Source organism: Schistocerca piceifrons, chromosome 2 (genome assembly GCF_021461385.2).
Source record: "Schistocerca piceifrons isolate TAMUIC-IGC-003096 chromosome 2, iqSchPice1.1, whole genome shotgun sequence".
Lineage (NCBI taxonomy): Eukaryota > Metazoa > Arthropoda > Insecta > Orthoptera > Acrididae > Schistocerca > Schistocerca piceifrons.
The window spans coordinates 603,546,750-603,690,928 of record NC_060139.1 but is presented as its reverse complement, the minus strand read 5'-3'; positions in this window follow the sequence as shown (position 1 = coordinate 603,690,928).

Sequence of the window (144,179 nt, the reverse complement as noted above, 5' to 3'; positions counted from 1 at the left end):
GAAGAGCATTTAACCCCCCCCCTCCCCTCCACCCCCCCCCCCCATTCCCACCCGCGCATTACAAAGAGACGGACTTTTGTCGGGCAACTGGCATTTTTTGAGCGCTGCTGCGTTGGTGGTGAACTGTGGTGGCAGGAGGGGGCCGGGCTGTCGGCTGTCGGGTTGTCCAACCCGACCGACATCTCGATAAGGAAAACTGGTCGATCGGTTGGCCAAGGCGCCTAGACACGTCCAAATTGTCGGTCAGTCGGTCCGTGTGTAGGAGCCTTTACGGTTACCGAAACTGCCATAGTTCGTTAGACAGCCACAAGGCGGCGCGGCAGCTGTTCATTTGTAGACTGGAGGCAGAGCACATTTACTCCTTCCCCGGTAAGCGCCGTCGCCCGAAAGAACATCTCGATCTTGGCGTGCTCGCCTTATTAGCTGCTCCGTCTTTAGCAGGTGAGTATTTCCGATATTTTATGAGTGATACACCTCATTCACTTGACAAAGAGACACACATCGTTGTATTAATCCTTGTTTGTTTATTATAGTCTGTACTGAAAAAACGTCAACTGTATACACTGAAGTACTTCTGTACTGATTTTATATTTTGAATTTCTCCAGTTGCTTCACTCTACGTAAAACTAACTCACGACCAAGTTTTCGCCTCAGGAAGCAAACAGAAAATAAGGAGCTACGTTTCTATTTCGTCTGTATTTAACCAAAATACGCGATGTATAAATATTAATGTATCTGTAAATAGTGGTTGGCAAGAAAATGACATATGCTGTTGTTCATAAGGAGCATGGGAAATAATTTTTCCATCTGTTTTCATTCACCATTGACATTTCTGAATTTTTTGTGTATACAGCCTTTATAGTCTTCTATACGTAATAAGCAGGAAAATACCATAGGTTCACGACGCTCAGATACCTCCTTTCGGTCCAGTACTATAAATACGGATCTTAATTAGGGTTCATCGTATGATAGAATGAAACTTAACTGTGGCATTTTTCATTTGACTACGAAAAGAGCGGTGCGAAAAGTCATTAAGTGAAATACTTGACGGAATTTTATTGATGCAGGACGTTGATGGTTCTGAAGTAGTGTTAATAGGCACGAATCACAGTTACTAATTTCGACGCCTTTACTTTTATACAATAACTGTCACGAGATGCAAAATAACGTACAAAATGGTTCCCGTATATTGAATGTTGGGTGTAGATTGGGGAACGACTGTACGAACCAGAATTCGTAGTGTTGTATCTCCCCAGGAGCCATCACTGAGTCATGTCTTCACTAAGCTGGTTTGATGTAGTCCCTTTTTCCCTGCTAGTTGAGGGTTGCCCGTGTCATAACGGTACCTTAACATCTGCACCCCTATCAACCAACTGCCTGCATCCACAGTTGGCAATGGAGACGGGGCAGTGATAACATACCAGACATGTATGCGGGAGGGTTGCGGTTTACATCTGGCCATCCTAAAATTCTAAATGACTTTCGGCGAATATCTTCCTTCGAAAGAGCACGGCTTAAAATCTTCTCTCTCCGGCCGCTTTCCGATCTTGTGCTGTGCGTCTGACTTCGTTCTTGTTATTTCTTTCCGACTAAAGGATTCGCAGTGACTCACGTAATGCCTGTCCAACTGTTCTCTCTCATTTCAATGTGTCCATTACACGCTTCTTTCTGCTGATATTTTTTTGCAGACGAGTTTAGTTATACACTCGATTAATCCATACGATGGACAGTCAGCTGACCAACAATACAGTTTCAAAACCTCGTTTGGCTCTATTTGTCTCGCTTAATGAACATGTTTCTCACTCACGAAGAACTGTGCTCCAGATTGGCCATTCGGGAGGACGACGGTTCAATCCCGCGTCCGGCAATCCTGATTTAGATTTTTCGTGATTCCCCTAAATCACTCCAGGCAAATGCCGGGATGGTTCATCTGAAAGGGCACGGCCAACTTCCTTCGCCATCCTTCCCTAATCCGATGAGACCGATGACCTCGCTGTCTGGTCTCCTTCCCCCCCCCCCCCCCAAAAAGAATCCAAAATGGCTCCTCATGTATGTCTTGATAACTTATTTCACCACCGGCATTCGGTGAAGCAAAACGTGGACCAACACATTGTGTCACTAGTATTACTAGTTTATCTATGCTATATGGGTTTTGGGTTAGTCGCACATTATATAGCGCGCAGCGTAACTGACAAAGACGTCAGGTATAAGAGGAAAAGAGTGGAGAACTGACATTCTTTTACTGGTCCTAAAGATGGGTTTTGGATGTCAGCAAATACATTATTTTTTAAATCCAGGTTACATTGCACAATTCTCGCTACTATACCTTTCTTAAAGTTTCCCTTAGCAGTTATATTACCGAGGAAGTAAAATTTCTCCACTTCTTGGTGCCTTAACAAAATTTATCATTTAGCAATCAAGCGTGCCCAAGCTGTTGCTCACATATTTGACTCTTCTTTGTGCGAAAGTTAATGCCATCGGCTACCAATCTTTCCATTTCAGCAAAGTGTATTACTCTCAGCTCGCGACAAAAAGCTGCAACATAAAGGTAATAACTTCCTTCCTTACCCCCCACCCCCCCCCACAGTACACAAATATGAGTGGTGACAACGAACAACTGAGGTTTAAACCTTTCATGAATTCGCATTCGTGAACAGTATCGTCAGAGCTGATGACTAGTCTGCTTCCTATAAAGAGAATAGAATACTAAACTGACAGTTGCGATTCACAGTTCCAAGATCGGTTAGACGCTTCTCTCCAAGCTTATACAGTGTGCAAACCCCTTCATCTCTACATAACCACTTTAAACTCTTGAAGCCTCAGTATATATCCTAACAACCGGGCACTCCTTTATTCTCCCCATAACTTAATTCTGTATTGGATCTAATTTTCAACATCTTCAATTTTTCTCTAAACCGTTTGTAGCCGTTGACCAAATGGTTTACGAACAGAAAACCTTTTATTCCGCTCAATATTATCGAACCCCATTGATCTACAAATGATATGTTTCTTTCCTCGTTTTCACTAAACCAGCTTTGATCTACTAGTCCCAAGACTAAAGCTACTCCAGTGTGTCTAGATTAGTGTACCGCCTCTTGCTGCCATACTTCGATAAAGTTGGCTTGCGTTTTTGGCGCTTGAGATGACAGCCTGATTATGTGATAAAATTCGCATGATCGCTCTTCACTCAACTGGAACCGTATTAATCTTATTTAAAATCTTGTGGAACTTCCCTAGTTTCATAAATTTCTTTCACTGCGTAGTGACATATTTTTTCACTTGCGCAGGGTAAAGTTTTTTCTTCTCCTTTACGCACCTGCCGGCAAAAGCTTTTCTGTGATTTTGTCAGGAAATGAACATCAGTTCGTTCAGAGATCGAGAAAAGCGTTTTGGAATTCGGAGTAGGATGGATTCTCGTCTTCTTCCACTGTCTCGTTTTCCACTTCGTAACAATATATATTTCTCTCCAGTGAGTGGATGGAACAAAGTTGGCTTACGGTACATACGACAGAAAATAAAAATTCCGTACACGTTATGAACTAAAGTTACTGTGTCTTGGAAAGCGTTCAAAATTTAGGTACAGAAGTCTTTCCTGCTACAGGTGTCACAACATGAGTAAAGCCGTAAACCAATTACATTTTTAACGGGAAGAGGCATGGTGGAAAGGTAAGGGTGACCCGAAGGATGAGAGAGATTTATTGACTTAAATGCTCAAGTTGACTACAGTTTATTAGTGAACTAACAGGTGCGTTAATACAGCGGAAAGAATATTGCAATTATTTTAATTAACACTTGAAGATTGGTTACTTAGGGGCACCGTGTGTAACATAAGTTAAACATGGAATTCATTAGCAGGGTGATATTAGTTCAGTTAAGCAAAAGCCATTCAGTTACGGCAAAAATAAGGAACCACTGTAAAATAAGAGCGTCCCCACGGGTTGAGAACTGGAACGGCACTCCACAACCATAGCCGCAGTTCCTGTAATGATAAACTTTCACTTAGTTTTGTTAATACCCCACAGACAAGTAAGAAGGTAAGTTTTGATAAAAATTGTTTCATTATTTTGCGCGGACAGAACACCTGGAAAGAGGTATACGGAATGTACATGTAACAGGCATAATACAGAATTGAATCACGCTTCGCACACTGTTATATTTGTGGGGCTGCTGCATTAAAAGCTATTTAATGAAACGCCTTAAGAAATGTTCGTTCAAGGATGCCAATGAAAGAATGTGGAGGCATATTAGATCAGCGTTCTAGGGTTTCATCGCGGTCAAGTTGCGTATAGTCCGTGAATAATTTATCTTCGTAAACATAGTGGATTTAAAAAGTTAATCTCATTTAAACGTAGTATTTTTTATACTTTCATAACTTTTTGAATTGTCAAATGAGCGCAGTGTGAAACTGGAATGTTACAGTGTTAGTTGAGACATTGGACATTAGGAAGCAACTAATAGAAACATGGTTGTTTCAGTGATGCATTTTGATGGTTCCTCGGCTTCAATGCTAAAGTTAGTGGCAGGAGTCAATTTTTGCTAAGAAATCGTTAGGATTTTTGAGGTAAATTCAACCAACAGATCTGAACATCCGAATTTAATTTCGAGTTACCACTTACGGCCTAGATTAAACAAGTTATTCCAAGTTTCTCATTTTGGCAGTACAGTGACACAATAAGAAAACTGGGTGTAGTTTGTCCTGAAGCCAGTGGGCTACATCTCGCAAAATCTCGCAAGCTCTGTCGTAATAAACACACTGTGGTCAACATTCACATTCATCGTTGTTAATTTCTAAATTTTAAAAATCCTTGCCATTTCCTTCACGTAGAATATAACACTGACGCCACGACCATAAGGCTGGGAACACAGTAATAAAATACCAAAATAGTTCTATATTCCCTACAGAATGAAACAATATACACATTTTTATACATGAGTAAGTACGCAAGGGTGTATGGTGATATCGATTAAAAGATAATTTACAGTGCATTCTCCTACTGAAGAAGCCAATATAAAAATTACACTGCTTCACTACTCAATATCTTTGAAAAGGTTATTATTACGTTAATTTCATTAAGCTTCTTATAAAATTTTAAAATTACTATTGCTATACGTTAACACCGTGAAGTTACTGTTAGCTGCAATGTAATTTACTGTAATACAAGTAATGTCAGTTTTTCTGAGTGGTTTGATGCGGCCAACCGCGTATCAGTTTCTCCACATCAGAGCAGCAACTAAACCAGTGCGGGTTCGAGGACGTTTCTCACACAAGCGACTTATCACTTGGCGTTACGGCTTTCTACCTTCACCCTCGAACGCTTTCACCCGAGTTAGTTTTTTCTACCAATTGTGATAGGCATCACACAGAAATCCTGCTGTCACGTGCCTGTCTCAGCATGGCGCTGCACAGAAGCCTTACAGGTATGACGCCTCTGGCTCTCCACCCCAGGCAAATTATGTAACATGAAAAGAACTTACAAAATTCCTAATATTCATAAAAGATCCAAAGGGAATGTATTAGTGAGGAACTAAAGTTCCCTTCTCTAGCTGGTGAGGATCCCCCTCCCCTGCCGCATATAATTCAGTTTCGTTTACCTTTTTCCAGTTTTTATGAAAAATGGCTCATCTTCCGAAGGCATCTATCTTGACAAAACTATTTTTAGTGAAATTTTTCTAGTAGATCTCATTTACATGTTTTAAACAAAGTAATCAGGTTTCGAGATGTTCTACCTGGGCGATAAAAAATCCATTAGCATATGGTTTTGGGGTATGACAGTTAAGAATTAATTTGAGATGTATTTATAATACATTTACTCCACGTTCACAACATTAATCCAATATTAGTTCAACAAATAAGCTCTTTATACGAAGGCATGCTGAAAAATAACGCCTTTGATTTTTTTATGCGAAAGCTTTGAAAGAGTTTTAAATAAAACAAACGTTATTAAGAATCTGCATCTTTATTCTTCCTGTACAGATTATATCTCAGCATAGTCACCCTGACGATGAAATCACTTCTCCCAGTGAAGTTCTCGAAGGTATTCTTCTAGTTTTCAGAACAGATGGAAATCGGATGGGGATAGTTCGGGAATGTAAAGAGGATGGACGATGACCGTGAACCCAAAGGGTCGGGTTGCTGCAGATGTCTCAAGCTCTCGTGTGTGGTCAGGGTTTATCATTCTGAAGGCGAGAGGACTCCATGTATGGACGAAATGGTCGAATTCGAAACTCCATTACAGCACGCTGTTTCTCATGCAATTAGTTTCGTCTTACACCATCATGTTACACGCTCCATTTCGGAGTCCTCTAGAGGCAGAAGATTGCAAATACGTGGGCATGAAGACTAAAGATGTACAATGTTAGTAACATTTGTTTTGTTTAAAAATGTTTAAGTTTTCTCACAAAAATTTCGGAGGCACGCCCTCGTAAATATTTACAGAAAAAACATCGCCCAAATCTTCAGGCAAATGACTGAGAGTCACGTTAGTGGAGATTTGCCATCGACAGATTCTGCACGTTTTTGTGCGAAGTCAGCATTCACACATACAAGCATTTTTTTCCGCAGCCTTCAGTGCAGCAGCATGAAATCAAGTAGTAATGTATCTGGAGTTGGTGGTCGTTTCACATGGACTAGGAAAAGGGATGAGTTTCAGAGTTAAAGAATGCGCTTTTGAATTTTTTCTTTCAGCATGTAAGTCACACTAGTCAACATGTATGAAAGTTTTCTTTTTTAATGAGTGGATTAGACGAAGACGATCTTACACTTCTATATCTACTTCTGCAGCTTTCAGGTTAATTATTTTCTTCACATTGCGTTGCTTAATATGTTCGTGTCGACATACCTTATGCACTTCAATGATGTCAAAGTTCTCTGGGAAAATATGAGCCTCACCCTTCAGTTCAATGCTGACACGTACCATAGTTCCAACCCTTTCGTCACTTTCGATGTTTCCCTTCCAAAATAGATTGACCCACAAATAAACAGGTGGAGAAAAGAAGTTTGTGAAGAAACGCTATGTAACCCAACAAACCGACTTGTCCCGCGTGGCTTTGAAAAGTTTACATATGAACTCAACTAAAATGGACACACATAGGGGAAAACGGCAGCGACGGTGGTAGGTGGACGCAGATTAAATAGAAAGGGAACTTCTGATTTTCATTGTTGTGTACATAACCCTGATTCCAACGACACTGAACTCACAAGAAAATTTATCAGAGTGAAAAAATTCGAAACATTTTCGTATAATTAATTACTAATGTCATTTACACAATTGACGAAGCAACAAAAGCTCCAAAAATTACGCAATAACAGAATTCTACTTCAACTCGTTATATCTGTAAACCTTTTCGTTCTGCTTAAAATATGTCAAGAGCTTTTCTATGTAGAATTTTACGAGTAATTTTTTTATCTGCAGTTCTCTTCTGAAAATGAAACTTTTCCCCCTATGGGAGAGGGGCTGCCAAATTTCTTACTACTATGTCCCAAGAATATTTTACAGAAGTTTTAAAAAAATTATGAAGCGTTTCCCCCATTTATTTTTTCACTAATTTGTATGAGTTACCCTTCTTTGTTCTAAGCGTCAAACCACAGGGGTACCCCTCTCAGATTTGCTCCTCAAGGGGCAGCTACCGTCGCTTGCGTCCTAACCCGGTGCTAACTAAACCCGAAGTCCTTAAATTCATTGTTTGCATTTTAACACATTAAATTTCGAATTAATTACTTTCGAAATTCTTATTTTATATGACTACGCTGTATTAATCACATTAGGTACAAACACAGCCTAAGAATAATTGTACATACTGATATTATGACCGTCCTACAACACTGGAATCTAACAGTATCGCTATAGCTAATTAAACTGAATTCAAGTTTGAAGTGCTTATTTCTTATGATCTGACAGAAAGCACTTCATACATAGTGTCGCACAGCATTTAATACAAAGTTTTTTGTTTTCCTTTCCATTCAACTATTTTATTTTTATTGTTCTTTGGTTTTTTGTTCAGTTATGTCAAATTCCATCAAATATAATGTCAGTTATCCCTCTCCACTGACTAGGAGATTTCAATGGACGTTCAATTTTTTTCTTTCAATATCCAGTTTCAGGTATGTAATCGTAACAACACATCTGAAAACAAGTCCGGCGCACTTTTCCTTTTACTAGGCTGCAGAGAATCCAAGCGTTTACGAAAGTCGTTTGCAGCATATGTGCAAATATGACATTATCCCATTTTTTCCTCTCTGATTACTGTTGCACATTTCCCCACAAACTAGTTATGGTGGTCATCTTCTCCCGTGGGCGCGATATATATCTTCAAACGAGTTGATTGTTGCACTTGTCTTATTTCCTTATCTACTAGACTTGGTAGCTGCTCCTGAAGGTTCAAATTCTTTAAAATTTGTACCAACTGTGTCACACCTGTTGTCGTGCCATCTAACTTACCATAATTCACCATTACTGTTGAACTAGTTGTCATATCACGAGCTGTCTTTCTCAATTCCTTACTGTTCTGGAATGGACAGTAGCTAGCTCGATTCTCTCTGACAAACCCCGTTGAACGATAACCCATCTTTCTGAGATAAATCAGAAGATCTCAACTGGTGAAGAAATTATCAAATCACAGACGGTTATTTTGCTTTTTGGAAGCAATACAGCATGTTCAGTAGTGTTGTTGATGCCAACAGAAGGTAATCGCTTTAAGTATCTGCTGGCTCTTTTCCACAATATAAATCAAACTTGAAGACCCGTGCTCCACAGTGAGACCACAACTTGTAGCGGAGTTGGATGATGATGATGATGATGATGATGATGATAGCACAACACCCTGTCGCTGGGTGGAGAAAATTCCCTGACCCAACCGGGACTCTAACCCGGGCCCAGAGGATTGATAATCCGTCAAGCTGACCATTCAGCTACCGGGGGGCAGACATTTATTTCTATAAGCAGTTCTTATTCTTTTCACTACTCCAGCATGCTTTACTTATTACTATGAACACAACCATAATTTAGCAGCATTTAGGGAAAACCTGGATTTTCCAGGCAAGGAAACAGTTCCCCGACGGATGGAAAAAGGAAAACCAAAGCTACCATTCACAGTAGCTACCAGTACTAGCCGACGGGGACGCTCCTGAAACATGTCACGGCTTCACGTATTATATCAAGGCACAGAATTACTCTGGATACCGAGCCGTGTGGGATTCAGGGAAATAAGCGACCTGACATTTCAGCAAAAGACCCGTGCAACAAAAATAATGTACTGATCCGTGCTCTTCCATGTAGTGCTATTAGTTCGTACTCTAGAGAAATGTTTGTTAGTGGGAGAATGCTTAGCTAGAAATACAATAATTGAGACCTATGAAGCCTACCACGACGAATATCGTTAGTTACGCAAAAGAAATGAAGTATGTTCAAAGTGACAGGATACAGGGCTGTGCTACTTAGGTATCTCGTCTGGCGAGAGGATTTAACAGTGTGCTGTGCTTTACACACTTTTATTTGATTGCATTTAATATTCGAAGAGGGTAGCAGCCTTTTTAACTTTTTCCTCTGTTTTAAAGAACAATGGAAAGATTGTGGATATGGTTTTAAGGTTCACCGTCTTCTCCGGACTCTTGCCTTATTCTTCGCTGAAAGTCCTGTAATGAACCACATCCTACTGTATTGTGATAAGGTCATCCCCAATTACGTGAAATAGTTCTAAAATTTTTACGACACCATTCTTTTTCAATATGTAATGTGTTTTTGAACCTGGGCTAGGGTTTCTGTCAAACAGTGTTTACATCAATGTATAGAACCGATATCCAACATTTTCTTCAACTCACAGGGGCTGCTGGCCTTTCCCCTATTTTTATTAACGGTCAGTCAGTCTCGAGTACTGGGGATAACCTCCACTTCCTCAATTACTTCCAGTTTAATTTAGCATGTTACTTCGTACCTACATTACGGCTGTATTTAAACGTAAGGAAAGAGTATGAACGTCGATGCAGACATGAACGCTTCCATTTTTTATTTTTATTACCAATTTTAATGTTTAGATTTGTTCTACAGTGAGGTCACTAATAGGTGTCGCTAGATGATTAATTGGCAAGAAACTATTATAATAAGCATTATGTTCTTTTCAATTATGATGACAGTCACATCACTAAGTACCCTGGAAAGAATATCATCTTAATATTACTCGTATAATTTTACTCAAATCTGGACAAAGGAGGATGCATTTTATTCCAAGAAAGCCGCTACTCCGGTAGCAGATCATGTGTTACGAGCAAGTGCTTTAAACACAAAGGAACCCATCAGTACTCCGATCATGAATTACGTTCCGTAAGCGGAGACAGTAGATTGGTCTCATTAATCACAGGTGAGAACACTGGTTCTGTAGATCGGAAAGACATATTGCTCCTAAATTACTTAACCGCCGGAATACCTTTGAGTTCCACGGCTGTCCCGCTTTATTAGAGATAGCAATGACCACTCGGTGCTATGAACAGAAAGCGGGCTGAAACTAGAAGTGAATCAACAACCAAGTCTTAAGTTAAAATCTGCGTATGTATCGCAAAGAGATGCTATATGCACATGGTGGCAGCGTATCAAGTGAGATGATTATAGATTCCGAACGTGAAGTAATCTGAGATAAAGACAAAAATAGGATCAAATGTGGTAATCTGATGCTTTTATAGATGGTTTCCTTCAGGTGCTATAGTGTCAGGACGCTTTAGAGAGAACCCTGAATACTTAGTCAGTAAATTTCGGATTACGATATTGTAATAACATCAATTCGTCTCCCACGGAATAAGACACTCGCAGGATTAAAGCCGCTGCCAGGAACAGAGATTTATGCAAAAATGTTCAACATTTTCTCCCCAAATTACTGCGAGGGGTTAAAGAATTGGTTCTTGAGGGCAATGTTGTAAATTTTCTCTAGTAACTAGCGCAACTGCTGCGGAACATTTGAGCAGAGGTCGGGGAGGGCAAAAAGCGGACATTTTATTAGTGTTTACAGGATTTAATTGTACTTGAAAAGTAGAATAATATTACTGCTTAGCAAATGTTCAAGTAAATGTATTGCAGATTATCGGAACATTGATTTCTGGAGAGGAAAATGTGAAGAACCAGTGGATAAAACTCCATAGCACGTTACTAAACGCCTTAGATCTGTAGACGCTGTGACGTTACCCAATGGTTTTCTGCTGAGTAGTTGCTCTTTAACGAGTAATCCATATGAGCAACCAATTGCGAATTTCCCTGGTGTTGTTTGCCTGGTGTTGCTCGTACTTCAGGTAGTTGGGCTGTGCACGGCTCTGTTTTGAAAAGAATGGCTCGGTGTAGTAGTGGGCAGAGCTGTACATGTGTGGTTTCGTGCCCAGCTGCTAATCCGCTACAAATTATAACCTGACGCTGTGGTCCTACCGTCGAACTGTCTGTGCATTGGCTGGCATTGCGGAATTATAACATAAATATAAAACTTCCTGGCAGATTAAAACTGTGTGCTGGACTGTGACTCGAACTCTGGACCATTACCTCTAGCGGACCATTCTTTTCATTTTCTTCGTTGTTGTCCGTTGTATTTGTTCGTAGCGGACGTAACAAGACATCCATTGAAGTTCGTTGTTGATTTTCACTCAGTTCTTTTATTACAGAGGCTAGCCAGGTCTGTGACCGAACACAGAGCTACCGTGCCGGCATACGACTGAGCTACCCAAGCACGATGCGCAACCCGTCCTCACAGCATGAATTCTGCCAGTACCTCGTCTCCTACCTTACAAACTTAACGGAACTCTTCTGCTACACTTTACTTATTGCATCTCTAAACAGATATAGTAAAGAAAAATGAATATTTAATAAACAAAATTCTGATGCCTGCAACTGATGCAGACGACAGAGAATTATGTTGAATATATATTCAAGAGTGTAGAACTCAAATAAAGAGTGATTCTCCGATAATTAACAGAAATACCGTTACTAAATGCAATAAAGTTGCGTCCAGAACGTTACGAGAATGGCATCAGAGTCCTCTAGCTAAATCATTATCCAAAGCGCTCGAAAACTAAGTCCCTTTCGTGATCACAATACACGAAACATTCACCAGATCAAAGTAGTTTAGAATTCAACATGATGAGTTACAAATTAAAACAAGCGAGATAACTAGTAGAAACATGTACTGTCTAATCGCGATTCCGTAATGCAGTCGAAGAAAGTTAGAGTATCGTTGTGGTTGTACAGCGTTCAGAATCTATCACCCACATCATCAAATAATACTAGCTATCACAGGCAGGTTTGTCTTCAAGTATCAACGAAAAATGGTGTACTTAAAGATAAAGCGAAAAAGTGCCCGTCGTTGCTGCCTTGAGCGCAGAAACAGGAAAAAAATATCCGTCTCCACTTGACTCCAGGGGTATTCCTCCATTGCTTACCTTTCCATTGGCTGAAGGCCCTCCCCATCAAAAATACGTCGTTCTTAAGTTCTACAAACACGCCTTCCTTCCCATTGGCTGAACGCCCAACTCATCAAAAATATATCGTTCTTTTCTGTAGACTTGGTTTGACGCCACTTTTCGGACTAAACTGATGTATTACAACAATATTTAAATAAAGAACTGTTATAAAAATCCGATCACGCTAAAACCCGATACATTATAGATAAATGTTTGTTCATAAATAAATAAATAAATAAATAAGCCAGTTTAATGCACAAGTGTACTCATGTTAGATGACAACAGATTATCGATAAATATCGTTTAAACAATTATTTGAGCCTGCTTGAGAACGGCGTCTTTTGAACCTTGTTCTCAGAAGTGGTGTCGGGCAACAAACGCGATTAACCACCTCTTAAATCATCATATTGTATTGGCAATTGTAATAGTTAAATAAATACCTGGTAAAATATTAACATTCATGAAATACACAAATATGGCAAGATACGAGGTATTCATGCTGCATTCATTTGCTTGTCATTGAGGAGAATAGGGAAGAGAATTGTGGCAAAAAACACAGTGACGACAGCTACAAAAGTCGTTGGGAATAAAATGTTGCGTTTGCGAACCATGTCAGCACCCAAACATCATGAAGGGAACTCCATAAACTAGTAATTGCAGGGCGACCTGCAATTCAAAAACCACTCACCAGAGCTGGAAATGCCTCTAACAAGAAAACTTGGTGCCGAAGGCATAAAACGAGGACTATGGAAAATGGAAGAAAGTCATCTGGTCGGATCAATATTTTTTCAGAGTTTCCAACTTCTGGACTAGTTCACATCCCAAGAGTTAAACATGGAGGGGATTAGGTGACAATTTGTACAGCCATATTGCGGTATTCCAGAGGCCCCATTGTTATTCTGCAATGTTTCTTTCCAAGTCTATTGGCTCCAATAGCAGACACCAAGTAAGAAACCAACGACAGACTGATAGGGATTCAAGCAGGGGCAAATAGCACTAAGCCAGAGTGGATTACAACATAAAGTTGGCACCCCGGCAATAGCGCACAGCAACAGGAAGTTTTATGAAACGTGGACACCAAGTTAAATTCTTTTTCGTTGAACAGGGGCTGTTTCAGGTGATAACTCGTACAGTAATCTTCCTTTCCTCGCGTACCGTAATTCCACGATTCCTTCACCCGATGAACAGCCTCCCACTTCGCCCTAAGTCTGAACGCTTGCAGAGGCATAGCACCGGCGCCGTGCCCTGCGTCACGCGCAACTCTGAAGGCACCCACTCAGCTTGTCCGCTCAGAATAGGTTCAGCGCCTCTGTACAAAGATGGAACTTCTGCTCTTGACCGCCAGACAGACTCGTCTCCACGAACTTTGTGCGCCTATATAGTGAGTTGACTCAGGTCATGGGACACCACTTACTGTCACGTCGCATATCATTTTTACTCCGCGTAATGTAGCAACTCGACGTGGCATCGACCCAGCATGTCGTTGGAAGTCCTCTCCAGAAATGAACCATGTTGCTCTCCATAATTGAGAAAGTGTTGCCTGTGCAGGATTTTGTGCACGAACTGACCTCTCGATCATTTTCCATAAATGATCGATGTGATTCGTTTCGGGCGACCTCGGCAGCCAAGTCATTCGCTCTAATTCTCCACAATCTTCTTCAAACCCATCACGAAAATTTGTGACATGGTGCGTCACTCATAGAAGTTTCTTGTATGACTGAGAAAATTAAGGCCATGAATGATAGCAAATGGTCTCAAAGTAGCCATTGAATGGCGATTCATATGACGGTTTCCAGTCGTCGAGGGTCTAACCGTTAGGGATACGGGCACTGACGAGGGGCTGCAGGAGACGTCATGCCGCTAGCAAAGGCACTGGCGTCGGTTGCATTAGGCCATAGAAGCCCATTAAGACCAAATTTCACCGCACTGTTGTAAAGGAATCATTTATCGTACGTCCAACGTTGATATCTGATGTTTTACGCAGTGTAGATTGTCCGTTAGCACTGACACCTCTAGGCAAATGCCACTGCTCTCGGTCGTGAACTGTAGGCCGTCGGCCGCTACGTTGTCCGTGTTGAGAGATAATGCTTGAAATTTCGTACTCTCGGCACACACTTGACACTGTGGATCTCGATATACTGAATTCCCTACTGATTTCCGAAATGTGTTTCAATGCGTCTAGTCTGAGTACAGTTCCGCGTTCAGAGTCTTTTAATTCCCGTCCTGCGGCCATAATCACGCCACAGACCTTGTCACATGAATCACCGGATTACGTGTGACAGCTCCGATAATACACAGTCCTCTTATACCTTGTGTAAGCGAGAATACCGCCATCTGTGTATGTGCATATCGCTAATCCCATATTTTCATCCCAGTGTAAGGGGCTCGTAAGCCGCTACACAACCTCTTTCGAGGGTCACAAGCGAGGCTTTCGCTGGGCAACGGTGAAAGAGCTCAATATAATTTGTTTTATGTGAACCGTTTTTGATGTTGCTGAGCAATAGTCATACAATAATTTGTAAATGAATACTGTATTGCTTATTTTATTACAACCCATATTTGAAGTGACTGGGTTTATCATATATTGCAGGACAAAAATTAAGGAAAAATATTGGCTCTCCACGAAATGTCAGATGCAAAATCACCACCTTGTAAAAATGATCAGCAAATCTGGTTCTCAAGCAAATAACGTTGACCATAGGGGTGATAGGCCGTTTGATTTCGAGGTTCCTGAGGCACCATCTTTGGGAACCAGTCCCCTTACCTAGAATGAGAGCGAAATTTGTACTCCGGCTTCTGCGAGTGGCAGGGCTCGCTTTCAGGAACTATCTTCCGAGGAATTACAAAGATCAGATGCTCGGAATTAAAAATTGTCGGTTCTACGACTGCCCACTCTTCATACCTACACCCGTAGTGTCGATAAGCCCTTACAAGAACCTCGATCACAAAAGTTGCGAAGAAGGAGAAATCTCGGATGAAGACTAGTCGGGGCTAGAACCTACACGATGGGACTATGAACTGATGTTCAGATGATGCTCCACCCCTACCAGTTATAGTGATTGTGGGGCATGAACTGTCATTCTGGCCCCCTTCAAGCCTATCTAGGACACCCTCAACGTGATCACCCATTGAAACACCTGCTGGAATGACACAAGTAGTTTCCTTTTGTTCAGTGATCTGCGTTGCTTCTTAAGAAACACACTTTACTGAGGACCATTCCCCGCGCTTCGAGGTTACTGTGTAATCCGTCGTAACTGTACTGGCCTGAGAGCCTTCTCAGGGTTCTGTTTATTGGTTCACACGCATGTTGTCAGTGAGCGGATTCCCTTACCCAAAACATTATAAGCATTGTGACAGCAGACGAACCATTTGATCAGAAATCTCAACTTTTATTTGCTTTCGGACAAGGCATTTACTTGAGAAGATCTCATTTCAAAAACACACTCCACATTTTCTCATACTTCGGGATTGTACACTTTCTTCTGTGGGAGTACCACATCGTTTAGTAGGAGCGTTCTGAGTGGTCAGCTTCTTTCTGATTTTGATTTTTATCTTCTCTATGACTATACACCTTACCGCTTCGCTGCCTTTCATGGTACCTTTTTGGCTATAGAAATTACAATCTCTTCCTACATCTAGTGGAATTGCAACACTGTGCACTACACTATGATCTTTGACAGTGACCACTTTCCAATGATCCTGTCACTTGTTCCCCACATCGCGCTCACAGTTCTTTCTTGAATTCGTGAGTGGTGCACGTGGAGCCCCAAGCTACTGAAGCCAATTCTTCCTTCCCTCGCAGTGTTTTCTTCACCATGCCCTGCCTCCCAATCCTCACCCCTTCCCAGTTACCCCCTCCTTCCCCTCTCTCGGTGTTATGATCTCTATCGATGTGACCATCCACCTGGATCCCTGCATTGTTTGTAATTTTGCTCCTTCTGCCTGTTCTTTAATCATTTTTGACATTTAGGACCTTGCTTGAGGTTTGACCTCCACATCCAGATTTCCTATTCTTAAGATGCGATTCCGAACACGACCGCAGACTGCACCGAATGGCTGCAGGCGGCACCACTGGTTACCATTGTTTACAATGTGAGGCGTGCTGAACGCGGCGGCAGCATCGTCTGCCGCCGTATACCTGCTTCGGCGGCACACCCACCGTACATCCGGTCAGGGACCTGTAGTGCCGCTGCCGCAGAACCGCATAGCGACCGGAGACTGCTTTTACTGGCCGAATATACCCACATTTGTGCCTGGCAAACATTTTGGTGGAGGTATTTTCTTGCCCATAGCCGATTTCTGAAATATACCGTTATCAGACTATTTTCCGTAAGCGCCGACATCAACGCTAATGAACTTACAATTGGCGTCCACAATAGCCAGCAGAACAATTGAAAAAAATCTTTGTAGTTAAAAAAGAGATCCACTTTTCTCTGGTGCCCTTATGCGATGATGTTTTCCATCTATAGCGCCTACACAATTAGGTATATTGCATTTAACCCAAAATTCTTCAATACGTCTGAAATCTGATTCAGTAGAACGTGGCATCAACATGGGCAGCAGCCTTATTCTTAAAATCTTCAAAACATTTTTAACAACTCTCGATATGTAAGATGGTGATATACGATAGGCAAATGATAAAGACCGGTAACTTCCGCCTGTGGCCAAGAATGTGAAACAAACGAAAACATACAGCTAATATAATTTCCATTTAAAGGTGATGGATGACTGTAAGAAGTGGAATTTTTTAAGGGACTGTTACCAGAGGTTCAAGAAGAAAAGCAAATTAGGAACGGGCTCTGCTGCCTCAAAAAATTCAAAAAGAAAGAGACACAAAGAGCTATCCTTCTTTGACAGTGTTGCACAACACAGATCTGGAGGAACAAATATTACATTGACATCATCACAGACAACAAGCCAAGAAGTGGAGATCGAACTCGTCAACTGGACCTTTCGGCATCACAGGAAGAAGATACGTCAGAAACACATACAATAGGAAATAGTGGTGAAACATCTGTGGTAACAAACAATGAACGTTGTGCCAGTACGGAAAAGAAAACGCAGTAAAATTCGTAGTAATGATGATACAATTATACAAATGTGGAAAGAAAGGGACGAAATTAGGCAAAATTTAGTAAAAACTTTTATGGAACACACAGAAGATGATACTGACTTATTTTTCCGTCACATCAGCACAGTTGTAAGGAGTTTACCTCCAGTTTATAAGCCAGAAGCCAAAAGAAAAATTAGTATGATCGTTTCTGATTATGAAATAATGGCTGCACAGTGCAACACACATCAGCCAAGTGATAACAGCAGCCCTTCAATCTCCACAACTCTCACAATCTAATAATGTATAACATTTTGTGGTCTTACCTCAGCGTCAAATAGAATTTTTCTTCTGCACTTATTGCGTTTCTTACGCACTGTGGCATTATGTCATCTTCAATAAAACTGAGCGCGAAATTAAACTGTCTTTCATTTAAACGACAGTAGCTCCTGAAGATATTTTCATCCCCTAACAAATATCTTTCCATCAGTGCTGTGTAACTACCTTCTGCAGTTCTACTTTTATATAAAGGCATTACCAGATTTCATCTTTTCCTGGAATGCGGCAATAAAATGTCATCGTCTTCCTCTTCCAACAACAGAACAATAACAGCGGTGGTGTTAACAGACATCAGACATCTCGCCTCTCGCAGTTGTTCCCGGCAACTACAAAGCTTGTCTGTCGCTGCGTTCCGCAACGCGCCGACTGCAGGCGGCAGCGTTGCCATCTGTCTTCTACAGCTGCGGCCGGTTGCTGTCGCCGTGTTCGGAGTCGCACCTTTAGTGTGCGCCGTTTGGGGAAGTACTCCTTCCCTAGCGTCTACGGAATAATTCCTCCTGCCCCCTTCCTTCACCGCTATAGCCCCTTTCGACCCTGCTAGGTCACCAGTACATGTAGCCAGTCCGTTTGGTACGGACCCATCTGGCTGAGCCCGTGACAACACAGGGTCCACACTACTGGTACCTAAGCGGTTCCCTCCCCATGTATGCCAAAAAGTGGTTGCTTGTCTTCTTACAGCATTGGAACTCCCAGCAATGGCCACCATGCCAGATGCCTCTTGCTGTGGCTGGATGGCGCCCATGGGGAGAAACCATGGTCAGAGTGGGTGGTATACAGTCAAACACTTGCTGCATGCAGTGTATCAAGTTGCCAATCTTAAATGGGCATCTCTTCGAATGGTGAACGATCATTGAATGCTGCTTCGTATGACCCTGCAGCCGTCCCTTCACTGGCTCCCCTGTACAGGTAAAGGGTAAGAACAGGCCCGCAGTATTCCTGCCTGTCGTAAGAGGCGACTCAAAGGAGTATCAAACGTTTCGGCTCTTATGTGATGATCCCCTGTTGGGTTTGACCTCCATATCTCAAAATTCTTCCGAAGAGCGAGCCGATTGGGGAAGGGCGCCTTACTTGGTGCATTGTGTCCATCGTGCGTTGAGACCTTCAGACAGCTTATTCTTCATTTCATTGCAGTCCAGCCCAATCTCCATCTCTTGGGCATGCATACGCTTCTGCATGCATTTTCCGCCATGCAATGTGCAGTGCCGCTTTCTGCACTGACGAGGAACATGGACTACTTGTCACCTAATATCCAGCATGGTAGCCAGTCCGTTGTGGTGGGGCCGCCATGTACCCTGTTGGTTGAAGCCCCCTGACAACACAGGGATCGCTCTGCTGATGCCTGCGCCGTTAACTCCCCACGTATGCCAAGGAGTACATTCCTATCTCCCTGGGGCATCGGGACTCCCGGCGATGGCCATCCTACCAGGTGGCCCTTGCTGAGGCTGGGTGGCACCAGGGTGGATGACCCGCAATGAAGCGAGGTACATCATCTCTCGGTGGCCAGCCGCCAGCAGTCTCTAAGCCTTCTTGGCCTCAATTTAATGCTCAGAAATAAGATCCGAAAACGTTCCCGTCCCTGGCCACACTGTGGGAGGAGCATAGGTCTCAGGATGGCAGTGACAGTTATTTGCCCCAGTTCCTAGTTTGTACGAGAGCTGATGGGGAGTCTTTCATGTCCACAATGCCTCAGTTCTTTGTAGAGCATTTAGAGGACAAGTTTGGAGAGGTGGAGGGTGTGTCCAAAATGCGCTATGGGTCAGTTCTGATAAAAACGGCATCCTCTGTCCAGTCAGAGAGGTTACTTCCTTGTGACAAGTTGGGGGATGTTAACGTTACCATCACACCACAGAAGAGTTTAAATATGGTCCAGGGTATTATTTTCCATAGGGATCTACTTTTGCAGTCTGATGACGAGCTGCGCGCCAACTTAGAGCGTCGAGGTGTTCATTTCGTCTGGTGCGTTCATCGGGGTCCTAACGATAATCAGGTTGCTACCAGTGCCTTCATCTTAGCCTTAGAGGGTGATACCTTACCGGAAAAGGTCAAGGTGATGGTCTACTGGTGTAACGTCAATCCCTATATCCCTCCCCCGATGCGGTGCTTTAAGTGCTGGAAGTTTGGCCAGATGTCTTCCCGCTGTAATTCCAGCCTCACATTTCGAGGTGGTGGACGCCCATCACATCCCAATACTCCATGTGCCCTGTCTCCCATCTGTGTCAACTGCGGAGAGCATCATTCACCTTGCTCGCCAGACTGCAGAATCTTACAGAAAGAGCGCAAAATCTTGTAATATAAGACCCTGGACCATCTCACCTATATGGAGGCTAAGAGGAAATATGAACGACTGCATCCTGTGGGAATCACTTCCTCATATGCCACTGCAACAACTGGGTTAGCCCCATCTGTTCTGCGAATTCCAGTCGGATCGCCGAACTGTACAACACATGCCCCCTTGCCTGCAGGGGATATTATCCCCCCTGTTGCTCCTGCGCCACCTACCTTGGGGGCAACACCCCGCACACCCATCGGGGACGTCCGTCCGCACTTCTAAGCCAGAGAAGCGTCTAACTACTTCGGCTACTCTCTCTTGCAAGGGGTCCCTTGGATCCTTCCATTCCCAGGTTTCCACAAGCAGGAGGGATGACGCCCGACAGTGGCATAAGTGCCCACAAGCAGCTGGTTGTAGGGCTTCGCGATCCTCCTCTGTTCCGGAGACTGAATCGGTGAAGCCTTCCCACCCAGTGAAACAAAAGGAGCAGCGAGAGAATTCCAAGAGGAAGACCTCTAAGGCCAAGGAACGTCAGGTAGCACCCAACCCACCGCAACCTTCGAGCTCTGCGTCTGAGGATGAGGTTGATATCCTGGAGTCCGCTGAGGACCTCGATCTCGCCGGACCCTCAGACACAATGGATAGCACTTTCACAGGTGCTCAATCGGTGGTGGCAGCAGGTGACCCATCGGCGTAATCTGCCTCCCCAGTCCCTTCTCGCCTTTCTCATCCATGGACAATGTCCTCCTCCAGTAAAAATGCAGCGGTTTCTTGCACCATCTTGCTGAGCTCCAACAACTTCTCAACCTTCACCCTTCTGCATTGCTCTTCAAGAAACATGGTTTCCAGTGATGTGAACCCCTGCCGTCCGTGGCTATCGTGTTATTATAAGAACCAGGCAGCTTATGAAAGGGTATCTGGTGGCGTCTGCATCTATGTCCTTCACTCTCTTCACATAGTGTCTGTCCCTCTACAAACACCTTTAGAGGCTGTTTCTGTTTGGGTGTGGACGCCTCAGGCTGTTACTACTGTCTGCTGTCTGTATCTTCCACCAGATGGTGATGTCCCGCAGCATGTCTTGGCTGCGCTGATAGCCCAATTGCCGCCACCTTTCCTGTTACTGGGCGACTTCAACCTCCATAACCCTCTGTGGGGTGGATCAGTGGCAAAGAGCAGAGGCGGCACCGCTCGACCTTTCCATTTTAAATGATGGTGCCTTCACACATTTCAGTGTGGTGCATGGCACGTACTCAGCCATCGACCTTTCGATCTGCAGCCCTAGCCTCTTACCGTCTTTCCAATGGAGTATGCATGACCTGTGTGGTAGTGACTACTTTCCGATCTTTCTGTCACTGCCACAGCGTCACTCTTCTGGGCGCCCTTGCAGATGGGCTATGAATAAAGCTGACTGGGACTTGTTCTCCTCCATTGCCGCTATTGAGCCTCATTCCAATGAAGCCATTAATGCGGTGGTTCACTTGGTCACCACTGGCATCGTTACTGCCACAGAATCTGCCATTCCCCATTCTTCAGGGTCCCCTCGGCGGAGGACTGTGCGTTGGTGGCTGCCTGCAATCGCTGAGGCGATTAAGATCGCAGGTGGGCGCTCCAGCGTCACAAGCGGCATCCCTCATTACAACACCTCATCGAATATAAAAGGCTCCATGTGAAGGCCCACCACATCATTCGCCAACACAAGTAGGAGTGCTGGGAAAGGCACATCTCCACCATTGGCCTCCATCTCTCTCCATCGCAGGTTTGGGCCAGAATTAGGCGCCTCTATGGATATTGGACCCCAGTCAGTGTCCCTGCACTCTCACTGAATGGAGCAGTTTGTACTGACCCCGACGCAATTTCCAACCGCTTAGCAGAGCAATTTGCTCAGAGTTCCACTTCCGCAAATTACCCACAGGTCTTCCGCTGCCTGAACGAGCGGTTGGAATGGTGGAGCCTTTCATTTTACACGCGCTATCCTGAATCCTACAATGCTCCATTCACTGAGAGGGAATTCAAAAGTGCCCTAGCTGCTTGCCCTGATACAGCTCACAGGTCCGATCGCATCCACCGTCAGATGCTCAAACACCTGTCACTGGACTGAGAGCGACGCCGCTTCGAACTTCACAACCATATCTGGGTTGAGGGTGAGTTCCTGTCGCAATGGCGGTAAAGCATCGTCATCCCCATTTTGAAACCTGGCAAGAACCCAATGAGGTGGACAGTTACCACCCCATTAGCCTCACCAACGTTCTTTGCAAGTTGCTCGAACGCATGGTGAGCCGGCAGTTGAGTAGGGTACTCGAGCCTCGGGGCCTTCTGGCTCCGCTTCAGTGTGGGTTCCGTAAGCGCCGCTCTGCCGCCGATAATCTGGTGAACCTGGAGTCTGCCATCCGTATGGCCTTTGCATACCTCGTCACTGTCTTCCTTGACATGCGGAAAGCATACGATACGACATGGCGACATCACATCCTCTCTAAGCTTCATGGTTGGGGTCTTCGGGGTCCGCTGCCGCTTTTCATACGACATTTTCTGTGCATCCTACCTTCCACGTGCAAGTTGCGGCTTCCCATAATTCCCCCCGAGTTCAGGAGAATAGGGTACCACAGGGATCTGTCTTAAGTGTCTGCCTGTTTTTAATTGCAATTAATGTGCTCGCTGTGGTGGTGGGAACGTCTGTCGCAGCGTCCTTGTATGCTGACGACTTCTGCCTCTACTATAGCTCCATTGGCATTGCAGCTGCAGGGTGCTACCCGAAAGGCTCAGTCTTGGGCTGTAGCGCATGGCTTCCAGTTTTTGGCTGCCAATACCTTCGTTATTCATTTCTGCCGGCGACGCACAGTTCACCCTGAACCACAGCTTTATCTTGACGGCAAACCTCTTGCTGTGGTGGATACACACCGGTTTTTGGGTGTGGTTTTTGATGCCCAGTTGACTTTGCTCCCTCATATTCGGCAGCTTAAACATATGTATTGGTGGCATCTTAATGCTCTGCCATGCTTGAGCCACACCAGCTGGGGAGCAGACCTATCTACCCTCTTACGGCTCCACCAGGCGATAATTCAGTCCCGTCTCGATTATGGGAGCCTGGCTTCTGGTTCGGCATCTCCTTCTGCATTGTGGGTGCTGGACCCTATCCTTCACAGCGGGATGTGACTTGCCACTGGAGCTTTCCGGACCAGCCCTGTGAACAGCATACTTGTGGAGGCAGGTGTCCCTCCACTGCGGTTACAGAGCCAACGTTCACTGGCCGCTTATGCTACACATGTTCGTAGCTTGCCTGGGCATCATAATTATCGTCTCCTGTTCCCTCAGTCGGTCGTCCATCTCCCAGCACGTCGGCCGGGTTGTACGATCGCGGTCCGCTTCAGAGAGATTCTCTCCAGGCTTGGGGTTTTCCCTCTTCCACCTCCTTTCCCGGCCCCTCTGGTACATCCCCATGGTGTGTGCCCCACCCATGCCTTCGGTTCGAATTGGCACAGGGCGCGAAGGACTCAGTCCCTCCTGAGGCCTTCCGCCACTGCTTTCTTTCCATCCTGCGCATGTATCTGGGCTTTGGTGTTGTTTACACTGACGGTTCGATGGTTGCTGGTCGTGTCGGTTATGCTCTCACTCTAGGAGACCATTATGAACAACATTCATTGCCGGCTGGCTGCAGCGTTTTCAGTGCTGAGCTGGTCGCCATTTTTCGAGCCCTAGATTATATCTACTCCTGCTCAGATGAGTCCTTCGTTATGTGTAGCGACTCCCTGAGATGTTTACGAGCTATCGACCAGTGTTTCCCTCGCTCTCGTCTGGTGATAGCTGTCCAGGAGTCCCTCCATACTCTTGCCCGTTGCGGCCGCTCTGTGGTCATTGTGTGGACAGCAGGCCATGTTGGGATACCGGGCAGTGAACATGCTGACAGCCTGGCCAAACAGGCTACCAATAAACCATCTCTGGACATTGGCCTCTGGAGACTGATTTGCGAGCTGTCTTACGCCGTAGAGTGTTCGAACTTTGGGACACTGAGTGGCGCAACCTGACCACACTAACTTAACTGCGTCCTATCAAGAGACGACGAATGTATGGCGGTCCTCCATGCGAGACCCTCGAAGGGACACGGTTGTCCTTTGTTGGCTCCACATTGGCCACACCCACTTGACACACAGCTATTTACTGTGCTATGAGGTCCCGCCTCTACGTTGCTGCGGGTCGGCTTTGGCAGTGGTCCACCTTTTGTTGGCCTGTCCCCTTTTAACTGCACTCAGGCGGACGTATGCGCTGCCTGATACGCTTCCTGCACTTTTAACAGATGACACTGCAATGGCAGGCCTAGTTTCGCGTTTTATTCGTGCAGGGGGCTTTTATCACTTGATCTGTCTGTCTTTAATTTGTGTTGAGTCCGGCCTTTGGCCTACGATTTTAGACTGTTTTGTGTGTTTCTTGGTGGTTGGCTTTTCCTTTTTTGTCTCTATGGTCGGCCGACCACTGTCCCACTCTGTGAGATTTTAATTCCTTTTTTGTGGTCTCTGTTTGAGTCCTTCATGTCCTGTGTCGTGTCTTGTCGTCCCTATTGTTCGTTTTTATTCTTTGTGGGTGTTTGAAGGTTTTGGAACAGGGGACCAATGGCCCTAGCAGTCTGGTCCCTTCAATCCCACAAACCAACCAACCATCACTGGCTACACTATTGTAGGAGTGCCAGACTTAAGTCTCCTACTAGCTTAGAACACCATTTATTGATGGCTTTAACAGAGCCCTCCATTTTGTTTCTCAGGTCTCCCTTCACACAGTTTTCGTTTGTTCAGACTCAATAAGCAGCCTGTAGGCTGCAAGTGCTCTATCATCCGAGTTACCCAAGCACGATCTACGCCCCGTACTCACAGCTTTACATCTGCCAATACCTCGCCTCCCACCTTCCAAACATCACAGAAGCTCTCCTGGAAACATCCCCGAGTCTGTGGCTGAGCCATGTGTACGCAATATCCTTTCTTCCAGGAGTGCTAGTTCTGCAAGGTTCGCAGGAGAGCTTCTGTGAAGTTTGGAAGGTAGGAGACAAGGTACTGATAGATGTAAAGCTGTGAGTACGGGGCGTGAGTCGCGCTTGGGTAGCTCAGATGGTAGTACACTTGCTCACGAACGGCAAAGTTCCCGAGTCCAGCGCACATTTTTAATCTGCCAGGAAGTTTCAGGGCTGCTGACTGTTTGGCTAGAGAAGCAGGTACTTACCTCCCTTCACTTTCATTATTCCAGCTATGGATATGCAGATCTATGTCAAATCTCTTTGCCCAAAACGGAATGACATCTAGTGCACTACTGCTCACATTAATACACTTGGCACAATCAAGGAGTCTACTGCAGTTTCGCGCTCTTCCGTCTGCTCCTCTTTGAAGGAGTCTACTGTTCTATGCCTTCTGCACATTGGTCATACCAGGCTCACCCATTGTTTCCTCCTATTTAATGAACCAACCTCACAATGTGGTTGTGGAGTCAGACTGGCGGTATCCCACATATTGGTGGAATGGCTCCTTTTGGCCCTTCATGCAAAGTATAGTCTTCCTGATTCCTTAATTTTAATATTAGCAGACGATTGACAGATAGGTGAACTGGTCCTCAGTTTCGTCTGTGAAAGTGGTTTTTATTTTCAGATATAAGGTTTCACTTCACTGTTGGGACAGGAGCAAGGTGGTTGTGGTTGGGGCTTCTCTTCATGTCTTCTCGGGCGTGGACCACACAACCACTTCCCCGTGGAAAGACCGCCCATTTTTCTCCAATTTTTAGATTTGACCTTTTATGCCTTTTACTGTGTGTTTTAACTTCGTTATTTTTTAATTTGAGTATCCTGACTGGATCCATCCACATTTAGTGGAGCCTCTTTCTTTTGTGACTAACTTCAGAATCCTGGGACTGATGACCTCGCCGTTTGCTCCCATGAACCCTCTCAATCAATCAGCTTCTTTGTCACTGACTGCTAAACTGAAGAGCTATTGCTTATCCACTTGTCACCTTTGCTCGATCTGTTAGATAGCATATCTGTTAGATAGCATCGACGAGGTTGTGGGAGACCTTCGATGCCATCAGCAGCACGTCTCTAGTCCACTGTCTACATGATTCTTCTGTCTCTGGACAATCCCCCATCGTGGACCAAAGGCAGGGTAGCAGCCATTAAGGATCTTCGAAGGAATCCCAACTTGTCAAGTCGCATCCATCGCAAAACATGTTCCTCATTTCTAAGCAGCTTTGCGCTAAAGGTCACTATCTAATCAAACATAATAAGAAATGGTTTGAGTGCAATGACTCCTCCTTGGGAACACGTGCGTCTTTCACCTAGATGCGGACCAAGCTTCTTAGTGTTATGGGCCGCACACACAAGAGGTTGAAGACCTGTCTCTATCCTTTACCACCATCACCATGCCAAATTACATACGAGTATACATTTCATTGACTCTGAATTGCTTCACACTCCGAAAGGATGGTAGTCTGACGATTATGGTGTCTTTTGTACCTCATACAGTGTGGTTTCAAGTAAGGAAGATGAACAGCTAATAATCGGGTCAGTTTGGTAACGGCAAACAGAGGATTTTTTAAAAGAAAGAATGTCACTTCAGTCTTTTGACCTACATCACATTTTACCTACCATCGACGACTGGACTTCTCTACTGTCGGTAATCTGCCAATATTTTTTGCATTGGGTGTTTCAGGTTGGAGTAGATACTTTATTCACCTCACCACGGGACCAAGTGAATGGCGTTCTGCACGGCTCGGTGTTGTTACTCTTCCTCAGCGGAGTCACTGGGCTGGAGGCCTCCACTGGTCACCCTCCACTGTACATACGTAACGTTTGCACTTCGTACAACTACCTGTCTGTATCCTTGGGTGAAAGCCAGCTCCCCCTTACTACCCAAAAGACTGCTGCCTGGACCCTTTCCCATTACTTCCATTTTTGAGAAACACATACCATGGTCCGTTCTAGGCCAGAACTCAGTTTCATAGCTATTCGACATTGTAAGACAATTCTGATTTTAGGGAGGACGATGGTTCAATCCCGCGTCCGGTCATCCTGATTTAGGTTTTCCGTGGTTTCCCAAAATCGCTCCAGGCAACTGTGGGATGGTTCCTTTCAAAGGGCACTGCCGACTTCCTTCCCCGTCCTTCGCTAATCCGATGGGACTGATGACCTCGCTGTCTGGTCTCCTTCCCCAAACAATCCAACCCCCCCCCTCCCTGATTTTAGGAACTCTGCTTTGACATGGCGGACACATTCGTCAACTACGATCTCACGGATAATCAAGCTTTTTACATATCACCCACTTTTGTATCTGTGTTGGTGGTAAAATTTTCTGATTGGCTACCTGCCCCATATTAACAGTAATTTATGAAGCAGAAATAACATCACATTTATAAAATTAATAAAGCAGAGTTACAGCGAGTTCAAGCATATACAATAATCACTTACCCATACTTCATGCCGAAATCTTATGTAAAGACAATACAAATTTTTCAAAACCTATTCTGCCTACCACCAACGATGAAAAGTTGAAACGCCCGCTGGAGAGCGAGAGGGACTTCCTGGATTACCGGTGATGTAGCTGGGTGCGAAAGCTGTTTCTTTGCTCACGCTTCTTGAGATGGGGACCACATCATTCACCTCCATAATTACCATGTACAGGTCTCCTCCCACTTTGGCTGTGCTTGCCAAGTTTATGGCTCAGCGTCGACTTCAACTAAGAAATTGTAGAATCCATTCCATAATCGTGGAGTAATGTTCGCCACTGGTGTCTTCTGGACTACCCTAATACACAGTCTGTTTGCCAAAGTGGTGATCTAACCTCTTCAGTTCCAGCAATTGTTCACATACACAATGACCATCTGACAACTTTCCGGTCATCCAACTTCCCTAATGCTTTCGTCAAACGAGGTTGATCCATTGCTGACACCTACCCTAGGATGGGACTTCGAGTTAGAGTGCCCCTCAAGGTCCTCGCCCAGGACCTCTGCCTGCATGTTGTGTTCCCTTGGTGTCACGTTCATCCCCCTCGGGTAGTATCCAAACCTCGAGTTAGAACCGATCTATTGCAAGATCCTAAAGTTTTCGTCATCCTCGTGATATTTCGACGTCTTTTCCTGTCATTCAGGAGTATAAGGGTGCTACCGACATTTACATTGATGTCTCCAAATAACGGATAGGCCCGTATATTATTTCATATCTCCCGTCGGTCAGGAACATCATTTGCTGCCTGGAAAGTGTAGTACGTTCACAGCCGACCTGGCAGCCTTTAACAATGCCCTATGTTCTATTAAACATATCACCCTCGACTTGGTTTTAATTCGTAGTGATACAGTGAGCAGTCACTAGGTTATTGATCAGCTCTACTCCTGTAGCTCTGTTACCAGTTACTTAAGATCTTAGGTTTACTGCCTTTCTCTGGGTCCCATGTTACGTTGGTATGTATCTAACATGGAAAACGATAGGAAAATTATTACGATGAACAATCGCAACAGTTGACTCGGAACAGCGCAGGACAACTTACACTCAACGTGCCCCTGCAATGCACAAGAAAATGACTGACCTAACAAATATAACAACTCGCTCATAACGTATGGATCAGGATCTTCTGCCTTCGGCTGAATGCCATTCCAAGCTGTCGGTCGCAAGCTCTGAGCAGTCGTTGAGTTGACGGCAACCTTGGTCACATTCCTCCCTTTTCTGTTCACTCTGTCCATTATCCACTGGAATATCCACGGCATTCGAGCCAATCGGGACGAATTGTCGATCCTCTTACGATCCTACTCGCCGGTCATCTTCTGTCTTCAGGAAACAAAGCTGCGTCCCCATGACCGCTTTGTTCTCCCCCATTTTCAGTCCGATTTGATCTCCCCTCTGTTGAAGGCACTCCAGCCCATGGAGGACTCATGATTCTTCTCCATGATACTCTCCATTATCACCCAATCCACTTAAACACTTCCTTCCAAGCTGTCGCTGTCCCTTTCTGGATATACCTTTTCTCTTTGTACTGTATACATTCCATCGTCCACACCAATGGCACGAGCTGATATCCTTCATCTTCTTGGTCAGCTTCCACCCCCATATTTGCTGGTTGGGGACTTCAATGCCCACCACCCGCTTTGGGGATCTCCACATCCTTGTCCACGTGGCTCACTATTGCTAGACGTCTTCCATCAAGCGGATCTAGTTTGCCTCAACACTGCGGTTCCTACATTTTTATCTGCCTCCACGACAAATTTCTCTCATTTGGACCTTTCGGTCGGTACCGTTCCGCTAGCTCGGCGCTTCGAATGGTTCGCCCTTGATGATACACACTCGAGTGACCACTTTCCATGTGTCCTTAGACTGCAGCCTCAACTGCCATATATGCGCCCGCGACGCTGGAAGTTTGCCCAAGCCGATTGGACACTTTTTTCGTCTCTAGCGACATTCGATGACAGTCACTTTCCTAGCGTCGATAATGTCACACATCTTAACGACGTTATTCTTACAGCTGCGGAACGTTCAATACCACGCACCTCCGAATTGCCCCGGCGCCACCCAGTTCCTTGGTGGAACGAGGCATGCCGTGACACAATACGTGAGCGGCGACGTGCTCTTCGCGTTTTCCGCCACCATCCTACTTTGGCCAACTGTATCCGCTATAAGCAGTTCCGTGCGCGATGCCGTCGCGTCATCCGCTATAGCAAGAAGGCAAGCTGGAAATTCTTTACTAGCTCATTTAACAACTTCACTCCCTCCTCGGAAGTTTGAAGTCGAATTCGACGGTTATCTGGCGCGCATAGTTTCTCCCCGGTCTCTGGGCTCACTGTCGCGCGTGATACGTTAGTGGATTCTAACTCCTTGGGTAAACACTTTGCTGCGATTTCGAGCTCTTCAAATTACCCGCCAGCGTTTCTCCCGAAGAAACGTGCAGCGGAAGTGCAACCTCTTACCTTCTTCTCTCAAAATCGCGAAAGCTATAATACTGTTTTCTCCATGCGGGAACTCCAACATGCAATTTATTCTTCTCGCTCCTCCACCCCAGGACCGGATGGCATACACATCCAAATGTTGCTGCGTTTATCAACCCATTGTCTGCGTTACGTCCTTCGCATTTATAATCGAATTTGAACCGACAGTACTTTTACCAGACGATGGCGGGAAGCTATCGTCGTTCCTGTTCAGAAACCTGGAAAGGACAAACATCTCCCCTCTAGCTGTCACCCCATTTCTCTCACGAGTAGTGTATGTAAGGTTTTGGAGCGTATGGTGAATTGCCGTTTAGCTTGGTGGCTGGAGTCCCGAAGCCCTTTAACACCTGCCCAATGCGGATTCCGAAAGCATCGTTCTGCAGTTGACCATCTTGTTGCTCTCTCCACTTCTATCACGAACAATTTTCTCCGGAAACGCCAAACAGCAGCAATATTTTTTGATCTGGAGAGAGCATACGATACCTGCTGGAGGACAGGAATCCTCCGCACACTGTTCTCTTGGGGCTTTCGAGGTCGGTTGCCCCTTTTCCTTCGCGAATTTATGGCAGAGCGCACATTTCGAGTGCGGGTGAACACCACTGTCTCCCGTACTTTCTCCCAAGAAAACGGGGTACCCCAGGGCTCCGTGCTAGGTGTTGTACTGTTTGCCATTGCCATACATCCAATTATGGATTGTCTCCTTCCTGATGTCTCGGGCTACCTCTTTGTGGACGATTTTGCGATCTACTACACCTCTTAACGGACCAGCCTACTTGAACGACGTCTTCAAGGATGTCTCGATCGCCTCCACTCTTGGAGCATCGAAACCGGCTTCCGTTTTTCTCCCAGTAAGACCGTTTGTGTTAATTTTTGGCGACATAAGGAGTTTCTTCCACCCTCCTTACATCTAGGACCTGTCAATCTTCCGTTTTCGGACGTCGCTAAATTCTTGGGTCTTATGTTTGACAGAAAACTATGCTGGTCCTCCCACGTTTCCTATCTTTCGGCTCGCTGTCTGCGATCCCTCAACACCCTCCGTGTTCTGAATGGTACCTCCTGGGGAGCGGACCGAGTAGTCCTTCTCCGCCTCTATCGCGCCTTAGTGCGCTCGAAATTGGACTATGGAAGCATAGTTTACTCCTCTGCTCGGCCGTCTATTTCGTCTCGACTCTATCCACCACCGTGGATTACGTTTAGTGTCTGGAGCTTTTTACACCAGCCCTGTGGAAAGCCTTTATGCTGAGACTGCTGAACCTCCGCTGTCCAATCGGCGAGCAGTCCTTCTGAGTCGTTATGCTAGCCATCTGTCTTCCATGCCTGCTAATCCAGCTCATGACATTTTTTTCGCCGCCTCCTTTGATGTAGGGTACGCAGGCCGCCCTTCCTCCCTACTACCACCGGGAGTCCGCTTCCGTCAACTTCTCCATTCTCTTTCCTTTCGCTTTCTTAAAACCTTCATGACAACTAGGGGTACAGCACCGCCTTGGCTCCGTCCCCGGATCTGCCTGCTCCGTGACCTTTGTCAATTTCCCAAGGATGGAACCCCTTCACTTGTTTATCGTCGGGCATTTGCTGCTCTATGTGCACAAATGAAGGAAGCCACATTTATTTACACTGATGGCTCAAAAACATCGTTAGATGTAGGGAGTGCCTATATTGTTGGCGACACCCCAAATCAATTACGGCTTCCCGACCAGTGTTCGGTTTATACTGCGGAGCTTTACGCTGTTCTCCAGGCTGTCCCACTACATCCGCCGCCATCAGCGGATACAGTATGTTATCTGCTCAGATTCTCTCAGCTCTCGCCTCAGTCTCCAAGCTCTTTACCCTGTCCACCCTCTGGTCCACGGGATTCAGAACTGTCTGCGCTTGCTCCACCTGGGGGGCGTCTCGGCGGCGTTCCTCTGGCTCCCAGGACACGTTGGTATCTGTGGAAATGAGGCGGCCGATATAGCGGCCAAGGCTGCAGTCTCTCTTCTTCGGCCAGCTATTCAATCGATTCCCTTCACCGATCTACATAGCGTTTTATGTCGTTGAGTTGTTCTTTTACGGCACGCCCATTGGTCGACACTTCCCCATAATAAATTGCGGGGCGTGAAAGCTCTTCCTTGTGCTTGGACCTCTTCCTCCCGATTGCGTCGTCGGGAGGAGGTAATTTTAACTAGACTCCGGATAGGGCACTGTCTTTTTAGCCATCGACATCTTTTAAGCGGCGATCCTCCCCCACTCTGTCCCCATTGCTCTCAGCTGTGGACGGTAAGGCACCTTCTAATTGAGTGCCCCTATTTTACTCCGTTACGCGCCCGTCTACAGCTGTCGCCTGATATATCGTTCATTTTAGCAGATGACACGCGCTCGGCCGATCGCGTTCTCGAGTTTATTAGTGCTAGTGAAATGACGTCAGTCATTTGAAGCTTTTTTTGGGGACAACAAATCCCTTTCTGTTGTGGATTTTTAAGCCTTCCTTCTGCTTTTAGTTTCTCCAATTTTTTGAGTTTCGTTACCATTTCCGCTGTTTTCCATTTTCGGTTTTTACTGTTTCCTAAGTGACGGACTGGGCGCTAATGACCATAGCAGTTTTGCGCCCTAAAACCAAAACAAAACAAACTTGCTCCTAATGTTAATCACTAAAGCCACATAAAGAGAGACGTGGGACATAACCAAAATGAATGTCTTTTTCCACAGAGACTTAAAAAAATAAAAATAAACTTGAGTCCCTCCATTTAAAATTTCATTTATTCTCAGAGGACCACCACTACATACTATAACACATACACACCAATAACAAACGAACGAATAACAGGCTATATACAGCTACCACAAGACAAACCAGAAAGACGACGACAATTGGCATCGCTGTACAGTAAACACACACAACCAATGAGCAGTGAACGTGAAGTGTAGTTAAATGTGGTCGAAGACACCGAAAATCGGTCATGTTGGTGTATGAAGGCCAACTAAGTAGTGTACTCCTGTATGACAGACAGGCAATATTACCGAAACATAGAGCCAAATAGTAATTTAGCTCTTCGCGCTTCAAGAGGCTGTTTCTTACCTAAAAATAAGAAAAAGAAAAAACTATGGTAAAGTAATTATGAACAGGAAACAAACACGCATTACAGGCCGCTGTATCTGCTTAGAAAAACAATAAGCCAATTGCGTTTTATACAAAACAAAGAACCTTCCATTTAGTTGCTTAGGCTAAACACGTGTCCTAGAAATTATTTAATATCGCAAGCAGTCTTCAAGTATGATAATTAATTTAGAGAGATCCGTTTCAGCTGTATTAATTATTTATTCATACGGCGACCGGTTTCGGGATTTTAATGTCTTATCTTCAATGTAAGAAACTGTAACATAAAAATAAGAGGGCGTAAATGTAATGAAACATGTGTGCAGATGCCATGAGTAAGTTGCCTTGATTAGGATATGTGCTCTTTCGGTTTTTACACTCGTGTTGCATTATATTTCTTTCTCTTCTTTGCACATTACAGTTTCATACATCTGACGATGGGATTTTAAAATCCCGAAGCCGGACGTGGTTTGAATAAATAATTCATACAACTGAAGTGGATCTCAATAAATTTTCACGTCTCTCAGTTGCGGATGTTCTAGGTACCAAATCTTGTGTTCTTGAAGCAGCTTTTTACGTTAAGCCAGTTTAGCGGGGCTTAGTGTAAGCCTTTGCGATCCGCCCCTCAGACAACTAGACACGTTTATTGAAACTGTTTTGCATACTTGACCGATTTCTCATACAGATTAGTAGGGAAATTCTTTTCATCAATTTCTCTATAATAAATATTTTTATTGAAATTGGCTTCATCGCAAAAATTAGTAACGAAGCTGACGGTGGCAACTTCTAAGGAATTACCAGATACGTTGAGCTGGTTACGGGGCAGCTTACAAGAATAAATCACAAAATATAAATTGAATATTTTAATCATTGGAATAAACGTACAGCTCATTATGGAAGTTGTCCTTACTTACTAGACAATGTAATGCTGACTTAATAGTGCTCGTCAAATACTGTAAGTAGGTCAATTGTTCAGAATTATCGCATATGATCTTCTGCAAATCATAACGTTAAAAAAGGTACTTTTACATCGTTCATCATGTGTAGCTCATGTATTATTCAACTTTGAGTGTGTCTTGAAATGTGGTTCCTCGCTTCGTTTTTTCTATGAAACACTGCCGCTGTTTGTTATGTACGAGGCTTTATTGGTGCTAGTTCTATCTTTTCGTGTCAGTGAAATAAAATGCAGCCTTCCAGTTTCCACCGTACCGTCTTTCTCACGCCACATGCGGTCTATCAAACCTGTCACGTTAGCCATACCTGTCAGTTTCTAGATTATGTACCTACTAGTGCAAATTAGAGTGGAATCAAAATTCGAGATGAAAGCACATCAACGATAAGATTGGCTAATGACATTTCTATCCCCAGCGAAAACGAAGAACTACAAGATATGCCGAATGGAATGAACAGCATGCTGAGTGCATAATATGGATTGAGAGTAAATCGAAGTGAGACGAAAGTAATGAGAAGTAGCAGAAAGAAGAACGGCGAGAAACTTGAGAGGATTAATGGTTACGAAGTTGCTGAAGTTAAGGAATTCTGTTACCTGGGCAGCTGAATAACTCATGACGGACGAAGCAAAGAGAACATCAGAAGCAGACTAGCACCAGAAAAAAGGGCATTGCTGTTGAAGAGAAGTTTATTGGTATGAAATAAAGGCGTTAATTTGAGGAAGAAATTTCTGAGAACTTACGTTTGCTGCACAGCCTTGTATGGTAGCGAAACATAGGTTATGAAAACCGGAACAGAAGAGAACTGAAACGTTTGAGACGTGGTGCTACAGACGAGAGTTGAAAAGTAGCTGGACTGGTAAAGTAAGAAATGAAGTTCTGCGCAGAATCGGAAATGGAATGAGTACGAGCAAATCACTGACAAGATGGTCACTATGAGAGGACGTCTGTTACGACACCAGGGAATATGTTCCACGGTACTGGAGGGAGATCAAGAGTGTAAAAACTGTAGAGAAAGACAGATTGGAGTTCATCCAGGAAGTAATTCAGGACGTAGGTTGCAAGTGCTAATTTGAGATGAAGAGGCTGGCGCAGGAGAGAAATTCTTGGCGGGCCGCATCAAACTGGTCAAAAGACTGAAGACTCAAAAACGGTAAATTTTACATCCGCGCTCGTGTTTGTGACATACTGTAGCTCAGAATATGGGACAGCGTTTCGACGGTAAATCTCTAAGATTTCTGACGCAAATTATTGACTCAAAGTTAAGTAAATTATCACCTAAACAGACAGTGTGTAAAATATTTATTAAATATATTGATACGGATGGGCAGTTCAGGATGGAGCGATGTGACAATCGTCTCTTCCTGCAGTTGTATAAAGCATTTGTAGCGTCCGGCATTGACGACGATAGCGCTATTCATGGATCATAAACCACCCCCCCCACAACCACCCCCACCCTACCACACATCCGTCCCGCTACCGAATCTCAAGAAGCTGGATACTGTGCACCGTAAAAGTATAGGGCAACAGTTTCATGCTGGACCGGCGTCCTTGACTATGAGTGGTCAACCGTATCCAGCTCTTGTATTCAATTCGTCAATCATTGCCAACATAGCCACAGTATGTCATGACTGTAACCAACCTGAAGCTTTTCTAAGTTTCAGGTGTGTGTGTGTGTGTGTGTGTGTGTGTGTGTGTGTGTGTGTGTGTGTGTGTGTGTACACCTTCCAGAAACTAATGGGCACTGCCGCACCAGCCAAAGTGGTATTTGGCATGGTGGCTGATGGGAACTACCGTAAATGGGAAATACCTTTACCGCTGCTCCCGTCAGCCATTGCGCCGAGAGCCAGCTTCGTTTGGTCTTACAGTACTCGGTTAGAGCATGGACGAGGTTTCTTCTTCGAAGCGTCTTTTAATCTTAGTAAGCATTTCTCTATTTTCTGACAACATATTCATCAGCTTCGTTCACTAGTTTTGAATACTTACATTTTACGTTAATATAGAGATTTCTTACAGGTCATAATTTTTCTCTCAATGTATATTTGCAGGTATTGTCATCGACAGCAGGAAATGGGAGCAGAGGACGGTGCCTGGGCAACAACCCAGCAGTCTGAATCCACGGATGGATTACCAGCGATAGCGATAGGCATCACTAACGACAGTATATCTGCAGCACCCACATTAGAATCACACTTTCCTCAGCAAGTATCGGCTATACATGAATCTCCAGCCCCTATGGAAAGCTATGGAGGCAGTCGATGTGATCCAGAGATCTCTCCAGTGCAGCAGAAAGTATGTGATCCACTTGCTGCCGAGGCACTAACGCAAACTTACGAAATACATGATCCTGAAGACCAGGGCACGTCAGGAACCCAAGAAACACTTGCGTCGGATCACCACAAATCCTCACGGCCTGCAGAAAGCAATTTTAGTGAACCCTTGGAATCAGGCGTCTATTTGACACAGCAGAAGGAGCGTGTTGCAGAAGAATCCGAGGCTCATGCGCAACATCTTTACGTCTCTTCAGGCCAGAGCATGGCCGGAACCAAAGCATTGCTAGTATCACCATTTCACGAATCCCAATTGACTCCGGGAAACAGTAAAAATAATCCTTCGGCTCCGGCTCTCTCTCCAACCCATCGGGGAGAGTGGGTTTCAGGAAATGTCGAGGCACTTACACATTTCCTTCAGGACTATGCCTCCAAAGACCAAGGCATCTTAGGAATCCCAGACACGGACTTAGCGGATGGCTACAAATCCTCCCATCGTTCGAAAAGCGATCCAAACAGTTCTTCGGTTGCGGAGGTGTCCCGAACCATGCATAGGGCACAAACTCTTCACATCTACGTCTCCGAAAACTGGGAGTCGTTAGGAACCAAAAATACCTTAGTAGGAAGCAATCCAAATAATCCGTCACAACGAGAAGTCACCTCAACGCGGCAAGAAGCGTGTTGTCCTGACGCTTTGGAAATTGTAGCACAAGCTCTTCAAATCTGTGCCTCCGAATATCATACGACCACAGAAACTCAAGACTTCATGGCATCATCGCAATACGAATCCCAACTGTCGGCGAAAAGCAATCTGTCGCTTCTGGATATGTCTAAAACGCCGTGGGGAGAGTATGTTCCAAGTATTTTAGAGATGTCTGCACAAACTATTCCATCCAATGCCTGGAAAGACAAAGGGACACTAGCAACTGAAGAATTAGTAGTTTCGGCTCAACTCGAATCCTTACTACCTGTGGAAAGTAACCAAAAAAATTCCTTGGAACCAGAAGATTCTTCAACACAGCAGGGTGATAGTGTTCCAGACGCTGGCAAGGCACTTGCGTCTGAAGACCAAAGCAGATCAGAAACTAAAGCCTTGCTGATATCGAGGTTTCATGACTTTTCTTTACCTGCAGAAATCATTCCAAATAATGTCGCAGAACCGGATGTCTGTCCAATGCAGCTGAGTGACTCTGAACAAGACCCATTCGACTGTCTTGCAGAAGCTCTTTTAATGTATTCTTTCGATCAGGACACGTCATTCACGCAAGATTTGCTGGTATCGGCTAACAACGAGTCCCTGGAGACAGTAGAAAGTGGTACAAATAATCCCTTGGCACAGGGGGTCTCTGCCGTACAGCGAAGTCTGTCTGAACCAGGAATCTACGAGCCTCTTGCACAAGCTGTTTACACAGGTGCCTCCAAAGAACAGTGCACGTCAGCAACTCAAGACTTTGTGCCACCGATTGTCCAAGAATCCCTATTACATCTAGAAAGGGATGCAGGTAGTCCCTCGATTCAGGATGTCTCTGCAGTCCCACAAGAGAATGTTCCAGGCGCTTTGGAGACTCTTGCACAAGCTCTTCTGATCAACGCTTCTGAAGAACAGTGCATGTCAGCAACCCAGGACTGGCTGACACCAGTCGTCCAAGGTTGTTCAGTGGCTGTGGAAAGCAATTTCCATAAACTCTCGGTTCAGGAAGTGTCTCCCGCCCAGCAGGAAGTGTGTGTTCCAGGCGCTTTTGAGGCTCTTGCACAACGTATTCAGACGCACGCCTTCAAGGATCAAGACATTTCAGGAACTCCAGTACTAGAGATGAATGACAGGAAGAGGAGTGTACATGAATCGACTGCAGGTAACTGTCTGAGCGATACTGCAGTGTTTACTTCTCTCGTTGGTGTCATGAAATACGAAGAAAATCAGGATATACATAGGAATGAAGCGCCCACTCCTGAGGACATGTCTGGAGCTAGAAACCAACTAGCAACTGTAAGAAGCTACAGTATGAGCGGCAGCAGCAAAAGCAGCAGCAACAACAGTGCCATCGGAAGTCGTAATATCTATTCTTCGCGCCTTAGCCTTTTCGACTCAGACGACAAGACGGACAGGGAGGAAACTTTTGCAAGCATGATGAGCCTGGTAGACTTTTACAGCGATTATTTTGAAGATCTCGAGGAGAATCAAAGTGAAGAGTATGTCATAAACATGATCACAACCTACGTGGATGTGGCCACCGACTTGATTGGCAACCTTCGCCTTGTTGCAGCACGTATCTTTACCTCTCCGCAAGGTGCAGGGAATTTACTTTACGACATAAGCTGGACGGTCCTGTATCTGGCCGTCGATGAGGAGGTTGACCTTTATGACGTCGGCTCTTGCTACAAATTAAGACTTCTAGCTGTGAAAGCTTACATAAGAACGACGTGCGAGAGTACTGCTGAAGAAGCCATTGCAGAAACGATCCGCCAAGAGTTCCTAGCTAAGGAAAACAGTGTTCCAGGTGAACACAGTGGTTGTACCAGGATGACTGCATGTAGACTGCAGGAAACAGTCCGTGCTAGGGGAGGGATTCCATTCAGCAGTGGAGAATACAGGGATGGCGTGATCACAGCACCAGACAGGTCTTACGATGGGACTTACAGTAAAAATGTCAGAGAGGGTGAGCACGTCTTCTCGGAGACCCATCAATGCCGAGATGTCGACGACAGAACATGCCATCGAGACGCGGTGCTGAAGATTTACTCTATAGCAAAGGAGCGTGTGTGCAGAATCAGAGCCATTAACTGGAAAATGCTCAACTGCTTCAAAACAGTGCTAAACGTCCTGGGCCTGGGGTTGGAGGCGAACAGGATGGCTCAGCGAGCAGTTAAGGAGGCGCTGAGGCACCAGCTGCCAGATACAAACCACGTGGTGGTGGTGGCTGCCGCGATGGATCTGGCCATGGCTGCTACCAACCACGCGGAGACGGCTCTAAGCCAAATGGAGCAGGCGGTGGAACTGCACAGGATCGTCGTGAGAGCACTGAGGCAGGCGGAGAGGTCTCTGTACGACCTGCGCATGGAGGCCTGCTGCGGCAGGAATGACTTCAGCGATATCATTGCCTGCGTGGATGTCGTCGAGGAGGCTGTGGAGATCGCTTGCGAGATCTACCTGGACAAAGCAAGCACGGACGTCCCAGTCGACGAGTCATGGGCAGTCTTGAGCAGAGATACCAACGAGTTCCCCTCTACATCGAGGATGGTCCATCAGAGAAGTGACCACGCTCCGAGGGATGTTTTCCAAGCTCTGTTCTGGGCTACCCAGAGTGCCATCACGACCATTGACGTAACTTTGCAAGGGCTTCGAAAACTATCCTTTTAGATGCTGTTCAATGTTACACACATGGGGAGATAGTCTTTACTCGTTGTTCGTCGAAACTGTTCAACGAAGTCGCAAAAATGTGAAAGTCCTGAGACAATACATACTAGATTTTAAGTAAACTATTTATATCCAGGCAGCGAACCATCATTTTAACTTTTGCGTGACTGTAGTTTTTACAGCCTTCTGTATTATCACGCTAGCGTATATATCCACTAAAAGTTTTGAATAACTCGAAAATCCTAGCGTTAGGATTGCAAAAGTAGGTTTCTTTCAGATTTGACAATCTGAGAATGGTAGCTCCCGCCTTTCCTCTTCATTTTCCTTGTGAACTTTTGACAGCATAATTTTTGCTCTCAGATGATACGCCAAAGTATTGCCCCACATAAAGGTTTACTGTTGTTTCAAGTGTTAATAGCATTTTACCGTTGAACGCTATTTGTTGACAAAATTTGAATGTTCTTACAATGTTTCAAATTGCTTTAATGTAAAACGGCCATAGACGAACAGCTACTGGAACGCGTTAGCAACGCATCCATTCTTTACAGGCCATTTGATTTTCTCCCGCGTTGGGTTGAGGGATGCTTTTAATCTCTTCCATCTACGCGACGTATTTGATGTGTAAGGCAGTCACACAGCTTACGTATACTGGGTTTGGTGCATGCACAATCTGTTAGTAAGAATTATTCCCAGCACCAAAAAACTGACACTGTTTGTGTCGTCACGAAATTTTGTGAAGTTTGTGATGAGTTTTCAGTAACTACATACGCATATTTGTTACCGTGTTTTCATACATTGTCCTTGGAAGAATGTAATTTCTACCAAACTAATTAATATTCTAAATGTTTCCATGTTTACCCACTGCAAATCCATCTTTTCAATTTATAGAAAAATAAAGCGATAATTACAGAGCGTACCTTAAGTTAGTGTGTACGAAACAGATTTATATTTTCCAGCAGGGACTGAGAGTTGTGGCGTTACCACGACTGGAAGAAGTCACCGCGTGACAGTTCCTGTGTTGGAGGGAGGATGGTGCCGCAACATGACACATCCCAGGACAAATATCAACATTTTTCACATGTTTTGAAAAAGGAGAATGTGAATATGGTTTATTCAGCGTTGGTGTCACGTAAACATCAACCAACCGTTCCCACTTTCTTCACAGTAACATTGGCGTGATAAACATTTGACAAATGTTAATTCGTTGATATATATTCAGTGAGTATCAAGGTACCTACATTTTAGCATCAAATTCATCCACAAAGGACTGGCGTACTCATAACTAATACCGTTTCTCTCTGAACAAATGAGGTACTACGTTAAACGGTTTCTGCTCCCTAGAATCTCTTAATATCTGGGGGGGGGGGGGGGGGGGGGCGTAGCACACACTGAAAGACGTTGCCCAAGACAGATTCAAATACTAGAGCTATTCGGAAAGTGAGGAACGACACGTCGCGAAATGGAATCCACAGTGAAAATCCAAACTGTTTTACTTGCAACAGTTAGCTTCAAATTCCAGCTACTTCTCACCATAATTGCCGATCCGACTTGGACGTTTGTCGTAGAGTTGTACCAGCTTTCCAATACCCTCGTTATAGAAGGCAGCCGCCAGTGCTTCCGCAAATTCTCTAGCTGGCCTACAGCTCTTGTCTGTGCCAAAATGTTGCCTTCATAGCGAGCGGTTCATGTGGGCGGAAATGAAACTCAGATGGAGACAATTACGGGCTGTATTGTGCGTAATCAAACATTTCCAATCCAAAACGATGCAAGAGCATCTTCGTTGCCCCTGTAGAATGCGGCTGAGAATTTTCTTGAAGATAACGCACGACAGTTATTTATTGTTGGGTGCATGGCTTCAGGCGAAATTCCTCACCAGGCCTTCGTTTTTGGCGGGAGACATTATTTTTGTAGGTATCTTTGTCCTCCCTGTGTGATCAGAAGTAAAAAGAACGACGTAACGCAATCGACGGGCATACTAAAGACACTGCCCAACACACCAGTGCAAAACTTCATTGGATTTTCAATGTGTTTTCCATTTCGCAACCAATCGTTCCTTACTTTCCGAATAACCTTCGTAATTGTCAGCTATTGATGGCACAACAGTATGGATCCTTGCACTATGTGACAATCATTCCTTTCTGTGATTTCGACCATAAAGAAATTTTAAGCCCATCTCATTTTCCTTAAACTAATGCCAAGATTGACGTCTTACGGAGGATTGTGTTGCGTGTTACCGTCCGATGTTAGGACGATCGAAGAAAGTACAAAAAGGTCAGCCCATGAAGAATACATTTTCGCTGCGGAGTTTTTGCGGAGGTAGTTGCAATTCAGCTGAGAAATTAAATAATAAATTCAAAGCGCCATGAAATCGACTTCAGCTTGTCAAAAGAACTTTCAAAACGAAGAGAATACACCACCTGTGCAAGGAAAATTCGTAGACTGTAGGATATCGAGCCGCATCAAACCACTCAGAAAACTGACGAGTCAGACAAGTTCACGAACTTAGACTAATAACGTAGTTAGATTCTGTAATCTGTGAAGTTCAAACATAACGTATGATTACTTTGAGACATAAAATATCATACCCCACAACAACTGATGACAATGAAAGATCGTATGTACTCAAAACTCACCAGTTCCGCCGAATTTTGCTAAATGATTTCGTTTCCTGTATCACTGTACTTGATTATTATTGCATATATTTTATCTAGGGCGCAGTCCTATTTCAATTTAAAATTCTCGAAGTTCAGATGTATTCACCATTAATAATTTTGGACTACATAACCGGTTTGACAATACAGTTTGGGGGAGAGATGCTGGCAGATACAATTCGCCCATTTCAGTGAGGACTCAATTTTTTTACAGCAAAGATAAGTATTGAGGTACCATTGATCTGGGTAAAGGGTTTTCAAGTATTTGCATTTCACCGTTCGGTAGCTCAGTCATGTTTGTAAACGATCTTTACGATGCATACGGATCCTGGTTGCCTTCTAGCGAAAATATATTTGCACTGCTGAATAACACAGCAGTACTCAAATTGCTTATCAACCTGACAATGGTCACTCCGATACGATCTCGTAAAATATAATATGGCACACATTTTCAAGTGAACCAAAGTGCTGAAGTACACAGGTAGGCGAGTCGTAGGCACGAAAATAAATTTCGCATGATGTGTTACTGGCAAGGCAACCATAGCAAAAATTGCTACAGTATAGTAGAGAAGGTAAACGAGAGAAATACGTAATGAGACGAACGTAAATTACACTATTATTCAAAGACAACTGAAGTAACTGCTTGTTGTGATGGTCGCGTGGGCATTACGAAAGGCAGGACTCGGTTCTTAATAGGGTTTTTGATCACTATGGGCGTCAATGCATGTTCTGAAATGTGCTCACGTGCTGGTCAAGGTTGGTAAGAGACTCTTGAGGTAGGGATTACCATTAATCCGCCAGTGCGTGTTCAAAGACTAGGCGTTTTGTACGCCCATACAACATTGTGCTTCTTCACACTATAACACCTGGACTATCAAACTTACTATGTTCGGTAATGTTCCTGTGTGCTTTACGTTTTCCCACCTCTGACCAAATGAGGAAACGTCCATTATGCTCACAGTGTCTCCCGTCATCAGAGACGAGTGCGCTACACTACCCCTCGCTGGTCCAGTCTCTATACTGTAGGCCCATCGAAGATCTTTGAATACTGTACACTGGCCTGTCTGCCATGCCAGTTTCACACGACGTCAATGCCACCGAGCGAGTGTGGGTCACATAGGAGAGACGTATTGGGGCTCGTCCACATGTACCAACTACTATCCAGCGGCTGTAAACCGCGAAGGAGGAGGACTGGAATGCCCTACCACGTTAACTCGTTACCAACATTGTGGCCAGCTTCGGAGCACGTTACATAGCATGCACTGCTGTCCATGTTGATAACATGCATTATTACGAATCCTGTCACTTTTGTAATGTCCAGGGGACCACCATGAACGACAGTGATGTCAATGTAATTATTGCCCTGGAATAAAATATTAATTTATGTCCGCCTCATGACGCATTTTCTTTAATTACTTTCTCTACTATACCGCAGCAGTTCTTTATATGTATGAACCAAATTACGTCGTATTCTTACTCGGCTGTCACATTATGCGAAAGTAATATTTGTCCGTAAGTTTTGCACACCAGTATAATCTCTCACCTTTCGCAAAGTGTCTGTGCCTGTAAAACTATATTTGTACTGACTTTATGCTTCTATTAACGGTGAGACAGTCCCCATTGTTGTGTGCACAGTTACATGTATACCAAATCCCGATAAACTGAGTTTATTCCTACAATTCTGAAACTGCAACAGTGTGCAATTTTATTATTTAATTTAGGAATACTCAATACAGTTCTCGCATGCTTTATTAAAATGGCACTGAATATATGAAATACCGGAGACTGGGTATCATTATTCTTTTCGGCGCAGCATTGTTTTTAACGCTTGGAGTGTGGCAATTCCAAAGAGGTAAATTTGTTCTCCCTACCAGAGATTGTCCTAATCGTTAGTAGCGGGAGGTGCTTGCTTCGAGTTTTGTTGGCTAAGATGTCTTCTTTGGTGAACCCATATGCCGACAATACGCCGCCGGTCCGGAACTTAAGCGCTGTCAACTACTAAAGAAATATTATCTCTCAACTAACTGCTCCAACAAACAGTTCGGTTACAAGAAATGCAAGTGGGATCGTGGGTGTCGTGCAGTGAAATATTTCGTAAAACACACTAGTTATTTTAGGCAACGATGGAGAAACTTTTTTGTTTTGGGAGGTGGGCCGTTGGCGAGGGGGCGGCGGGGCTTGACAGTTTATTCAGAGTGTTCCGATGCAGAATCTCGATCCCTCACAGTAATTTCGATTTATCTGCAGAGTTCATATGTCATAGAAAAAAGCGTGCGTAACAATCACTTCGCATAAACCCACGTTCACTTGTCACCCATAGCCCATTACGCGCTGCTCCCCCTTCCTGTTCCTCAAATAACTACTAACTTCGCTGCTGGTGGTCTCTTCTATTGTTTTATCCGTTTAGACCCCTTTAATGAAAGGTCACACAAATATTGATAGTTTGATGTCTTGCTTCCGATATAGCTTGACAATCTTCTGCACTCAGAAATTTTTAGATATCTCTCTCTCTCTCTCTCTCTCTCTCTCTCTCTCTCTCTCTCTCTCTCTCTCTCTCTCTCCCCCTCTCCCCCCCCCCCTCCGTCTCTCTCGCCCTCTCCCCCCCTCCTCCCCATTCGGTTCTCCTCTCCACTCCACACATTACCAACCGTCTGCTACATCAAATTACTTGTTGCCTTCCACGATCCACAACGTTTAACGTCACTTACAAACTCAACGTCTATCTTCCTTCTTCAAGCTGTTTCCTTCCTCAGTAAAATGTCGAATTATTTTTACCCTGCCGAGCCTAGCAATTCTCTTATATTAATACTACCTAAAATCAATACTGACTATTCGACGCGCAAGTCGCCGAAGTGGCGTCAAATCGAAAGACTTGCACCCGCCGAACGGTCTATGCGACGGGAGGCCCTAGCCACACGACATTTACATTTTAATACTGAGTACATATATAGACACACCAAACCATATATTTAAAGGTAATATTAGATTCGCCAGACATATGTCGCGTTTTAGGACATTCATCTATGTACAAAGAAATCATTATTACATATAATTCAGCATTACAATAATTCCTTCACAAGGAAACGACACTACTCGAACTTAACAATAGAGAAAAAATTATCCTTCACAAATAGTGATACCCACGGTTCATGAGAGAGCTGTAACACTTTCCCACCAGCACCAGTCCTTTTGCGAGGTGGGGGTCTATTTCTTCCACCCACCGCGTCGTCGTCTAAAGTCGACAACGTCACGGTGCACGTTTAATAACGCACACCACTGCGATACTGCTGTGCCTGTGTTGGTAAGAACAATCCAGTGTTCCTTCTAACAGGCATACGTGTCAGAAAGAACATCGCATTGTTCTTCTTAACAATACAAGCACTGCAATACCGTAATTACGATGATACCAGCAGCGACTTTCAATTAAAATTTCTCCCCTGTACCGGAATTACATAACGTGTTAGAGTACAGACTGAGACGCAGGGACGACAACATATGGAAGTTTAAACCTAGCCGTGAGTCGTGCACGGACAGCCAAAGCGTTTAAAAAGAACGCTCAAGTAAAACGCGAAATCCGGGTTAGAGTCCAGGTCCAACAAACATTTTCATTGCTGCCGTTATCTTGTACAGCTGATGGTTTTTCTTATTTGGAACTGCGAATACATTTCATGTATTAGAAACCATTCAGATGTAGTTTCGGAATTCCATCGGTTTTAACTTTCACTTCCTACAATTTTTCATTTGGGACAAATTTGCACATTTTTTGGACACCAATTAAACGTTGTCCCTAAAAATGGAAATTAATACGTTAATGAGTAAAAACAATACTAACGACATACACCCAAAATAGTTTTGCATCACCTCGGTTGCGAGAGTTCCGCAACCTGCACAGAAAATTGGTACATTGATCAACGTAAACATTTTGCCCTTTTTATTGCTCATTAAAACCACACATAACATGTTGTACCACCATACAGCGAGACATTCAGAGGTGGTGGTGCAGATTGCAGTACACACATCCTCCTCTAATACCCAGTAGCACTGATGCATGCCTGTATTTGTCGTGGCATAACATCCACAAGTTCATCTAAGCCCTGTTGGTCCAGACTGTCCCACTCACTCCTCATCGGCGATTTGGCGTAGATCCCTCAGAGTGGTTGGTGGGTCACGTCGTCCATAAACAGCCCTTCTCAATCTATCCCAGACATGTTCGCTAGGGTTCATGTCTGGAGAACATGCTGGCCACTCTAGTCGAGAGATGTCGTTATCCTGAAGGAAGTCATTCACAATATGTGCACGATGGGGGCCCGAAATTGTCGTCCTTGAAGACAAATGCCTCACCAATATGCTGCCGATATACTTGCACTGTCGGTCGGAAGATGGCATTCACGTGTCGTACAGCCGTTACGGTGCTTTCCATGACCACCAGCGGCGTACGTCAGCACCACATAATGCCGCCGCAAAACAGCAGGGAACCTCCACCTTGCTGAACTCGCTGGACAGTTTGTCTAAGGTGTTCACTCTGACTGGATTGCCTCCAAACACGTCTCCTACGATAGCCTGGTTGAAGTAAAATGCGACACACATTGGTGAAGAGAACGTGATGTCAATCCTGAGCGCTCCATTCGGCATGTTGTTGGGCCCATCTGTGCCGCGCTGCATGGTGTCGTGGTTGCAAAGATGGACCGCACCATGGACGTCGGGAGTGGAGTTGCGCATAATACAGCCTATTGCGCACAGTCTGGGTCGTAACACGACGTCCTGTGGCTTCACGAAAAGCATTTTTCAACATGGCGTTGCTGTCACGTTTCCTCCGTGCCATATTCCGTTGGTAGCGGTCATCCTCTGCAATAGTAGCCCTTGGGCGGCTTGAGCGAGGCATGTTATCGACAGTTCCTGTCTCTCTGTATCTCGTCCATGTCCCAGCAACATAGCTTTGTTTCACTCTACATCTACATCCATACTCCGCTAGCCACCTGACAGTGACAGTGTCTGGCGGAGGGTACCTTGACTACCACTATCGGTTCTCCCTTCTATCCCAGTCTCGCAATGTTCGTGGAATGAAAGATTGTCGGTTGCGTCTGTGTGCGCTCTAATCTGTCCGAATTTATCCACGTGGTCTCTTCGCGAGATACACGTAGGAGGGAGCAATATAGTGCTTGACTCCTCGGTGAAGGCATGTTCTCGAAATTTCTACAAAAGGCCGTACCGAGCTACTGAGCGTCTCTCCTGCAGAGTCTTCCACTGGAGTTTATCTATCATCTCCGTAACGCTTTCGCGATTACTAAATGAACCAGTAACGAAGCGCGCTGCACTCCGTTGGATCTTCTCTATCTCTTCTATCAACCCTATCTGGTACGGGTCGCACACCGGTGAGCAGTATTAAGCAGTGGGCGAACAAGTGTACTGTAACCTACTTCCTTTGTGTTCAGACCGCATTTCCTTAGGATTCTTCCAATAAATCTCGGCCTGACATCTGCTCTAACGACGATTAATTTTATATGGTCGTTCCATGTTAAATCAATCCTAATGCCTACTGCCAGATATTTTATGGAATTAACTGCTTCCTGTTGCTGACATGCTATGTAGTAGCTAATTGATAAACGATCTTTCTTTTTATGTATTCGCAGCACATTACACTTACCTACATTGAGATTCAATTGTCATTCCCTGTACCATGCGTCAATTCGTTCCAGATCATCTTTCATTTCAGTACAATTCTCCAATGTTACATCTTCTCGATATACTACAGCATCATCCGCAAAAGCCTCAGTGAACTTCCGATGTCATCCACAAGGTCATTTATATATATTGTGAATAGCAACGGTCCTAGGACACTCCCCTGCGGTACACCTGAAATCACTCTTCCGAAGTAAGACTTCTCCCCATTAAGAATGACATGTTGCGTTCTGTTATCTAGGAACTCTTCAATCCGATCACACAATTGGTCTGATCGTCCATGTGCTCTTACTTTGTTCACTAAACGACAGTGGGGAACTGTATCAAACGCCTTGCGGAAGTCGAGAAACACGGCATATACCTGGGAACCCGTGTCTATGGCCCTCTGAGTCTCGTAGACGAATAGCGCGAGCTGGGTTTGTGACAATCTTCGTTTTCGAAATCCATGCTGATTCCTACAGAGTAGATTTCTAGTCTCCAGAAAAGTCATTATACTTTAACATAATACGTGTCCCAAAATTCTACTACTGATCGACGTTAGAGATTTAGGTCTATAGTTCTGCACATCTATTCCACGTCCCACCTTGAAAACAAAACGGAGATGACCTGTTCCCTTTTCCAATCTTTTGGAACGCTACGCTCTTCTAGAGACGTACGGCACACTGCTGCAAGAAGGGGGGCACGTTCCTTCGCATACTCTGTGTAAAATCCAACTGATATCCCATCAGGTCTAGCGGCCTTTCCTCTTTTGAGCGATTTTAATTGTTTTTCTATCCATCTGTCATCTATTTCGATATCTACCATTTTGTCATCTGTGCGACAATCTAGAGAAGGAACCACAATGCGGTCTTCCTCTGTGAAACAGATTTGGTAAAAGACATTTAGTATTTCCGCCTTTAGTCTGTCATCCTCTGTTTCAGTACCATTTTGTTCACAGTGTGTCTGGACATTTTGTTTTGATCCTCCTACCGCTTTGATATAAGACCAAAATTTCTTAGGATTTCCTGCCAAATCAGTACATAGAACTTTACTTTCAAGTTTGTATATTTTACAGTAGGCCGCCAATGCATCTCCTTACATCAACACACATCGTTTCATACTATAGTAAAAACTGCTAAGGAATTCTCTGAAGTAACAAAACTCGTACGTCCTGTATCCACAGTTACCTAGTAATTAAAGCCAGGTTAAAAATCGTACAGCAACAAAACCTCACCTACGAGCTGAAACGGAGCTGCACTTCCCTCAACGATAGATTGAGGATGCTGTAAACCAAAACACACACTATAAACAAAAAATGATTAGGTGTTCTATTTTTTTTTAACTACTCCCTGATGCAACGTCTCATCCAGCTGTTAGTCTTTAATTTCACTTAAATCTGAATTCAAAAATTTGTAAACAAATAGCTATTATTGCAATAGATCTTACGCAACTTGTCTTTTTTTTCATCTAAAATGACCTACACGGACAGTGTGATTTCTCTGACCCAGAAAATTTGTTCTTAACATCGTTCTCACGTATACAGGCAGCAGGAAGTTCACAGGTGTGCTAGCATAGCGCTTCAAGTGGGTCTTCGGTGGTAGCTTTTATATTTTATGAAAATTGAAAATGAGCGCAATAGTAATATCCCCAAACAGGGCCATGACCATAACACAGGTTCATACTACTCTTCCATTTTACACGTATTCCTACGGTGCACAAACTCCAATACATTACATGAAAGAAATATTGGAATAACGAACACAAATGTACCTTCAAACTAGAATTACATTCTCCAGCAATATCTAGCCACTTTCCCCAACCTTGACGTCAATCACAATTGAAATATAGTCTACATAAGCACGGCGACTTTAGATTCAAATCGGTTCTCTTAAGGGCGAATACAAAAATGGTAGTTGTCATTTTAAAAGTACTCGCTATCGTTCTTCTGAAAGCTTAGGATAAGAGTTTATTGGCCTATCCTGTTTTTTTGAATAATAGGTCATGCAGAAATGCCGTCGCAATCCAGAGCGCGCATAGCTCTGTCGCTGTACATTGTCATGGAACAAGTATTAATCCATCGTCGTTCTTTCAGAATAACTTTATTTCTTAGAACTAAAGATCACAAAAAGAGATTATTTGGTGAACTAAACATATGGGTTTACTTTCTGATCTGTGTATATAAAATGATTAACTACATTAAGCGTCTGCGGAAAGTAAATAAAGATTCTGTACCAGCTGGATTCGCACAGCGTTTAAAGTGTGTTCCTACATTACTTGAAATGCATATTTTGAAAAGACTAACAAACAGTTTGAAGTAAGGGTCACCTTCAGTGGCGAGCTGCAAATTGTGTATGTTGGTTTCGATACGTTTGAGTGGGCTGCAAAGCGAACGGAACAACTGCAAGGGAAGGACAAATAGTTGTCACACAATATAAAAATGGAAAATAATTTAAGAAGTAGCTTATCTTCTTGGAACGACCCGGGCGACTGTGAAATGCACAATACCGCTGTTTCGAGATAGAAACACTCATTAACAGCGAAAGATGGTGTCAACCACAGAAACTAATTCAAAGAGAACGTACCATGTTAAATAAGCATGGTAAAAAAAAGGGATATTAAATTGAAAACTTCTGCGTTGTCCGCTCATGTTAATGAGTGGTTCGTGAAGGAAATCACACCAAGGGCCATTTGTTATATTTTAACTAGTGCAGGATATAGAGCTAGGTCCCCAAGAACAACACTAAACTGAGATATGAATTTGTTCCAAAGTATATAAGCAACAACAAATATCGTGAACAAAGTACTATTCACAGATATAAGCATATTTAGCATACCTGTAAATGATGGCGTAATTTTTATGTGGAGACGACCAAATACTGAGCTGGATGCCACACACATTCAACCCCCAGTAAAGCCTGGTGGAGGAGGAATTATGGTATGGGGATGCATGACTACATCTGGGGTTGGGGCCACTAGTTTTTGTTGATGAGCTTTGTTTTTAAACATCCTACAGGAAATCAACAAACAGTTACAGTTTAGGTTTACGTACAGATTGCTACTTTCCACAACATAATGACCCTAAGCATACAGGGGAAATTGCTCATCTGTGGTGGTTACACCAAACTCCTCATATTGTCAAGTTTCCAGCGCAGAGAGCAGACCTTAATCCAGTTGAACATCTTTGAAGTACGATTGAAGTAATGGTCCTAAAACATTAAATACGAAATGAGACTGCTCTGGAACAACGTCTACAACAAGAACGACAAATTATTACGTAAGAGACTACAAAAAAGAAAAAAGAAAAATGAAAAATAAATCATTCACTCCGTACCAAAGATTTTAACACACGTGATACGTTGTAGATGAGTGCCTTCAAAGTGTTCACATTGTCATTACATTCACGTACATTCATTTTCTTTCAGTGTATAAACACTTTTCCTCACTGTGTGAAACTAGAAAAATGCAGAATCGTTATTTACTCTTGCAGAAGGCTAATTCAGTTGATCGATTTATACCGGGTGATCAAAAAGTCAGTATAAATTTGAAAACTTAATAAACCACGGAATAATGTATGGAGAGAGAGAGAGAGAGAGAGAGAGAGAGAGAGAGAGAGAGAGAGAGAGAGGGGGGGGGTGTAAAAATTGACACACATGCTTGGAATGACATGGGGTTTTATTAGAACAAAAAACCAAACAAATTTCACAAAATGTCCGACAGATGGCGCTGGACAGCAAAACGTCAGTGACTGCGCATGACAACCGTGTATAAAAGGAGCTGTAATGAGAGAATCAGATGCGCAGGCAGTAGCAGCATGTTGACGTTACCTGAAAAGGCGCTTTTAGTGAAGCAGTATTATCAGAATGAGGAATGTCCTAGTTCAGCGTTACGATCCTATCGCCATAGGAAGGGGATTCGAACGGGTAAAGGTCCGTTGACAAATGGAGCTGTGGCGAGAATGATTTCGAAGTTCGAAGTCACGGGTTGTTTAGACGATAGACCCCGCAATGACCGACCGAGCACAAGGCGCAATGCTGCTGAGACAGTTCAGGAAGAAATGGAGACTAGCGGGTTCGTCTATGCACGGGAGTCAGCGCTCGTGCAGTCGCACGTCGCACCGGCATTCCATACACTACTGTTTGGCCCTCCGATGCTATCCGTACAAAATCTATCGGCATCATGAACTGTTACCTGGCGATTTAGTGAAGCGGAGGGCATATGCGGTGTGGGCGTTTCAAAAGATGGCGGGAGATGGCGGAAGATGACGATTGGTTGAGTAACGTGTTGTGGACCGATGCTCATTTCACGCTCAAAGGATCTGTCTACGCCCTCAACTGCAGAATTTGGGCTACCGAAAATCCTAGAACTGACGTGGAAACTCCATTGCACGACGAGAAAGTCACGATATGGGTTGGATTTACCATATCTACCGTTATCGGGCCTCTTTTCTTCGAGGAAATGCGTGATTCTGGTTTTGTAACTGCTACCGTGATGGGTGAGAGGTACGCCGATACGTTACAGAATCGCATCATCCCCAGCCTGGCTGATAAACACTTGCTGGAACGTGCGATGTTTATGCATGATGGCGCTTCATCCCATATTGCTAGACGCGTGAAAGATACCTTGCGCTCGTCGTTTGGTGGTGATCGTGTGCTCAGCCGCCTCATTCGTCATGCTTGGCCTCCCAGGTCCCCAGACCTCAGTCCGTGCAATTATTGGCTTTGAGGTTACCTGAAGTCGCAAGTGTATCGTGATTGACCGACATCTCTAGGGATGCTGAAAGACAAAATCCGACGCTAATGCTTCACCATAGCTCCGGACATGCTTTACAGTGCTTTTCACAACACTATTCCTCGACTACAGCTATTGTTGAGGAATGATGGTTTACATAATGAGCATTTCCTGTAAAGGACATCATCTTTGCTTTGTCTTACTTTGTTACGCTAATTATTGCTATTCTGCTCAGATGAAGCGCCAACTGTCGGATATTTTTTGAACTTTTGTTTGTTTTCGGTTCTAATAAAACCCCATGCCATCCAAGCGTGTGTGTCAATTTGTACCTCTCTATCTACATTATTCCGTGATTTGTTCAGTTTTCAAATTTATACTGACTGTTTGATCACCCGGTATATACAGATTAGGAGTGTTAGTTTAAGTAACTTCCCTGCTTGTGAACCTTAGCTATAATAAATAAAGTTATTCTACATGAACGATGTACGAATACCTTCTTCCATGACCATATATTATCGTTGGCATGGAATCTGCGCTCGGCGTAACATTATTACATTCATTTAAGGTATTCAAAGAAACGATACAAGAAAGGGCCAGTACAAAAATTGGCTGTGCAACCCTCCCCCACTCTCCGTGGGAGCAAAATTTTAACTCTTCAATGTTCTTCCTATCATCAAATCGTGGATTGTTACTTCAGTTTTATGAAAAAGTTTATAACTGGTGACATTTGATAAAACGCAGAACATCTGCTTGAAACACTGATAACTGGAACTTTTACTGTGGACTGCGAAAGGGAATACTGGCAGCTTATTGAAGTGCAACAGTTACTCATTGATCGCAGTTTTGACGTGCTATCAAATCTTCGTCAAGACTGACGAATTATGGCAGCTATGCTTTTCTTGCATCAGTAAAAGCTAGTGCAGCCAAGGATCTAAGTACTCTCTGTTAACTTCCCTGTTCCGGACAATCTGGAATGAAGCTCGTTCAGACTTGGTTTAGATTTCGAAAGTTACAAACTGGACTTTCGTTCATATAGTATACAAATAACCATGTACATATATTGAAAGAAATTCACAGCAAATTTAAATTCAGTTAACTGTATGAAGTGTTAATTGGTGAAGACGGTGGTTCTATCACAGAAATAGACAATAGCGAAGACAAAAGTATCATGACGTTACCACGATGTCTTTCTGAAGCAGAACAACAGGTGGAGATGAAGTAGTGACCATAGCAGTCCTTTGGGATATCGGCAAGGATGTGGGATGATCAGGAACAGGGCTGATTCTCGGGATGAACAGAGGTGTGCAACTGACCTTCAGAGCGTTATGCCCGCGGCGATGGTATGTGAACATGAAGTACATTCGGAACGTTATAAGTAATTCACAATGATATTACAAGCTATCAGAAGGATATTAGTACATGCAACCTGCTAATGTAATGTGGCCTACTCTCAATTTTATTGACGCGGAAGGGGGGGGGGATGTACGACATTTAGACCGTTCTGTGTGAGAAGTTTTGTTGTGTGCTTCAGTCAAGTATTTGGCACAAAACTTCATAGACACATTGTCCTTGAGATATGTTCCACAGGAGAACTGATGGGTGACTGTATTACACTGTCACTGGATGTCATTCACAGTTTCGTTATAGGAAACAAGACCTGTTAAAGCATTGTTTTCAATACGGCGACAACAATACAGTCTACATTGGTCGATTGTCGATCTGCACTTTGGCTTCAACAGCTGGAAATTTCACTCACCTGTACGTACTAAAATATGATACAGCACTGACACGTGTTCGTAAACTGTCTCACTTGTTACAGATCATATCATCTTCATTATTTGTTCATTGTCTACTGACTGCCACTTTGTATTGGTTTCTCGTGTACTTCTGTGGTCTCGAAGTTCCATAAACATTGGAATAAGCTTACTCTAACAAGAAGCTACCTCCCCGAATCCTTGTGAATTCAGCTCACCAACGTCAGTTAAACGACACCATATGGAAAACCCATAGTCGTAAGCAAGTAAGTGGTTCCGCTGGATGATCAGGTTTTAGAGTGCAGAGCACAAAGCAATAGCCACCTTAATGTACCACACTTGTACCACCTTGATATCGCTAATACATACAAGCTGAACCACTTGGACACCGAAACTATGTACCATCACATTACTCCAACTGGAGTGATTAAATTGACAACGCCTCTGATTCGGAAATGAAAGGTGAAGTACTAAGATAACCAGAGACTCGTTCTACTCATTGACATTATGAACTTCCTGTTAATCTTTATGGTAGGAACAGGTTATATAATCTGAAAAAATCTTACTGCTACTCAAAAACATTATGAATAATTTTATCTGCTGCTAATAGTGATTGTGGAAAAGGAATATTATTAACAAGAAATTATGAAACAAAATTATTTTAATCATGAATAAAAACTCTGGAAAGAGAAGCCATTAGTAGAGTAATATAATCAGTCGCCACTGCCCGTTCTGAAACAAACTGCCATTGGCCTATTAATAACATATTGATACGTGTAGCATTTCTTACGACTCTTTAACAAAACGGTACTCTAGAAAGATGAAGTAAAACTTATACTATATTGTATATCATACAGACCTTGAAGATCAATACTTCACATTGTTTGTTCGCAGTTTCCGTCTTGCATAGGATTTTAATGTCTTGATGGGAATGAAGTTCTTCGATCTTATGACTGTCTGGATAAAAAAAACCAAGCGCTCTCTGAGGCTGGATATCCCATTTACTTCAAATAGTGCTCCATACAATAACTGCCACCTCCTACAGTGGTGAATGATGATGGGTTTTAAATAATACCTTTTCGCTATCGTGACATCATTTGCATTGTTTTCGTAGCATAGTCTAGTCTGTAAGGTTGACTAGTACATTTTTCATCTTTTCGTCCAACTTAAGTTCCTCACTGGCAACTCTTTGAATCTTATCTATCCATTCATACCATTCCACTTCTATAAGCGGCAGTACTGCAGGCGTATACTGGATAGATGAGCGACCAAGGGAGTTTACAATCTCTTGAAATTGCTGGGGCTAATTAAGCCGCGAGGTTTGTCGAGCTTGCAGTAATTTCTCATGAACCATTTCAACTGTCCAAAAGTATTTTAATCCAGTTAGCCTCAGGACGATATCGGAATATTTATGTGATATGCCTTTGAATTATGGTATTCCTCCAACTGTACCTGACGAAGTTCGACGCATTGTCACACAGTAAGGCGCATGGCTAGCTCATTTGTAGAATGTAGTTGTTCATCAGTGGATTAAGAATTGTTGGACCACTGGCAGTCTTGAGTGGTTATAATGAAAAATCAAGTAATCGGTAAAGAAGTCGGAGAGAGCAGCTACGTATTGTTAAAAATTTATCTGGAACGAATGCATGTAATTGGACCTTCTTACAAGGATTATATGATTCTGACTTCTGGTGTTGTTACAGTATCTTCAACATTAACTAGAGTTTTATACGCAGATTCGGAAAGTTGCCATTTGTTCGTAGTTTGTTACAACATTTAACAACGTAAAAACTGCCCCATGCATTGTGAGTGTATCTGATAAGTTTTTCTTCGCAATCAGAAGATCTACATACACACCAGTTCTGAGTGTTCTCATTCCATCAGTGGAACAATACGTCCTTCACTAACCTGTAATGCTGATGTGTGCTATTGTAATTTAACGGTTGCAAAACGTGCCATACTGGATGGGACCTCGGATCTATCTTCTGTGACCTAGCCACATTTTTGCACAACAGAGGTAGTAGCTCCAGTGCACGTCATTTTTCATTAATAGTACTGAAAAATCAGTGGATTTTTTTGTCAAATGTGATTCTTGGAGCGAGTCCGTCTGGAACGCATGGTAGTCAGCAATAATATTTTCATTTTCATCAATGTGGATTATTCATACTGTATTCCTGAAGCATGAAAGTCTTGTCTGGCGTGCAGTAACATGCAAATTAGCCAGAAGTTTAATATTTTATGGTTGCAATAAACTAATGCAGCACCATACAGATAATAATGGAACTATTCGTTAAACTTCATTTTGCCTGTCTGTTCCAGAAACCGGTTATGATTTTGTTTCAGTGAAAACAGTGTCAGTTACAAAACGGTTTTTTTAACAGTTACGTGTTTGACCCCTGTAGGCATCACCAGAGTATACGGAGACAATAGAACAAAAAATTAATAATTGTCAATGTCAATGAAGTTCATCAACGGCCGTGTAACTTAAGATGTTATTTTATTTTGAAGACTACCAGTTTCATTATTTCACTATACCATCTTGAGGCCATCACACAGCTCTCAGAATAAACGAAAATGCCATATATAGAGCCATAAATATCTGGATGTCGTGATTTCAGTAGTTAAACTAGTGCTCCATTCCAAGACTAGATGGCAACTGCTCATTGACATTGACATTTACTTCACCAGCCGATATCCACTGTCCATGATGGATGAACAGAGATTTAAAAAAATAATTTTCCAAATGACAAGAAGAATTAGACACTTTTAAGCATTGCAACCATGCGTACAATGGACAGTAATATAAGCATAAGGTCACGTAAAAACGCGGTGGGATAATTTTCACCCGTCAGTTGCTGCTGAAAGGCATTAAGTAAGAATAAGGAGCTTCTGGAGAGAACATCCGGTCATCAAATGTCTAATCAGATACGTAAACGACCTAAACGGGAAGTAAAAGTAGAAACGCAAAATTAGCCGAGGTTAATGATGGATGGCGGGAGAAATACGAATCTAAAATATCTAAAATAATAGACCAGTTAGGTACGTTACGTGCATTAAAGCAGGATCAACATGGTGTTCACAGCCCAGAGCTACGTGTACAAGATGTGTATGTAGGGCAGAAAACGATCGGCTTAGCTGGTCCTCCCAGCACAGTAACAGCACTATGTGCGTGCGACTGGATAAGCCGCACTAGTATCACGGGTATGAACTAGATGGTGCAAACGCTTGGACATAACTGATTGCACCAATTGTATTGCTTAACGTCAACAGTTTAAAAACTTTTGGTAACGTGTGTGATATTACTTAAAAAAAGAGAGAAAATCACACACCAGTTGTAATCCCCTTCCTATTTGCAGCTATTGTCCACAACAAGCAAAGTCTTGTATGAGATATTTGAGAGGAACGAAGATTACAATAAACTTTCTAGTTTACTTAGCTTTTCGTCTAGAGGTAGCTCCAGTTATTCTTATCGAGAGATCTGATTCTTGAAGCTGCAGATGTCACATTTTACGTCCTCAAGGTTGGATTGATCTTAATAAATTTGAAGATCGTTGTTGCAGAATTTTTGTTGTTCCGTTAATACACTTTGTCACATTTTAGTATATTATATAGTCTTTTGATTTTTCACATTAACAAGGCCGAAATTACATTGTTCGCACAAAATACAGAAATACGTCCGATCACATCAGAGTCTTGCTTACTACTGTCCCACTCAGCGGAAATAACAATATTCCAGAGAGTTTACAATTTGTTCTTGTTACATCATTACTTTCGATTGTTACTTCATAAATGAATCTATAAATATAGTAACTAATACAGTACTGCATAATAATAATAGAAATTGTAAATGTGCCAATAGTTCGTAATTTCAAATGTTTCTAAAATAATAATTTTAACTGTGCAATCAGAACTAGTACTTATCGATTATAACGTCGAAAATAAAGTGATTCCTTTCCATAAATTTTAGCTTGACATATCACATACTGTATTTAAAATTATATGAAAGTTTTCAGAAAAGCTGATGAAATAATATTGACCTGTCCAACATTCGAAAAATAATACTGGTATCGACAACAGCTGTTGACGAAAACTGATGCTAGAGGGGGATGTCGCGTTACAAGTTCCAAAACTGGAAGACTTAAAGGAAACTTCTTAACAGCAGTTGAACGTGGCGGTTGCGTATGAGTATACAGAAAGTGTAATAACACGAGATGACTCACTACCACATCCTAGAATACTCATAATGGCAAGGTAAATACAAGTACACAGCATAACACCAAAGAAAAGTGCTATCTGAAATGGGAAGGAAGAACAAGGTATAACAAAAGTTGTACAAGGAAATGACTTCACTTGATTTGTTTTCGCATTTGCGATTATGGGCAACCGTCAGCTGTACAATGGAATGACTACAATGAAACTTGTGCCGGACGGGGCTAGAGCCCAGATTTTCTCCTTACAGGGAGCTGTTGCCTTACCGGTAAGAATGTCCGAGTACAACTCACAGCCAAACCCAAACCTTCCATATGTCGTCAGCTATGTGTTTGCAACCTGTGCTCGTGCATTCATATATGTATTCCCGTACAGAGGCGACATTTTCATTGAAAGTTGTATCTCCGTAGTCCACGGATAATACGATATTGCAGGGCCTGTATTGTTCGTAAATAAGATGCAAAATTTCTCCGGACTTCCGAAAGTTACAACAGTTATAAAGTATTCCGCATCTGCGAATGTGCACAACCGTTAGCTGCATAATTGAATGACGACAATGAAAATCTGTGCCGGATCGGGTCTCGGTTCCGGATTTCCCGCTTATCATGAGCGACTGCCTTACCTTTAAGTTATCTGAGCATGTCTCACGCCAGACCCAAACCTTCTATCTGTCGTCAACCATATGTTTGCATTTCACGTGAAATGTATTCGCATCGTACTTCTGAAAAACACACGCAGTGGAACATCGTAGGAAATACCTTTTTTTCATACCGTCGTGATAAAGGCAGAAGGTCTCTGTGCGATCAGGGACAATGTCACTGAACAGAAAGGGCCTAGCGAAAAACGTGAGAAAATAAAAAAAAGTGTAGGATAGTGACACAAAATAAAGAAGTGTACGAGAAAAGCGTTTAAAAAATCACGTGATTAAACGTTATGTCCATCTTTGACAATAAATATAGGACTCTACTGATAGTTATCAAAAGAGCAGTCCCAGACAGAATGTTTGAAAGCGCCTTAAAATGCGTGGAAGGCAGGAAGACAAAAATAAACTGGCTGTAGAAATAGGAAGTAAGTCTATGGTAGTCTACCAGGTGCGACAATAAAGTAATGAGACTGACGTGAAAAAAAATGTTGCTTACCGTTTTAGTCAAGTTTAGTGTTGTCTCCTTCAAAGTAGTGCCATTCTGATTGCACACACTTTTCCCAGGGTTTCTGCCATTGATGATAACATTTCTGGAACTCGTCTTCTGTAATATCCTCCAAGACCATCGTCACAGCTATTTGGACATCTTGTGTTGTTTGAAAATGGTGTCTCTTGACCGCCGTTTTGACTCTTGGAAATAGAAAAATGTCGCACAGAGTGATATCTGGTGAATAAGGTGGCTGTGGTAGTACTGATATTTGTTTTGAGATTAAAATTTGCTGTACAGACAGAGCAGAATCCAATTATCATCAATATTGGCACATACACAAAAAACTCTTTTACGAAGCTTTCTAAAATTTCTTTGTAGTAATATTGGTTAACTATTTGTCCAGGCGGCACCCACTCTTTATGAACAATTCCCTGGGAATCAAAGAAGCACACAAGCATGCATTTCACGTTTGACTTTGACTTGCGAGCTTTTTTTGGTCTGGGTGATCCCTTTGAGCACCATTGCGAACTTTGGCGTTTTGTCTTTGCATTGTACTGAAGAAACTTTCATCACCAGTGATAACACGGCTCAACAATTCTGCATTGATTTCCGTTTGCTCCAACAGTTCGGCTGCCACATTTTTCCGTGTTTCTCGCTGTTGTGGTGTGAGATTTTTGGGGACCGTTTTTGCACAAATCTTCCTCATACCAAGCTCTTCAGTTGTTGTTAGACGAACCGTTTCTCGACTGATGTTCAGTTCTTCTGCAATCACTTTCACGGATAATCTTCGATCAGATCGTACGAGTTCACGCAGCCTGGCCAAGTTGACATCTCTCCGTGAGGTTTATGGTCGTCCACTACAGTCTTTATCTTCAATATTCGTTCTGCCTTCACTAAACGTTTTATGCCAACGAAAAACTTGACCTATTGACATAACCTCCTCTCCAAAAGCCTTCTGAAGCTTATCATAAGTTGTCGCGTTTTCACCCAATTTAACGCAAAAAGAAATGACATACCATTGCGCAATATTATGCGGTTCCATTTCCGTGACGAGGGACACAAACACATGTTAATTTATTACAGCACAGCTCACGACTGAGCAGTTGCATCGATGTGCCGCTTGGAATATAAGCAGCTTGTAGACCAAGGTCAAAGATATTGTGCCTACAAAAGCCTGCAGGGTTGCCACATCTTGCAAAGAAAATCAGTCTCATTTCTTTATTGTCGCACCTCTTGGAATGGGACGTACGAAGGCTGCCTGGGAAGTAATGCTCCCGCATTTTTAATGTGAAAACTGGGTTAGAGTCCCGGGTTTCGAATTGTAGCATGTAACATGGTGGTGTATAACTATGCCTTTGCGTGATAAACAACGTGCTGTTACGGAATTTCGATTTCGGCGAGTTCGTCGAAACGCTGAGCGCTCTCTCCGTCGGTATGACAACACAGGGCCATACACAAGCGCTGCGACATCTACAACAGTCCGATGCCTTTGATTTCAGTGTTATCATCATCTTCCATACAGTCTCGTCTTGTCCATATCCGATTTTCATCTGTTTGCAAGACTTAAAGAACGGTGTCGAAGATTTTACTTTGATAGTGACGAAGTGGTACAAGCAGAGGCGTGATTGCGACTCCTTTAAAAGTCAGTCTGCTGTGGTGGTATCAACGAACTGGTCTCTCGTTGGGAGAAATGTGTTCGTCGTCAGGGTGACTGTGTTGAGAAGCAAATATGTAGAAATGAGGAATAGAGTGTTAATACTGTTTGTTTCATTTAAAAAGCTTTTCCCTAAAAAACCTGGAGGCTTTATTTTTCAGCACGTCCTCATATTACAGGGAGGCCGTCAATGAAATCAAAATATTCGAGGACTGTACGGACAGAAAATTTACTGGTACACTTTGTTAAAAGATTGCAAAGTAGTACTTGTAGCAAAAATGGAAAACTATTTCACTAATTACTATAGCAACACAAAAAAGAATTCTATTTCCATGGACACATTTGTTAATGATGTTTATTCAGTCACCTCATTTACAGTAGTTATAGCCATGTTCGCCAAGAGAAGTCATCAGTTTAGTAGCTAACTAACTTGTGGCTAACGAATAATACATGTATAAATATCAGTCATTGCTGTATTGGTAGGATTGTAGGGTGCTACAGTTTCCTACCTCGAGCATAGTACATATTTTAATGAGGCTGAAGTTTGTGGGAGCCGTAGTATATTGGACTCCCACACGTGTACGAGTATGGACGAGGCAGAGTGGTGCGAATGACCACAGGTTTGTACGACTGGTGGTTGAGTTAACAGGATTGTTGGAAACTTGTGTCAAGCACTCGAGGAAGACGCCGTATATCTCGCGATAATGTGCTTAGAAAACCCCAACACGAGATTTGTGAGCGGCCTTGCTGGACGGGTACACGGTCAGATCACCGATGTTAGGCAGTGTCGGGTGTGGTCAGTACTTAGGTGAAATGATAATTTTCTCTTTGCCTCTACGACAGAGGAGACAGAAGGGTTGGTGGCTTAAATTTCCTGATCATTTGTCTTTGCAACAATGTTCCGGATTATATTCCCAACCTTTGCGCATAAAGTGAGGGCGTGCGACACTGTTGACGGTGACCCGCCTGTCCAATGGTGACGTTAAGCTTGGTGCTCATGGAGAGGAATAAGCTGTTTGTAGATACCGGGGTTCACTCTCACGTTTGTCTCATCCTTTCCAGAGCAAACATGAGACTAAACACACACACACACACACACACACACACACACACAAACCACTACAACCGCCTACATTCAACAGATACACTTAACGCACACAGCTCTGACGAAAGAAAGGTGCCTGTTGGCGTGAAAAATGGGATAAACCTTTCGAATTAGGTGGCTCAACCTGTCCTTCGGTGTATCCCAGCCATTCATGCCATACGACTTAGGCTAACTTTCGGGGCACAATTTTATCTACGACATAAATACGCAGATGACTGAAAAACATTGGTAGTTTCGGGTCAGATTCTGCAAATATTCTTCAGTCCTCTGCGTATCTATCTCCCAGAGATCTAAAGATAAAATTAGACAAATAACAGTTCAGAGGTATACAAGCAATCATTCTTGCCACGTGACATACGTAAACGGGACGGGAAGGCTGACATCTATTACTTTCTGCTACCTAGTCCGCATTAATTTGCAAAAAGTAGGTACTGGGGCAGATGCTTAAGACATTCCCCTTTCAGACGTATAGGAAAATCACAAAATAATTAAGCTCAAAGAGGGTTGGGAGTACTGTTTTAGGAAATGCAGTTCACAAAATAATACCCACTCTACGTCTCGATCGCTGTCTCTTCTCATTCCTTACATTATTTGTACGATATTCTATACTGTGATTCATTTCTCGTTTTCCTTCTTTATTGCTATTTAATCACTTTCGTCCCATAAATGGATAGGTGCTCTGTAGGTGGTACGAAATTCCACTCTTCAGCCAAGAACTTAAAAAAAAGTAACAGAGACGAAAAGAAATATCATTTTGTTGGCGTTTTAACGTTAGGACTTATTGTAATAAAATCACAGGAAGACACAACGGAGAAAATGCGACATTCTTCTAAGAAACAACACTTCACTCAAAAGCTGAAGGACCTGCACTGGGAGAAAAGGATCTGCGGAAAAGGGAATGTGTTAATGTGTTCTATTCACTTGAGGGGTGTGAGCAGCGAAATATAAGGGTCCATTAGGTAAGAAAATATGGAGATGAAAGTAGGCGCTGGGACTCTCAGAAGCTTAGGAGTTGGTTTGTGTGTGGGCGGAGCAGCAGTATCAAGAAGAAAACAATAGGGATTGATGGAGAGTGATAAGGAGAGAGGTGCCCTGATGTGGAGTGGGATAAGTGTGAACGAGGCAGGACAGATGTCATTGTCTGGAAGGAGTAGTGAGTTGAAGTTGTGCTGCGAAAGGATATGGAGTGTGTGTAGGTATAGGTAGGGTGAGATATGTAAAGTCGTGGCAGCATACCGGGATCGTAGGGGAAACAATACAATTATTGAATCTAGTTAGCGGATAGGGTAGCAAATTCGGAGGACTTCAATGTGGCGAAGCAGGAGTTCGATTTCGGTGAGACAGTACAGGATCCACTAGGAGGGACGGCTAACGGATATGGAAAAGGAAGCAGAGTTTATTTTGGTCTGCTTTGGAGACTGAAGTCATCACAATCGTTGGGATTGGTATTGAAATCAATTATGTTAAAATTTTTGAAAAAGGCACAGAAAAGGGGAGTAGAAATCTGCAGATTTTCCGCCGAGCGAGAAGTATGCAGTAGAACAGTTGATAATGTTCCATCTGCATTCACAAACTATTGTCATTTCACAATTGAAGAGACCAGGGAAGGTAAGAGGTCGTCTGAAAAACGATTATGGCATGAACTAAATACATAGGTACTGTTACTAAGATCACGTGTGGCACCCGGTTTGTCGTAGTCCGTACGACGGCCGATAGGCGGCAGGTAAATCAGGTAACTGGGACGGATGTAAGTGGCGCATTCCACTGCTGGGGTTCCTCGAGTATACATCTACAGTACGCCGACTCTTACTTTGGTCGCTGCTTCGGTCTGCTTTGAGACTCCGATCAGAAGGTGACTGCTTGCGAAATAATCTTAGATTTTAACTAGTAGCTTGCAGAAGCTAGGATCTGACACATTGACAAAATGTTTCTCGTATTTCCGAAGTCATTCGCTTGTTTCGTGGAAGTGTCATGGTGATACTATGATAAACCCTGTTCCGTCAGTAGGATTTTCTATCTGATCTCTGTGTACGTGAGACCGTTAGTTCTTTATGTTTATAGTACTGACGAGATGCAAAAATTAACTGAAAGCTGACTTGAGTGTTACTAAGAGTTCCTCAGTGCCCAGAAATTTCAGCCGCATAACTCGTAAGATCCATTGACCTTTGTGTGCAAAGTGTTGACTTGCCTACGAAGTTGAAATCGCCTTTCGATAACAGTAAAACGCAACGCAAATATTAAAGTATAATATGCGAAATTTCGGAGATCGCAGAATTTCCATATACTTTCAACGTTAATTCCTAATTTAAATCGGAAGTAAACTTGCAGTACGGAAGTATGTCATGGTTGGAAATTCGCGCGTAGAGTGGAACCTTACTTTATAAAGGTAATACATTTTTTCTGCGTCGTTGCCCGCTCCTTCTGCCAATCTTCACCCAATCCCCAAAATCTTGGTTGTGGTAGAGCAGCATGATGTGTCGGTTAGGTTGGAAGAAAAAACGACTATTTCATTGTTGGCGAATATAATGAATGTGAATGCGAATAAAATTTGCAACAGATCTGTAGCGCAACCCGGTATATTAAGTTAGTGCCTTATTTAACAAGAGTATTTCATGAAGACTGACTTTTTCGGACCGAGCTGTATTACGATAATTTCTAAGTTATTTTGGCTCATATGTGCATATGTTAGATGTCAACTACAAAACTGCCGAGGGGAGAGGGCGGAGGGTGAGCGATACTACATAACTCTAAGCAATGCTATGTCTTAAACAACCTTGAATTCAAATTTCGTGCGTACCGAAAAATAGCATGCTTGGTTGTGAAACGGGCTAAACAAAATATACAATGAATTAGGACTAACGCAATTATATATGTTAACAGATCTCAATACCGATCAGAGTGATCCTAATTGAGGTCGTACGTAGCTGACTGATGACACGACGGGACATCTACTTACGTACCTTCGAGCGTATATTGGGGAAAGTCTGCTGCGAGCGATAGGTGCTGTTTGCTAGGGTAAAATAGGCATAAATATATACAAAATAGTGCATTGATATGTCGCAAACTTTAGACTTGAAGTTAAACGCAAGATGTTACATTCAGACACAACTAACTTTCGCGTCTCTAGCTTCGAATTATTAAATATGACATTCATTGCAAATAATCTTAATCGCCAGACAGCAGACCTGACGGCTGATTTAAATTGAAGAGGTCGGCAGAACTGCTAACGCAGATGATCATGTTTGACGTCGAGGCATGTTTCGATAAATGGATAGTGATGGACATAAAATACAGAACTGTTTAATATAGGTTTTTCCTACAGGTACATAAAGATCAATACGTTATTAGCATGTGGTGCATTAGTGAAGTGGTAAGTCTAATTACACAACTGAGGATAAGCACATTCTTTCGGACCACTATTTCATATTAGCACAGTAAGATGTCAGCAACACAGACGTGTTCCGTTAGTTGGACTCGTCTTTACAATGGGCCAGCATGCTCTGACGTTACCTCAGTGTTGATGAATTTAATGTGATCTTCGTATACTTCGTCTAAGAAGCCCTAAACATTTCAGATTTTACCGCCCTTGACACTCGAGCTCCTTAAAATATTTCACTGGTCTGCTAATTCGCTGAAATAGTGTAGATCAGACACGACTAATGAAATGTTCCAATTTTGTTTGCTTACAAACTGAAGGTACATACAATGTTCAGCACGAGAATACGATTCCACATTTGAAAGTATAAATAGAAAATATAAATTCTTTATTATTGTCACTGTTTAGAGAAAATGGCACGTTTTAAGTTTCGACTGGCGGAGGAAAGTAGTAGACATAGTGGAAAAAGTTTTAAAATCGTATATGTTGCGTACATGACCTGTGCGACAGTTTCGTTCGTACACTTCTTGAAGGTCGTTCTCGTATTTATAAGGTACATCCATGGAGGGTACTAGTTGGTATTTGCTAGATCTGCGTACATCTATTGGAGTGTACTCAAGGTCATGATAATGCGTATCTGGTTTGATAACTGACGTTATCGTGGGTACTTGCCCAAATGGAGGATGTAGTGGAACTGATTTGTAGCGTTGCGCGAGTTCTAGGTTTGAATTTGAGCTCGCGAAGCGTACGTCATACCAATCTTCCCTTTCAGATGTAATGCGAGTACCGTAGTGTTTCCCGTAAGTGCCCTATATATACGAGAGCCCTAATGACAAGAACATTCCCCCTCAGTCTCTCCATTTCCTGGAAAGACAGGAAACGCGTGGAATTGTTTTCATATTTCTGTAAGTATCACCCAGGAAACTTCAAAGGAAATTGAATTATTCTGAATTCTGTGAATATTTCTTCGTATCAGACGACTAAAAGTAAATTTTCACTAAATATTTAATGGGAACCTGTGTATCAGGTTTTGTTTCAGCTTAACTGACCTATCTTACTTCAGTTTATTTATCAAGAGGAACAGTAATGAATAAAATCTTGTTCCTACTTCCATTTCATATAAATAAAAGCAAAATTGTTAGTTTGACTTACGTCACAAGGCATAAAAATATAAGGCAGCAAATTACAAGCTTTAACAGATATGGTGCAAAGTAAATTCTTTTATAAAAGTTTGGAACAATCCATTTTTCTTCCGTAAAAGAGACGCACTGGTTGCGTTACTTGCACTTCTAGCTCATCTAATGTAGTGCTCATACTGGTAATTCGTGGTGACAAAATGTCCAACACCAGATCAGTGAACATACCGTGTATGCACAAGGTAAAGTAGTGACACATCGAAAACGTAAAAAGGCCATAATACTTTTCCTGGAGTGTGCTTGCAACGGTAGAAACCAGCAGTTAACCGAAAAGTTGGCGAAATATAGTGAACACTCCCGAAACACCGAATCAGGATCGTGTAACAGAACAAATCTGATCTTTTTAGAACTATATGTATGAAGGAAAACGTGCGTCAAAGCTTCCCCTTATAAAGGCCCTTCACACGTACAGACAACTGGACGTGTAGATATTTCAATACATCCACCGATGAACTTGTCGGTATGCCGGGCAGGTAGGACCACCTGACAGCCAATCCGTGCCACCCAACCCTACAAATTGTGTGTAGCGCTGTCGTACACACCGGCCGACAAGTTAGGCTTCAGATTTTTGTGGGGCACGTTGATAGAGGAATACAGCAATAAAAATGCAAGAAATGACGAAAATTTTCACTTTTAAACAAATACTTGGTTTACTGTTGCAAATGGACTATCAGTTTAAGTATTTGTTTTTATTCCCGATACTTAATAAAATCGCTTCAATGTGTTGTTCAGCTTATAAATAGACCCTCTCCTTTGAAAAGCAGTGTGTCGGGTAGTTTTTAAAGCTCTAACGATTGCTAAGTGCTTTATGTATGTTGTATTAGATCTGCGCCACCATGTATAGCCTTTCTTTCTCGAAATTGGAATGAGTTTCTTAAACTCAATGCGCATCTTCCATGTAACATAATAAATTAATAAATAACAAATACATGAACATCTTCTGTTTAATTTCTTTTGATTCGCTATGAGTCTCTTCAGTCAACTACAAATCATGTAGCAGGTTCAGGAACCATTGTAGTTAATAATTGTGGGACACAACAGCACTCAATTACAAGGCCCCTTAACTTCTGCCAGTGGCTAGAACCTGTAATGAAGCAGACAGCCTCTCCTCGCAGCTCACAGCCTCTGGTGAATTTTTCGTTAATACAGGTTTGATGATCAACAGCTCCGAAATCGATGATTCATCCGTTCTTAGATAATTATCAAAGCTATTGGCTCCCAGCTGCTAAACAGAACATGAGTCAATTTCTTTCCTTGCATTAGCGCACAGCCTTCCTTCCTTTCTGGCCTTGTTACATCCAAAATAAACCTGTTTTTGTTTCTATGTAAAACCAATCGGGATCTGTTAGAACATAAACGTAATTAATATAAATTACAACTGAGGTGTTGCAAAAGCTGCGTACAGTCGGTCGAGATGTGTGTAGCCTGCCACGAAATAGGTCGGCCGATCGATAAATTGGTGCATGTCTAAGGGCCTTAAAATATACAACAATCAGTCGCAAGTATACAGCCACGTTAATTCAAAGCTATAGATAGGCAGTAAACATCTAAGCCGCAATAGTGGAAATTCAATACAAAATGACTGCTTAGGCAATAGATTACTATAAACTGTAGGTAGTACATTATACAGTGTGTTCCAGGAGGAGCGGTCAAAATTCAGGGCTATAACAGAAACTATCATTCGAAGCAAAAAAAAGCCAGTTGAAATGGGCTTTAAAAGGCGTACCTTAAGAGAGATGAGCACTTCTTCGGTGCTGTGAAACCTCTCCTACCGAATACGCGTGATTGACGTAGTCACAACACTATTAGTCGCTAGTCAAAGCTGATGTTTTAATATCAAATAGTGTAAGACTGCTATACAGATGAAACTGTTTGATTCTTGCTAATTGATTAGTAGCCAATCCTTTCAATGTTAGGCTTCTTGACATAGGTTTCTTTTCTTGAATTTTTAGTATTTTTTACCCGTCCAAAACCTAGTAGTCAGTTTCTGTTTAGGTAGCGTTTTCGTATAGTGAAGTGACTCTTTGGCAGTTTGAGAGTCGTTTCTTCACTATGTTTACAACGTAATAAGCCTTTCAACGTGATATTCAATTAACTAATTCCCATAGTCACTTAGTTCGGTGCAGTACAAGAAGCTGACAAAATAGCTTTAACATGGCGATTTTTTTAATTTGAATATAATTTAGTAGCTTTTAGAGGTCGTCATTCGATTTACCATGTTTGGTAGGACAGAAATACGCATTTCAGCAGTAAGTAGAGACAGTATTGGTTGGTACGTTCGCTGTTACTACGAGACTAGCTGGACGGGACGTGACGTACACTTGCCTTCAACGGGCAGCAGGTTAGCGTGGCACCACCAGCAGTATAAAGAACGCCCCCCCCAGGGGGTCCACAACTCTTTCGTGGATACGTGCGTGGCGAGCACGGGGCCCCGAGCCATTGCAGCCTTCTTTCTCTCCCGGGCTGCATTTCCTTTCCCTTCCCCTCCTTTCCCCTCCATACACCTTTCCCCTCGCCCTCTCCTCTCCCTCTATTGGTGTCCTTGCTTATGTTGGCCCCTGCTATCCTCCTGGTTCTGTTGGTTTTACACTCTGGCTTTGTTGCGTAATCATCTCCTCCTTTTGGCATTCCTTGGTCCCCCTCTGGGGTTTGACCTCCATTCCAAAATTTCTCTTCCGTAGTGTGAGCCATTTGGGGAAGAGCACCTTACCTAGTGTCTCCGACGTGTGCCCTCCTAGTATATTCCACCTTTTCTTCTATGTCGTTGTCTGATGCTAGGGTGCATAGCCAGCACGGTAGCCAGCCCGTGTGGTGGGGTCGCTATGTACCCTTTTGGTTGAGCCCCCTGAACACACAGGGATCACACTTCTGATACATGAGCTGTGACCTCCTCATGCATGCCTTGGAGTGGTTGCTCGTCATCCTGGAGCATCGGAACTCCCGGCAATGGCCGCCGTGCCAGACGGCCCTTGCTGTGGCTGGGTGGCGCCTGTGAGGAGAGCCCCTGATCGGAGTGGGTGGTATCAGGGCGGACGCTATGCAGATGAAACGCATAAGGGTCCAAACCTCTGGCCGCTCTTCTGCGGCCGTCTCTCTGCGTGGTACTGATTCCTCAAGTGCTGCTTCTCTTGCCCCTTCGGCCTTCCCTTCCGTGGCTACCCCCTGGGAGGAGGGTCAGGCCCGTCGTCTAGGGGCAAAACCTTTCCCCTGTTATCTAGTTTGCACCAGGACTGATGGAGATACTTTCACCAGTGTCAAACCTTTATTCTTTGTGGAACACATTGAAGACAAGTTCGGCGAAGTGGACTCCCTGAGCAAGATGCGGTCGGGTTCGTTACTGATAAAAACTGCTTCGGCTGCCCAATCTGCGGCCCTTCGTGCCTGTACCCATCTTGGCACAATTCCCGTGTCCATTACCCCTCACCAGTCTCTAAATATGGTACAAGGTGTGATTTTTCACAGAGACCTCATCCTTCAAACTGATGAGGAACTTCGGGACAATCTCGGCCGGCGGGGTGTTCACTTTGTTCGGCGTGTTCAGAAGGGTCCTAAAGATAATCGTATTGATACTGGTGCCTTTATCCTGGCCTTTGAAGGGGATACCCTTCCTGAGAAAGTTAAGATTATGGTCTATCGCTGTGATGTGAAGCCGTACATCCCACCTCCTATGCGGTGTTTTAAGTGCTTGCGTTTTGGCCACATGTCTTCTCGCTGTACCCAGGACCCTCTCTGTGGTGACTGTGGACGTCCACTCCATGAGGGGAGTCCCTGTGTTCCCCCTCCTGTATGTGTAAATTGTCATGGTAGTCATTCTCCACGTTCAGCAGATTGCCCAGTCTATAAGAAAGAAAAAAAGATACAGGAGTATAAGTCTCTTGATCGTTTAAGCTACACAGAGGCCCGTAAGAAATATGCACGATTGCACCCTGTGTCCATGACATCGAGTTACGCCTTGGTTACATCTTCATCCCTTCCTCCCCCTTCCTTACCCCCGTCCCGGACCCCTCTCCTTCCCCCTCCCCTGTGGCTCCCACACCTTCTCCTCTGGGCGCCGCTCCCCCTCCCCAGCCGGAGAAGTGTCCCACTCCTTCGGCGTCTGCCGGTCAAGGGCGCCTCTCCCGGGATGCCCCTTCCCGGCACCTTCCAGGTCAAAGGTCTGCTGCAGCGCGGCGACCGCGAGAGCCGCGGTCTATCGGCCCCCAGGTCGCCTGGTCTCTTTCTGTTCCTGATCTTGCTGCAGCTGGCTCCATTATGCCACACAGCCCTCCTCGATCTCAGCCTGAAAAGAAGAAGAAACATAAGTCCCGGGACAAAGAGCCTCTGGTGTCACCGGAGGTCCCTTCCCCGGCTTCACAACCGGATTCTGACCTGTCGTTTATGGATGTCGCCCCCTCCTTGTCGGTGACGGGTGGGGACCCGGCGGTATGACTGGATTTAGCGTGTTCAGCCCTCATTTAAACCATCGTTCTGTGGTTCTCCAATGGAATTGTAATGGCTACTGTAGTCACCTTCCGGAATTGAAATCCCTTCTTTCGTCCTGCTCAGCAGCTTGTGTGGTTCTCCAGGAATCTCATTTTACTGATGCTCACTCACCGACCCTCCGTGGGTTCCGTGTTTTCTGTCGAAATCGGGTCGGACCCTTGCGGGCTTCTGGTGGCGTTTGTACGTTGGTCCGTACAGACATTGCTAGCACGTGGATTCCTCTCCAAACTACATTGGAAGCAGTTGCTGTTAGGGTCCACTTAGACTCTGCAGTCACAGTATGCAATCTTTATCTCCCTCCTGACAGGACTCTTACACCTGCTGCCTTAACCACCCTTCTTCAGCAACTTCCTCCTCCCTTCCTCCTCCTTGGGGATTTTAATGCTCATCATCCTTTGTGGGGCAGTGCCTTTCCATCTAGACGAGGTCTTCTTATCGACCAATTTATTGCAGACCACGACCTGTGCCTTCTTAATGATGGCTCCCCTACTCATTTCAGTGCTGGTCATGGTACCTTTTCTGCCATTGATCTTTCTCTTTCTTCTCCCTCTCTCCTCCCTTCATTACACTGGTCGCCACACGACGACCTTTGTGATAGTGACCATTTCCCGTTGATTATCACGCTCCCTTCCCGCTCCCCGATGGAGAGGTTACCTCGTTGGTCTTTCCACCGCGCCGATTGGCCTCTATATACTGCACAGGTCGAGTTTTCTCCCTCTTTGTCGGGTTGTATTGATGACGTCCTACGTGACGTGTCTGACGCGATTGTTCGCGCTGCTAACCTTGCTGTCCCGCGCTCATCTGGACAATTTCGTCGTCGGCAAGTCCCGTGGTGGAGTACGGCCATTGCCATTGCCATCCGTGATCGCCGTCGAGCTTTGCAACACTTTAAGAGGCACCCATCTGTAGCCAGCCTTTCTACCTTTAAGCGCCTTCGCGCTAAAGCCCGTTATTTAATCAAACAGAGCAAGCGGATATGTTGGGAACGATTCGTTTCTTCCCTTGGTTCCACTGTCCCTCTGTCACGGGTATGGGCTACACTTCGTTCTCTCCAAGGTTGCCATCGGCAATCCACCCTCCCAGGCCTTCACCTCCCAGATGGCATTTGTACGGACCCATTAGTTCTTGCAGAACATCTTGCGACCCATTTTGCAGTGGCATCAGCGTCGGCCTCCTATCCAGCTGCTTTCCTTCATCAAAAACAGCAGGCTGAAGCTGTCACCTTATGTTTCACCACTTGTGAGTCAGAATCTTACAACGAACCTTTCACTGAATGGGAATTTCTTTCTGCTCTATCTTCTTCTCACGATACGGCCCCTGGCCCAGATTCCATTCATAACCAGCTGCTTCAACATCTCAGTGCTCCACAACGGCACCATCTTCTTCGGGTGTTTAACCGTATCTGGCTCCAGGGTGACTTCCCTTCTCAGTGGAGGGATAGCATTGTGGTTCCTGTCCTTAAGCCTGGTCAGAACCCCCTATCTGTTGACAGCTATCGGCCAATTAGTTTGACCAATGTTGGTTGTAAGTTACTTGAACGGCTGGTAGCCCGTCGGCTCACTTGGGTCCTCGAATCTCGGGATCTATTGTCCCCTTACCAGTGTGGCTTTCGAGAGGGACGATCTCCAATCGATCATTTGCTTCGCTTGGAATCCGCAGTTCGGCAGGCTTTTTCCCAGCGCCGCCATTTGGTTGCAGTGTTTTTTGACCTTCGCAAGGCCTATGACACGGCCTGGCGCCATCACATGTTACTAACCCTTCATCAGTGGGGTCTTCGGGGCCCACTCCCGATTTTTATCCGCCAGTTCCTGATCCATCGGTCATTCAGAGTTCGAGTCGGTACTGCTTTTAGTTCTCCACGGACCCAGGAGACGGGCATCCCACAGGGTTCTGCCTTGAGTGTCCTTCTTTTCCTCATTGCTATCGATGGACTTGTGGCCTCTGTCGGTCCCTTGGTCGCCCCTGCCCTGTATGTGGATGATTTCTGCATTTGGGTTAGTTCCTCCTCGATGCCATCTGCAGAACGGCAGCTCCAGGTGGCTATACGGCGTGCCTCTGCATGGACCCTCTCCCACGGGTTTCAATTCTCTCCTTTAAAATCGCGGGTGGTCCACTTCTGTCGCCGTACTACGGTCCACCCTGATCCAGAGCTCTATCTCGCTGCACAAAGATTGCCTGTGGTTCCACAGTTTCGTTTCGTAGGTCTTCTTTTCGACAACAAGCTCACTTGGCTGCCCCATATCAGACTCCTGAAGGTAGGATGTTTCCGTAAACTCAATGTCCTTCGCTTCCTTGCCCACTCCTCCTGGGGTGCGGACCGTTCCCTCCTCCTCCGTCTTTATCGTGCTCTAGTTCTGTCACGTTTGGACTATGGTTGTCAAGTTTATGGTTCAGCTGCTCCTTCCACGCTGCACGTGCTGGATCCAGTCCACCATCGTGGTATCCGTTTGGCCACCGGTGCCTTCCCTACTAGCCCTGTTGATAGTCTCCTGGTTGAAGCTGGGATCCCCCCCCCTTTCTGTTCGGCGGTCCCAGCTTCTGGTGTCTTATGCCCTTACTATCCGTTCTTCTCCCGCTCATCCTTCCTATTCTATCCTATTCCCAGACCATGGACGTCGCCCGCCTGACTCCCGCCCTCGGGCGGGTTTACCGGTTGGGCTGCGCCTTGCGTCTCTTACCCGTGATTTTCGGCTTCCTTCTTTGTCCTGTCTTCCTCGCTCCCTCCCCTCCACCCCTCCTTGGTTAGTTCCTCAGCCTCGAATTCGGATGGATCTCCGCCGCGGTCCGAAAGATTCCATCCCCCCGGTGGTGTTCCGTTCCTTTTTCCGCCAAATTTTATGGGAGTTTCGGGATGCTGTTGTTTTTTACACTGATGGCTCTAAATCTGCTGATCATGTTGGGTATGCCTTCACGTCCTTCGTTGGAACGGAAAATCATCTACTGCCACCCTCATGTGGGGTGTTTACTGCGGAATTGATGGCAATTTCCCGGGCCCTTACCTTTATTAAACAATCCCAACACAACCGCGTTTTGTTATGTACGGACTCGATGAGTGGCCTTCTTGCTATTGACCGGTGTTTTTCGCGCCATCCCTTGGTCTCTGCCATCCATGACCATCTCGCTGATCTTCACCGTGCTGCTTGTTCCATTGACTTCTTATGGGTCCCGGGCCATGTGGGTACCCCGGGTAATGAGCTCGCTGATCGTTTGGCTGGGGGAGCAGTTACTTACCCCCCGTTTCCTGTAACCCCTCCTGCAGCGGATTTACGGCTTCACATCAAATCCCACTTTGCACAGTCATGGGCCAATTCTTGGGAGGCTACTCCACTGTCTAATAAACTTCGTGCCATTAAGGTGAATACAGGCCCATGGCGTTCTTCCTTTAGCCTCTCCCGCAAGGACTCGACCACACTGTGTCGTCTCCGCATTGGCCATACCAGGCTGACCCATGGTTTCCTTTTGCGTGATGAGCCACCCCCGCTATGTGGTTGTGGAGCCTTCCAGTCAGTGGCCCACATTTTGGTTGAATGCCCCCTTCTTTTGGCTCTGCGTGCTAAGTACAGACTCCCCCACACTTTACCTTTGATGTTGGCTGACGATTCCCGGATGGTCTCTCTGGTTCTAGGTTTCCTCCGGGAGAGTGGTTTTTATTCTCAGTTTTAAAGTTTTTAATCTCCCTCTGGTGTTGGGGCAGGGCGGTGAGTGTTTGGGTGTCTCCCACTGTAGGCAGTGTTCAGAGATTCCCGATTCACCTCCCTGACCGGAATCCTCTTTTCTTTCCCTTTTACTCTGTTTTTACCCCTTCTTTTTAAGGCTTGGTTAGTTTTTCTATTCCCATACGTACTTTCTGCATTATAGCAGTTGCACCTTTTAAGTCACAGGTGGTCTTGCCTATGCTGTTTCAGCATAGTGTTGGGTTCGTTCTCTTGCCAACTTCCCTCATTTGTTTTTACTAATGACAACGTGACTGCCCTTTTACGTTTCCCCTTTATCCGTTTTATTTTTCTGACTATACTGAGATGTCCCGTTAGCAGAATGGAGTCTATTTGAAACAAGGGACTGATGACCTTGCTGTTTGGTCCCTTTAACCTCAAACAACCAACCAACCAACCATAAAGAACGCACGTATGCATGGATGCACGCAGGTGTGTTCTTGTCATGTGGCTCGTTGTTAAAACAGTCCGCTGGGCTTCCACTCTTTTGCTTGGTACCCACTATACCTCGGAGCGGTATGACCTCACCCCTGTGGACGGTATCCCAGCTCATGGTGGGGTCATGTTGCTCGTTCGGGACGATGTTTATTACCATCCCATCCCATTGACCACCCCACTCCAAGCAATAGCTGTCCGCATTACTCTTTCTGCTTTTACTTTTTCAGTTTGTACCATCTGCACTCCACCATCATCTGCTGTTAGTCGGGCTGACATGATGCACCTGATCGTTCAGCTTCCCCCGCCGTTTTTATTGTTTAGCGACTTCAATGCCCATCATCCCCTTTGGGGCTCTCCTGCGTCCTGTCCAAGAGGCTCACTCTTGGCGGATGTCTTCAACCATCTCAATCTTGTCTGCCTCAATACCGGCGCCCCGACTTTCCTCTCGGACTCTACTCATACCTACTCCCACTTGGACCTCTCGATCTGTTCTACCACTCTTGCCCGTCGGTTCGAGTGGTATGTCCTTTCTGACACCTATTCGAGCGACCACTTACCCTGTGTCGTTCGCCTCCTGCACCACACCCCATCCCCACGTCCTTCGAGCTGGAACATACTGAAAGCTGACTGGGGACTGTGCTCCTCCCTGGCGACCTTTCCGGACCACGATTTTCCCAGTTGTGACAGTCAGGTCGAATACCTCATGGCTGTTATCATCAATGCTGCCGAACGTTCCATTCCTCGTACTACTTCTTCACGTCGCGTTTCCGTCCCCTGGTGGAACGAGGCTTGTAGGGACGCTATCCGTGCTCGACGACGTGCTTTACGCACCTTTCGCCGCCATCCTACGTTGGCGAATTGTATAGAATACAAGCGACTCCGAGCGCAATGCCGTAGAGACATCAAAGACAGCAAAAAAGCTTGTTGGGCCTCTTTCACCAGCTCCTTTAACAGTTTCACTCCCTCTTCTGTCGTTTGGGGTAGCCTGCGCCGTCTGTCGGGCATTAAGGCCCACTCCTCGGTACCTGGCCTGACCTCAGGTAATGAGGTCCTTGTTGATCCTGTGGCTGTCTCCAACGCCTTTGGCCGCTTTTTCGCGGAGGTTTCAAGCTCCGCCCATTACCATCCTGCCTTCCTTCCCAGGAAAGAGGCAGAAGAGGCTCAGCGACCTTCCTTCCACTCGCTGAATCTGGAAACTTATAATGCCCCCTTTACTATGCGGGAACTCGAACTTGCGCTTGCACTGTCCCGGTCCTCTGCTCCGGGGCCAGATGCCATTCACGTTCAGATGCTGGCACACCTTTCTCCGGCGGGCAAAAGCTTCCTTCTTCGTACCTACGATCGCGTCTGGACCGAAGGTCAAGTCCCCATGCGTTGGCGTGACGCCGTTGTTCCTATACCCAAACCCGGGAAGGATAGACACCTTCCTTCTAGTTACCGCCCCATTTCTCTTACAAGCTGTGTCTGTAAGGTGATGGAGCGCATGGTTAATGCTCGGTTAGTCTAGATTCTTGAATCTCGACGGCTACTTACCAATGTCCAATGCGGCTTTCGTCGCCGCCGCTCCGCTGTTGACCACCTTGTGACCTTGTCGACATTCATCATGAACAACTTCTTGTGAAGGCGCCAAACGGTAGCAGTGTTCTTCGATTTGGAGAAGGCTTATGATACCTGTTGGAGAGGAGGTATCCTCAGCACTATGCACAGGTGGGGCCTACTCGGTCGCCTGCCCCTTTTTGATTCCTTTTTAACGGATCGACAGTTTAGGGTACGTGTGGGTTCCGTATTGTCCGACGTCTTCCTCCAGGAGAACGGAGTGTCTCAGGGCTCCGTCTTGAGCGTAGCCCTTTTTGTCATAGCGATCAATCCAATTATGGATTGCATTCCACCTAATGTCTCAGGCTCTCTCTTTGTCGATGACTTCGCGATCTACTGCAGTGCCCAGAGAACATGCCTCCTGGAGCGCTGCCTTCAGCGTTGTCTAGACAGCCTCTACTCATGGACTGTGGCAAATGGCTTCCGGTTCTCTGAAGAGAAGACAGTTTATCAACTTTTGGCGATATAAAGCGTTCCTTCCGCCATCCTTACATCTCGGTCCCGTTGTTCTCCCATTCGTGGATACAAACTAAGTTTCTAGGGCTCACGTTGGACAGGAAACTGTGTTGGTCTCCACATGTCTCTTATTTGGCGGCCCATTGTAGACGTTCCCTTAATGTCCTCAGAGTTCTTAGCGGTTCATCTTGGGGAGCGGATCGTACTGTCCTGCTTCGCTTGTATCGGTCCATAGTCCGATCGAAGCTGGATTATGGGAGCTTCGTCTACTCGTCCGCTCGGCCATCCCTCTTACCCCGGCTCAACTCCATCCACCATCGGGGGATACGTCTTGCGACCGGAGCCTTCTACGCTAGTCCTGTGGAGAGTCTTTATGCTGAAGCTGCCGAGTTACCATTGACCTACCGGCGCGACGTACTGCTGTGTCGGTATGCCTGTAGACGTTCCCTTAATGTCCTCAGAGTTCTTAGCGGTTCATCTTGGGGAGCGGATCGTACTGTCCTGCTTCGCTTGTATCGGTCCATAGTCCGATCGAAGCTGGATTATGGGAGCTTCGTCTACTCGTCCGCTCGGCCATCCCTCTTACCCCGGCTCAACTCCATCCACCATCGGGGGATACGTCTTGCGACCGGAGCCTTCTACACTAGTCCTGTGGAGAGTCTTTATGCTGAAGCTGCCGAGTTACCATTGACCTACCGGCGCGACGTACTGCTGTGTCGGTATGCCTGTAGACGTTCCCTTAATGTCCTCAGAGTTCTTAGCGGTTCATCTTGGGGAGCGGATCGTACTGTCCTGCTTCGCTTGTATCGGTCCATAGTCCGATCGAAGCTGGATTATGGGAGCTTCGTCTACTCGTCCGCTCGGCCATCCCTCTTACCCCGGCTCAACTCCATCCACCATCGGGGGATACGTCTTGCGACCGGAGCCTTCTACACTAGTCCTGTGGAGAGTCTTTATGCTGAAGCTGCCGAGTTACCATTGACCTACCGGCGCGACGTACTGCTGTGTCGGTATGCCTGCCGGCTGTTGTCTATGCCCGACCACCCCTCTTACGAGTCCTTCTTCGCAGATTCTCTCGACCGTCAGTACGGGTTGTATGTGTCTGCCCTGCTGCCCCCCGGAGTCCGCTTCCGTCGCCTGCTTCGACAATTGGGTTTTTCCCTCCCTACCACCTTCAGAGAGGGTGAGAGCCCGACACCACCTTGGCTCCAGGCTCCGGTTCCTGTTTATCTCGACCTCAGCTCACTCCCGAAGGAGGGTACTCCGGCCGCAGTGTATTGCTCACGGTTTGTCGAACTTCGTGCTCGACTTGCCGGTCACACCTTTATTTACACCGATGGCTCCTAAACTGACGATGGTGTCGGCTGTGCCTTTGTCGTCGGGGCCGCCACCTTTAAATACCGGCTCCTCGACCAATGTTCCAGCTTTACGGCCGAGCTTTTTGCTCTCCATCAGGCCGTTCAGTATGCCCGCCGCCACCGCCATTCATCGTATGTACTCTGCTCTGACTCACTCAGTGCTCTTCAGAGCCTTGTAGCTCCCTATCCGGTCCATCCCTTGATTCAACGGATACAGCAGCCCCTCCATTCTTTCGCTGATAATGGTGGTTCTGTCAGCTTTCTGTGGGTTCCCGGGCATGTAGGAGTGCCTGGGAATGAGGCTGCGGATGCTGCAGCCAAGGCTGCAGTCCTCCTGCCTCGGCCAGCCTCCCATTGTGTCCCGTCATCTGACGTTCGTGGGGATGTACGTAAGAGGCTTGTGTCGTTGTGGTGGGATACTTGGTCATCCCTCCAAGGAAACAAGCTCCGGGCAGTAAAACCGCTCCCAACTGCTTGAACAACATCCTCCCGACCATCTCGGCGCGAGGAGGTCCTTCTGACCAGGTTGCGGATTGGGCATTGCCGGTTTAGCCACTGCTACCTGCTCTCCGGTGATCCAGCCCTGCAGTGCCCATGTGGTCAGGCATTAACAGTGCGCCATGTTTTATTGTCGTGTCCCCGTTTTAGTCAATTTCGTGTTATCCTGTCCCTGCCATCTACTTTACCGGATGTTTTAGCTGATGACGCTCGAGTAGCTGCTCGTATTCTGCGTTTTATAACTTTAACTGGCTTGTCCAAAGACATTTAACCTTTTTACTTATTTTATCTGCATCTTTGTCAGGTACTTCTGGTGTCCCCCCATCCCCTTGAGTTTTAGCAGATTCCATTTGCTCTAACACCAGTGACTGGGCGCTAATGACCTCAGCAGTTGAGCGCCCTTAAACCCTACCAAAAAAAAAAACTCTCCGATTCTTAAGGTAAAAATTGAGTTTCCAAAGATGTCTCACCTTCAGTTCGTGAGTAATCCGATTCGGAGTAATGATTGTGGTTAATAGCAGTCTTGTTGGACCACAGCTGAGAATCATCAGGTTTCACGAGCTTACTGTTCTGTTACATGTCCAGAGCAAACAATAATTCGGCTTACAGTTCCATTTGTTCAGCTATGTTTGAGTACTTCAGCCAGTTCAGTTGTATCTGCAGACGTAGGATACGCTTTATGCTTAGTACGATACTCGTTGAACAGGTCTTGTGCATTTGAGTAAACGCCATATATAAATTGGGGCCAACATCCACATGGAATATGCCTCCTTGATATTTTCTTCGCAGGATCGACAAATTATTTGGACTTTCTGGCTTTGCTTCTTTTTCAACTTACTCTATTCCTCACTGAAAGCCTTAAATTTCGCTTTTATAAAGTTGAAAAGGCACTTGAAGGCTACAATTTCTACTCTGGCAACTCCACGAACTGCGTAAAATGCAGGGCAGTGTCAAGGATGGGGTTTTCTCCTCTTCGTAAGGGAGAGGGGTTGCACTTCGTAAGGGTTGCACAGTGTAATCAGTAGTGACCATGATTGTACCATCTCTCAGCCGCTAATATATGATGCTCGCTCTGTCCAATTATAGACTTATTTCAGTATAGTTGTATCCCCAGTTGACATATTCTCAGTTACAATCACTCGGTACAATCTTAGTATTTTGGTAATGAAAATTATTTGATTTGTAGATGGTAGACAGCTGACATAATAGTACCAATCTGAAACTCCGTTGTTAAAATTTCAATGTAAGTCTGTCTGTCTGTCTGATCCTTGCTACCTTAATTTCTGTAAGCTTAAGAGAGAGCAGCACCAACATCAGGGCGTTCTAATGTCTTTGGTCGTTTGACCCCCTGTGTTTCTTCCAGTGCTAAAATGCCCTATGTTACCAGCACTCGTCTGAAAGTAAATTTTACTCTTGACTGTCCTTCAGTATCCAATGAATCCATCACAATGTTTGGTCTTGAAAAGTAGAAATTGAGACTGTACCGTCTTCCTCTGATGTTTCTGAGGTGTTTCGGTGCTCCAGCGATACGCTGCTCACACTATTTCCAGGATATATCCGATGATCACCTTACAACGTTTGCTGAGGCTTCTTCCATACACCCCTGATAATACATATCGTCTATCCAACAGTAACATATGTACTGTATTTATTTCTGTATAAACCTCTATAAATATTCAGTTCAAGGAAAATTTCCTCTCTTCGTCCATACTCAACTGCAGTATAACGCAGGAGGAAGCCAAGCATGTAGATTTGAAAACATTTCAACTTATACCCAGAAATGCAAAGGATCGGATTCTCAGTCGTAAAAGTAATTCAAATCTTACCTGGCCACCATCTTCATTCAGCAAATGCTACATGCGATATTACATAGTATTAAACGTAGATCAACATTTAATAGGATACTATGTATGAGGACAACGTGAAATGACAATAGTACATTGTTGCGTGGCAGTGTTGTGTACCCGGTCAGCCGATACCCGCTGCAGGCTACGGCAGGGAACACGCAACAGTCGTTAGGTTCCAGTGCGCTTAGAACCGCTCCTCGTTAACACTCCTTACAAAATCATTGTCGCAGTGGTAGCAGTTTCTCAAATTCATGAAAACTTTTAAACTAACCCACACTTTGTTACAAGTTTATCCTGAGCTGAAGAAAAGGTACCTTAGAAAAATAACAGACTTTTGTGTTCAGAAGTTCTGTAACGCGGTCTATACCCAATAAATAAATTTGCCTGTAACTCAGTATAATAGTTCGAACGTTGGACAAATAGCCCTCATGATTCTGTAAGTGAGCACTTCCTAGCGAAGATGCCAAAAACTTGAACAAACAGTTCCTACTCCAGTCATAAACAAGTAATTACTGAAAAGCAAATCGTCGTAGTCCGATGTAGAATTTAACAAGAAGTGTTCGTATAACTCACTTCGTGATGTGATCATCGGCTCGTTTGTAATAAAAGCTAAAATTCGATATTCCATAATAAAAAATTCGACAAAGATCCCATCTCTTTCCTGCTCCCTGTTTCCTTTTTCACGTTCAGTCCGATTTAGTTCTGTGGTTTCCTCTCATTACAGACGCAGCATTTGGACTGCCACTGGCAGAGTTAAAAATCCTTTCTTAACTTGTTCTTATTTAATATCTCCCTTCAAACGAAAACATTTAATGAAACTATCTATTTCCTTACTGTGATATTTTTCAGAACACTACGCGATGCGAAGAGCAACATTACTTCTTGTACAAAATTATACGTGTCCCATTTCCCCGCGAAATAGTACACACTACACAGCGCCTCTGAGAATGTTTTTTCCGTTGCTCCGAGGAATCCTAGATAGTGTCCTTCATTTTGCAGTCAAAATGACACTTTTGTTTTGGTGTCTATGGGATGTTTTACATGTCTCCCCATGAAATTCATCCAGTAACTGCTGGATTAGTTCATAGTGGAATTTCGGTAGTAGTGTGTTTAGTTTCTTTGTTTCAAAAACTGTTTTCATCCAGAACAAAGGTCACTCAGGTAGAAGAATATGTTCTTGTACCAGTTTGTCTTTCTGGTGCCCTGTACAGAACTTAATGTCTCGTATCAACTCAGTCCACTGACTTAATATAGCTCACTACGAAAGTGGGTTTCAATTGATTTTGACACTTCGTTCGTTCTTGTCGGTTCCTACGAAATCTAGATCATTTAGGGTTGCAAGAGGCCATGCTTATTCGTCACTCTAGCAACAACGATCCAGAGGACTTGAATTGCATTTCCCTTTCTGTCAGGCGACTGCGGTAAGTGTGTAAGTCCAAGTTTTCGGGGCCGTTGTTAGACCAAGCTATATTTCTTCAAAGAAGTATGATGCTGCCTAATAATCCATCAGATCTGAACTTCAACGGTGGTATTTTTTTGCGTTCTATTCCTAATGCAGTGGCACATTCCTTATAGATCCATAGGAATTATTCATGGCTCTAATACCAACTGTCTAAATAAACAGCACGACGTTTGTGGTATGCAATAAATCTGATTCTTTCCGTTGTTAGCATTTATGGATTCTATTTCCGTGCAAGCACTAGTGTAAACAATGCAATCTACGATGTATTGACTTCCTACGTAACAAGGAATGAAAATTTTAATACGTTTCTTTAGTATATTTTGTTTAAATCGTAACCTTCGTTTGAAAAGTTACAGAAAACCTATTAAAGAATTTTCAAAACGACTGGCCCATCGGATTTTTTCTTGTGTTTTTCAGCGAGCCATATTTTCACAAGAGCATCTTGATGTTGCCGAATTGACAGTAAAGGGCAATAAACGTAGACCCTGGACACTCCGTGTTAAATTGTCGGTGTTTCAAGTAAAGAATCTGTCGACCAGTATTCATTCACTTGCAGTTTTTAGTTCTTCACGTATGCAGGGAACACGCCAAGAAGCAATAAAAATTCTGCAGGCTCTATATGCTTCCATCATGTTAACACCTTGGGTACTTTCGTCATTTTGTCGGTAAGGTATGTAATAATCATCTCACAAATGATAGAAACAAATTCAAACGACATAAACTACGGAAGTCTAAATAACTTACTGGACCATGGAAATGTTTCTCACCATTAAATGTGTTGAAGAAATTGTGGCGCTTCTTCACAGTATGATTATCCGCCCAATCGTGCATTTCTCGTCGTGACGAAGTTGCGCTTAAAGCTTTCTTTCCCTTATCGGAAGAAGAATCTCCTGAACGTTCCTCGTGGTGTTGAAGAATAATCAGTACGTCGAAACGCTTTGAGAGCTTCGTCCGAGGATAGTTTGAAATAATACTATCATCTTCGTCACTACCATGAAACAGGATTTCCATCATTTCCTTCCCCGATAAACAATATTTCGACGTTCTAATGGCAATACAGACATACGTTGTCTCACCGAATGACTCAAAAGCGAAAAAGCCCCAGAAGAAAGTAAAAGCTGAAGCGCTATATTGTCAAGAAGAGCAGACGAGTGCTGGTAGGAATGTGGAATTAGTTTGTCGCCGTTCTGTTTTTCGGTTAACTGCTCCCATGCACGGATCTACATGTACGCCCTTAGTCGTCAAGTCGTCCTATCTGCCTGTCGTAAAATAAAGCCCATAGCAGTCTGGACATTATACAAGGCTGAAGACTAAACCTGCCCGTTGTTGGTGAGGGGCACTTCCCTCCCCGTTGCTCCAACACCACCTACCTCAGGAGCACTGTTCCCCCAACCATCGGGGACACAAGTCTCCACTTCGCAACTGGAGAGGCGTAATAAGTTTTCATCGGCTGCTCTTGATAGGAGGGGTCCCTAGGGTCACTCCCTTCCCAGGTTGCGGTGGCACCCACACCACCACTGTCTACAAGCTCTGCGTCTGATGTGAAGATTCTGGCGTCTGCTGAGGACCTAGTTATCGCCAGACCCTCAGACACAATGGATATAGCCTGTTCATCAAATACGTTAGTAGCAGCAGGTGACCCTGAGCTGTAGGTTGCCTCTTAGTGTTTCATGCCTTCCAGTATCATGATCACGTTCTCCTCCAGTGGAACTGCAGCGTTTTTTTTTTTTTCCCCACCACCTGGTTGAGCTGTGGCAACTGTTAAGCTTTACACCTGCTTTCAGTATTGCCCTCCAGGAAACCTGGTTCCTGGCAATGTGGACTCCTGCCCTTCGCAGCTACAGGGGATATTACGAGAACCATACTGCATATATGCCAGGTGGAGTTCGCGTTTATGTCCTGAACTTGATATGTGGTGAACCTGTGCCTCTTCAAACTCCTCTTGAAGCCAAGGCTGTCAGGATAGGGACGACGCAGGAAATAAGTCTGCAACGTATATCTCCCTCCAGATGGTATGGCTCTCCTGAAAGTATGAGCTACAGTGATTAACTCCCTATAACTTGCCTGCTTCCAGGTGATTTTAACAACCATAGCACGTTGTAAGGTAGCACCACGCTTACTGGCTGTGTCGGAGAAGTCGAAAATTTACTGTCCCGACTTGACCTCTGCCTCTTAAACACTGGGGCAACCACACATTTCAGTGTGGCTCATGATACTCGGCCATTGATGTATCGATTTGCAGCTCAAAACTTCTCCCATCTATCCACTGGAGAGCATATGACCAGTGGTAGTCACCACTTCCCATCTTCCTAACACTCCTCAGGCGTCATGTCCATGGACGCCTAACCAGATGGGCTTTAAACAAGGCAGACTGGGTAGCATTCACCTGTTCTGTCAGTGTTGAATCTCCCACACATGGTGCCGTCGATGTTGTGATTCAGCAGGTTACTACAACGATAATTTCTACGGCGGAAAACGCGATCCCTCGTTCTTTAGGGTGTCCCCGTTGAAAGACAGTCCCTTGGTGGTCGCCGGAAGTCGCTGAGGCAATTAAAGCGGGTTGGCGAGCTCTTCAGCGACCTAAGTCGCATCTAATATCCTTTAAGCAGCTTCGTGCCTGCGTTCATTGGACGGAAATAGGAGTGTTAGGAGAGATATGCGTCGACCTGTAGGTGCCATACGTCACCTTCCCTAGTGTGGACGACGATCAGACCCCAACAGGTGTCCCTGGCGTCAACGTTAATGGCGTGAAAATTGCCCCAAAAGAGCTGCTGGGCCAGATCGGATTCAGTCAGATGATTAAAAATCCCTTGTCTGACTACAAGCGATATCTCGTCATCAACGAGATCCGGTGCAATGGCGTATTTCCATCGCAATGGTGCGAGAGCACCATCATTCCGGTGTGCTAAAACCCGGTAAAAGTTCGCTTGATGTGGATAGCTATCGGCCCATCAGCCTTACAAACTAGCTTTGTAAGCTGCAGGAACGTATAGTGTGGTGGCGGTTGGGTTGGGTCCTGGAGTCCTGTGGCCTACTGGCTCAATGTCAGGGCGGCTTCCACCAGTGTCACTCCACCACTGCTAATCTTGTCCCTCGATCTGCCATCCGAACCGACTTTCCCAGTCGGCAACACCTTGTTGCCTTTTTTGACTGACGTAAAGCATACGACATGACATGGCTACATCATATCCTTGCCACATTGTATGAGTGGTGTGTCTGGGCCCCGCTCCCGATTTTTGTCCAAAACTTCTGGCCCCTCCATACTTCGTATCCAATTTAGTGCCACCCATTGTTTCCCCCACATTCAGGAGAACGGCGTTCCGTAGGGCTCTGTATTGAGTGCATCAGTATTTTTAGTGGCTATTAACGGCGTAACAGCAGCTGTAGCGCCATCAGTCTCCCCTTTCCTGTATGCAGATGACCTCTGCATTCCGTATTGATCGTCCAGTACTGGTGTTGCTTAGCGGCGCCTACAGGGAGACATGCAAAAGGCTCAGTCATGGGCTCTAGCCCATGGATTCCAGTTTTCAGACGCGAAGTCGAGTCTCATACACTTCTGTAGAGTCGTACCGTTCATCTGGAACCTGAACGTCACCTTGATGACGATCCATTCACTGTCGGGGAGACGTATCGATTCTAAGGACTGGTTTCCGACGCCCGATTGACTTGGCTGCCTCACCTTCGTCAGCTTAAACGAAAGTGCTAGCAGCACATCAATGCTCCCCACTGTCTGAGCAACACCAACTGGTGTGCAGATAGCTCGACGTTGCTGCAGCCCCACAGAGATCTTGTTCAATGCCGCCTTGACAATGGGAGTCTGGTTTACTGTCCAGCTGCGCCTTCACTGTTGGGTTTACTCGACCCATTGCACCACAGTGGCATTCGCCTAGTGACGGGAGCTTTTAGAACGAGTCTGGTGACGTGTTCTGGTGGTTGATGGAATCCCTCCACTGCGGATCCGACGCGCATAATTGCTCGCCAGTTATGTTGCAAATATTCGTAGTTCTCCTGATCATCCGAATTGCCGTCTCCTTTTGACACCTGCGGAAGTTCATCTCCTGCATCGGCGGGTCACGTCATGGATCACTATTCTGGTTCGTGTGCTTTCCCTTCTCTCTGAACAGGACTCCTTTCCTTTTCCACCTCTACTTGAGGTCAATTTACGTACACCTCCATGGCGTACACCTCACTTGATGTTTCGTCAGGATATTTTGCATAGCCCTAAGGACTCGGTTCACTCGCCCATTCTCAGCTGTGACTTCATCTCGATTCTTGACTTGTTTTGGGGCTCTGAAGTTGTTTACAACGACGGTTCGATGACTGATGGTAATTTTGGCTTCGCCTATGTCCACAGAGGCCATATTGAACAGCATTCCTCGCCCGCTGGCTGCGGTATAGTCACTGCAGAGCTTGTCTCCCAAGATGCCGACCAGTGCTACCCTCACCATCCTTTGGTAGCGAACATCTAGGAGTCAATCTCTGCTCTGGAATGTCCAGTCGCTCAGTGGTGGTCGTGTAAACCCCAGGACTTGTCGGAATCCCAGGTAACGAACTTGCCAACAGGCAGGCCAAACAGACTACTAAGAAACCGCTTCAGGAGATCGGCATCCCCGTAACTGACTAGAAATCGTTACTACTCCGCAAGGTTTTTCAGCTTTGGAAACTGAATGGCATAATCTCAGTACGCACAGCAAACTGTGTGCCATTGAGGAGACTACGAATATGTGGAAGACCTCCATGTGAGCTGCTTGCAGGGACTCTGTTGTACTCTGCTGTGTCTGCATTGGCCATACGCGGCTATCACATGGTTACATCCTCCATTGCTAGGACCCACCTCAGTATCACTGTAGCTCACATATGGATGCCGTCCACAACTTGCTCGACTGCCCACTCTTAGCCCCTCTGTGGCTAACTTTTAACCTTCCCAGAACCTACCTTCGGTGTTGGTCGACACTGCCTCAACAACAGATCTAGTTTCATGTATTTTTCGTGATGGGGGTTTCCATCGTACCAGCTAAAAGTCGGCATTTAACCTTCTCAGAGGCCACCACCCTCCCTCCATTTTCTTTGCATTTTTTTCTCTTGGTGGTTGCCTTTTTCCTACATATGTTCATTTCACTTTCTTTTTGGAGTGGACATTTTGTGTTTGAGTGGCTGGTTCATCCTCCTTTATTACTGTGATCAGCCAGTCCAGACTATCTGCTCTATGTTTTTAATACCTTCTTCTACTTTTCCTTGTGGTATATGCTTTCCCCGTTTTCAGTTTGTTCCATTCGTTTTATTTTTAGATGTGGTTCCCCATTCCTTTTTCCCTTTTTACTTTCTCAAACGTACTTTGGGTGTTTTTGTACCTTGAACCTTACTTGGCAGGAGAAAGGGACCGATGACCCTGTAGTTTCGTCCCTTTATACCCCAAACCAACCAATTAACCAACTGATCTTAAACACGAACCTGAATAGTGTTTTGGTCTCCAGTTGATTGCAGGAACTCGATGGAACGATCTCTCTGCATTCCGCTGTATTTTTATCGACTGCAGCTTCTTCTAACCTAAGCACTCTGCCTCACCGAAGCCTTCTGTGTTGTCGCTCAGCCATTTCTTTGCATTCAACAATTGAATTCCGCTATTACTTCTGAGGTTATTTTGGCTTTTCTATGTATACTAAGTCCTTTACTCATCACTTCTTAGAAGCATTGATTTTTCTTGCAGGCATTTCAACGTGGCTGTCCTGCACTACATGTTGATTTCATTACTAAGTGATTTACATTGCTGTATTCCAATCTTTCCCTGAAGTGTTCAGCACTTTTCGTCATTCCATCGAAGTATTCCTTGTGTTATCAAAGGTTTCTTCGAAGTTACCTTATATCTGCCTAAGTCTGTCCAACACCTGTGATTGATCCTGGTTAGAGATATTCACATTGTCAACTGAACAGCCTATTGAGAAATCCCTAATGGCAGTGGTTACGTCCTTAGCGAACTACAAAGACATCATTCCTTAGTACTTCCCAGCTGAGTTTCGTGAAGTCAGAACACCCTTGCTGCAGGGGCACCACTGAGAATGCAATTCACTTTAGGCAGCCGCAGACTTGCAAAGGCAGGATGTATCACGTGGCTCACAGATTTCAGTAAGGATATCAAGTACCTTCTACACTGAAACGAGTATTTCAGCTTTATGCTACACACTCCTAAGTTTTTGAAAAAATTGAGGTTAACGCTGTCGACGGAAATGAAATGTGTTCTAAAAACATACACGTATTAAAATATGGCGTCGAGAGTTAATAATCTCATTTATTAGCGTTTTTTCCATGCTGTAGCTTGGATACCTGTCTTAAGTCTCCAGCAGAGGTCGGTGAAACTTGTCAAAGAATTAAACTACCAAAGTGCTGGTTTGTATGCTACTCTTCGTCGTGGCTCTTCTCATTCGATATTTCAGTCGATGTATCTGGTAACAGGAAAACATTTTAAAGAGAACATCCTATTACTTAAGAAAGAAATGTATCCGCTTTATCAGAGTACTATCAGATACAACGAAAAACTATCGAATGAAAAAACCCACCTCCAAGAATCAAGCCCACACTAGAAGCTGGTTAGTCTAACGCCTCGACAGCCTACCCCCCTCCGCTAAACAAGTAGAACCATGGGTACAAAGGCTACAGTATGAGAACACACAAACGTTAATGTGGTGCCACCGCCAGACACCACACTTGCGGGGTGGTAGCCTTCAAATCGGCCGCGGTCCGTTAGTATACGTCGGACCCATGTGTCGCCATTATCAGTGACTGCAAACCGAGCGCCGTCACACGGCAGGTCTACTCGAGACAGACTCCCAAGCACTCGCCCACGTTGTACAGCCGACTTTGCTAGCGATGGTTCACTGCTTACATCCGTTCTCATTAGCCGAGACGACAGTGTAGCTTAGCCTTCAGCTACGCCATTTGCTACGACCCAGCAAGGCGCCATATTCAGTTACTATAATCTGAACAGATAATATTGTGAATCATGTACCGCCCAGAGTGACGTTCATCATTAATGGATTAAAGTATCAAATTAGCTATGTCCGCTTTCTGAATTCTAATTCCTTGTCATGTTCTAGACCTCACGTCAGTATAGTCTTTCCCTCCTCACGCCAGCCTGCGTGAGCTAAAACGCGTACATTTCGGCCTCCTCTTGTAACACGGTGTTGGCTCTTCAGTCAACACAACAGTTAATAATTCGAACAACACTGGCTTTGGACGCCGTATTAGATTAATAAATGTTTCACATCTTTAGATGTACAGCATTGAAAGCAGGATTTTCCGTCAACTGTGGCCTCGGTTTTTCAAAAACTAAGGGTGTCGAGCAAAAAGTCTATACACGTAAACTTATTTTCAGTGAATAACGTCCGTCAAAAACTTGACCGAAATCGAAGACCCACTTGTGAGACTCCCTCTTTATTAGATCAATGTATAGAGGCAGGGTGTGCTAAAAATTTCCGTCCGCGGGAACAGCCATCATCCGCACTTTCTCCGTCTGAATGGTGTGCATGAGCTGCCGATACATTCACGGATGCGAAGGGAATGCGAAGCCAGTTACATTGCATCAGGATTTTATTGTGCAGTTTAAACGTTCACAGCTAGTTATGGCACCCAGTATGGGCTTTCGTGAATCTATTGATAGTTCTTTCTCTACTGGGGTGGCTTCTTTAAATCAGTCTCAGTTCACGGGGTCATTGATTACATCCTGCTATAGTTCTATATTATACCTTCATATGCCTACCCACCTGTGTCAAGGCTATAGCTCGCAATGACAGTTCACCCATTTATTAAATGTTAATGTGACGTATTCAGTGGGTAAATCGCCTTAACGACTTCAGATAAATTTTTGTACTTCTATAGCTTCAGAAGCGTTCATACTTTCGTTCCTCGTCTCTCACATCCCATGCTCTACCTCATTTACTCAAAATAATTTTAATGAATTTACTCCATTTGTTTCCCGTTAACATGGAAATCACTACCGGAAGCAAGAATAATCCAGCTATCAGGTAAGAAACTGGAATAAATAGGTCTGAAATATAAGAATCATAAATAGGTGAAGTGGGTGAATCTATTTTTTGTGGCAAGAAGGTTGACTAATTCAGTTTCACTAACAATAGAGTGTCAGCAACTTATGGTGACATCTAAAATCAGTCTCATTTCTCATTATGAAACTGCGTACTTAGGTGTATAACATGTCCATAAAATATGTTTATAGCCATCCATCACGAACACTGTCCGGTTCTGGTATCATGTAGGAATTTGTGATACAGCATTCAACGGACAATGTCTGAGGAAAATGTTATTGATCAGCTGCCAAATTAAGTTGAAAGCTGCGTTAAAGTTTAGATGATGGTGGAAGTCAAAAATGTGTGGTGAAAGAATACACAGAAAACGGCGCCACCATGCACCTGAACAGGGGATCTGCTGCTATCTCTCATGACAGTATATTGCTTCAGCCAAAATTTTACGAACTTCAGAATTTGTTCTCATTTTCGAGATTTAATAGCAGTGCGATCGAATGTGCTACGGAAAAATTGTAGATAAATTCCACGAAAATCAGCGTCAAGCAATTACATATTTTTTCTTGCGAAGGATCTGCCTTGACATGCGTCATCCTGACGTAAAAATAGTATATTTAAAGTTATTTTTCAGCCGAAATAAACCACCAGAATGGAACGGCATTTCTCTCTCTCTCTCTCTCTCTCTCTCTCTCTCTCTACCCTCAGTGTGTCACTTTATTGAGCTAAATGTTTCGGAGACTTGGGAAAAGGACTGATTTTGGTTGCATTCAGTGTGTTCAATCTGAACTAAGAAAATACGGCAGAGCTTTGTGTTGCATATTGATACTAATGAATAGACGACGTTAATACGCAACTACTCGTTTCACACATTTTCCCCCTGCGTCTAATGCTTCAAATTATTTGGCAAGAGCCGCGCATACTTCCCTACTAAAATTCGTTGTGGAATTGCAACCTGTCCTGTCCGAAGCCACATTCCATTCCTACATCAATTTAAACATCTTGTTTCACTGAGGAAAAACTTACGCACACACAACGCACATACAACTCACGTAGCAGTGCTGTCTGTTTTCTAACGGGTGGTCACCCTTTAGCTTTCGCTGAACTGTTTGACCTCTAGTGCCTCCCAGGAGCTTCACTACAGTACAAGCCGACACGGAGTGGGCGGTGCGGCGATCGACCTCTGTAGTAGTGGCAAGTTGCGGCGACGTACTGTTCCGAAAACTTGCCGTAGTAAGTGGAAACCCCCATTCAACTCAGTAGGCTATCGGAAACCGTGCGGCGGAAATCGTTGCGCTTGAAACAGGGCGTAATGGGACACGATACGGTAGAAAACGTCAGATTTGTGTTGCACCGGCAGCCTAACGGTGCGTAAGGTTCTTCTGTGGCAAACAAGATGTGCAAGCGAAACCAAAGAGAGACAAGACACAGGTGACAGTGCCACAACGAATTTTTGTAGAGATGTAAGTACAGTTCTTACCGAAGAACTGGAAGCTGTACAAGTAGGGAGCAAATATATGCAGTTAGTAGTTGCGTATTAACAGCGTCTACTGATTAGTATCAGTATACCACATACGGCTACTGAAAGCGAAAAAAAGTATGTGAAAAAGTACTTTTCGTCAAAGTACTGAAACGTTGAATTATGTATGGCGACAGGGAGAAATGTTGGTTAATTAATCCTTTCATATTAGCCTCATTCAGTTCAAAACGTTCAAATGGCTCTGAGCACTACGGTACTTAACATCTGAGGTCATCAGTCCCATAGAACTTAGAACTACTTAAACCTAACCAACCAAATGATAGCACACACGTCCATGCCCGAGGCAGGATTCGAGCCTGCGACCGTAGCAGTCTGGCGGTTCCGGATTGGAGCATCATTCAGTACAGATTTAGTTCATAGGCATTTTCTACAGAAAGATTTATATTCTCAGCGTGTCATTTAGTCCTCATGACTTCAATAAGATTTCAGAGATGCTTGTTTCCACATGAGCATTGAATTTCGTGTGGAACATGAACAAAAATGTTTGTCGCTCCAAGCAGATCAGCGGTTTCCCACTCTAGAATGGAATCATTTTTAAAAAGTACAAAAAAGTAACACATTTTCTTCCACATCAGGTATAATCACCTGAAATCCGAAGCAATAAGAAAAACCTCATTTATCGGCCTACACAGATAAGCAGTACATCGGTTTCTACGGCAGTTACTAGCACTATAGGCATGCCATAATACAGAACTTTACATTTTTCATTGAAAGTAATTTTCCTTTTTTGTACTGGTCTCACTTTAACTCAACTTCAATTTTTCCAGTTGTAGAAGTTGCTGCAGTAGATAATCCATTTTTTCGGGGCTTCTACCCAACGTAATTATAAAAATGTTCTTGCTGCTCGTTAGTACTTCAAAAGGCAGTTGAAGAGCATTGAACGATTCTGTTTAATCGGATGAACTGAATGGATCACCTGGCGCTGAAATCACCGTTAAAAAATTGATATAGGAGGTAAAAGTCGGGGATTCAGCTTTGTCCAAAGCTCAGCTACGACCGTATGAAGAAACGAATGGTTTAGGAGGGAGGAATCCAACGATCTGCAGTTCAGGCGGTTCTCCAAAGACTTTCACATCCTATTGCACAACAGTGGTGACAGGTAACTGCTTTCCCAGAGCCATATTTGAAAAGTCAGCTTCATTCGTAAGCAAGAAAGCCAGTTGTAAAATGTTCCAGACTCTAAATTGGACACAATCACATTTCAATACATTGGAGAATAAAATACGCTTGGTTGACCGTTAGTGAGATTCCGAAAGACATTAACATCCGTGTGAAAAAAACGAATGCTTTGTGGAAGCGAGAAACACATCTGAGTATAAACACGTTAAAAACGGTTTTGTTTATAGAGCTACGTCCCTCTGTCGGCTAAAGCGAAATCCTTAAGATTTGCCGCGCTACTTAGGAACACTTTCTCTCAGGAACGGGTAGCCGTGTGAGGCTGAAATTTCACACACTACGGTCAGTTACCTTGGCAGTGCAAAAGATGTAAATTAAGCCAGTGCAATAATGATATGGCCGTTTATCAAATCTTCACATGCTTTAGCACATAGGATCGAGAAACACCACTCTTAATAATGTTTCAACTTTCGACAAGCCGACTGATAGTCAATAACGAATTTTAAATAAAATTTAAGTGAATGAAACTTGAGAATGAGGAAATAAGTGAAAAAATTACGGTTGCAAATGCGTTTACACAAAAAATTATTTTTAATATAAACTTAAAAAGTGTCTGAGAGTGTTTGATTTCTGAGACAAGAATCTTGCCGGTATTGATATCGAGAACAGGCAAAAAAGTAGATCTTACATTCATAGAATGAAGATACTGTTAATATTCTATGAAACACTCGGGTGTTGTTTTTACTGGCTCGTGGGGAATTCCTCTGTTTCATTTTTTCGTCATTCGTTCTGTATAGATACCGTATTATACCTTGAGTTCATACGAGGAAACTTAGCTTACCATGGCATAAGCAATATATTCATAAATTACAAAAGCGTACACATTCGGTATTCCATTTAAACAAAATTGTTTACAAGAGAAATAATGAGCCACTATTAACGGCATGAGAATTCAGAAAGCAATGGAAACCACTACGTTAGGCACAGCACGTATGAACAGAACATGTGACCTGTAATTTAGTGTCATGATGCCACCATTGGTAAAATATGCCTCATGGAACCATTCGGACTGCCGGGAAACGGCTGCCAAGGGGAACTAGCCATGAATAAACATGAAAAAACTTACCTTTCCGTAACATTCTACATATGGAACTGTTGAATTTTCGAATTCGCTAAGGAAACTGGAAAATGTGGAAAAGTAAACGCAAGGGTCCTATATAGATACAGTGTCGGTGAAATAAAAAGAAAGTTTCCTGCTCGGCTGAATGTATGGTTATAACAGCAAAAGAAATCAGTATAAGTCGAGCCTTTATGAACAGGACGGTGGTGTAATATACTTCGAACAATTCAGTAATGCAAATATTTCCGTATCAGTGGCCAGATATCTGAAAAGGTAGAGCATTTGCTCACGAAAGACAAAGGTTCAGAGTTGGCTGCGGTCCGGCTCACAGCTTTAATTGCCAAAACTTTTACTAAATTAGTTTGACATTTTGCTAACTATTTTTGCACGCATCCAAATTGCTGTTAGACAGACTAACAGGGACCTACATTTTGTTTTCAGGATACTATCTCTGACACAGGACCGTTCGGCCATGAAGACTGCTGCGGTAGCTTTGGCAAAGGCGGCCAGTACCACGACTGGAATGGAAGAGCCAGAGAGCGGAGTGCCGGAGCATGATGGAGAACAAATGTCGTCAGGACCGGCGTCGGCAGAAGGCCAGGTTCCGCAGTGTGTCCAAGGCAGTGCTGTGGACCACGAACGGCAAGAATCTCCTCCAGATGCCACACAAACACCAGAGTGTGAAACCAATTCGCCACCTAGCGAGGGAAATTCTGCAGTGTCTCAAAGTGTATGCAGCCAAGTGAAATCTAACTCCTGCAAGTCTGAGGTCAGCGCGAGTCATTCGTGCAGCAGTGTCGCCATTAGGTTACCACAAATTGTCAACCAAAATAAGCAGTCCCTTGAATGCTGTGAGGAGGGCGAGGTTCCAGAGGCGTCTGGCGAAGGCGCATCTCACAGTGCAGAGAATCTTGAAACTTCGGGAGCGGACGGTGAAAGTGGAGTCACCAGTGTAGTGAAAAAGTCTGGCAGCAGCAGCAGCGGTAGCAGCCGCAGCAGCAGCGCAAGTAGAGGCTCGGCTGATGGGCAGTCATACTGCTGCTCCGGCAACGGAGCAGACAGCGAGGGCGACGATACGGATACTGGGCTTTCAGAGACATCCTCGGTAGACCTAGCGGAAATCTATGACGACGCAATAGACGCCCTCGAGGCGGAGGCAAAGGAGGAAGAGCGCATTATGGAAGAAATCGGCAACTGCATGGAGGTGGTGTGTGCAATGAACAGCGATATCCGCGTCTTTGTACTCGAAGTGTTCGGCACTCAGAGACTGATAGGGTACAGGTCGCGGAAGTGTTCCCGCGGCCGCAGGAAAGGAAAACATTCAGACGTTGAAGAGGAAGAGACTCGTGGACCCATTGTCGACTTCGAGAGGAGACTCGATGCCGTAAAAGCCTATTTGAATAAAAGATTGGATGAATCGGCTCGTGAGGCCGAAGAGAAAGCTAATGCTGTGTCACTCCCTGAGGAAGGCGCATGTAGCGCAACACCATCCAATGCAAAGCAGGAGGCTGAAAATAGCTCCAGCGGCGCGAGTGTGGGGTGTAGTGAAGAAGTGCCAACAGCTGTGAGCAGTGGGAATGACGAAAGCGTGGATACGGAGGCGGATCCCGGCGGGCAGCAGTCCTGCGACGGAAATGTACGAAAGAGAATGGTTGCCCGCGAGTCGTGGGAAGTCTCAGTTGTCGCGAAGATTTGCAATATTGTTGAGAAAAGAGTGCTTAGGGTTAAGGTCGGCTGCCAGATGATGCTAAGCAGCATGCAGGCCGTGGCCAACACTGTCAAGTTGGCGATGGAGGCATACGAAGCGACACGACTGGTAGTACAGAGGGCAAAGACGTGCAAGTCTGTGATTGCGGCTGACATCTTGCGGGCAATCGTTGCCGCCGCCACTGAGACCTCAGCTTGGATGCTGAAGGCGCTGAGCGACGTGGAGGCGGCGGTGGCAATACACGCAGAAATCGTCGGAGCCATAGAGAAGGCAGAGAGGACGCTGCGCGGTGGTCAGGTCGAGGACCGCGTTGATGAAGGCGTGAAGAGGGAGGTCACCGCCACCGTGGACAACACGGAGCTGCTGACAAGGTGCACCGCTCGCCTTCGCTTGCGTCCGGCGCGAGGCGAAGAGCGAGCGGTGGGATCCGCCTCCGATATGCCACCCCCTGGCTCCGGCGAAGTGAAGGCGATCCCTTTGCTCTCGGCTAAAGAATCCGGCGGCACTGACCGACTCCCGGCCGATGTGTTACATGCTCTGCTGGTAGCCACGAGGAGCGCTTTGAAGGCTATGGAAGCAACGGAGAAAGCGCTCGATTTCTTCACTGCTTGCGAAATGTGTGTAGGGGGGAAGTTAAAGAACCGCCGTGGTTACGGCAACAAAATGAAGTAGGTATCAACAGGTATTCCTGCCAAAGAGCCAAAAATAACTTCAGGCAAGTACAATGGCTCTTAAATTCAGTTCCTTAATTGATGGAATACTTTGACTACTTCTTTCTTTTTCACGCGCCTTTTTCTTTCTTTTCAGCCTGTTTAAGACTAGCAGCACGTTCAATGATCAGGTTTCTTCTTCAACCAGAATCTATCTTTCCTTCTTCGCATCTCCTTCTCAGAAATTTTCGGGGCTCTCTTCTACTCCACCGTTCACTACTCGCTCACACTATTCTGCCCTTAGTCACAGGCATATTGATCGCCTTGTCCTTCCTTTAGAGGTTCACCTTTCACCTATATCCCCATCTGCGACCACTTTCTTCTCAGCTCGACAAATCATTTATTTCTAGTACGATCTCGTGAATTACCCAATGTTCTTCCCATTTTCTTACGGGTGTGTTCGTACTAATGATCACGAGTTCGACAAAACTTGCCATTTTCCGCCAGATTGCTTCCTGTAATATTATGCTCCAGTACTGTTCTGTCCTAGGTTTTCGCGTCCTTCACCACCTTCTTAAAAGGCTATTATTTTTCTTTCTCTCGTTCTTTTCGAAACTTTTATTCCTTATGATAACGTCTCTGCCACATTCGTCAGGGTGTTCAATGTCTCACCATGTCCTCAACTACTATCTGTGTTTTGTACGTATCTGGTCTTGCGTAAGGCTGGAGTTACCTTCTCTCTCAATGACAGTATCATTGTTACTGTTTCTTGTAGGTATATGCTCTGTCATCAGCGTTACTTTCGCCCAGTTAACTATAAGACGTATATTACATTTTTATTTGAAAGTTTATACTCCTGGAGACACGGACGTGTTACAAGCAACAGTACAGAAAATTAACGTTGTATTCAATTTATATTGAGTTGGATTTTATTTTATTCATAACTTTAGAAATATGGTTTTAAACTTCAAAACAATGTAAACTGATGCCAGCGAATTTATACAGTTATTGTGACGATTTACCGAGGCAGGTAGTTCTAAACTTGAGATTGCATTAAATTGCAATCACAATAGCGTTCTTGCATCGTATCTGACGACGCACACTTGTTCCGAGCTACGTCCGAAAAATTAGGCTATAAAGAGTCCAGTTTAGTTACGTTAAGGCAATTATAAATCCAATCATGGTTCATTAATAGACGGCGTCTGCGTCGGACGTTGTAAGAAAAGGACATTTGTGCCGAGTATTTGGGTGTGCTGTTTGTGTAAAACTATGAGAAAATATTCTATTGTAGAAACTTTTACAAAATATCTTCACAAATCCAATAAAAGCTTGCTTTTATTTGACTTCATTTCATACGTCTATCATGTTAAGTACCTATTAAAACTTTTCATTGATAATTTTCAGGAAAATTGTTTTGCTTCTTTAAGGTAGCCCAAGGTAACTTATCAAACTATACAGTAGGAAGATGATGTGCCTTAAATATTTCCCAGTAAGTATAAATACACTCCACTGGATCTATGAAGGAATGCAATGACCAAACGTTGTAATGGTATCTAGGAAGGGACACTGGAACAGTCCTCTTTTCTTCATGGTTTCTGCAAGAAATGGAAATGCAGACACTGCGCTGAACACGTTGTGGTACCCCTCCTTGAACCATTACAGAAATGAAAAAGTGTAGATTAAGAGTTCATTTCGATGTGGAATCTCTAAACAGCAATAGTTTCTATAATTCCGCAAAACATTCTGTCGTGCATGAGCTCGAACATAAAGTATTGTTAGTGTTATAAAGGGTCTCCGAAAATGTGACAGTGCGCTATACTGATGTGTTCATTGGAGTAAAATTTCTGACTGAGAAAAAACAATACATACGAAATTCCAGTTTATATAATCACAAGTATTTCTTTCTCTTCCAGCGAATTACCTCATTTCTTGCTTGGTTCAAATAATTGTGCTTGTAATTATCTAAAAAACGAAAAAGCCGAACAGTGGGTGATGCAGACAACAGAAGCCGTTAGTCTCTAATAGGATTAGTAATATTTTGTAATTTGCCGAAAGATGACTGAAGAATACAGCACTCGCTACAGTTTTCATGGGACATCAGTAAAATCGTTAATGGCCAATAATTGGCAATTTTCACCCATCTAAACACAAATTTGTGCATTCGATAGCTGTCATTTAGTTAGATACCTTTTGCCAACGTTCACTCATTCGAGCGTTCTGGATTGCTGCTTATTTTCACCAGATACTAATTACGTGACACTTGGCGGGGTGGACTGAAATTAATTCAACAAACCATAAAATACTGAAGTCGGCGGGAATTGAACGCTGGTGTTCATTACAACTAATAGATAATAATTTTGAATTCAATTTTCGCGTGTCAGTTTATCGTTTGCAATCGTTTGCAATCGTTTGCAATCGTTTGCAATCGTTTGCAATCGTTTGCAATCGTTTGCAATCGTTTGCAATCGTTTGCAATCGTTTGCAATCGTTTGCAATCGTTTGCAATCGTTTGCAATCGTTTGCAATCGTTTGCAATCGTTTGCAATCGTTTGCAATCGTTTGCAATCGTTTGCAATCGTTTGCAACCGTTTGCAACCGTTTGCAACCGTTTGCAACCGTTTGCAACCGTTTGCAACCGTTTGCAATCGTTTGCAACCGTTTGCAACCGTTCGCCATCCCCTGGTCCCGCCCATCCCTGTCAAGTTCCTAAAGAAATTCAACTCGCTGTTCAAACACTAGCTGCATGTCGAGCTTACATGCTGACCGGAATAGGGTACAGGCAGATTCTGCGGGTGTATATATTTGTAAAATTACAGGGAGGAGTGACAGCTGCAGGTCCGTTTAGTACAGACATCAATCAACCATACTTTTGCCACATTAATTTCGAACTATAAACGATCGTTCTCCAGCTTCTTATAATAATTTCGCCAAGTGGTGACGAAGCAATGTCAATCTCCAGGGTTTCACAGAATGAGGGAACAGAAACATAAATTTTGTCTGCTTCGTGATCACCAATTTTGATAAGTTTGTCGTTTATTCCATTTCTGATACTGTCATTGCAGTTTCAACCTCAGTTCATTGTCTTGATTAGACCGTTCATTTCATCGAACAGATCCTGCAATTATTTACGTTCGCTGAGGACATCACCAATGAATCTCGTCATGATGACCTCTCACCCTGAATTTGTCCCATTCTTGAACCCCCTCTATAACTGACATAGCTTCGATACATAGATTCAACAGTGGAGTTCAAAGGTTACATCCCTGTCTTAAAACGGTTTTAATTAGAGCACATACTTCTTGGACTTCCATTCTCATTTTCGCTCTTTTTGTACGTAATGTACACTAAAGTCTTAACCCATAGCTTACTTTTTCTCATAATTTCGAATATCGTGAATTATTTTACACAGTAGAATGCTTTTCTGGATCGACAAATTCTCTGAACGAATATAGGTTTTTCCTTGTTTCTCCCATTTTTATCAAGCGTAGCGTCAGTATTTGCTGTCTGGCATCGCTACTTTTCCGAATCTCAAACTGAGCTGCTGACATATCAATTCTCAGTTCTCTTGTATGTTCGTGTCAACAACTTGGACCTATGAGCCGTTAAGCAGATGCTTAGATTGTTCCCAGTTACTTCCTCTTGCCATATTCGGAACTGTGTGGATATTGTTTTCGAAAGTCTGGTAGGTCTTAAATGTCAGATTCTACACACCAGCTTGTGAATAGACGTTCGTTTGTCACTTGCCTCAATAATACAATTAGCGGAGGGATTTTACAGATCCTTTTCTTAATCGATTCTAAGTACTCCTACACGGGATTCCTTGTGGATTCCCATTTCTTCCACCGTGTCATCAGTCGTCCCCAACTGCAAGCTTTCAGTGGTGTCCACATACACTCTTTCCTAGGCTTTTAATCATTGCATTTCCATAGCTCATTTTAATGCTTTCGCCTTTATTAGAAGGTTGGTTTGACTTCCATATATGCTGAATCAATCCTTCCTAAGGCCATTGGGTTTGATTCCTTCACTTCATTCCTGCAGCAATTTCTCATAGCTTTCGCTGTACATCACATTACTTCATTAAGAATTACGGATAGTGCCACATTAATGGGGTTCGCTTTTTATTTTTACTTCTTTCGTCAATCAATTAAAACATTTTTTCTGTTACCCGAGGTTTCTTCGTCGTCACATTCCTAGCACCCAAGTTTTCCCGTCTTGGCTGATTCCTTTTTTGTATATTTACTTCTAAGATTTTCGTTCCTCTTAAACTGAACTGTGTACTGTGGTAGTTATTATCGTAAGGTGTACACTATTACGGAATTTCAAACGCATGTCATCCTTCATTAGTGCTACAATACACTACTTCCTTCTCCGTTGTTTCTTCTTCATGTTTATCTTAAGCCTCTGTCCACTCTTCATATTGACCAAATTGATCTGAGTCTGAATGTGGCTAAGCTATACAATATTTGAATCCAGAATATCTCACCATGATTTAAACAAGCTTAAGTCTTCATGTATCTACGTGGACGTAGGCATTAATACCGTACAAACCACAGTGAAACACATGGCAGAGGATGCGTCCCATTAAGATTAGGTACTCTCCCCGTTCCATTCAGGAATGGAGCGCGGGGACGAGTATTATTTAAATGACTCCGTGTGTGCTGTGACTAACCCAGTCTTCACGATCCCTGTGGGAGTGATAAGTGGAGGTGTATCATTCTTAGTCGTCGCCTAAAGCCGGTTGTTGAAACTCTGAGAGTAAGCTTCCTCGAGATAAATTACGTCTGTCTTAGAGTCCTGCAGTTCAGTATCTTCGCTATCTCTGTGATCCTCTTAGAGTCAAAACGTGTTACCACTGGCGCTTCCCTTATCTGTATGTTGATGCCCTCTTAGTCCTTAAGAGTATGGCCCCACACACTACGGTAGTGTTGTAGAATGGGTCGCAGAAGTGATTTGTAAGCAATCTCTTCTGTAGACGGAATGCGTTTTCCGAGTATCAATAAATCGATGTACACCGCCTGCCACGCTCCTGACTGAGCATATGTGATGATTCCAGTTCAGATTGCTACGACGTGCTAAATCGAGGGGCTAGAGTTGGCAGATTCCAGCTGTGACTCATTTTCTGAAGGGCAGGAATCCACGTTTCTGACCATTCAAAACAAGTTGCCAATCTTAGCACAACTGAAATATGACGATATAACAATTCATTACTTAATTACAGATAACTACGTCATTTGTAAAAACTGAGGTAACTATTGTTCTCCACAAGGTCATCAACGTAAGACACGTACAAGGCTCCCCACACACAGCCCTAGGCACACCCAAAGTTATTTCTACAACTGACGATGACTCTTCATACAAGATAAAGCGCTACGTCCTTCGTATCAAAAAAACTGTAATCCGCTCACAAATCCATATGATCATACTTGTGGCATTAATCGAAAAGTTACCGACTCAAATACTTTCCTAAAATTAAGAAATATTGCATTTACATAAGAGCCTTGATGCAAAGCTTTCAGTATACCAAACAAGAAATGTGAGGTGGGTTTCACATGACCGACATCTTCCGGATCCTTGTCAGGCATTAAGGTTATTTTGTAGGATCTATCTCATGTTGAGCTCAGGATATCTTCTAAGTTAGTAAAACATACGTCGAGCTTTTGCTTTGTGACGTTCATTTCAGTTCCTGTCTTATTCGCTAGTGACTGGACTCTTACTTTGGTGCCAATAAAAGCCTTGACATACTTCCAGAATTTGTGTAAGTTTTCTTAAATATAATTTGACAAAATTCTGGTACGGTAGTCATTGAAGGTCCTGCTCATCGTTCCTTACAACGAAACGCGTTTCATTCAGCGTCTCTCCGTCCATAGACCTACGCTTTTACACCATTACTAAGTAGTCCCCTACTTTGGAAGTTCCATTCTACATACCGCATTGCATGTTCAGTACTCTAATACTTACTAAGTCTCCATTTTCTGCTTGTGAAGTTCATTTAATAGCTTGACTATTCTTGGCTTTGGTTTGTCAATCCTGATAAACTTGCTACAGAAATGTTAGTAGCAACTTAGCCTCTCCCCTAATTGCCGATTTAGAATTAATCGTACTCCTGTTAAGATACTCTGCTGTATTAAATCAACACCGACTCAAAGGAAGGCCTCGGCGGTTGTTCGTGACGTCACGTCAGCTAGGCACGGCGAACGCCAGGTCTGTTGTAGGGACACTCATAATGGTGGTGTCTTCCTCTCTGACACAGGAAAATGTGAAACTATTGGCGGTAGTTGACCAACACACGTTCTGAGAGATTCCTGCAATCAATTCTGAAATTCATTACACTTCTTAACAATTAGTGTACTCCTGAACTTAAATTCCTCCTGTTTTAAGGATTGACATACAAAAGCAATTTCATGGTCCAGCAGCAACAGAATTCGTGCTTCTTTACCTAAATTTGTAAATCCGAGGAAGTTACGTTTGTACTGGGTTACTTTCACAAGGATCTGTGAACATATTGGTGGTCTTCTTTAGGTATCTTGGTTGACTATGGGGTGAGGAGCACTGAATGTTAAATGAAATATTTTGGGATTGTATACGTTGGGAGAGGGGTGGGGACAGAGGAAGAGGCAAAAGAGATACTTGTTTTATCAAAAAAAAATTATCTTACGAAGTTTCTCCTTTCAGTTGCAAGCAGGAATGTTTCTTTTCTAGTGCGCATGCTTAAAAAAGTTTAAGCTCAGCAGTATTTTCGATGTATGAAGCTATTTTGTTTTCTGTTAAGAATTCCTTTTGTTGAAAATCACTCTAATCTGACTGGCAACAGTTGGACATTTACACATGTAAATTAGTTCACATTTCCAGTGACGATGTCAAGCGGAAATAAGTAAATAAATAAAAGGAAGTAGTTCATTGTAAGGGGATTGGGGTAAGTTTCGATAACAAAGTGGATCAAGTAAATATAGTTACTTGAATGTAAAATTTTCGAAGCTTGCAATGGGTCAAACCATCTTCTCACATTGATCTACGTTTGTTTCGACAGGATTCATTAATACAGAACTATGATCTTCTTTTGTAGCTTTACGATAGTAAGAAAATTTCATATAAATAAAACTGCAGAATCCAAAACAATACCAAACATTTTGTCCAAAAATAAGAGATCTATAGTGATAAGCACGCCCAGACGTTGCTGCCTGCAACAGACCTGACGTTCGCCGTGCCTAGCTGACGTGACGTCCAGAAAAAGCGCCGAGGCCTTCCTTTGAGTCGGTGTTGATTAAATACGAGGGTTGGAACTTAAATAGTGGCAACTGTTTACTCACAACCGATACAAGTGTTAAGTGTTTGCACCTGTTACTTTCCTTTGAAGAAGTAACCAGCGCTGTGTAGAACTCGTTGCCAGCGATGTGGAAGGCGTAGAACACCGTTAGCAGAGCCTGTTCTGTTGATGGTGCGAATGGAGCGGTCTACTGCCTGTCGAATCTCTGGAATAGTTCTGAAGCGTATGCCGCGAAGTGATTACTTCATCTTCGGAATCACACCAGTGACAAGGATTTACGTCAGAGTAGTGTGGCGGATGGTACAGTACTTTCCAGTCATATAGACAGAACAGAACAGAGCAGCTACAGCGTGCGCTGTATGCGACCGCGCAATGTCGTGTAAAATGAAGGGTGAGTTGCGTAGAAAGTGTCGCCGCTTCTTTCGCAAAGCTGAATAGTTTAACGAATAGTAATACTGTGCACAGACGGTCTGCTGCGGAGGAACGTAATGTGTTAGGATAACACCATCACAGTCGTACACGAGAATTACCGTAACTTCAGACCGCTCCATTCGCACCATCAACAGGCTCTGCTAACGGTATACTACGCCTTCCACATGGCTGGCAACGGGTTCTGCAAAACGCTGGTCACTACTTTGAAGGACAGTAACAGGCGCAAACATGTAACTCTTTTGTATCGGATGTGAATAAATAGTTACCACTACTAAGTTCCAACCCTCGTATTACCTTATGTTCGTCTGACCGGCATCTCTATCATCTTTCCATTTCACTCCACTGACCGCCACTAATTATATCGAGATTATTGGGTCCCATTTCCAGATTTCTAGTTTCCCTATCATGTTCTGACCATATTACCCTTTAATAGTTCAATTTCTTTCTCTTTGCCATACCCCCCCCCCCTTGGCAGTAACTTCCCGGAGATCGAAGTGGACTAATGCGGAGTATTTTACCAATGTCGAGATATCGCGACCAACTACAGGCCACATGTTCTTGTGGATACACTTTCCTGTCTCAAAATGCAGTGGTCTCCAGTGACTTACTCATTGGTTAATCATTGTTGGTGCTTCGCCTTTATGGGAATTTCCCACACGCCAGGGGCAAGAGTGACCCGACTCGGTCCGATCCTCCGCCTCATCTGACAAAGCCGTTGGCAGACAGAGGGTCGCTCTTTATACCGGTAGTCCTGGATCGACACTGCGAACCGAAGCGTCAACAATACATTCTTACTTAAATAAGAAGCTACGTCGAAATCAGCTTCGCAAGTATTTTACAGCGAACAGTTTAACACGCTGTCACACAATGACTAAATATGAAGTTACTTGCTATGGCAGCCAAAACAAGTAACTCAGGGTCATATTTGTGGGGTAAATACTAGTAGAAGCAACGCAGGCATTCTGTAAAATACTTTGTACATTACTCCCGCCTTGGGTGTATTCTTGACTGCAGTAGTATATTTCATGGCGTTAACTCTTACAGTTTTCCTACAGTAATTAGCGGTAATGTTTTATATCGTCGTCCTCATCCACATCAGTGAAAACAGTGGTTGAAATCGCTTCCAATATTATGTTATGATGCGTGAGACAGAAAATCCTTACTTTACCCCTCAAGTAGACAGATGACTAAGCCCACTTTATTCGAGCGACTAAAGTGTTCAGCTCGACTCCCATGGGCGAACGTCAGGCGCTTGCGTGTACATGACATCGGCCACGTCGCGTCTGGGCACTGGCGCAAGTCATCAATTAACTGTGCTGGGTGCGCAGTTATAACATACTGATCGTTATGCAGACTGCACACGGGCGGAAACAGGAGTGTGGAGTCCTCAGTTAAAACAGGAAGAGAAGCTCTTTTCTCCGGGCTCTTTTTTCTCTTAGGCTAATGGATTCTCTGTCTTCATCCTTATACTGTTGATTTCGTTTTCGCGGTGACTTGTAGAAGTTGGGCGACGGTCTGGAGTTTTTCCTGCTGCTTTTCTCCGACAAGAGCCTAAACACACATTTTCTTTCAATTATTTCGTTGTACAACGCAAGATCGGAACAAAAACCACATTGTGTATGTGACAACGTAAACAGTTGCTAACGAAAATTATTCCAGTAGTGACGTCAGATATGTTGGACAATAACAGCTTCCCTGTTACTAGAATGAAATTTTCACTCTACAGCGGAGTGTGCGCTGACATGAAACTTCCTGGCATATTAAAACAGTGTGCCGGACTGAGACTCGAAATCGGGACCTGAGTTAGTCTCGGTCTGGCACACAGTTTTAATCTGCCGGGAAGTTTAAACTTCCCTGTTAATTTGCAGTTAGACAAGATGAAAAGGATAAAGTAAAATGGCGCTTTCTGCTACCTTACAAATAGTCCCATGCGATTGTACGGTTTATGGGCGGATACGGGCTTAAAATAATGCTCATTTATTGGTTGATCTCAGTTGTCTGCTACGTCTGGCGATCAGAAATGATACGACGACACGTTTCCGATTTTTTGTTCTAAGATTATAGAGAATTTATAACAATTTGTTTACATTACTCGTTCCTACATAGTTACTGTACTTCGATTTTTGGGAAAACAGGTCCATCACATCAGATCAGCCATTCAGCTGCAAACCTCCACAGTAAACTCCAAAAAGTACAGCTTGATGCTGACGTGTAAATGGGAACGACCGCTTGCGACAGGCGAGACTCTCCACATGCCATGCGACGTCTAGACACTATGGTAGCTAGTGTAAAAGGGGCTTAAAGGAAACACTGTACTGCTAATCTCTTATCCTGCCAGCTTCCCTAACATCATGTCCGTCTAAATGAAGCTGGCAGTTAAATTTCAGTTGGAAGGAAGGAGTCAATTATGAAGCTCATTTGTTACATAAATTCTTTCGCACGGGTTGTTGGTGCCTGAATGCTCTTAAAACAAAATTCTTGGTGAAGTTAAATTATCTGCTTCGAGCCTTAACATCAGATGTCAACGTCTAAGATAATGAAACATTTTTATGCTTAATGTTTGGCACTCAGCAAGTGCATTACATGAAACCTCTCTAAAATCTCACAAAGCGGTCGTTATTTCAGATGATTGTGGAATTACGAGTGACTCAGCAGCTGTGCATCGCATTGATGTGTTGGGAATAAGTGAACAAAGAAAACGGCCTTACAAGGTGTACGTCGAAAGGCCATACGGCATTCAAAACATTGAGATAGTTATGGTAGTAGTTTAAACACTCCTGTTAAAAATAGAGCAGTTACTGCGTGCAGAAGCTGCTGATCCACCGAAGGCAACTTGCCCACTCACCTTCAAGCAATGTCCGGGGTAATTCATAAGAGATAAGAAAATTACGTATTGGAATTACAAAGCACGTTCGGCTTAGCTCTGATTAATGCTAAGATAGTTTACAAAATTACTTCTGCGTTTATACCCACACAAGGTAATAAAAGAATCCTCTACAGTAACATTTGAGTAAGATTATAAGAATAATTTTAGATAATGTTGTGAAATGATCAATTTAATACAAAAGTCTTGTTGTGAGAACGTGTCGTTAACTTCATTGATAGTGGTAATGGTATACCAACTAATCGCAAAAGTGCACCATTTGTTGTTGGAAGTTTTTATTGGGTTGTAGAACTATGCAAGGTGTTCGCCTTCTCGGCAGTGGTACACTTACACATCAGAACTAATCACTATATAAAACAAGGGCTCAGTGAGCGATAAATCGATGGCAAGTGGGCGCAGGTCTTACGTCCTCGTCCCCTAGGAGCTCCTGGGATAAGAGAAACAAAATACAGGTGCACAAGATAAGACAGTTGTATGGGAACGTAATTCGCATCTTTTATTTGAAAAAGTGCGAATATAGTCATATTTAGATACATTCTTTCGTAATTTAGCAAGACTTTAATCTGACAACGGTACCTACAAAGAAAAACACTACCTAGTTCAAATCATAAGTAAAATATGGGAACATTTTCTAGAAAGACATCTCTGCATGTAAGTATGGGTGATGTAAGGCTAACCGTAGTGGACGATTTTTGAATTGAAAAGCTCAAGGTACTTCTTGACAGTTCCAAACAAATGACAGTGCACCGCACAGTAACATTAAACGGAAAATAAAGAAATGGAAGCCCGGTAGTAATGAGATACAGCGGCTCGCCAATCTGAGCCAACTATTGCTTTCGCTATCAGAACGTAAGTTCATTTAAATTGCCTCAATTAACGTAAATGATAGCTGTACAGGCTGAACTATAACAAATGTGCCTATAAACCGCTGCTACTCTATTTACCGCCTAACACGTTGTCTGCGACCAGTATTTCACCGCCAGGCCAGGTCTGGTCATGCCACAGCATCTGGCTTTGCTGCCGGCGGACTCGTGATCATTAAGGCGTTAATCGTAAAGGTTGTCAGTTCAGCGCCACGCCCGGTCAACATAGCAAAGAATGTTTCAAGATAGGAATAATTTATTCTGTCACGTGACGTCCGTTATAGGCCAGTGTTTCGGAGGACAGAAAAAAAAACCGTATATGAACATAGTGTCATAAATACATCGAGGTGGCTGCGGAATAACATACCTGTTCATTATTAGAGTAAAAGTACTGAGCAAAGTATGTGTGATGTATCTGAGTTCACATTTACGTAAATATGAACATCCGAATCTCTTCCTCAAATGTTTACATTCGAGACCTTTTTGATCCTGAACTGACAAATTTATCATCTGTATCGCTGAGACTGTTACAAACCATTGTTTGTGGCCTGAAGACCCCTACGTCTGACATTTCATGGGCAGTAAATGCAGTTACAAGGACTGCCGCCAACAATATTCCCAAGCGGCTGTTGACTGGTTATCTGCAATGGAAGCAATGAAGCCTTCACTGCCATTAACAGTGGTCTTTCAACACGTTTTCGTTGGGAAACAGCTTTTTAACATCCTTAACGTCATGTAGCCAGTTAAAATTCAGGATTCTTGAAGTCACGTTGTTTGACGTAAGACTTGAGCTTAATACGTAAATTCGTATGATCTAAATACGAATTACAAAAATACAGAAACCAGCACGATCGAATTTCTGCTAGAAAAGCCAATAGCAAAATACGCCTAAGTGGTATTGTGTATGTGCTTACGAAAAACATTGTCATAGAATACAATGAAATGGCAGTTAACGTTGACCACCGCACGCATGTTGGTCGACATTCCATCGCCAAGCCGGTGGGCCCCCTGGCATCAGGCGTGAGGGGGGCCTCCACAGCGGGGAGTGCGATCTCATGGCAGTCTGTGATAAACCGTAAAGAATCAAAGCTCTGAGGTAGGCTCTCAGTTGATCTCTTACGTTCTCGAAACATGGCAGTACTGCAGTACTAAAAACTGCAGTTGGTAAAACGGAAACGCTTTAGGAAAAGTGGAAGACATTCACGTCGTAAAAATATGTTGTGAAATAGAAAGTAATTTCACGATGTTGAACTAACCATCATTCACCTATACAATAAAACATCTGAAGGGTCTGATATTGCGAGATAGCTCAGTATTGTCACAATACACGATTGGAAGGTAACTTGTACTTAAGCTCAACTGATAAGTGTACCATAAGGCACGTGATGTATGTAAATACTGTTAAAGCTGCTAATGCATTTAAAACGGTCATAAGTCATCTGAGGGTTCTAGCGCAGAATATCTGAAGTACTTCCTAAGCAGGAGTTGAATATAAACGTAAGTACATCCATTGTTCTTTCTGAGAACATGTATAAAAATGCATTTTTTTCTGAGTAATACTACATAAACCCAACACACTTCCACTTACAGCGCAAGAAGTTAATTTATAGCCTATGTAAATGACAGAACTAGAGTACCATCAGTTCATAAGCTTCAGCAGACAGTCTACCTTCCTCTATTGTAGATCAATAAAGAGGTCCTCCAAAAAATAAAACACGTCATACAAAAAGAATGGGTAATACACTTTCACGAAAAAAGAAATTCCAATGACCCTTTCGCATATCGTACTTAAAATGATCCCTGCGCATGTGAAGGGGTCAAAACCTCCAACATTACTGGACTCACATTCGGGAGGACGACGGTTCAATCCCGCGTCCGGCCATCCTGATTTAGGTTTTCCATGATTTCCCTCAATCGCTCCAGGCAAATGCCGGGATGGTTCCTTTTAAAGGGCACGGCCGACTTCCTTTCCCGTCCTTCCCTAATCCGATGAGACCGATGACCTCCCTGTATGATCTCCTTCCCCCAACCCTCCAACATTCTCAGACACACAGATGGCTCGAGGCTCATGTAAGTAAGAGGAATATCAAATTTCATTGTATGTATCATCTATGCCTGATATCACATGTAACTTAATAAATCTAATATATTTCTTAATCGTAGTGCACGTCGTAGCCAGAACAAGGTCCAAACCACAAAGCAGAGTCGTCAACGAAGTGCAACACTTACCACCGCAATCGCGTTTATTACGAGAATCAATATGCTGCCAAAGGACAGAACTGCCTTCATGGACAGTGTGTGCAGTTTGTTACACCATATCGAATATTTAAGAGTATACAAACATTACGAACTTAAGGTATAAGTGGTGCTGCTTCATGATAATGCACATTTCCATATCGCAGAAGTTGCTCCAAGTGAGACTTCAAGCACCCATCATGTAGTCCTGATCTCTACCCGTGAGATTAACACGCCGTTGGTCCCTTAGAAAAGACCTCGAGGCTCGACATTTGTCAGACGAGGGTGTGTAGCAGGCAGCTAAGGACTTCTTCACGCAGCAAGACACGGTGTTTTAGCAAACGGTTGTCTCCAACCTAATGACTCGGTGGGATGATTGCCTCGGTGTTAACGGTGATTTTTCCTGGTTGACATACCGATCATGGACTGTACGGCCTTCGAACGGAAGCTTTCTGATTGCCAGTAATATTTCTGGAACTTTCTGAAACCGACGAATGCTGCAGGTGATGCTTGAAATGGCAACCCGTATAACGCCAACCAGCTGCGCCAAACACAACATTTTGCATTCGGCGCTAATAGTGGCATTGATATTCTCCTGGAAAAACAGCGACACGCTGTTTCAGATGTTTTCATTGGTGCTGATTTCAGACCTGGTGTAGATCTTGCTAATGGTTTTCCGTGTGGGAGCGTTGCTGTATCCTCGCGTTCTAGCCTTGGCGCATTCCTTTTACTATGACTAGCGTCGAAAGTAGACCCTCCCATCGAAACTTTGTGAACATCGATCTGGTGGTAAGTTTCCTCGAACGATTATCTCTGATTATAATCTGCAACTTCGTATATGAAGTACCGATGAGCGTATGGATACGGTATGGCCCAAAGTAGCGCTTTAGTAACGCATCCGATAGTCACACTTTCCGCATAGGCGTGAATATCCATACCAAGTACCCCGGGGGTGTTTGGCGTTACAGTGCTCTCGACCTTTCCCCTAGACATGCAGAATCTGTACGCGAGCCACCTGCCTTGCCTCTTCGGTCGTTCCAGCTGGAACGTGAAAAGTGTAGAAATCGTCGTTTCAACCTCACGATCACGGAGCAGAAAGATTGTCTTATTTTGTTACTGTGTTTTATGCGTGAACGTCACGACGGGTGGTATTCTATCCCAATCTCCCCGTTCGTCATCGACATGTCGCAACATGGAGTTATCCCTGACAACAATCTACGGAAAAGTTTTTCACTCGAATCAGAGGTGGTCACACGGAATGTCGTGTGTTTCAGAAACTGTTCTGCAAGGAACCCTGAAATTTCTTTGGTGACAGCGTAGCGATGAGGTACAATCGCACCAAAAAATATTGGCACAGTTACATTTTAGTGGTAGTGGGTGAAACGAAACATACATTTCATAACAGAACCCAGGCACGTGCCACCTTACATTACAAATATGTCCAAATCACCTCTCCGTAAAGTAACATACAGTCTTATGAAAATAAACATCGCACTTCTGCATCCAAAAAGTATTGGTACACGCGTGTGAATCGGACAGTGCGTTCGTTTTTCTTCATTGGTGTTAACCTTCTAATAGCTCGTGTGCATCCCTTTAGCATCTATAACAGCACGTAAACGCCTAGGAATGCTTTGTATATAATTCCGGGTAATATCAGGGGTAATTTTCGACCATTCCTCCAGGAGCACATTCTCGAAGTCGTTTTTACCGGACGGACGCCTTTTTCTGAGTTGTGTCAAGATGAGCCCACAGGTTCTCAATGGGGCTCAAATCAGGGCTCTGAGGTGGTGTTAGAACCCTTGTGGGGGTATTGTACAGTAACCACTCCTGGGTTTTCATGGCGGTATATTTTGGGTCGTTGTCTTGCTGGAAATGAAACACCCCAGTAAGGCCCAATGTCTGTGCACTAGCGAGTAAACTACCTTGCAACACGTCGATGTATCTCATATGATCCACTGTACCGTGGACTACCGCTAGATTTCGAACGCCGGGCGTCGCCATACGGCCGCAGACCATGATACCGCCACCACCTTGTTTGAATGTCAGCTGCATGTGTTTGATGTCGAGGTGCGTATTCGGCTTGCGCGAAACTTTTTCCCGTATCAAATCCGAACACGTTGAACTTCGATCCGTCGCTAAATATCACAGTGTTCCAAAACTCTACCGGCCTGGTGATATAGTCCTTGGCCAACAGCAAGTGTTTCTACCGGTTAATTTCCGATATATATGGCTTTTTTCCTGGGAGAACGTCCATGCGTGTCAGCCTCATTCAACACATTTCGTCTAGTTTGAACACTAACCGTCTTGTCGGACGTTGTCTGAACAACCTCAGCAATAGTTCCTGCATTTGTAGCAGGTTCCTTCCGAGCAAGTGCGATGATACGGTGACGCTCTCGGGTAGTAAGCACTTTTGGACGTCCAAGACGACACTTACTGTTCAAATGGCGCTGAGCACTATGGGACTTAACTTCTGAGGTCATCAGTCCCCTAGCACTTAGAACTACTTAAACCTAAGGACATCACAGACATCCATGCCCGAGTCAGGATTCGAACCTGCGACCGTAGCGGTCGCGCGGTTCCAGCTGTAGCGTCTAGAACCGCTCGGCCACTCCGGCCGGCTATTCACTGTTGTTCCATTCTCTTTATATTTATGAATGATGGCTCGTACCGTGGTGTAGCTAACAGACACCTCTTCTCCGATTTGTAGATAGCTTCTCCCTTGTGAATGGAGCAATACTACTCTCTGACGTAACGCCACTGAATGTTTCTTCTCCTTCGGCCCCATGTTGACCACTATCTCGCAATACAGCAACTTACTAGCGACTGGGCCGTCAACAACAAGCAGTGTATATTGCGTCAGCAGATGGCGTTCCGGTACCTGAAAACCCAGCAAGATACCGAGAAAACACGCTCTCTGCCAATACCTTTTTTGTGCAAGGGAGACACATGTTTGCCCTTGCCACTGCATTTCTTTGTTAATGGTAAGCACTGTAAGCAGAATTGTAATGTCTGGTATGTGAGGTAGCACTTACATGTGCTGTGTATCGGAAGTTGCGGCGTTTGTAACCAGCAACGATAAATACGCACGTGTGCGAATACTTTTTGGTGCGACTGTAGACGATGCGGACGTATCCTTAGATTCCATTTTGTCGACTTCAGGAATCTTCACTAGAGGTAGACACCAATTCCGTCAGGCCAGATTCTGTTGGCAGTTCGTACTGACTTCCTCCCCTACGTTGTCTGAAGTGGTAGCGGAACACGGTTCTTAATAAAACTGCCCATTCGGCACTGGCTCGGCTGACTCTAGACCCCTACGCATATATATTGGGGGTATGAGTTGTGGCTACTTGTGACAATTAGTGATACAGAATTATCATTGGCCATCTAAAATGATTATAATCGCCGCTGACATGTAGACTAGTTAGCCTGAAAAGCTTTTAGCGAACAACAAAAGCTTCACAGTTTAACTAAGCATCTGTACTGATGACTGGACCTCCCCGTTGATGACGCTGGGATAACAAATCTTCAATGCAAGCAGCCGCCCAGGCACAATTTTCGGTATGTGTGCTCTCTGAAACAGATTTGTCAACATGGAGCCATGCTCTTAACACAGCCTCTGACTGCCTATGATACCTGCAACGAGTCACATCTGAGAATGTCATGACTACATTTCGTTAAAATGGCAAATTGGTAGTGCTCTATTTTGTCACTGATATTCTTACAATACATGTTGCTGTCCGTTGTACTTATTTCCCACGTCTTTGGGCCATATTCTCAAATTGGTTTTCCACTAAGGATAATTTTTGCTGATTTTCGCTAAATGTTTTATCGGCCCCCGTTAGCTGAATGGTAACCGCTTCGGAATGTTCAGTTTGGCCTGGAAATCATCCCAGCTATTGAAGTTGCCTTCATTGTTATCGAACTACTGCTTGCCATGCCGTTTGAGATAGGGAAGTACACGTTTGCCAAATACATCGTCATTGGAGACTCGGTCGAACCTTTTCCGCCCTTTAGTTGGTCCTAACTAGCGTCTCCGGACTGATGTGCAACCGACATACTGCTGTATTGGAGTCCGGAGGTCAGCTGAATATACGGACTATGGGATCGACGTATTCCGATTCCTCTTCATGTAGACAATTTTGTTTTTCATTGCTTGATTGGCGCCACGGTGATAAAGGTATATTGAAGTACCCATAGTCTTTACCGAACAATGTCATGTCGTAAACAGAATCAAGTACAAACCCGAAAACAAGGTCGGCAATGTGGTGCCACGCTTGGCATTGGAAGTACGTCAGTTACACCCCCCCCCCCCCCCTCACCCCACTTACCTACCTACCAACCAACCAACCTACCTGCCTGCCTGCCTGCCTGCCTGCCTAACTACCAACAGAACTGAACTGAACTCCTGGATGGACAGTGCAGCTGTTTGTGCAAGCAACGGATTTTGCAGAGTATACAAAAATTACGAAATTCTAAAACCTTCCAAAACTAATGAAACTGATGAAACTGAATGGTAAATAAATGCAGAAGTCGCTTTCGAACTGGCGGCGTGCAGCAAGCCAGTCAGCAACACTGATTGTGTCACAAAGCATCCAGCACAGTTTGCGGCAATATTAAAACGCCAAAATTTCATGTACACTGTTTTTGTAAAAATTCAGCAGAGATAACAACGTTATTCAGAGATTTAAAGACTGGTCGTAATCTTTTACGTGTGGGGGAGAGTTGGAGTAAAAAAGCAATGATGAAGTGAGTATGGCAGCTATTTCCTATCAGTTAAAGAAAAGACTGAGTGAGAACCATATTCAACCAGTAAAAACTATGAGAGACCGTGCCTGTCACTGTATTATCACAGCCTTTAAACACAAATTAACCTACCTTAAAGTACTTCAGTTCTGTACTAGCTGCGTCTCAGATGCCATTATCAAATGAGGAGTCAGCTACAGATTGAAGCAAAGGGCTACTTGATATTGAATTTGGTGATTAGTTTATATTCTAAATGCTGTAAAATACCAATTAAAACTGTATATGTGTAAGATATACCTAAATTCCTAAAAAAAAAAACCACTGAGTGTTACATTTCTGAAACATTGTGCATTTATATTCCATTTTAGACTGATCCCAAATTTTGGTAAAAATGCTCATAGTTTGAAATAATCAAATAATTTTAAAGCCCATTAACACCTTCAATGCCTACACACTTAGTGGTTGCCGTTACATCACCATGCCACTGTAAGTCACTTTATCAGTCATGAGGCTGTGCTCTGCTGGCCACACACTCTTAGGTGTAAGACTCTGCTGTGGCCAATAGCAGCCTAACTGCAGTGAATGTGTTAAGGTGTGTGTGTATATATAAGCGAGATGAGATTATGTTTTCAATGTATAAAATTTTTTTGGTGTAGCCTAATAAATTAATATTTCAGGGAAGAAGCTTGTCTTAAGTTTTATACATGATTACTGCTTTTACTACTTTCATAATCAAACAGGCTACATTTTTGGATCAAGGCTTAAATATCCCATTTATTCTCTCCCAACCACCAAGCTCCATAGCACTGTTTCTGTGTAACATGCTGGACTAAGGGAAAAAAAAGGTACTGCCACTATTGAACAGAATATTAATTCCCAAAACATATTTATTTTCCTGCAGTCATTTCTTAATCTAATATCAGATGTCTTAAGTTATATGCTAAAATATAATCTTTGTAGCATGTTAACACATTACAAATAAATGTACATTAAATTTATGTTACAGTGTTACTATAATATACCTGACTCAAGTGGATATATTGGTAAGCCGTCTCACCACTGCATCTCCAGTCCCTCTATTTCACTTACTCTGCTTAATTCACTCCATTTCATCCACCAAAAAGGCTTGATTCAGCTCTGTAACCTGCATCTGGAAGTAGCTAAGTAGGGAGAAAATAACACTACCAAAATTATGACATTTAGAAGGCTTGTATTTTATTTGCTTAAGTTCTGTAGTTAATGAAGGTACATTTGTTAAAAAAAGTCAGTTTTTAATTTATAGCTTCTAAATAATCTGACATAATACATAAACACTTGAAAATAAGTTATATCTTAATGTGTTTTTTGTGTGTCTCCCTCGTTCCCTTGTTCTTATCTTATGTGGTAGTTCATTTTATAGCATGTACAACACGATATTTCATCATCATCATCATCATACAAGTCACCAAAGTGACATCAAGTAAAAAACTTGCACCAGGTGGCTGAACACCCTGGAAGGGGTCTCCCAAGCAGCATGCCTTACTCACATGTCATTCATTCATTCATTCATTCATTCAAATCCATTTTATGATAACTATGATTATATTAGATCATAGGGCACACTTAAGAATCAAAATTGAGCTTTTAAGAATAAGGTATGTAATTTGCATATTACACTTATATTACCTCTGTGGTATTTATATTTTCTGATTTCCTTATGTTTCATATTTAGAGAAATTCTCGATCCTGTACTTGTCTTGAATTTGTGCTTTCTGTGAGTTATGTGTCTTCTGTGTCATATGATGTTACATTGTCACATGGTACAGTAAAAGTAAAAATAAGAGAAAATGGTTTCAGAAAAAAATCTGTAAGGGACATTAAACTGTACTTCCTGAAAATGTTAACTTCCACTTATATCAGCACTGTACAATTTATTTGTTTTAGTTAAATAATCTGCTATGGGTTTGCAGCATAAAATATTATGCATTTGTGGTTTTATCCATGTATACTGGTATTGTAACAAGTGTCTCTAAGTGTTTCACTGGTGATAAGCATTTAAATAAATTTGAAAACTTGGGAAGTAAATGAAAAGATTTTATTTCATTATCCACTCGTATGTGTCCTATTATATGTGTGGCAGAGTTTGCTGTTCCTACACTGATCTATATGCACCTTTCTAAAGCTATGCAAGATACTTCTCATTGAGTATGTTATTTATTTGTCTCTATTAATTCTGTATACTGCCTGTTATAATAATTTTCTCTATTTGGGATATTACCATTGTAATTTTAATTGGCATTCAGTTACCATCCACTTTATCATCACTTTCATCTGTAGCCATGACTGTATTTTATAAGAGCTTTCATGCAGCTGCTCAATGGGTATGTATTAGACTACAAATTAAAGGATCTGAAGATCTTTTCTTGTGTGTTTTTTAATCATCATTTCTTATTGCACATATCATAGTGATTTGCTAATATGGAAATGTGAAATTGCATCACAGCTTATTGTTATCCAAAGACTACCTGGGTAAGTTAAGACAGAGGTCGGAGGATGGCAAGAGCATACACATCCATTAGGACCAAGCCTAGCACATTGGGGGTGGTTTTTATTATTAGTTATTATTAATTACACCCTGTTTAAATTTATTGGATAAAAAGTTGGCCTCACTGCTTCTTATCAGCCTAGTAGATTATCAACTAATCAGAAACAGATAAAGGTTTTAGAGGGTGTATTATCTCCAGCTCTGATTACCTTTTCAACATCATAAACAGCTGTTATGTCTGACATTTTTATCAGGTTTTTCATTACCCTCATCATATTTCTGGAAATGAGCATTTGGTGTCATTGGCCAAGAGGCCCCTTGCAGGGCAGGTCCGGCTGCCTTGGTGCAGATCTTATTATATTTGACGCCACATTGGGCAATGTGTGCACCGGATGGGGATGAAAGGATGATGAAGACAACACAACACCTACTCCCTGAGTGGAGAAAATCCCTGAATCAGCAGGAATCGAACCTGGGCCCGTAGGACGGCAATCAGTCATGCTGACCACTCTGCTGTCAGGGCAGACGTCATATGTATCATTCATTCACATTCTACACTAGTAAATTACTATGTTCTGTTTTATGACAAATGTTCTTGTATTTACTTACATATCGTCCAGTCTGGGAAATATTATTAGAAACTGAAATTTGACTGAGGTAGGAATTCGATTTAATTTGCCTTATTATTTTATTTTGTTATTATCCAGGAAAGCACTGTAATGGCTGTGCTTTCATTTTAGTGTCTGCAATGAAACAAACAGTATTTATAGGGAGGCCATGTGATGAGCAGATATCTTTGTCTCTCTCCTGCATGTTTCCAGTTTATTTATGAGATTCCAGCTTTCGCTTGATTAGTCATTACCTTAAATTATCTCCTTTTTTTAACTAGATAAATTACAAACTAAAGTGTCACAAAACTAATCAGTGTTGGAAAATATAACACAATTGGACAATTCGATCACTCTTCAAGCAGTGTCAGGAAAAAAAAACACACAATGAAATGTAGGAAACTGATTTGGTTGTGTGACAATCACAGCATTTTCTATTAAGTGTATTAAGGCTTAGAGAATCCGGCACTGCTATGTTTGGAAATTCATTCATATTCTACGAGTAAATACTGCGGATTTCCTGAGAAAATCTGACTGGTTGTGATGTAGTATGAGAATACAACTCAAAAAAAGTGCCAGTAGTTTTCCATCAATCATGAAGTTATAAACTTGATTTCAGTAATTATAAATAATGTGACTCACCTTCACTTTTTTTCTACATGATTTTTAACTCTTTTTATGGTCTTGTAGGATATAAATTAATGTGGTTCAGTGGCAAAGTGTCACACAACAGACTCAAAGGTGTCAGGTTAAATCCCCGATTATTTCTAAAATTTTTATTTGTTACTTTTCTTCCTTCACTTACTACAGAATTTTTTAATGTGAGAAATGCCATGTTGCATCTAGCTTTGAAATCCACATTAAACTGTAGGTCCCCTTATAATTAATAAGGTATGTAAGTAAAAGGATGAGAGGAAGGCAACATTATGATAACTTTATTTTTAGGATAAAAATTCTTACTTATTTTTACTTCAGTATGTGTACTATCATAATAAAAATTTAGGTAACGGATTAGCATCAGCATTTCCACCATGTGCATTTTTTTTGTGCATGTTGATTGTCTATACTAAAATCATTTACATCCTGGCTATCTAATAGATACCATCCTCTAAGTATTATCACTTCAGTAGCTACAGTTGCTTTGTTTTGCTGCCTGATAATTTAAATCCTCTGCCAGTTATGGCTAACTTGCTCTTTGTTTTGCTGAATGGCTTGGCTGATAGTTCTGTTTATGCCACATTTTATGAAGTTGTTTGTATAATAATTTGGCCATCTGTATCAAAGATCAGTCATTGCATTTTCTAGGATTGGCCTTACCAATTTTCATATTCTATATCTTCTTACTAAATGTGGCCATTCTCATTCAAAGTTCACCTTCTTAAAGTTCTAAGGGGTATCATAGCAGTGTGTCCCACTTCAGACATTGTGTGTGAGATCCAACTGTGTGTTAATGTGCACTACAGCATTATTAATAAGTCAGTAATCTTGACACCAGTCCAGTTCCACAAACTGCATAGGTTATTGGTGAATAAAGGAAGGCATATTGTTCAATTTATTGTGCACATTACATACCCACTTGCTGTGCGGAGTGCCTCAACTAATTTTAATCAATTATCAGTTACGTTCTTCTCAGAACTCCTAATATGGAATCCAGCTGAATGTCCTTTACTCATCACTATTAAGTTATCATTATCTCTAACACTTCTTTATATTTTTTTCATTCCTGGAACCTGTTATTTATTTATTATGTTTACTTCTACAAGAGACTCATATGCAACCTAACATTGGTACTGAGATCTGTGAAACAGTTTTCTTCTCAAAATCAATTTATGATATCATAGTACATTCTATTTCTAGCTATCTAACTAGAAGCAAGTGGACTGTGTGTCCTACCCTTGCTGCTGCTAGGTAGAAGGGTAATGGGTTGTAGATGAAGGATGTATATTTATCTCCATTGTTATCAATTGTTACCTCTAATGCACACACTACATTGGCAGAACTGAATCTATTTCGTTTTCTTCCAGTGGTCTCCTCACTGAATTCCCCCATCATCCAATGAAAATGCTTGTTAGATATCCCACGATAAATCCTATAGCTTAGCATCATCAGATGTTTGTTTTGAGGTGCTTCAACTTGATTTGATGTGTTTTTTGTGCTTATAATGTTGTAGATTTTAGAACTAGGGTAATACTGTCTTCAAAAGTAGATGAAAATTATGCACCTTGGCATAAAGCAAGGAGAAAATGGTATCTTTATCTGTGGAGCAGAGAAGTGTACTATCTACAAAACAATTCATTCTATTGTACTTCTGTCAGCAGTAGTTGAAGGAAAATGTGTAAAAAGCAACTTGAGTTTCAACAGGAAGGAAGAAAGTGTCTACAGAACATTTCTAGTAATACTTTTATTTTTTTGATGTGTTCAGTCTTGTGAGCTAACTGCAGTACATCTTATATATTAATTCTGTGTGTATAAGAACATCCTTATCATGACAAGTTTCCACTGTTAGACATGACAGCCTAGTGGTAATGCACGTGCCTGGAAATTGAGATGTCTGAAGATTGAATGTTGGACAGACCTTGATATTTTTTGCCTACTTTTACCCTTCTACTGATCTCTCAGTGATGTGAAGATATGCCAGGTGACAGAACATCCCTCTTGAGGGATTCCCAGCCTATCACACTGTACAACTTCTTTTTCTTTTTTTAAAAAATGCCATATTTTCTTGACCATGTCTTTTGATAGTTACAATGTGTGCTGTTAATAACTACAAAGTAGACTTCCCATACATACTAAAAAATTTTTGCAACTGGGGTTCAAGAGCACGAGGGAAGAATGTTACCGAGAAAGCATCAAGCACCTGAAATTGAATAATTATTTATGGCATGCTATGCATAGTTGACATCTATTCTGTTTTGAGCCAGTATCATCTAAGAATGTGAAAAATGTTGGAATGACAGGAAGAAATATATAAAAAATATCAATATTGTTCCACCTTTAGTTTTAATAAAATTTTCTAATAGCCCAACAGTCACAGTAATGCCAGTCCACGATTGTAATAGTTATTTGTGAGACAGAAAAATATAAATAGGTTCTTCACAGAAATAAGAGTGTTCTGCTGAGTTGTTAGTACAGACATAACCAACAGGAGAATGAGTTGACGTAAAAAGCATGGGAACTGATAACAGTGATATGACAGGACAGATAGGTACTTGCAATATAGAGGAGGTACTGAAGCACAATGAAAAGGACTGCTAGATTTCATTCAGCTGTTGGCCTTTATCAGATGTGGATAAAAAACTTACAAAGGTCTTAGAGCATGGAGGTAGTGGATATGCACTCGTGAGGTGTGCTTGTGTGAAATTGTGTGTGTTTCATTGCCTGTATCTGCTGGACTGAGTTCAACTGCTGGATAATGTCTAGCAGTCTGCCTCATTGAGTCTGCCATATAATGCCTATATTATGAGTGGTGATCTATAATTTCATGTTGTTGTTATTCTGTTCTTGATTTTCGATTGTATGATGATAATGTGTATTTTTATATTATTTCATTTCATGTTGTTGTTATTCTGTTCTTGATTTTCCATTGTATGATGATAATGTGTATTTTTATATTATTATTGTTGATGGTGATTGTGGTAAGAAGAAGAAGAAGAAGAAGAAAACTGATATGAATAGGGTATTTGTGGATATGTAGGATATTTTACACGTGGAATACAGTTATTTATGTTAGATAAGGCAGAGAGAGTTGAATATTCTACGTGCAAAAGGGCACAGTGTCAGTAAAGTAATTAGAATGTTATAATTAGCATGAAAACAAGTATCATAACTTGTATTAGTGAGAATGTATTATATTATATGTACATGTGATGATAATGACAGCAAAGAACTCATCAGAATGTGAATTATTTCCTCACCTCTAGTATATTCAACCAAACACAGATTCAGACAAGAAGACATTCAGACAAGAAGTCATTCCACTTAAAAGAGTTTGTTTATCAGATTAAATGCCTCCATCAAGACAACAGGAAGTTGTAATTCATTGCAGGAAAAGCACTTTTCTTTCATACTAGAAACAAAATGACATGAGAACAGGTATCATGGAGTTTTATAATCTAGCAGTCCTTCATGAGAACATGCGGATAATATACAATATTTTACAGCGACAAGAAGTCAAGCTTTAGCCTATATATACTACTATATATATATATCTGTGTGTGTGTATGTTAATGTGTGAATGATGTGCCAGTGAATACACTGAAAGGAAGTATAGATGCCATTTAATTTTCTGAACTAAGATAGTGGATGAATCTTTTACCATTGACAGTTTTCTAAAGTCTATGGAAGAGACAAAAGTGTCTGCCTTTACTGAAGAATGATACTGGAGTAGGGGTTACTTGAAATGCTTATTACCCTTTTAAGTAATGGCATTAGTAATGAAAAATGTAGGATAAGAGCTACCCAAAACTTTTATTTACATAATTAAACACAATGTGACTTTCAAATTAGTCACTGATTTACTATGCTCCTTTAAAAAAAGGCCAAAATCGACATTGGTGAATCTAATTGCCGATTTATGTCAATTTGAGGAATTTTGGAAGTGGACATGTTCAATTTCAGTAGTTTTGGATAATGTGCTTAGCATGTTTTATATGTGGGCTTAATTCTCTTCTTCCCAGTGTTATTAATGTCTGCGGCTTTTCAAGTAGGAAGAAAATAGAAATTTTCCATGTTTCTAAGTTTTGTTAGGTTCCTAAACTATGAAATCATAGTAGTTCGTCCAATCATGCTTCTGTATTTCAGAATTCTCAGATGTCTGCACAAGTAATATACAACTCAAAATTTATGTGGCATTTACCTGCTCATATGATATGGAAAATTCTTAGAGTATGTTACATGCACAGAACAACATTTCTTATGAAACTTCCCGGCTATTTAAACTGCGTGCCATACCGAGACACGAACTCAGGATCTCTGCCTGTCGCAGCAAGTGCTCTATCATGTGAGCTACCCAAGCATGACTCACTTCCCATCCCCATACCTTTAATTCCACCAGTACCTCGTCTCCTACCACCAAACTTCACAGAAGCTCCCGTGCAGACCCTGCGGATCTAAAGTAACGCTTGGGTAGCTCAGAGGGTAGAGCACTTGTCCGCGAAAGAGAAAGGTCACGAGTTCGAATCTCGGCCTGGGACACAGTTTTAATCTGTCTGGAAGATTCATATCAGCGCCTACTCCGCTCCAAATGGAAAATTTCATTCTGAAAACATTTCCCAGGCTATGGCTAAGCCTTGTCTGCACAGGAGTGCAATGTCTTCAGGAGACTTCTGTGAAGTCTGGAAGGTAGTAGATGAAGTACTGCTGTGAGGATGGATTGTCAGTCGTGCTTGGAGAACACTTGCCCGTGAAAGCCAAAGCTCCTGAGTTCGAGTCTCGCTCTGATATAGAGTTTTAATTTGCCAAGAAGTTTCATATCAGCGCACACTAGACTGCAGAGTGAAAATTTCATTTTGGGAAACTGTCTCATCATTTCAGCCAACTTCACAAAACTATTTTCTACAAAAACTCTTGCTGTTAAGTGTATGAGAGAGGTGAAGGAATAAATTTGTAGCTGAAGGAGTTTAGACCATGTACATCACTGGCAAACAAATAATTTATATAAATAGATACACATTCTTTACATCGCATTCGGGAGGACGATGGTTCAATCCCACGTCCGGCCATCCTGATTTCCCTAAATCGCTCCAGGCAAATGCTGGGATGGTTCCTTTGAAAGGGCACGGCCGACTTCTTCCCCTAATCCGATGAGACCGATGACCTCGCTGTTTGGTCTCTTCCCCCAAACAATCCAAACTCAACAATCACATTCTTTACATAAATTGAACAGAAGACTAGTGTAAATAAAATTCACATAACCCCTAGTAAAATCACTTAAAAGTTATTCTAATCACTAAACATAAACTAAATGTGTGAAGTAAGACATTTTTATACAAATTATTTTTGTATAAGGTTGTAGTTTTACAAATGAAGTTATTGGTGTCCATTGGTACCAGAAAATTCATAAGGTGCCTTAGGCTTGATTACATCACAATAGTCAGTTTACTCTAGTCGTCCCTGATGTACTTTTACATTTATAACAAAAGTCAGTATCATTTTATATCTGACCATGGCCTTTTATTACAGAATATACTTTTCTTACCTGAGAGAATGTTCTAGACTGGGTGATTCCGTGATGATGGTACAAAGTTTCACAGATGATGGATAAGGATGCATGTTTCAATTTGAAGATGGCTACCCTGGTCTGGAAACCACCAACTCATCATAAGAGGAAACAATTCTGATAAGTCTCATAGTGGACTTCTTCTACCACAAGTTCCTTACTTTCCATATTTTAAGAGGGGCTTGTATGGGCCAAAAGAAGAAGAAAGGTCAAGTAAACATGAGCTCAAAAGTGAATCACTTAACAGCTAGTAGCATCTTCGTTACTGTGAATCATCTCTTCCACTGAACATATTCTCATAGCTCTCATGTGATGCATTTTAGTGCCAACAGCTACTACAGAAATTTTTCTTGTTTTGGTCCATACTACATCCACCAAAAATGTGGAAAGCCAAGAGCTTGCTGTAAGAGAGGTCCTCTCAAACATCATCATGGAATCACCTGCAATACTACATACAGAAATATGCCTATAACAACAAGTAAGCCTATAGCAAGTGCACCTGTCACAATAAAATACAAACCATGTAGGATGTACTGAGCTCATTAGGAGGATAGCAAAATAGATTGGAATATATTCACTCTTCAGAATAGGAAAATAAAACTTTCAGTGAAATTAGAGATATACACAAAATATTCAGTGATTATTATTTATGAATAAAATCAGTATTTATTCCTTACATGATGAATTTGTAAGGAAATTACAGGTGTTGCTTCTATTGAAGACAGAGAAAAGGGTAACTAAAATGGAAGAGCAGCTAACAAAGGACCACAGTAAGATACTAAAGGTGAGAATACTCTGTGTTTGTAATGTGTTTCAGCTGGCCGGAGTGGCCGAGCGGTTCTAGGCGCTACAGTGTGGAACCGCGCAACCGCTACGGTCGCAGGTTCGAATTCTGCCTCGGGCATGGATGTGTGTAATGTCCTTAGGTTAGTTAGGTTTAAGTAGTTCTAAGTTCTAGGGGACTGATGACCTCAGCAGTTAAGTCCCATAGTGCTCAGAGCCATTTCGTAATTTTGTAATGTGTTTAGCTCCTCATGAAAAACACTTAAGTACTCATCAGCACATCTTAAACATGAGAGTGAAGGGAATGAAGTTGGTAAAATCAAATACCTTTTGTTCCCTTTTATTCTATAAATTCTTGGAAATGACCATGAGTCAGAAAATTAATACTTATATCATTATCAGATACAGCACTCTTTCACAAATATGCCATCTTGAGACATAGGATGATGCTAATTCTTCCAGGAAGCAGTAGAGTATTTTGATGAAAGCTGTCATCAATAGGGTATCTTTTGTAACTTTGAGGAATCTCATTATTAAGCATAATGTACCAATAAATTACTGTATTATAGAGTCATAAGAATGCAGAAATCTCCTCTCTCTTCCATTTACATGACCAGACACTCAAGATCACATTTCCTGGTCACACAATACGACACGAAATTTCAGGTGATTGGGCACTATAATACACAAAACTAATTATAGTTCCACACTTGGACCTCATTTTCTAATATACATGAGTCACTTACCACAAAGTGTCTTAAGGTAAGTATAATATTATCTGCTAAATATATTAACAACTTATTAGAGATTTAGAGTATTCACAATTGTCAAGGGAATTGCATTGTTCATATGTTGTAAAACTCACTCTTATTCAATGAAAATTTATGGCTCTACTGTCTCCTATAAATGATACAGTACATTGATCAAATGTTAAATGAGATGCACTTACCAAAATATACAGATGTCAGGCACATAGTCAGTACCCTCTGCGAATTAAAACGTCTGGCATCATGGCTAGAAAATGTTCCACCACTAGCTAATAGGATTCTTTATTTAATGTACATTCAGTCTTTGGTCTCAAATGATTTCGTTTTTGGGCAGTTTGAGTTCAGACACATATTATTTTTAGTCTAAGCACGAGAACGTGTAGTATTAATTTGTAAATTCACATGTGCCACTATCTAGAAAGCTGCCACTTGCTGTGCACTTGAACATTCCACATAAACTAGTTTTTGTTGAAAATTTTTAGATGTAGTAATAATTTAAGTTCTTACTAGTTGTGATTAATGGTAATATTTTGTGTAGTACAGCCTGTTTTTGTGACCAGGTCCACATTACCTGGTCCTGAAACCTACATTTGCCTTCCACACAGTTGTTATTCTATGTGCATAGAACACTGGTAGTCGTTCATCGAATACATGGAATAAAAGTGAAAACAAAATAAACACAGAGTACTACTTCAGCTCAGATTTCATATGCTGTAATTCGTGCATACTGTATACAATGTCCTCACCATATGATATAATCTTATGATTCAGTTGTATATTAATTTGGAAACATGAGAGCCATAATGATGTATGAGAAATGGACAGCATTAGCAAAGTTTTTCATCACTGAATTTGACTCAATACATGTGTTCATACTGTATTTCTTCACTTTATATTTTAGTTTTAGCATTAGCAAGCTTGGATGAGTCCTGATGGTGTAACACCTTTTTTTAAACTTTCTTTGTACTTTTAATATTACTAAGGATTCTAATAGTATTTCTGTGTAGAATGCCGTTGTTCACACATGAAGTCAAATACTTAGTTAGGAAGAGGAACTGATGTAGCTCAATGATGAATTTAATTTCAAGATTGGTTCAGGTTTTGATTCTTAAAGAACAGCACAGCACCTACTGAAATGTCAAGAAACCACAGTTGACCACAAGGTCCAGTTATATCAAGGACAGTTAGATCAGTATTGCAGATCTGTTACATATGTGAAATATAAATATTGAGACAGTCATTGTACGAGGTGCCTCTTGATTGTAGAAAAGACTAAAATGTATACAATTCCTTTGCACTTCTAATACGTCTATAAAACTACATAAATGAAGTGATATGATGAAGCCGTCTGATATGATTGTTTGCCCCCCCTCCCCCCCATGAACCATGGACCTTGCCATTGGAGGGTAGGCTTGTATGCCTCAGTGATACAGACGGTCGTACTGTAGGTGCAACCACAACGGAGGGGTATCTGTTGAGAGGCCAGACAAACGTGTGGTTCCTGAAGAGGGGCAGCAGCCTTTTCACTGGTTGCAGGGGCTAAAGTCTGGATGATTGACTGATCTGGCCTTGTAACACTAACCAAAATGGCCTTGCTGTGCTGATACTGCGAACAGCAGAAAGCAAGGGAAAACTACAGCTGTAATTTTTCCCTAGGGCATGCCGCTTTACTGTATTGTTAAATGATGATGGTATCCTCTTGGGTAAAATATTCCAGAGGTAAAATAGTCCCCCATTCGGATCTCCAGGTGGGGACTACTCAAGAGTACGTCGTTATCAGGAGAAAGAAAACTAGCGTTCTATGGATTGGAGCGTGGAATATCAGATCCCTTAATTGGGCAGGTAGGTTAGATAATTTAAAAAGGCAAATGGATAGGTTAAAGTTAGATATAGTTGGAATTAGTGAAGTGTGGTGGCAGGAGGAACAAGACTTTTGGTCAGGTGAATACAGGGTTATAAATACTAAATCAAATAGTGGTAATGCAGGAGTTGGTTTAATAATGAATAAAAAATAGGAGTGCGGGTAAGCTACTACAAACAGCATAGTGAACGCATTATTATGGGCAAGATAGACACGAAGCCTATGCCTACTACAGTAGTACAAGTTTATATGCCAACTAGCTCTGCAGATGATGAAGAAATCGATGAAATGTATGATGAGATAAAAGAAATTATTCAGGTAGCGAAGGGAGACGAAAATTTAATAGTCATGAGTGACTGGAATTCGAGAGTAGGAAACGGGAGAGAAGGAAACATAGTAGATGAATATGCACTGGGGGAAGAAATGAAAGAGGAAGCCTCCTGGTAGAATTTTGCGCAGAGCATAACTTAATCATAGCTAACACTTGGTTCAAGAATCATAAAAGGAGGTTGTATACATGGAAGAATCCTGGAGATACTAGAAGGTATCAGATAGATTATATATTGGTAAGACAGAGATTTAGGAACCAGGTTTTAAATTGTATGACATTTCCAGGGGAGAATGTGGACTCTGACCTCAATCTATTGGTTATGAATTGCAGATTAAAACTGAATAAACTGCAAAAAGGTGGGAATTTAAGGAGGTGGGACCTGGATAAACTGACTAAACCAGAGGTTGTGCAGGGTTTCAGGGAGCGCATAAGGGAAGAATTGACAGGAATGGGGGAAAGAAATACAGTAGAAGAAGAATTGGTAGTTCTGAGATTAGAGATAGTGAAGGCAGCAGGGGATCAAGTAGGTAAAAAGACGAGGGCTGGTAGAAATCCTTGGGTAACAGAAGAAATATTGAATTTAATTGATGAAAGGAGAAAATATAAAAATGCAGTAAATGAAGCAGGCAAAGAGAAATACAAAGTCTCAAAAATGAGATCGACAGGAAGTGCAAAATGGCTAAGCAGGCTTGGCTAGAGGACAAATGTAAGGATTTTGAGGCTTATCTCACTAGGAATAAGATGGATACTGCCAACAGAAAAATTAAAGAGACCTTTGGAGAAATGAGAGCCACTTCTATGAATATCAGGAGCTGAGATGGAAACCCAGTTCTAAGCAAAGAAGGGAAAGCAGAAAGGTGGAAGGAGTATATAGAGGGTCTGTACAAGGGCGAGGTACTTGAGGACAATATTATGGAAGTGGAAGAGGATTTAGATGAATATGAAATGGGAGATATGATACTGCGTGACGAGTTTGACAGAGCACTGAAAGACTTGACTCGAAACAAGGCCCCAGAAGTAGACAACATTCCATTAGAACTACTGACAGCCTTGGGAGAGCCAGTCCTGACAAAACTCTACCATCTGGTGAGCAAGATGTATGAGACAGGCGAAATACCCTCAGACTTCTACAATAATATAATAATTTCAATCCAAAAGAAAGCAGGTGTTAACAAATGTGAAAATTTCCGAACTATCAGTTTAATAAGTCACAGCTGCGAAATACTAATGCGAATTCTTTACAGACGAATGGAAAAACTGGTAGAAGCCGACCTCGGGGAATGTCAGTTTGGATTCCGTAGAAATGGTGGAACATGTGAGGCAATACTGACCTTACGACTGATCTTAGAAGAAAGATTAAGGAAAGGCAAACCTACGTTTCTACCATTTGTAGACTTAGAGAAAGCTTTTGATAATATTTACTGGAATACTCTCTTTCAAATTCCGAGTGTGGCAGGGGTAAAATACAGGGAGCGAAAGGCTATTTACAATCTGCACAGAAACCAGATGGCAGTTACAAGAGTTTAGGAGCATGAAAGGGAAGCAGTGGTTGGGAATGGAGTGAGACATGGTTGTAGCCTCTCCCTGATGTTATTAAATCTGTATATTGAGCAAACAGTAAAGGAAACAAAAGAAAAATTTGGAGTAGGTATTAAAATCCATGGAGAAGAAATAAAAACTGTGAGGTTCGCCGATGACGTTGTAATTCTGTCAGAGACAGCAAAGGACTTCGAAGAGAAGTTGAACTGAATGGACAGTGTCTTGAAAGGAGGATATAAGATGAACATCAACAAAAGTAAAACGAGGATAATGGACCCAGGATTTTTTTAAGAGGTTGTTACTTCTCCCCCTCCTCCTTCCGCATTACTTGCGAGATGGGGCCCTGGACCTGGGACTGGCAATGGCGGAGTTAGAATTATTCTTTCAAATTAGGACAATTTTTTTAACAGTTTGTTATCTATGTGACAGCAGAAATGTTATCAAAACAATGGTTCAACTGTCTACCGTTCTTGAACTCATTCATCAAGATTTTGTGGCCAAAGGTAAGGCTCCTATGTTTCTTCATCTGCTGTGATAACAATGTCAGTTCGAGCACTGCTTTAGCTTTGTTTATTGGGATTATTTTCGCACCTAGTAGTGGTGGTGCACTACCAGTGTAAATCACAGCACATTGAACTAACAGAATCGTAGGAATCTAACGTACATAAAAGAACAAAATGCTTACTCATTCCACTTAATCACACAAATCTACGAAATACGAACATAAATCAAAAACCTGTTACGCTAATTGTAGTAGCATCTTCAAGGGTATTTTTGGAATACTACATCTAAGACCTGTGACAATAATAGCCATCAACTGTTGGTGAGCTGACTGTTGTTGTTCCCATGTAATGAAGATTTCAGCAAATATAGCTCTGTCACTCATATGGCCAATGTCAGCAGTTCCAAAGGAGAAAATTACGTAATAATCACTATAATTTATACATTTCTTCATCGACTGTGAAGTGAAATTTTCGATTGGGTTTTTGCTGTTGACACCATAGTTCTGCCTGCCAGAATTCAGAGCAGCCGTCTTCCTTGAATACTAGGAACAATCTTTCTTATATGTCTAAAGAAACCTTAAATTTTCTATCTGCATGAAAGATGCAGTAATACATACATGTAATGTGAGGGTTGATTTGATTTTAACAGGAGAGCTGAAATAGCTTAGGTCTAACCCGCCACTGCCCGCACCGAAACTAGGTATATTGCGCGGTATCGCTCCCTGTATATCTAGTAAAGCCAACCAGTGCCCTTAAATAGTGCAACAAGTCCCTCTACCAGTTTTCTGTTAGACACAATTTCTTCAGGTCTGGTTGTCCAGAAGATTCTTTATCTTTTACTCTCCAATGCCTTGCATTCAAAGATTAGGTGCGATGCAGTTTCTTCACCCTCATCACAGATCCTACATTTAGGGTCCTCTTCCATTATACCCATTGTGTGTAGGTGTTTTTTGAAGTTCCCATGGCCGGTCATCAGTCCAGTCATGAGTTTGATGTCTTTCCTGTTCAATCCCAGGATTACAGAGCTTCTTTTAAAGCATGGCTTGGGCACCGTTACCTTACCATGTTTTTGTTTATGGACTTTGGTCCAATATCCTACTGCTCTTTCCTAAGCCAGTTCCGTAGTTCAAATTTGATCATAGCCTTAGTGATTGTCAAGACAGGTTCCGGTCCAATAAATGGAGTTGTTGGCCCCATCCTAGCCAATCTTTCGGCTTGTTCATTGCCACAGATCCCTGACTGGCTAGGGACCTACAGTAGGTACACCCTATTGCTTCCCCCTAGCTCCACCAGAACCCTGTGGCAATCTGCAACAATCTTAGATCTTGTTGCAGGAGCTGCCAATGATTTCATGGCTGCCTGGCTGTCTGAGTAGATGTAGATGCTACGGTCATTGTAGCACCTACTCATATTCTCATCCAAACATGCACTGATTGCAGTAATTTCGGCTTGGAATACAGAGGCCAGTTTCCCTAGAGAGATGCTGCTCTCCAGTCTTGGCTGAACTCCGTAAAACCCTGCCCCAACGCCTTGATCTATTTTTGACCCATCGGTGGACCAAACGATGTCCCCTGTACGGTGTCGAAATGTTTTCTCCCACTGCTCCCTACTTCCAATTATTATGTTGTAAGGCTTGTCGAAGCAGTTCGGAGTTATTATCTAGTCAGCGGTCATTTCCCCAGCCATACCTATATTTACCTCACTCACTATGTTAGTGTGTGATTCTGGATATCCAAATAAGACAAATTTTTAGCCAGTTTTAGGTCCGTATGCACCAGCTGCTGCCTCCATCTTAACCCAAAGGTGAAGTGGAGGCATATCCAGTATGGCTTCCATTCCAGCGGTTGGTGTGCTGCTAATTCCGCCCGTTATGGCTAAGCAGGCCAATCTATGCACCTTACCAAACTCTTTAGCAACAACCCGTTGTTCTACCTTCTTCCACCACATTACTGCTCATAGGAAATTGTAGGTCTAACCACTGCAGTGTATATCCAGTGCATACCCCTTGGGTTTAGGACCCAGTTTTTGCCACAAGACCTCCTAGTACTCACTAAAGTGCTTTTTGCCTTGGAGCAGATACTCTTAATATGAGGGGTCCAAGTTAGCTTCTCATACAAGGTTACCGCTAGATATTTCACTGTCCCCTTCACAGGTAGAGTTTCTTCGAAGAGGTTTGGATTCCAACTTGCATGCTGAATACGTTTCTTCGTAAATGGCACCACAACAGTCTTCTTAGGATTAACTCTCAGATCCTGTTTAATGCACCATTTCTGCACAATGTCCAACCCTCCTTGTGCCATATTCCTGACTGTGTCAGTGAATTTGCCAAGTATTACTATGACAAGGCCATCTGCGTATCCTTGGCAGAAGCATTGTCTGGAATTTAGTTCCTCAATGAGTTCGTTCACCACTTTGAGGGTTACAAAATTGATGTGGACACAGTATAAAACACAAACCACCTGTAATTTTTGCCTGTGCAGACTCTCAAAATCAATTGAAAATTTTACAGGCTCTAGAAATGAACCACCTAGTGATGTAATACCTACAAACATATATCTCGTTTTTTTCTTTGACTACAAAGGCCATGGAAAGCGTACAAGTCTACAACTTGAGACATCGAGTTTGTTTTATGTCTTATTATTTCTAGGTAGCTTCTGAAACTTACTCAGAATAATGTAAGTAAAATGCCTCTAACAAATCTGTTATTAGATTGCCACCCCAACCAACAATTGTATATTTTAATAAGAATTTTGCATTACCTTGTTTACATTTCCATAAGTGCAGCATGGCAAAACTGAGGTACTGAGTAATGTAAGCATTTTTACTACGCACTATTTTCTATATATTTCTTCTTATTCTGCTATGTGTCTTTGCAGGTATTTCAATCCTGTCTTTACACTGCTTTAAATTTGCTATTGAAGTCTAGGTCTTTTGATGTGAACTCAAATACATCTGCTGAAACACATACTGTTGTAAAATATTTCGTGTGTATGGGAGTAGCAAAAGAGCAGGGTATTCCATTAAGCATTCTGCATACCAGCTTTTTCGTAACGGACATTCTTGTGTTTCTCAGTACTCCAAATTAACCTTACAATCCATTTATGCTCAGTGACCTTAGTACGCAGCGTGTCTACAACCAGGATGAAACTGTTTACTATTCAGGGATTACTCTTGGCACCCACCCCGTTTCGTTTATCAGTTGCGGGGTATAATCTCACATTAAAGACTCTGGCAATATCCGATGGCTTTTATCGACGTTCTGTAGCGTCCCACTAACCTTCTATGAAGGGGTGGCCTGCGTGGTGCATTCAGGATTTTGATGACACAGTCGGCAGAGATTTGCTAATTTTCCTTTAACGGAGTGAGAGAGAAAATCTCCTAGGATATTTAGCAGAGATGGTGTTGAAATGGAGGGGAGACGTTTTCAGGAAGTACATAAATGTCAAAACACTTCCATCACACTCCGGAAGGTATCTTACAGTCCCTTTTTACCCATCAATGATGACACCGTACCACTCTACCAGCCCCCAGTGCCTGAGTGCTACATTTTACTATCAGAGACGAATACTTTGCTAACGACAATTTTTGATGATAGCATCAAATGCTCGAATCAAGGTGAGAGACGGGTGTGAGACAGCACTCATTCCTTCCTATACACAGAAAACTACCAGTTACTCTTCGTTTTGACTTATGCAACTAGCCACTTGGTGAAGGTAAGGTGACACTTATTCCACTATATATTCTGACACACACAGAAATGCTATTGGTCCTTGCTTCTTCTTATTCCATACTAGCAGGTGGGAAAAACAGTGTTAGAACTGTGACTGGATACTTACCGAAAACCAGTATCTGTACCAGTGTACAGTCTCCTCGTAGTTTATTGCATCGCCACCAAACTGTCACTTTACAATGGCAATTCCCGGTCTTCAAACACCCCACCTGGGCCAATATTTCCTTGATTTGTGCTCAGTCAGCTGGCCATGGCCATTTCCATCGCTTACAGCATGATGTCGTCCTAGCAGTGACTGTGACTGTGAAGCACTTTCGACTGAGGTGTGCCAACTATAATGTCACTTGCTCTACTCCCTGCTGGCCATGTGCATCGTATCTCTTCAGCGCAATGTCTGTGCCTAACAATTTAATTCTACTTAATAAAGTTCACATTCCTTTCATAGCGTCCACGACACTTCTTACACTAATATTATTAGACTGCTTATATTAACAATCTGGACAGCTATGGCGCTGCATTTACACATTGTGAGGACAGAGCGTGCTGATGCTAAATTCAAACCGTCTGTGATTCTGAAAAATCTTTGTGAGCTTCTGTGAGACGTCCATTATCGCAATATTTTGTATGTCGTTTAGTATAAGAAACTAATAAATTTCTCCAAGTAATATGTTAAAGACATTTGTTTACTTTGTATAGTTGCGACACTTAGCAAGGGAACGATGAACAACGACACCACAGTACTTTCTATCATGTTTGGAGGCTGTATATGAGTAAGTTATTTCTCATATTTCATTAAGGTTCAGAATAACCGAGACACCTCCAGTTACTAACATTGGGAATCACCAGTGGCTTAAGTATACAAGAGAACAAGTTAGTTGTAACTTTTGTATCATCTAATTCCAAAGTGGATTATCTGTGTCTGTTGTAGTCTGAGGTCATATGACCCATTGTATGTAAGTCCAAAACAGTATAGAAAATAAGAAATATCTTGCTGTCACCAGTCATAGCGCTGGATCTTCTCTATTGCGGTCATTACCAAGAATCGACCCAAATAGCAAAACTCATCGACTACTTTTGGTGTCTCATTTCCTTATGGAATTCTGTCAGTATTATATAATTGAATCCTACCAAATTCCATCTATCCTTTTTTTTTCTCTTTTATTAATATTCGTATTCCAACTTTTTTCGAGGCCCTACGTATTCTGTTCATCAGTTCTTTCGTCTCTGATAGAATTAAATTATCCCTGGAAAACCACAAAAATTTTAATAATTCACCCTGAACATTAATTTCTTTTCCAGATTGCTCCTTCGTTTTCTTCACACCATCCTCAGTGCAGTGACTCAATAGCGTCGAAGAGACGTTACATCAGTGTTCCATTCCCTTACCAAGCACTGCTTCTCTTAGTCGTCCTTCGACTCGTTTATCTGCAGTCTGCTTTCTGTACAAGTTGTAAATAACATTTTGTTGTCTGTATTTTTTCCCCACTACCTAAAAAATTTCAAAGAGTGTAGTATAACCAACATGGTCAAGAGCTTTCCCCGAATCTACCAATGTTATGTTTGCCTTTTCAATGCGTCTTCCAAAACAAGTGGCAGGATCAGTTCTGTTATCCGTACTTTATTTTCATAGAAGCCTGTTTTACGGTTTAATATTACACGATTCCATTGCGTATTAAAATCGTAGCTAATGCTCTAGTCTAATACCATTGATCAGCTATTCTCCATCTCTCATTGTGAAGAGAGAGACTAAATTCTACGAACGCATTACAGTAATTTAGGAAGAATTTTTAAATGGAACGGTCCCACATCGTGCAAATTATGGCCCGTTCATTTTAAAAGGCCGAACATGTTCGTGGCACCCCCACCAGAAATGTTAATCGAAATTTACATTTCGCAGAACTCTCATCACTGCAGGAATCCGGGGAAAATTGGGTCGTGCAGTGCAACTAGCTGCCACTGCTGCAACCTACTACTGTCATCTACAGATGAAGTACCGCAATCCTTTTGCATATAGGTTTGCTCTGACTGGTTCGCTTTCTTTGTCTTCGTGTGGTATTCGAAGGAATGTGTAATGTAAACACACATTAGTCCGACAGCATGTGATAAATGTTGGAAATATTAATTAGTGATTACAAGTTAAAGTTTTTTTTTGAGATGTTTGTGAAACATCTTTAAGACAGAAGGGTTGCTTTGCAAAATACTGCGCACATTGAACGGCACCGGCCTATATACCCGTGCTTAAGGATCACGCTCTCGTATGTAGCGTGAAATACAAATGACGAAGGTATTGATTTTGGGAATGGTTTTTTTTAAAAAGAAATGTGAAGAGTAACAACATGTAACAGACTTAATATGAGTTAATAAGGATGGACAATGAGAGCTACTCGAGATCTTCTCGACGCATTTCTCTTATAACATGCATTACTAGAAACTCTAGGATGTAAGCATGCTTGAACTATTAGGTTTCCACGCCAGAGTCCTAGCATAACAATCTCGAGTTCCTGCGAAACGGGCCAAGAATAGGGTCAGACGGAGGTGAGATGTTTTGTGCGATTTGCAATCTGGTAATTCTACAGAACCCACTAGGAGAACTTGTTCACTTTACATCAACCGCGTCATTAGTTTGGCCTGAGTAGGACAGAACTGTGACGAAAACATGGACCTGGTAATACTTCGCGAATACCACAGAAAATTAAGTATAACGTCATGGATTAGTTTCTAAAGTAAAAAAAGAACAATGGGCTAGATTAGTCATAATAAAAACCATGTAATGTTTTAAGACAGTAAAGACTCCATTAGTATCGTAAGATATGCAGTGAGTTCGGAAAGTCTCTGTGCAGTACGTTGCCAGCTACCCCGATTTGGTAGGGATCGTCTGGGGTTTCCTGTTTTAACAGTCCTGTGTCCCTACATCAGAAACCGCGCGGGGAAGCCATAGTTCGTGGCTCCCCCCCCCCCAACCCCCCCACCCCCCACCCCCCCCCCCCACCCGTCGGAGGTTCGATTTCCCTGTTGGGCGTGGGTGTGTGTGTTGTCCTTAGCGTAATTTAGTTTAAGTTAGATTAAGTAGTGTGTAATACTGGGGACTGATGACCTCAACACTGGTCCCAAAGGAACTTACAACAAACTTCCTATTTCCTGCTTCAATATGACAGGACACCCTCAAGATCCTACATTTTGGTTTTCTTTCACTGTTTTACTTTCTAATGACATATTGTGTAATTTGAAACAATAGGGTGAAAAGTCAATTGTTTCGCCGCCTCGATTTCGCTGAAGCTACTGATTTTCATCCATGTGTTGCAACATGGTTCATACTCACTGTGTAAACTGAAATTCTTGTTAAAAGAAAAAGGATAATATGACCTGCTCAGAGTTTTCTCAGTATGTTCTATGTGAGAAGAAACTTGCTACACGCTTCTAAACTTCTGAAGTTCCTACATCAGACAAAAAGTACGTCTATGATCTCCAGTAGTCCATTAATTCTCACAAATGCACAAGGTAAACAATTAACTTTTAAGTATTTTAAGTTTCAGGTCTGGTATTTGTAGCTTAGTTTGGATGTGAAGATAAAAATTGGCGAACGTTAGTAACAACTGCATATTTTCAACAATTTGTTTAAAGCGTCCCAATTTTTCACTTGCCAACGGTGGTAGTGTTCCAACTGTTGACTTACCAAAGGTGACAACCCTATTGTGCACTGGGGTACTGAATACAGGTGAAGATTTGAAACAAAGGCGAATATTTTTTAATTCGTTATACTGTTGCGTAACATGACCGAAGCTAATCAATGAGATGTATAGTGTTTAGATGTTCAGTTGGGTTTCTAAATTATAATCCTCTCAACTGAGGATCGTAATTTTCTTGTTGAATATATGTCTCTACAGAGCGATAAATACACAGATTTAGTGCAGGAGAAACTTGCCGACAAATTCCTAGAAACAACTGTACCTCATCGTAACGCGGTTCGTCGCCATGCTGAGCAATTTCGAGAGAGAGGCTCAGTCTAGAAAGACCATCTAAAGTTAATGAACAGAAGCTGTTGTACGTTACTGACTATGCAGTACATCCGAGAAAATTCATTGCTCAGATTTTGCTCAGATTGGCACAACAAAAATGTTTTGGACTTGAAACCACGCAAAAAGCGTTCTACTGTGCAGCTTTATAAACAATTAAGACTGACAATTTATTTTATGTACGTTTCATTGTCACTATCCGATCGATACTTGACGTATATGCTACCGTTACCCCATCGCGCAATTTGTCCCTGTCTGCTATCGCACCTCGGCACAGGTGTTCGAGCACTTTTTCTTTTTCATCGGTCTTCTGACTGGTTTGATGCGGTCCTTCACGAATTTCTTTCCTGTGCGAACCTCTCCATCTCTGAGTAGTATTTCCAACTTACATCCATTTATTTGTTGGATGTATTCCAAGCTCTGTCTTCCTCTTCAGTTTTCATGAAGCTATTCCCTGATATCTTAACAGAACTCCTACCATCGTGTCCATTCTTCTTGTCAGTGTTTTCTTCCTCCACTCTACCATTCTGCGCAAAACCTCCTCTTTCCTTACCTTACCAGTCCACCTAATTTTCAACATTTGTCTGTAGCACCACATCTCAGATGCTTCGATTCTCTTGTTCCAGTTTTTCCACAGTCCCTGTTTCACTACCACACAATGTTGTGCTCCAAACGTACCTTCTCAGACATTTCTTCGTCACACTGAGGCCTATGTTTGATACTAGTAGACTTCTCTTGGCCAAGAATGCAATTTTTGCCAGTGCTAGTCTGCTTTCGAGGCATTCCTTACTCCGCCCGTCATGCGCTATTTTGCTGCCCAGGTAGCAGAATTCCTTAACTTCATCTACACCGTGCCCATCGGTCCTGATGTTAAGTTTCTCGCTGTTCTCATTTTTGACACTTCTTTTCACTCGTCTTTCTTCGATTTACTCCTAACCCATATTCTGTACTCATTAGATTGCACATTCCATTCAGCAGATCCTGTAAATCTTCTTCACTTTCACCGAGGATAGCATTGTCATCAATGAATTTTATCATTGGTATCCTTACACCACGAACTTTAATTCCACTATTGAACCTTTCCTTCATTCCATCCATTGCTTTTTCGATCTATATATTGAACATTAGTGGTGAAAGACTACATCCCTGTCTTACACAATTTTTAATTCGAGCCCGTCGTTCTTAGCCTTTCACTATTATTATCCTCTCTTGGCTCTTGCACATGTTGTACATGTATCGGGTGGTTATAATTTAACTTTCCGTATTTAACGCGTTATAACACGGAAACTAATTACCGTACGAGTACCAAACGCGATAGCTCTAATGTACAGAGTATGGGGTGCATGATTACCATGCGTCACAGCGCCACCATTCAATTCCAACTATAGTCACCAGGTGCTGTCATCAGTCATCGTGATTCATAGTGTCACATACCTGACCAGTCACAGTACGCTTGTTGACGGGGTCCATCATGAGCTTGGACAAAGGAGCAGAGTGTTATTTTTGAATATCTATTATCAAAACAACAGTTCAAATGGCTCTGAGCACTATGGAACTTAGCATCTGAGGTCATCAGTTCCATAGAACTTAGAACTACTTAAACCTAACTAACTTAAGAACATCACACACATCCATGCCCGAGGCAAGATTCAAACTTGCGACCATAGCAGTTGCGCAATTCCAGAGTGAAGCGCCTAGAACCACTCGGCCACAACGGCCGGTGTAAAACAACAGTAATGCTGTAGCTGCACTTCGAGAACATCGCCGGCTCAAAGAATTACGGGAGGGTCCTTTTTCTCCACCTGCTGTGCGGAGCATAATGAAGAAGTTCGAATCAACTGGATAACTGGGCGTCGCTCCGGTTAGAAGCTGACAACCGGTTGCACCAGAGGTAGTTGATGAAATCGCTGTTGCTATCACAGACAACGCTGCGCGCAATTCCCGATCGTCAGGCAGTGCGCGTGCTCCGTCACGACAGTTGAACATCCCGTGGTTGACTGTAGGGAAGGTGCTTCGAACCATTTTCAAATGGTATCCGTACAAGATCCATATCGAATTCTCGCAAGGGTTGAAGTTGACGAGGGCCGGTCATGGACCATCCTATGGACAGACAAAGCTCATTTTCCTCTGACGGGTGAGGTGAACACACAGAATTGCCGAGTGTGGGACTCTTCACCTCCAGTCACTGTGCGTGAAGCTCCTCTGTTTGGTGGACGTGTCACCGTATGGTGTGTCTTCACGGCTACGTTCATCATTGGCCCATTCTTTTTTGAACATGTGGGCGCTCAAGGACCCATGACGTGCAGTGTCACTGAGCAAACTTACTGCCATATGCTTCGCCAGCATGTCATATCCACCCTAAAGGAGAGAGACGTATTAAATTCAATAATTTTCATGCAAGATGGGGCCCCACCGCACATCGCTGTGAGGTTCACCTCCTTCTCTGGAACACATTTGGATTATGAGCCGATTGTTTCCTAATGATTGGCCAGCACGACCACGTGATCTCACTCCCTGTGATTTCTGGTTGTGGGGCTTCCTGAAAGACAGGGTTTACCAGCGGAACATTTACACTTATGCTGATCTGATCCGAAAGTCAGACGGTATATCGCCAGACTCATGTATTCTACACACCAACGTGAACAGTTGATTTCTTGACACTTCCCCCAATGGTTATAGAAATTCTGATTGAATGTTATTTCTACCTGTCCACTCTCTCCTCCTCATTTAAGAGAGGAATTCCCACTGGACTCTAAATGTTATCACACTTGTTTTAATTTCACCGTGCGGTTGTTTTGAATTTTGTGTATGCCGAGTCACTCCCTCCGACAATCATTTATTTCCAATGTCTTTTTTTCATACAACCATTTCCCTTACCTAAGCTACATCTCTTATTTATTTCATTCCTAAGTGAGTTGGATCTCTGTATTCCTACGTTTCTCGGAACATTTCTGAACTTCCTTCTCCCATCTGTCAACTGAAGTATTTGTTCTGTTCATGGTTTCTTCGTAGTTACTTTCTTTCAACTTATGTTTTTCTTTCCAACTTCTGTGATTGCCCCTATTATAGACGTCCATCTCTCTTCAAATGAACTGCGTACTGAGCTATTCATCATCGTAGTTTCTGTAGCCTCAGGGAACTTCAGCCTAGTCTGTGTCACTAATAAATTGTGATAGGAGTCTGATATGAGTCTATATCTGCTCCTGGGTACTCCTTACAATCCAGTATTTGATTTCGGAATCTCTGCATAACCAAGATATTATTCAACTGAAATCTTCCAGTATTTCTCAGACTTTTCCAAGTATACCTCCTCCTCTTTTGGTTCCTGAACAGGGTATTCGCCATTACTAGCTGAAATTTATTGCAGAAAATTAGTCTTTCTCGTCTCTCATTCCTAGCACCAAGGCCGTATTCTCCAGTACCACTTTCTTCTGCACGTTCCCCTACAATCGCTTTCCTCTCCCCCGTGACTATTAGATCTTCATCTCCCTTTACGTACTGAATTACCCGTACAATGTCATCATATACTTGTTCTATACTTTAGTCTTTCCGATGTCGGCATGTAGATCTGAAATATCGTTGTCGGTGTAGGTTTACTGTGGATTCTGATCAGAATATCCCTGTCACTGAATTGTTTAGAGTAACACGCCCTTTACCCTAAGTTCCTGTTCATAACGAATTCTACTCCCGTTCTACCATTTTCTACTGCTATTGATATTGCTCCATACTGATCTGACCAGAAATTCTTATCTTCTTTCCGTTCCACTTCACTGACGCCCACTATATCTTGGCTGAGCCTTTGCATTTCCCTTTTCAGATTTTCTATCTTCCTTACCATGTCCAAGCTTCTGACATTTCACGCCCCAAACGTTATCCTTTCGTTGATTATTCAGTCTTTTCCTCATGGTCACCTCCCCCTTGGCAGTCCCGACCCGGATATACGAGGAGGGGACTATTCCGGATTTTTTTGCCATTTGAGTGGTCATCATGACGCTTTTTCTAAATTACGGGTCACATGTTCTGCAGATACACATTATGTGCCTTTAATGCAACGGTTTCCATTCCATTCCGCATCCTCATGCCGTTGATTATTGCTGATTATTCCGCTTTTAGGTGCAGTTTCCCACCCCAAGGGCAAGAGAGTGCCCTGATCCCCTGCCCGCTCCTCCGCACTCTTTGACAGGTCCATTGGCAGAATGAGAGTGAGTTCTTAGACCGGAAGTCTTCATCCACCAATGTTGATGATTGTTATTCAACATTTAAACACTGCCGTGGCATTTTCGGTACATTTTGATTCGTAATGAACAACGCTATCCCTAGATGACGGATGTACTCGCCATCCAGACAATTTTACAATAGATTGAAATAATTAATTTTGACAAATTTTCAGCGTTACTATTCCTTTTAGCATTTTAAATAACGCTGAGGGCCTTCGACATCATTCTCAGCGACCATCTCTGACGATAGCCTGTAACCTCTCTAGACAGCGAGGAGACAGGTTGTAGCGCTCTAGTGCATTTCTCGAACATACACATACTGCCTCTAGACTTTTTGGTATCAACAACACATATGAGAAAACTTTTACGAGCATTATTTTTTATATTTCCCTGATACTAATTCAATAAGAGAAGGCGACATAAAAAATATTGTGCATTTCCGATATCACACAGCGTAGCTGTTAGAGACACACTGAACTAGTGACAGCAGTGCACTTCTACATCTACATCTACATCTACGTGGCTACTTTGCAGATCAGATTTAAGAGTCTGGCAGAGGGTTCATCAAACTACCTTCACATTAGTTCTCTACTAATCCACTCTCGGAAACCGAGCGAGGTGGCGCAGTGGTTAGCACACTGGACTCGCATTCGGGAGGACGACGGTTGAATCCCGTCTCCAGACATCCTGATTTAGGTTTTCCGTGATATCCCTAAATCGTTTCAGGCAAATGCCGGGATGGTTCCTTTGAAAGGGCACGGCCGATTTCCTTCCCAATCCTTCGCTAACCCGAGCTTGCGCTCCGTCTCTAATGACCTCGTTGTCGACGAGACGTTAAACACTAACCGCCACCACCACTCTCGGAAGCGCGAGCATAAAAAGAACACCTACGTCATTCCGTGCGACCTCTGAGTTCCCTTATCTTATTACGATGATGGCTTTTCCCTATGTAGGTCAATATCAACAAAATGTTTTCGCATTCGCAGGGGAAAACTGGCAATTTAAATTTTGTGAGAAGGTCCCGCCGCACCCGCCGCAACCATAAACACTTTTGCGCCATCTCCTGTATCATGTCCGTGACATTCTCTCCCCATTTATCGATGACACAAAAAGGTCTGCCCTTTTCTGAACTTTCTAGATGCAATCTGTTAATCATATCTCATAAGAATCCCTCATCTCGAAGTATTACCTCAAAAAAGCACAGAGAACCATAGTGTTTATGGTGTCTTCAGTAGACCTGTTGCGTCTCCTAAGTGATCTGCCAGTAAAACGCAGTCTTCGATTCGCCTTCCCCAAAATCTTTTCTACTTGTGCTTTCTAATTTACGTTCTTCGTAATTGTAATTTACAAGTATTTTGTTGAATTTATGGCCTTGAGATTTGATTTATCTATCGTGCAACCGAAGTTTAACAGTTTCCTTTTTGCAGTCATATGGATAACCTCACACTTTTCATTATTTAGGGTCAATTGCCATTTTCGTAACATAAAGATATGTTATCTAAATCATTTTGCAGTTGCTTT